The sequence below is a fragment of the Notechis scutatus genome, chromosome Z, assembly GCF_049901735.1.
Source record: "Notechis scutatus isolate UNSWTSFEM ecotype Mainland chromosome Z, rNotScu1.2, whole genome shotgun sequence".
In the NCBI taxonomy this organism is placed as follows: domain Eukaryota; kingdom Metazoa; phylum Chordata; class Lepidosauria; order Squamata; family Elapidae; genus Notechis; species Notechis scutatus.
In genome coordinates, this window is record NC_142025.1 from 137,578,182 (window position 1) to 137,682,979 (window position 104,798).

The 104,798-nt window shown below is 40.7% G+C and overlaps 2 protein-coding genes across 8 annotated transcripts; one reads left to right on the top strand and one right to left on the bottom strand.

Annotated features, from left to right (window-relative positions):
- Positions 1-1,114: 1,114 nt before the first annotated feature.
- On the bottom strand, positions 1,115-28,377 carry PIH1D1 (PIH1 domain containing 1). 5 transcript variants are annotated; one of them, XM_087946802.1, is made up of 11 exons: positions 28,278-28,377; positions 14,116-14,226; positions 13,216-13,328; positions 10,916-10,982; positions 9,737-9,922; positions 8,446-8,507; positions 8,113-8,197; positions 7,853-7,949; positions 5,853-5,943; positions 5,589-5,732; positions 1,115-1,385 (listed from the first exon to the last, which is right to left on the bottom strand). In XM_087946802.1, exons 3-11 carry the CDS (start codon positions 13,300-13,302, stop codon positions 1,338-1,340), a joined length of 867 nt encoding a protein of 288 aa, XP_087802928.1. In that variant the 5' UTR covers positions 13,303-13,328; positions 14,116-14,226; positions 28,278-28,377; the 3' UTR covers positions 1,115-1,337. The 5 variants fall into 5 exon arrangements, with proteins under 5 accessions (XP_087802928.1, XP_087802927.1, XP_087802926.1 ...); XM_087946801.1 differs by lacking the exon at positions 28,278-28,377 and adding an exon at positions 26,385-26,509; XM_087946800.1 differs by lacking the exon at positions 28,278-28,377 and adding an exon at positions 16,639-16,771.
- ALDH16A1 (aldehyde dehydrogenase 16 family member A1) lies at positions 25,768-87,809 on the top strand. Of its 3 annotated transcripts, XM_087946793.1 has the most exons (19): positions 25,768-25,970; positions 27,641-28,407; positions 30,278-30,663; positions 34,590-34,692; positions 35,791-35,917; positions 41,065-41,243; positions 44,672-44,749; positions 47,240-47,424; positions 60,317-60,469; positions 61,470-61,667; positions 64,581-64,679; positions 68,146-68,282; positions 68,882-68,987; positions 69,072-69,238; positions 70,744-70,911; positions 76,460-76,664; positions 80,625-80,810; positions 86,308-86,433; positions 87,532-87,809. In XM_087946793.1, exons 1-19 carry the CDS (start codon positions 25,864-25,866, stop codon positions 87,706-87,708), a joined length of 3,654 nt encoding a protein of 1,217 aa, XP_087802919.1. In that variant the 5' UTR covers positions 25,768-25,863; the 3' UTR covers positions 87,709-87,809. The 3 variants fall into 3 exon arrangements, with proteins under 3 accessions (XP_087802919.1, XP_026533248.1, XP_026533249.1); XM_026677463.2 differs by having other exon boundaries at positions 25,768-28,407; XM_026677464.2 differs by lacking the exons at positions 27,641-28,407; positions 30,278-30,663 and having other exon boundaries at positions 25,768-25,971.
- The last annotated feature ends 16,989 nt before the right edge of the window (positions 87,810-104,798 follow it).

Sequence of the window (104,798 nt, forward strand, 5' to 3'; positions counted from 1 at the left end):
CTTCTCAGCCAATTGGGGAAATTGATAAATTTTAATGCTAATACATCTAGACAATATCAGAGTGATGAAGGCAAGCCTACAATTTTAGCAGTAGTTCCACCTCGGAGTTTGGTAAAACAAGAGCGTAAGACTGCTGAGTGGACTTCCAAATATGGTGGTGAAGTATCATTTGAGATAAGGGAATGGAATACATCAGTGCAGATGGCTTGTTAGAATATTTTCCCTGAATCCAGATATAAATGAAGCAGATGGAAATGATTGTGGGGTGTCTGTGAAAGGAACAGAGTAGTGAGTCATTTATTATCTTCGAAATAATTCAGCCCAGTTAGGGAGAAATCAGGGAAAAGGCAGCAACTTAAAATACTCAAAGAGACTCTTGTCTTAATTAATTCACTATAATCGAGGGATTCCTCTACGGGTTTCCAAGATTCTGTATTTAAAACACATCTATCGATCTATCCATCCCTTCCTTCCCTCTTTCCTTCCTTTTTTTATAAATAACTCAAGGTGGTGAACACTTTTTGCTCTTGTTTTCTCCACAACCGTGAGAGGTGGATTGGGCTGACTGACTGGCCCAAAACCCCCTAATTGGCTTTCATGCCTAAGGTGGAATTGAACTCATGGGCTCCTGGTTTCTAATCTGATGCCTTAACCAATAGACCAAACTGGCTCTCTTATTAAAGATTCTGTTAATTGGCGTGGTTCTTGCTTGCTTGATCATGCCCAGTTGAGTAGGCATGACAGTACACAAGGAAAAAAAGTTCTAGCTTTGGCCATTCTTCCTTGGATGATTTTCTAGCCATTAACAGTATCATTAGAAAGGAACACTTTCAAAAGACAGCATTTTTGGAGCCCATTGGAATAATTTCCTGCAAGAATCACTTCAAAATTCACTCCCTCTGCAATTGAAACAGAACAAATTTTCATTAAGATGGCGAGTACAAATCTTGGCCACAGACTGCAATTGAGCTGACTGTAGGAGCAAAGGGGGGAGAGTACATGGATTAAGTATTACAAAAGGATGCAAAATTAAATAGGAAAGAGTGACAGCTGTTGTGGGTGGAAAGGAAGCTGAAAACAAACCGTAGGAGGAAAAATGGAGACAAATCCTGAATCTCATCCAACATGTTTTACTGCGTGTTTCTAGGTTCAAAGCCTGTGTGCTTTAGAGATAACACTTCCCAAACTACAACATCATTCTTTGGCACAGGTCATTCCTATGTCTCCAGACTGCCGTTCTTCTCCCAGAAGTTTCTCGTAACTGGCTGGGACATATCTCCATAATGTACATCCCCGGCCTACACTGTAATCAGTCCTCTAGACCGTCTGTTCAGAGCTCACAGCAACAGCAATGGGCGTTGGACAGGCATCAAGATAGTAAGGATCTAGACGAGAAGAGAAAGTAAAGAATGACTGGTAATTTACGCCCTTTCTGTTGCTGCATCTGTTGAAACAGGTAATCTATCAAGAGCCTGAGGAACAAGACCACAAACAAGGAGCAGACCCACAGTGACACTTGCATTGCTGCAGGCCAGGAATGGCAATCTTTGGGTGCCTGGGAATACATTTTTTTCTTTTTTCTTTTTTTTTTGAGGTGGGAGGAAGAATCAAGAGCCATAACAAGTGGGGTGGGGATGAATCCATAAAGTGGATTCACTTTATGATATAAGAATATTATGAATATTATGATATAATATTCACTTCTATTATATGAAGCCTGTTTCATGGATTTACATGAAAAGTTTTATATGTTCCACTTCACAATGACAAGGAGGGGATTCTAACAGCCACCAAAAGGTGTTTCTGGGTTGCAGGCAGCTTAGGGAATTCAGATTACCCATTAGAGTAGAGCACAGAATGTGGAATGCCTAGCGGCCTATTTCTGTGGCTAGAACCAGGGAACTCCATCTTCTGGATACAGAAGAATCTGACAAGGCTTCAGAAATCAACGAAGGCACAACACTGCAGGCAGGGAGGTGTAGGCATGAGACCAGAGACTCCAAAATCATTTCCCAAAACAGAGGATAACAGCATTGTTGGGCAGAGGTGGGGGGGAAATACACCTCAAAGGAAAAGTTCAAGATATTTAAATGTATAACTCAAACAGTAGGGGTTGGGTAATGAGTTTAAACCTACAGTTATGGCTGATTGATTGACGAGAGCTGGCTACCGCATGAGGCAACCTCAACTGCGATTGGTTGCCTTGAGTGAAAAGGGGAAGCTTCCTTATTTCCCGCCTTTTTTGCCCTGTGTGCCCTGTATGCTCTCTGTGATTTACCTCATGAAATTCTTGCTGTGTTGATTTACCATACTATGCTCCTGTTTTGCCTCCCTTATTTACTGAAATACTATATTTATTTATTTGTATAAAAACTACAAGTTCTTGTCAGCGTCTCTGACTCCATTTGGACACGGGCTGCGCAATTCAGACAGAAAAGTTCCCTTGAAGTGAAGGTCTACTAAGGTGCCATTTCTGAATAAACCTGCATCCTTGAGAAGATACAGAAAAAGAAAGAAAAAAACTGAAGGAGGATTATAGCTTCCAGGATGAAGCTTGCCAACTGGAAGTAATCCAGTCCTGGAAACAATGACAGATAAATGTATTGGACTCGTATTGTTGTTGTTTTTTTGCCCTTTGGCAATTGAAATTTTTGCTGCTAACATCGCTGATTCTGCATATTTTAGTCTAAACCTCCAATTCCTAATGGTCTCATAAACAGCAGAGTTCATTGTGGTAATGTTAAAAAGTCAAGATGGTGGTAGCTGTGTGATGGAAAACCTTCCCATTTTACATACATTGAGACATTTAATGTGTAAAAATGGAGTGTGGCTTCAATTGTATAAATGTAACAACTATTCTGACCCTCCCACCCATCTCCGCAGATGCTCCTGTTGATAAAAGAAAGATGAGCTTATTTATATTCTCCACCTGATTCTTCAACAGGGTCAGGTGAGCTTGCAAGAAAGCTCGTGGTTCAATTAAAGCAATCAAACTAAGAAATCGAAGAGAATCAAACCTTCCCCTATAATAAGCAGCAGCCCTCATTAGAAGAGGTGGGCAACTTCTCTGCCCCACAGACTACCTTTGGAAATAGGTTGAGGTCAAATTGATCTTATACAGGTAGTCCTTGACTTATGACCATTCATTTAGTGATCATTTGAAGTTACAATAGCAATTTAAAAAGTGACTTATGACCATTTTTCACACTTAATGACTGTTGCAGCATCCTCTATGATCAAATGATCAAAATTGGACACTTGGCAACTGGCTGGCATATATTTATGGCAGTTGTAGTGCCCCCGGGTCATGTGATCAAGTTTTGCAACTTTCTGACAAGCAAACTCCATGGGGAAACCAGATTCATTTAGTGGTGTTACTAACTTAACAACTGCAGTGATTCTTAACAACTATGTCAAGAAAGGTCAGAAGGAGCAAAATTCACTTAATAACTGTCTTGTTTAGCAACAGAACTTTTGGGCAACAGGTACAGGTAGTCCTCAACTTACAACCACAATTGAGTCCATTTCTGTTCCTAAACATGACAGTTAAGGGAATTTTGCCCCATATTATGACCTTTCTTGACCTGTACAACAGCATCTTGAGGAGGGAAAGGGTCCTTGGAACACTCTTTCTCTAAATCTCTCCTTTGCTAGTAAAGATGGCTTGTTAATTCTTCATCTTTAGGAGTATCAGCTGAGTAATGAGAGAAAATAGGTGTTGCTCCTGCAAGATATCTCCATGAAGGGCAAAGAAGGGGCAAATGCCAAACGTGTGTGAGATATAATTATGCAATTGCTACAGTTCAAGACATCCAACATTAGTATCTAAATCATGGCATATTCATGATGTATATATTGTCATTTTGGCATCACAGTGATTTGTTATGGAATCCACTCAGCTTCTGGCAGACAAGCTGGCTACAAACAATAGTTACAGATCCAAATGACTCAATCAAGGGCAAAAGACTGAGTGCTAAGAAGAAAAATAAAAAGGATTTCTGAGAGTATAAATCTGTATTAGATGAAGCTTGCAGGCATACTCACCCATGAGCTGTGATCTTCTTAATTAGCGCAAGCAGCAATTGAACCATAAATGAATGTCAGAGATTGGATATGTACATTAGGCAAATCTGTGGCTGGCTAAATTGTGATTCAGTGTATCACAGAAAAAGAACTAAAGTTACAACATTCCTTTAGCCAGGTAAAAATCAGAAAGAAAGTTCTATTAATTTTCAAGCAAATTCAATCAACTTGATCATCTATCTAGGCCAATGTTTCTTACTTTTGGCAACAGAAAGATATGCAAACTTCAACTCCCAGAATTGCCAGGCTGGTGTAATGATTAAGGAATCATGGGACTTGAAGTTCACACACCTTCAAGTTTCCAAGGTTGAGAAATACCATTATAGCATTACTTGGTGAGTCTTTTATATACAATACACCCCTCTGTATATTAGTTCTTCCTTTTTCAGAGCTTTTTGAAGGTTCATGGTGATGATCTCAAAAACAGAAAACAGAAAAGAAAAAAAAAAGCTCCCCTTTGACATAATTGTTTGAAGAGCCCTTGCATCTACTTCCTGCTGAATGGCCAGCACCTAGCAGCTGAAATGAAGGAGACTGAGACTGAGTGTTGGAAACTAGGCTCCCCTTTCAGTGTGATCAATTTACAATAGACAATCCTTGACTTATGACTCTTTGTAAATCATGAAGGTCATAAAGCAGATCATCATGGTAACTGACCTGATTTTATGACATTTTCTTGAAGAGAGTCATTAAGCTAACAAGGTGGTCGTAAAGTGAATGCGTTTTTTTTTTTAGTGAACCCATTATTTGCTATAGGCCATTATTTGCTATGGGGTATGGTTTCTGGCCAAAACATAAATTGTAGTCAAGTGTCCAGAGGATGCTGCAAATGGCCATAAATATGGACCACTTGCTGAGTGCTCAAATGTGGTCATGTGACCCTGGGGGGAGGGCAACTGTTGTGAATCAATAAAAGTGAATAACCTAAATGCAAATTAGGGGTTGAAAACCTGCACACCTGATTGGTCCTTATACAACAACTTGGGATTGGGCCAGAACCGGTCCCTGATTGGTCACTTTTGGGACTGTCCTTATTGGTCAGTAGTTGGAACCTGTTGCGCATTTTCATTGGTTAATAAGGCAGCAGCTAACCCTATAAAAGGGTTACTGCTGCCCATAGCATTGCTCTGTTCCATTCTGATTCCTGTTATTATTAAAGAGTTGAAGTCACTGGTCAGATGTCTGGTCTCCTTATTCTCCAAACTTAACAGCAACCATCCAAACTTCGGAACTGGATTGTAAGTAGTTTTTTTTTTTTTTTTTGGGGGCGTGTTCTTTGATAACTTCAAATGGTCTCCAAGTGTCCGGTTGTAAGTCAAAGACTACCTGTCTCTATTTCAGAGGGGATAGGGCTATTACACAACTTTGAGATAGGAGAGGAAGTTTAAGAAGAAAAGTTGTAGATATCCAAACTCCTCTTCAGGACTGAAAATCTGGAAGTATGCTTGTTTTTTTTAAATCAGGGGGTGAACTTCTCCAAGTCTCTTTCTTGCTTAGTTGCTCACCTTTGTTTCTTTGTGGAATTGAGCCCGGCTTTCCTCGGGGACAATGCTGTAGGGTATGAAAATATCCAAATGATAGAGCTCAGGATGTCCCCGTAATACAATATGGTCTTCTCCAAGGTCCAGCTCAATATTTCTCACAGAGATCTGTAGTAGTGATGAGGGGGACGAGAGAAACATATTCAAAAAAAATGAAATCCGTCCCAGCACCTGGGCTAGAGTTGGAACAGGTAGGTGCTTCCCTGTAAACATACACTATGGAATTACCATTTTAGGGAGGGAGATCTTTGACACTAGATGACTGGGATGACTGGTTGACGGCTCTGCGACTATGGTGAATTCGGGAGTTGCAGCAGGGCTGAGAAAAGAACAGAACAGACTTAGATAAGGAGAGCTGTGCCCAAGGCAGATCAATAACCACTGGCAAGTGCAGAATTTGGATGGCTTTTGTGGGGCAAAACGGGATGGAAAACAAGGAGAGATGGAACAGGTTAGATAATAGACAGTACATCTGTACTCCATACCACAACATTTTAGTGCTGGTCCCCTCATTGTGTACTAAATGCAACTGGGTAAAAAAGAAAATCCACATGCTACAATCCAACCAGTGTTTCTCAAAGTTGGTGGCTTGAAGATGTGTGGACTTAATTCCCATGGCTAGGGGAATTGGGGAATTCAGGGAGTTTAAGTCCACGCAACCTCAAACTGCCAAGGTTGAGAAACATGGTTAAGTGACTCATGCCCATTTTACAACCTTCTTTGCCATGGTTGTTAAGTGAATCACTGCAGTTATGGGAATCACCTAAAGCAAATCTGTCTTCCCCCATTGACTTTGCTTAGCAGAAGCTTGCTGGGAAGGCTGCAAAATGGCAACCACAAGACCCTGGGAGACTGCCACTAGTGTAAACACATGCCAGTTGCCAAGCATCCGAACTGGTCACACTTAGTAATAAAATAACAGAATTGGAAGGGACCTTAGAGATTTTCTAGTCCAACCCTCTGCATAAGCAGGAAATCCTATACCATTCCAGACAAGTGGCTGTCCAGTCTCTTTTTAAAAGCCCCCAATGATGGAGCACCCACAACTTATGAATGCAAACTATTCCACTAGTTAATTGTTCTCACTTTTAGGAAATTTTTCCGTAGTTCTAGGTTGGTTTGTTGATTAGTTTTCATCCATTGCTTCTTGTCTTGACTTCTGTGCTTTGGAAAATAGATTGACTCTCTCAAATATTGGAACAGTACTATGTCACCCTTAATCCTTTTTTTCCCTAGACTAGACAAACCCATTCCTGCAATCTTTCTTCTAATGTTTTAGCCTGTATTGCTACAAAAAGAAAATCCTTCTGGGACTTGCATCTCCTTTTGCCAAACCATGCTGGGACCCAAATTCCCACCTAATGGTTTTCTTAAATGTCAAGGTTATTATGGCTATTTTTGTCATAGTTCTGAACCTATCCTTCTGGACACATTATACAAAGACCCAGCTTTCCAGAGAGGTCTGTAAGGCTGAGAAAGACAGAAAGAAAAAGAGAAAGGCCAGCACCAAGTGAAGGACTCAATTACAGCAGCATTGAAGATCAGGTTAGGGACAGATAGTCCTGCAGAATATCTATCCATGTTGTCACTAGAAATTAAGTTGATATGATGGCACATAATTAATCCATTAATTGTAAGATTATTCTGTCCTTATCAGATATGTGGGCAAGCAAGCAAAGATTCTGCTGTGCCAGTTTTACCACTATCCAGAATTGGCAAAAGTGAGTCTAATTAGAATGGATGAATATCAGGGTCAAAAGTCTTATTCCAGGAGATCATATTAAGAAGTCCTGAACACATAAAAACTTAACGTAAACCACTTTAAATTTGATTGTAAAAGATTCAATTTTTGTAACAGCATTATCAAAGCCAGGAATATTTTACCCGATTCAGTTGTCTAAGGTACTAAGTTTCACAACGTTAATTCCAACTTAACTTCTACGGACCTAATTCCATATTTAAGAAGTTCCTAAGGGGGCATGCGTAGATGCTCTAATGTGCCTGACATTCCTGTCACATTTTACTTCTTTTGTTTTTCTTGTTCTAATTTGTAATTTTTGTAACAAATGAATGAATGAATGAATGAGTATATCACCTAGAAACTTAAAGATAACATCCAGAATAGCTAGAGAGCATTTCTGGGGGAAAAGATGTGTGTGGGAGATCTTACAGCACAAGAAGGAGATTTAGCTTAAGGGAGTCCACTCCCCCAACTCAAAAAACCACACCTGCTCTGTATTTCCTGGATGATGGGCTTGGATTTAGTGCGGATATTCTGTTCTGATATGGAGCCCATAAACTTCCTGTTCTTCAGAATCCGCCAATCTGAGAAGGAATACAAGCAACTGTGTCAGCTGGTTACAGAGGTAACAAAATCAAAGAAGAGCAAAGCAATGCTGCCAGAGTCCCCTCGAGATTGCTTATATTCAGGAAACCACCCCACCCACCGAACAAATGCTCTCCTTGCTACAATTTTTATTTTCTGTACCTTGATTGATGATGTCCATCTTGTACTTCTCTGACAATCCTTCCATGGCTATGGTAAGGAAGAATTCTTTGAGAAATTGGTTGCTCTTTACCAATAGGAGAGAAAATTGGAGATAGGAGAGAAAATTGAGATAGTTTAGGCCCCCTTTTCCTATGACTGTGTTAAAAAAAATGGCTTGAAAATTGCTTTCCCCAATAAAATCCTGTGTGTCTTGGGAGCACACTCAGCATTTACATCGTGGAGGTCATCCATTCAGCTTCCTGTTGTGCTGAAAAAGGCAGCCAGATGAGCACAGGAAGGGAAGATCCCAAACCCCTGTTAAATAAGACTCACCTCCATCTTATTAAAAAAGTTGGTGTTTATGGTGACATCATAGGCTGTGCAACCATTACCACCTGAAAGGATGAAAGAAACATTAAGCTGATTCCTAATAGGGACAATTCTTCCTTAGGTCCAAAATGCACACATAATGTCCATTGTTTCTAGTTTCTAGTTGCTCTTGAAGGGATACAACTATACTGTATTGTCTTCATGGAAAGGTCCCCATATAAATCCATTCCGTATGAATTTTTTTTAAAAAAAGTTTGCTTTTTCAATACTACTTCCTTTTCAGTCAGGATGGTTAGAAATGTGTATAATATTGCATTTGTATTCTGTTATAAATTTTCTGCAGAGTATAGGATAGGCACAGAGTAACCCACACAACAAATAAAAGTAGGCAACAGTGCTCTGTTCTCTGTGATTTCCAATTGCATCTCTGTGAAGTGCCTGAACTGGGAAGTCCGAGAGCAATTTAGAAGTAATTATGAGTGACTTCTACTATCTGTTAGTGCCATCCTCATCTTTGCCAAAAATAGTTTTGTTGCTTCTAAGCCCAGCCAGATGTTATGACCTGAGAAGCAATAGGGTATTCAATTAGGTAGACGGAAAACAACATTTACATCCACCTGGCCCACTGGCATGGGAAGACAGAGTTGATTATTACAGGTCCCATCAATTAGGAGTGCACATCTGGTGGGACCACGAAAAAGGGCCTTGTTGGTGATGGCCCCTTTTGTATAGAACATCATTCTCCCTGAGATATGGTTGACCACCCCCACTCTATTGCTTTTCCGAAAGGCCCTAAACATGGTTTTGTCAGCAGACCTACAGAATACTAATGGAAATGGAGCCGAACCCATGGCTATTTTGATTGTGTTGTTGCTGCTATGGAGAGTGGAGTGCTTTTTTTATGGAGTTTTTATTATGTGGCGGGTTTTTAAATAGCACTAGCATTTAGACTTATATGCCCCTTAATAGTGCTTTACTAATTTAGTGCACTTTCTAAGTGATTTACAGAGTCAGCATATTGCACCCAACAATCTGGGTCCCTATTTGGACCTCGGAAGGATGGAAGGCTGAGTTGACCTTGAAGGTGGTCAAGATCGAACTCCCGGAAATGCTCAGAATCAGCTGCAATATTGCATTGTAACCATTGTACCACCATGGCTCCTGCCTTACAAATGTTATAAGACACCTGGAATCAGTTATGTGTGAATTGGGCAGTTACTATATATAAATTAATTCCCTAGTTTGTACCATTCATCTCAGCACCAATCAATTTTCTAATGAGTTGACAACTCACTCTTGTCCACTTCTGTATGGGGCTCCCCCAGACTCATGGGGATCCGGAAGGTAGAGGCATTCTCTGATTCAATGAGGCAAGCCAGCTCTTCATTGGTTAGGTCGGGTGGCGAAGGGATGTGCGGGGATTTGCAGACATTGACAAAAATCTTCTCACCAGAACTTGTGTGGGTTTTAAGGCAGAATCCTAGGGAGGGGAAAAATGGTGCAAAATAAAGATGTCACACATGCAACAAAAACTAGAAGTGATAATATCTTTCTTGTGATTTGGCAAACCAATTTTTTCCTATCTTATTGAAGGATTTAAATATGCAGCAATGAGATATAAGTGGAAATTGAACCTATCCGCCGCCAACTGGTTCTACTGAAATAAAGCAAGGAAAGCCTCTTTGTGTACAAATTCAGAATATCCAGGATCAGTAAAACTCTGTGAATCCTATAAAACCTTATAGATTAGGCTTAGTTGAACAATCCCTAGCTTACCCTACCCTACCTACCCTATTCTTTTACTCTGCCTCTGTCCCACCCACAGTAGCACAGCAACTGGAACTGGTATTTTTTTTAGCTTTCCAAGTTTCCCTGCAAAGCTTCTCTTATTTAAAACTCTTTTCCCATTTTTGATACTATTTTTTTCCCCAAGTGCAGCCTAGGAATATCATGTAAAGTTATTTTTGTAAGTCTTTTTTAATTCAGTGTAGAATATAAACACAGGTAGTCCTTCCTTTATGACTGGTCATATTTGAAGTTTCAAGAGACCTTCCCAGAGCTACTGACAGTCCATTTTCAAAGTTACGATTGTTGAACCCCCACCCCACAGTCACATTTTAGTGTTTGGCTATCAGCTCATTTTTATGGCCCTTTGCAGTGGCCCATAGTCATGTGACAGCAATTTGCTATGTTTTTGTGTCCCCATTGGGAAAAATGGATTCACATAAAGACCCATAATATCCCCTATTATCTCATATCCCTCTTGGAAATCAATAAAGAAACGATGGAGAAACAAACAAGAGAAAGCAGCAAAATGTTGGGGAAATGAGCAAATGTATGCCATAGGATAGGAAAGGAAGAATTTCTCATTTCCATCTTAGGTCTGAGAAATCTTCTCCCACATCTTACACCTTTTTCACATTCATTTTGTTTCCTTTAGCATGTTTCCTTTAGTAGTATTTTTTTTTTTTACCTGGAAGGGGGCGGATGGGCTTGGATTCTGCTGGAGAAGGAACGGAGCCCTGGATATTCTGGGCTGCCTAGAGAGAGAATAGTTGGATGTGTTTATGAATCCTGTGTGCCCCAACCAGTCAACAACCACACTGATTTATATTTTTTCCTTTTTCTTATGGCTAAAAGAAACCTATTGGGGGACCTACTGCATCCGTCAAATCTACTGAGGGGCAGTTCTATGTTGGAGGTAGTTGCTAGATTGACAGCAGACCCCAGCTCCCCGCCTCACTCTCTGCTCTCCACTCACCCATCTTTTTTTTACAAGTCATATCAATATATTTTCTTTGTTTTATTGTTCTATTACTTTACTATTGTTTTGCTTAAACTTCCTTTTTATTTATTTGTTTATAGATGTGAACTGCCTAGACCAGCCCCATGGCAAGAGGGCAAATAGTATTACTAATTCTTCTACTACTACTACTACTACTACTACTAATAATAATAATAATAATAATAATAATAATAATAATGTCGCTATTTGGAAATTCTGAATTTATCAGACTTGAATACCCTGATTCTACAAAAAACCACCCAACTTGGAATAGCTTATATCCTCCGACACTACCTTAACAGTTCCTAGGTCCTTGGTTAGGACTCGAGCTGTTGAGCTATCAACCAGCCCCAAAGGCTGTGAATCCCACCAAAGATTAACAATATTATTATTATTAACAACAACAACAACAACAAAAGCCTTAGTTGATACCTAGAATGCTGGCAGGAAACCGTATCAATTATCAGTGCCATTCAATGATATTTGCGATACATTTTTAAAAGTTCAGTTGACTGAGTTTCATATTTAATGAATAAAAGAAATATTAATAATAATCATACCAATAATAATAATTCATCTCATTCTCTAGGAGTGATCAGACAGACTAATTGCACACCTATAAGGATGAGTTGTGGGAAAAAAAAGACAAAAAGGGAACAAAGCTACTTTAACCTGCAATTTTGGAAAGTGTAGATCAACACTTTTGGTACATGCCATGTGTAGAAAAGCTGTCACTGTGCATCATCATTAAATAAGCACAATCACTGGACAGTAGATAAGGAAGAAGATACCGCACAAGGGCTCTAATGCCAATTACCGACTCCTCCCAACATTACCAACTACCTGTAAAACTGCATACATATGCTGAATTGATATTAACATCGCCTAGGACAGAGTTCCACAATCTTTTTGGCTTCATGGACTAGTGAGGGGGAGAGGGGACAAGTGCATGCATGTAGTTCCATTTGTATGAGCAGCGGCATACACGCCTGCCACTTGCACAAGTGGAGATGTGTGCACATGCACTTGCCACTTCTGTAGCCCGGTTCTGAATGGCGCAAGGCCTGGAGGTGGACTGTGACTGGGGGTTCAGGACCCCTGTCCTAGGGTAAAGAAAAATACAATAATTATACCATACAGCAATTACTACTGAGAAAAGTGACCTTAATAAAATTGTAATTAGGAATGACATTTGAGCATTTTAGCTCCTTCATAAAAATGCAGTGTCTTTTATGAAAACCAACTGCCTTTAGAATCAGAGTAAAAACATAACTTTATAGGATCATGATGGCTTTATTACTGTGTGTCTGGAATTGCCTATAGATGCATAATTGAATTTAAAATCATAGTTCGATCAAATTGCAGACACCAATAGTCTTGACAAAGAAAGGAAGATGTCCTTCCAAAAATTATTTTTGACAAGGGCCGCTTAGCCTTATCTATATCTGTTGAGATGGTTCAGAGGCAGCCCCCCCCACACCATTGGAAGCCCATCAAAAGAAGTGGATTGTTGTAATATTTATGGCTCCCAAGACCACCTCTGGCTTCCACAACCACTTTTTGAAGCTCCTAATCTCCTCTGACTTAAGTTGTTGAAAAACAATGGTATGATATTCTTTTGAATGGGAAAAAAACTAAAAAAATGTCACATGAATTATAAAACAGGAATGTCAAAGCAAAAAAGCCAAGGGCTGCCTAAACTCCCTTTGAAGTGCCAGACACACCCACTCTGCAGCCCTCAGATCAAAGACATTACATTAAAAAGTCCCTATTTCAATTTAATATGACAAAAGAGGGGAAATAACTGAATACATAAAGTGGAAGTATATTAAACTGGATGGATTTAATTTATGGGAACATTAAATGTTTTATGAAATCTGGTCTCCCTCAGCCTGAATTCCTACTGTAACCTCAGTCTGTTCTCTTATCGCACATGTCTTGCTACCCAATTTTTTTCTTAAATATGAGAGAAACTTCCCTCAACACACCTGAAGTAAAAGGCGATTGAATTCCTCTTCCTCTTGTTCTCCTTGTAATTCGGTCGATAACAGCGACTTATCTGTAACTGATGCCATGCTGAACCTGGTGGGCCCAGTAGAATCTACAAAATGAAGGTTTAAGAACCAATGTTTAGAAAAAAGTGACAAAAGAACTAAAAACCAATTTTGTAATCTTGGACCTGTCAAGATGTATTATTGTATATAACTATAGTACAGGTAATCCTTGACTTACAACCACAATTGAAGCCAAAATTTCTATTGTTAAATGAAACAGTTAAGTGAGTTTTGCTTTATTTTATGACCATTCTTGCCACAGTTGTTAAGTGAACAGTTGCAATTCTTAAGTTACTAACATGGTGGTTAAGTGATTCTAATTCATAAAGATGAGTCATTGCCGAGCATCCGAATTTTGATCACATGACCATGCTGCAACAGTTGTAAGTGTGAAAAACGGTCATAAGTCACTTTTTCCAGTGCCTTGTAATTTTGGATGGTCATTAAATGAACTGTTGTAAGTTGAGGACGACCTATAGTAAAACATTAGGGATGTTGTTATTCAATAGGCCACCCTGACATTATCAGTTTAGGAAAAATTTCATTGAGATCTTGGGTCAGGAAGAAAATTGCCTAAAAGACATAGGCTGGTTTTTAAAAACTGATTACAGTGCTTATGCATGCTCCTGAAACCTTTGAAAGATGCAGTGAGGAAAGTCTATTAGGATGGACTCCTAAGAAAAAGCCATTGCTTATCCATCCTTCTCTTCCAATGAACTGAGGGGTCTGGAACACGGCTGCCATGTTTCCTACATGGAATGGCAGCAGAGCCAATTTAATGGAATGGTTAAGTCATCAAGCTAGAAACTAGAGGATGGTGAGTTCTAATCTTGCCTTAGGCACCAAGCCAGCTGGTGATGTTGGGCCAGTCACTTTCTCTCAGCCCCAGGAAGGAAAAACTTTTCCAAGGAAACTCCACGGACTTGTCCAGGCAGTCTCTGAGAACTGAAAGGGGAACAAAAGGCAGAAATGCTAAAAGATTTGACAACACTAGGGAGGATAACAAAGAGGCTTAGAATCCCTTGGATAATAATAGAAGAATAAATGATATATTTTTGTTTTTAAAATGGCCCAAGGTCCTTTTTTATTTTTGCTATTGAAGATCAGTGCAGCCACCTCATAGAAAAGTTTCCAAAATAATATTAAAACTGCAATTTCAGTCCATAGAAGAAAACCACAGAAGATCCAGGTATATGGAACTGGTACACTCTTTGTACCACCCAAACCAGCCTCCAATTGATAGCAATAGCACTTAGACTTATATATTACTTCATAGTGCTTTACAGCACTCTAAATGATTTACAAATGTCAACGTATTGCCCCCAACAATCTGGTCCTCATTTTACCGACTTTGGAAGGAAGGCGGAGGCAACCTTGAACCAGTCAGAATCGAACTCCTGACTGTGGGCAGCGTCAGCCTGCAATACTGCTTTCTAACCACTTGTGCCACCATACAAGCACAAATCTTCTGATCCTCTTGGCCTTGCTTTTTAACTCCATTATTTATGGCAGTGGTTTTCTACCTGTGATCCACAGTGTTAGGATTCCGGCAGACCCTTGGGGAGTCTGCAAAAGCTTGAAGAAATGTTAGGATCTAAATATTGAGTTAAATTTTGGAGATCTGTCGCCAGAGATCATGGCCACAAAAGGTATTTAAAGGGGGTCCATGGCAGGGGTGAGATTCATTTTTTTTTACTACCAGTTCTGTGGGCGTGCTTGGTGAGCTGCCAGGGGAAGGATACTGTAAAATCTCCAGTCAGAGGTGGGATATGCCGGTTCTCCAAACTACTCAAAATTTCCGCTACTGGTTCTCCAGAATTGGTCAGAACCTGCTGAATACCACCTCTGGTCCATGGTGAAGAAAAGGTTGAGAACTACTGATTTAAGGCATCAACATCTCCCTTCCCTCCAAGAAAATCAGAAAAATCAATTTTCTTTTTTCAGTCTCACAATATCATTGCAGCGCTAACTACAAGCAACTAGTCAACTATTACCTAGCAACCTAAATAAACAGAAAAAAAACTATTACAATCTGATTACTTCTATGTGAAATTTCTTCCTTTTGCTGCTACTTCTATTACTACAAGCTCCATTTCTTTGACCTCAAATGTATCCTGAGACTAAAATAACAAAATCCTACTACCCATGTTAGCAGCCCAAATCTGTCTTCTCCTCCAAAACCTCATTGAGCTTAGTGCAACTGACTTCCTATGGAAATGAATATAGGTAGGTCTTGATTAGGGTACTTAATAAATCCCACAAAATGGCTGCATTATTCCAATTTGCACTATTTGAATATTTCTCTGGAAAATAGGGTAATTTCTTTAAGATTCTCATTTATCCCAAAATAATGTTAAAAAGGTATGAAAACAGAGCTTGTTTGGTCTAGAGGTTAGTATTGGCCTAGAAGAGATGGAGTTCTAGATCTCCAGTTCTAGATCTCCCTCAGGCATGAAAACTGCCTGGTGACTTTGGGCCAATCCCAAGGAGGAGTATTAGGTATAAACACAAAATGAATTTTTTTAAAAAAAAATTACATTCATAAGCTCCCACCCAAGTGATTTTCTAGGACACTTTTACCTTTTTACTATTATATTTAAAATACCCCTAAGTGCTATTGTTAACATCTTGGTGAACAGCAAACATGACCTGGTATCAACATGATCAGGAATCAGGAAAAAGATTTCAAAAGATCAAAGGAAAAATAACAAACAGTAAAAGTCAAGAGCAGGGAAGAAAAAAGAAAAATATCTAAAGAATCGACTTCTGATTTTCTGTACTGTGGTCACAAACATAATTATCACCACTTTTGCTTTCCCAAATTATATATTATCAATTCATTTTTGTCCATTTTCCTCAAAAAGTCCATGAAACTTTTAAAAAGTCGTTTATAAAAATTGTGACCCGCTATCAACATATAAATCATATTACTGTAAGTCAAATTTTGCACTATTCGAACTCGCACTAGTCAAGATCTACTTGTACAGTTTACACACACTACATGACTGTTAGGTGAACGACACACGCTAGTAATTTTGTCATTTTAAACTAGGTACCTCTCGGTACAATACTGCTGTCCAACCCACATACAATGGAGAAGCAATTCGTGGCTCCATTCTCTAATATTTGCTGTATTCTTTATAGAAATGGGATAACGAAAAAGAATCCCAATCGAGAACAGCAAAAATTCGCCTGGGCTCCGTTTTTTTACTCACACGCTGTACAGTAGAAAATGTGCTGTAAAGAGACAGCAGTTTCCTCCGCTTGTGGGGTTAATTAAACCGAAATACTCTCACTCGCACCTAAGCACGGAGTTTCCTACAACGAATCCCACCCCCTCGGTTCACTGAGACGCACCTTGAAGGAACTCACCGCATGTTGCGTTGCGTTGCGTTGCGTTGAGCCGGAAGATATTTTATAGACTTCAAGATGAGCATAGATGTACGAATATAGAGAAATGAGCCATGCAGGCAATGTCAAGACAAAACTCCTTGATATGGAAGGGATGAATAATTTCTATGTCTATGTTCATTTGGCATTGTTTTGGGGCTGAATTTTATCTCAATATCTGATAGCTCCGCCTCCATGTTACGTGACCAGGGCAGCATTTTAAAGTAATATTTAGTTAGGAAACGTTTTAGCTAATTATAGTATAAAGCAGCGTTTATCCATTTTGACAACTTTAAGACTTCAACCAGCAGAATTCCCCAGCATGCTTTAACTCTGTTGGCTGGGGAATTCTGGGAGTTGAAGTCCATACATCTTCAAGTTGCCCTGGTTGAAAATACTGATATAAAAGATTAGCTAGGAGATGGATGGATGTTTCAATATGCAGAATATACTTAGGTTGTATACATTGTTGCAGACTTTTAAAGTATTGTTTTCTCTGGTTGACCGGTTAGTGACCACATAGATGAATTATCTTCATGATAATCTGTCCCTAAACTGGGCCTTCAGGTCTTCAAATGGTATTCCCATAGCCCTGTTGTCAACTTCGAACCGAACGTGGCAGCAGCCATTTTTCTGTTCCTCATTTTTCTGTTCCTCAGTTACCACAGAGGGGGAGATTGCAATGTCTTTCTAGAGACAACAGAGAGCTTTCTCATGAGAACCAAGGTAATGGATAAGGATGGGGAAGGAGTACCTGGAGAGCCTGCCAAAATTAATCCAACACTTGGGGAATTGAATTATTTCCTATTTTAATTATACTGAAAATGTGGAAAAGATTTAGAGTTGGTTTTCCTTTGAAGCTGTGCCATATGATATACTCAGTAAAGAAGACTTTTGAGAAGGATCCTAGAGAGTTCTGATTTGCTTGAGTTCATTAGTTGGAACCTTGACGCCTGAAACATTTACATTGCTGGTTATTTGCTTCTCTTTCTGTCCATTTTCCCCAGCACTGGATTTTTCTTCAGGGAGTTAGGTCTCTGCATGTGGCCAAAACAGTATAATTTGAAATCATATTAGAGCACTTGATCGTTTGCAGGAAGTTCCACATGAGGGTCCAATGTGTGATCTGTTATGGTCAGATCCAGATGATCGTGGTGGCTGGGGGATCTCTCCACGTGGTGCAGGCTACACATTTGGTCAGGATATTTCTGAAACATTTAACCATGCCAATGGACTTACATTGGTGTCTCGGGCTCATCAACTTGTAATGGAGGGCTACAACTGGTGCCATGATCGAAATGTAGTCACTATTTTCAGCGCACCTAATTACTGTTACCGTTGTGGAAATCAGGCTGCTATCATGGAACTAGATGACACTTTAAAATATTCCTTCCTTGGGATTTCCGGTTTGTCGGCTTTGCAAGCGGTAGGGATTCATGGCTGCGCGATCCCTGCCGCGCAGCGTTTTGGGGCTCCGATCCGAAAGGGTGCGAGCAAGGCCTGCCCTGCAGGGGCAGCTGAAGGTAGGGGGATCCGGGAAAGGGTTTGGGGGTGCTGCAGACCCCTCCCTAGCCGGCAGAACCTCCTTTTACCAAGATTGCAGCGGAGGTCCGTAATGGCCGCCACAAAGAAGCCGCAGCTGGGCAAGTATGCGCTGGAGGAAGAGGAGAAAGTTTTTAAAAGTGAAAGTCTTCTTGGTCGACCCAGGACTCTAAGATATATTTAATTTAATTCCTGAAAATGATGGCTTTTTGGATGATTCTTTCCACAAGAGAAAATAAGCGGCAATTCTGAGGTGCTGAAAGGAAAGTTTACTCTCCCCGACGGAATTAATAAATGGATATTGAGAAACCTGTTTTTTTTCCAGGTAAAACTAGCTTTTGGGATAAGTCGGAAGGGAGAGGACAAAAATATATTTATCTGGTTGGATTTTGTTGGAGGAGATGCCTTAAGGATTTGAAAACAGAAATAAAATCTTAATAAGGCTTCAAAACACAGATTTGAATTTTCTTTTTCCTTTGCCTGATACTACCCCTGGAAGAGAAAGGGGAATTTTGGCTTGGCTTGGATTGATTGAGGATTGTGGACTTTGGGATTGTCTTATTTTTCTTTTGGAATATTTTGGTTGGTGTGAGAAGAAAGAGGAAAAAGAAAAGAAAAGATCTATAATGGCTTTTTCTTTTGAGGAACTGAGGGATGAATATGAGCAAATAAAAGCAGCCTGTAAAGATGGTATGGAAAAGCTTTTCTTTTTTTAGAAATGGCGTTGGTTAACTATGAACAGACAATACAGATGGAAGCTGAAGAACAACAAGAAGAAGATGAAGACGCCATCTTCAATGAATCCCAAAATTCATCTAAGAAAGAAGGAAGGAAGAAAGCGAGGAAAATGAAGGATTTAAGATCTAAAAACATTTAAGAAAAGAAAAATATGATGCAAAATAAATACAATGATAGCAAACAAGAGAAAAAGGAATACAACAGAGAAGGGATGCCGGCAAGACAGAGGTTAGAAGAAGGGGGTAGGAAGATTTGGTGGGGGAAGAAAGAAAGGGGAAAGGCGGAGAAAAGCCACAAAGTTTTAAAATTAGATGGGAAAAGAGGAATCCTTTTAGGGATAATGGGTAAAGCATAAATTTTTAAAAGAGATTGTGGTAATATATTTTATTAATCATTTTATCATTTTCTGTAAGGCCTTTGTATAACTAGCAGTAAGTCTAGGGAGATGTGGGCATTCTTGGTGGGGGTAGGAGTACCTTTGCTCATGAGTGTCTCATCCTGTTTGATTCTGCAAGTTTAGAAGGAATAGGAAAATGGGTGAAAGTTCAAGGTACACAGTTGTGCTTTCTCATGGGACTTTCCAAACTTTCCCATGAGACTTTCCGTGGCTGTATGATCTCATCCTAGCAAGGTAACATCTGGGACTTTCCAAGATTGTGTGTTCTCATGCTGGTGAAGTAATCTCCTGTTGAGGTCATTGTTTTCTGAATATGCATACTGTATATTTGCTTGTATTTTTCTCAATAAATACTGCTACCTGAGTTCACTCAGGGCTGGCATTTTCTCAGAGATATTTCCCTGTGTCTCATTTCAAATGTCAGTCCACCATAAATGGTGACCCGGACGTGATAGCTTGGAAGGCTACACGTTTCCCGCATCCCTATACTCATCGTCGCGGACGTCGACTGGGCCCTCATCTTCTTCGCTGGACGAAGATAGATTCTTTTCGTGAGTATGGGGGAGATCTCTCGAAGGCTCAGAAAGAGCACATCAGGGAATTGAGAGGGATCATTGGGAATAGTTTTGGGTTTGGAATTGGCAGTAGGGGTTGTGCTGTAGTAAAGAAAGAAATTGAGGACTTACTACAGTATGTGTGGAAAAATATTAAGTCATATCCGGAGGGAGGTAGTATTAAAGTAGAGTCCTGGAAAAAGATAGGAAATTTTTGCACGAGGAACCTCGTGCCCTTCTTCAATTTTGTTAACCTGGAGGGTGATTATGGATGCGTTAGCTACTTATGAACAACTGCTCCTAGCACCCCCGAAGAAGGTTTGCCGCTTTACCATGCGGTACGTTTGTTGCCGCCGACGGCACCTCCAGATAAATCTGGGGACTGTCCGGCTAGAAATACTTTTGTCAGAGGATAAGAGTTTACCTTTAAGGGTTCAGGTGGATGCAGTTACTGCAGCTATTCAAGAAGCAAAGAATAGAGGGAATTATCAGGAGATGATTTGGTGGAGTTTGGAGTAGAAGTTCAACTTAATCCAGTGGAAATTGTCATGGATGCTGCGTTGAATCCGCAGGAGTGGAAGCCTTTACCTCTCAGGATTTTGAGGGAAGTTAAGCAAGCAGCAAAAGAATATGGTGTTAGATCGCCATATACTCAGGCATTGTTAGAAGCAGTTGGTTATGGAAATAAAATGATTCCGGCTGACTGGAAAGCTCTGTTGAATATGATTTTAACTCCAGCTCAATATTTGGTGTTAGATCAGAAATGGAGACAGCTGGCAGTCCAGAGGGGAACAGCAAATGTTACCCCAGATCAGCTTTACGGAGCTGGTAATTTTACAACAGTGGAACAACAGAGAGATGGTATGCCTGAGGAAGGGTTCGTTCTTCTCCCACAATTAATTTTTCAAGCCGTAGGGGCTCTCCCTGACGGCGAAGGTGGTGAGAAGACCTTTACTAACATCAAACAAGGGAACAATGAACCCTATGAAAATTTCATTAGCAGACTGAAATTGGCTATAGAAAGACAAATTGATAATCAATTCGCCCAGAAAGAGTTGCTTTTTAAGTTAGCAGTAGAACAAGCTAACACAGATTGCAGAAAGATTTTAAATCCACTTGTAGCAAGTGGAGAGCGAGAAAATCGTGGATTTGATTAATGCATGTAGGAAGGTTGGGAGTCAGTCTTTTAACATGGAAACTTTAGCTCTGGCTTTACAAGCAGGAAATGCTCAAAAGGGGAATTGTTTCAATTGTGGGAAGCCTGGACATTTTAAAGCGCAATGTCGGGCTGCTGGAGGAGGTCAAAGTCAGCAGAATAAGAGATCAATGGGACAGGGTGTTAGTCCTAAATCAGTATGTCCGAGAAATGTAAGAAAGGATACCATTGGGCATATCAGATGCTCCTACAGTTTTTACTGATGGAGGGAAAGTTTTTGGTGCTTGTGTTTGGAAAGATAAATCTGGAATTTGGCATACAAAAGTGACTTCAGAGCAGAAGTCTGCCCAGCAGGCAGAACTTGCTGCTGTAGTTTTGGCTTTTCAAAATTTTCACAATCAGGATTTTAATTTAATAGTGGATTCATTGTATGTGTATAATTTGTTACCCTTTGTAGCAGGTTCTTATTTGTCTCCTGGAATATCACCTGATATTTTAAGATTGCTTTTGTTGTTACAAGGATGTTTGGAGCAGCGTGTGAATGTGTGTTTTGTTGCTCACATTCGTAGTCATAGTAATTTGCCTGGAATTTTATCACAAGGTAATGCCAAAGCTGACAGTGCTGTAACTTCAGTCCTCACTGTCCAGCCATGGGACAGTCATAGTTATTTTCATCAAAACGCTAAAGCATTGGCACAGCAATTCAAACTTACTACTGCAGAAGCTGCTGCCATAATTCAACAATGTCCAACTTGTTCAAAGCAGGGCACGAATATCCCTATGGGAGTTAACCCCAGAGGGTTGAAACCCTCAATGATTTGGCAAATGGATGTTACTCAATATCCGCCATTTGCGCCCTGGAAGTATATATACATGTGACTGTGGATACTTACTCAGGATTTTTAATGGCTACCCCTCAAAGAGGTGAGATGGTTAAACATGTCATCAATCATTGCATTAAGACTTTTTCAGTTGCTGGTACACCTAAAACTTTAAAAACTGATAATGGTGCGCTTATCGGAGCACCGGTTTTGATCAGTTTTGCAAACAATGGTCCGTGGAACATAAATTTGGGATTCCATACAATTCTACTGGGCAAGCTATTGTAGAACGTCATAATGCCACGCTCAAGACCATGTTGACTAAATTAAATAAAAAAGGAGGGAAGCTCCTGGGGCTTCCGGCGATTCAAGATCAATTAAATCTAGCTTTATATACTTTAAATTTTTAAATTTGTCTGGTAACCCCCTGCGGCGCGGCCAGCAGGCATTTTTCTTCTCCTTCTACAGATGCGGTGAGACCTCGGGTGTTGGTGCGGTTCCTTCCGGATCCGGCATGGGTTCCTGCTGAGCTGATAACGTGGGGACGTGGTTATGCAGCAGTTGAACATCTTGGTCAAATTCGTTGGGTTCCTGGTCGGTGTGTTCGACCTCGATCATTCGCAGGCACCTGTGAAGGAAGTTTCGGAGGAGCAGGATGGCGCATCTGTGGTTCCTGATCCTGCTGATTCTGCCTAATCTGTCCTGGGCTGCTCGGGTGCGGAGAGAGCAGCGACAGCATGTTCAGCGTGCCGGAGATTTGGGCGATGATTTGTGGACAGATAATAATTACATTAAAGATTTGCGTGACAACTGCCAAAAACTTGAACATCACCAATTGTTGGTTGTGTATGCACCTTCCTGGGAGAGTGGGAGAAGGACTAACATTGCATGGAGTGCCTTTTGAGGAAAAAAGATTTAATAAAGAATGCAACCTGGAGAAAACAGTTGTCTTGTGCTACAACAGAGCAATTCCAGATCCTAACCATGGGAGGTAATCTATGGACACAAATTTCTCGAGGTCTCATCCCGCCTTTGGGAATTGCTATGAACTATAGGGATATTCATATTTTAAATAATTTTACTGTTGCTATGTTTAATGATACTATAAAGAATATTAAGATGATTAATGTAGAAATGTCTGAAATTCGTACAGTTACTTTGCAAAATCGATATGCTTTAGATATTATGTTAGCTGCTCAAGGAGGAGTTTGTGCTTTAATTCATTCACATTGTTGTGTTTTTATATATAATTATGAGCCAAACATTACAAAAACTGTTCAGGACATGGAAGATCGTATTGCTCAGCATCAATCTGGAGCTGATGGGTTTAATGCATCATTCTGGGACAGTTTGTGGTCCTGGCTTCCTGATGGATCATGGTTTCGCTCCTTATTGCAAGGGGTTGTTATTATTATTGCTATATGTATCTTATTATGTTGTTTTATTCAATGTATTCCTAATCTATTACAAATGTGTACCTCAGTCTTCCAGCGTGTGGGATCAGGTCATGAGGGAATTGTGTACTATGCCACTAAAACACCCCCTATCTTTGAATAAATAAAAAGGAGGGAATGTGGTAATATATTTTATTAATCATTTTATCATTTTCTGTAAGGCCTTTGTATAACTAGCAGTAAGTCTAGGGAGATGTGGGCATTCTTGGTGGGGGTAGGAGTACCTTTGCTCATGAGTGTCTCATCCTGTTTGATTCTGCAAGTTTAGAAGGAATAGGAAAATGGGTGAAAGTTCAAGGTACACAGTTGTGCTTTCTCATGGGACTTTCCAAACTTTCCCATGAGACTTTCCGTGGCTGTATGATCTCATCCTAGCAAGGTAACATCTGGGACTTTCCAAGATTGTGTGTTCTCATGCTGGTGAAGTAATCTCCTGTTGAGGTCATTGTTTTCTGAATATGCATACTGTATATTTGCTTGTATTTTTCTCAATAAATACTGCTACCTGAGTTCACTCAGGGCTGGCATTTTCTCAGAGATATTTCCCTGTGTCTCATTTCAAATGTCAGTCCACCATAGAGATTCTGCAAGGTACACAAGATGGTATTGTAACATTTGTATTAGAAATAGAAAATTAGAATGGCTTAAGAGTTAATAAGAAATTAAAATGTTGAAATGTTTAATAATGATTGATTTTTAAAATGTAATAAAATATTGAAGGGAAAGGCAATGAGAATGCTATAAGATTTATTATTTAGATTTATTATTTAACTACGTATTTAGGAGGATATTATGTATTTAAACATTTTTGATTTTTTACTCTGTTTTTATTGTTACTAAAAGTAAAAATTAGTAGATAGAATGTACCAAGCAGAATCAAATTGGGTATTAGGTGTTATTTTAAATGTTAATCTAATTAATTTAGGAGAGGATAGAAAGGCATCATACTCTGATTAGTGATTGCAGGAGAAATTCTTTTTTTTTTTTTTTTCATTATAAGGAATGAGATAGAGGGATAATAAAGGATGGGCAAAAGATACAAATATAATGATTTAAATTAAGATGGATTGAATAAGATAGAATTATGAAGAGTGAAATGTGTGGAGAAGTTTATATAGAAGATACAGAATGGTAAATAAAATAAGTAATGATCTGTAAGATGAGCATGAATATAATTAAAGCCCATATAAAAGAGAGGTACCTGGGGCCAAGTTACTTTACTAAAAGATTTTTATATGTATGTTTGTGTCTGTTTATGTCTTTGAGAGTATTGGTGAAACCTTGTAGAAGCATAGAAAGAGAGTGATGATAATCAAGTCAGAAAGAAATAGATGAAATAATATAGAAATGTATTGTATAAGATAAGGTTTTATCTGACTTGTTAAATCTATAATGGAAAAAGGTTCAAATATGTAATGGTTGATGATGATTTGTTTGTTTTTTGAAATTAATAAAACTTGCTTAAAAAAAAAAAATTCCTTCCTTCAGTTTGACCCAGCACCTCGCCATGGAGAGCCTCATGTAACTCGGCGTACTCCAGATTACTTCCTATAAACATCTCAGCCTGGCCTTCAGCAGTACTAGTATACTTGGCTTTTTTTTAAAGCAACAATTTATTTGATAAGTTGAGGTCTGTCTCAGCCTAAAGCCTCTTTATGGACCAAACTGTGCCAGAATGAGGATGAGCAGTTTTGAGCACAACATAAGACTGACTTCACACACTAAACCTTTTATCAGTCAATCCAACAGCCAGTTTGCCTGCTATAACTGTAGTAACTGGACTGTTCAGAGAGAAGAGGTAACTAATTTCTCCCTTTTTTGCTTATATGTACATTTTAGTTGTAGTGTTCAACTGGCATGTATTAACATTTTTTTTTTAAGTGTCCAGCAACAAACTAAGTGTCTCATAGTTGGAATGTTGTTGGACATTACTTCCTCTGCTCCCTTCTGAGATGAAGATGATAGTAATGATGATTAACTGTAATTTACAATCACTGTCTGGGTGAGGCTTGTAAGTAGTGGACTATGTTAAATAGCTTTTCATTATTCAAAAATGTAACATTCATTTACATGCCAAATGTTATGTTAGGCTGAAATGCTAGATATCTCCATTCTTTCAGATGGTTATCTCTGAATCTACCTGTAAAGGGGTGTGTGTGTGTGTGTGAATAGTGCCAAAAGTGTTCTGGAAGATTATATTCTTTGAAAATATTTTTGGCGGCGGCATATGTTCGTTTTTATTTGGAGCATATAATTTTGAAAACTAATCAAGCTATTTAGCATCAATTTGAGTGGGGGAAAGGAGCGTGCTGCTGCTCTAGGCTACGGTCTCAACGATTGCAGTCAGTACGTTCTCTCTATAGTCAGTATGTTCCGCTCTCTAACCTTACGTCTCAACTCTTCCCTACATGTAGCTGAACTCTATGGCAGTTGGGAGGTCGGAAGTGACTATTAAAGCGGAGGGGATGCTGTTCAGTTGGGAGGTTGCTGTTTTTGGCTATCAAGAACCGAGCAATCAAGACTGGAGTCAATGGCCGGCTTCTCAGCGACGGAAAGCAGCCGCGAGACCCCTTCAGTGTACGACCTCTACAGCTCCATGGAGTATGGGCCGGTCCCGGAGGCGCTTGGGGCAGCCCAGGTAAGGGACTGGAAGGGATCCCCTCTCACGTCTGATCTCCCCCCCCCCCCACGGGCGGAGAGCGCAGGATCTGGTTGGCGTAAGAGGAACGTGATCTGTGTGCTCCAAAGGAAAGTAACTTGCATTTCCGCCTCACGCTAAACCACAAAACTGTGGGCGCTCAGTGCGGGGGGAGGGGGGGAGAACTTACTCAACAAACCATGGTTAAGCCATCGTGGTTTGCAGCGGCTGGAAACCAAACTTTGCAAAAGAGGGGATCCAAAGCGAGCCCGGAGAGACTTTGCTCTATCCTGATTCCTCCCCCCAAAAGAAAACACAGTTCCCCAAGAGGCAATTTTTGTGGACCCCACATTTTAGCTTTCTCTTTCCCTCCCCTCCAACCCCGCCGTCTCCCACTCGACTCTGTCCCTGACCTTCGCTCCCGCTGGCTGAACTCCCGGTCCTGGGATAGGGCGGACTTTACTGATAATTCAGGTTCAGGACGTGTCATTCCCGCGTGTATTCGTTACTTCGGCGCTTCTAAAGACGAAGCGCTCTTGGTGGACGCTTGAGCGGGTTTTGTACCTCTCTTATACGATCGGCAGCGCTTTTGCCGCGGTTCCTTCAACTAGTTTTAATAGATAAACGTAGCTTTTTTTTTAGCCAAGGAAATCTGCACCCGTTGTCACTTCCATATTGTATTCAGTATTTTGCTTTGCTGCATCGGAGTAACGCGGCTGTTTTTAGAAACTTCTGCCTGGCAGGGTTGAAACCGCGCTCTAAAATTAGCTGTAGCCTTGTGGCTTGAATGATGCCTGAATATAGTCCCAGCCCATAACTGGGAGAATATTCACTGGATTGTGATTTAGCGTCATCCGAATCCGGAAAGTTTGGGTACCTGAACAAACTTCAACAAAGGAAGATGAGCGTTTCTGGGAAACAGCCCGTGTGCCGCCTGGGGGGGAGTGGGGGCGCAATGAAGAGGGTGTAAGAAACCTCTCAGAGCAATGTCATCCATCCCCGCTTCGCCACTTCTGAAGTTTCAGACGAATTCGATCGACTCCGAATTTCCATTCGCTAATAGAAACTTCATTTTGCTGGTGGTCCCTTTCGGTGTAGAAATCCGGAATAACTACTGTGATTCAGTCCCGGGTTAAAAATGCTTTCGCCACCTCTCCTTAAAACAAAACCGGATTAGATGCAACTGGGGAGAGGGGGGACCTTCAGACGCCGTGCAAAAATCAGGAATAGAAAGAAAAGCAGCCCCCAACGTGAGAACAACTTTAACTCCCGGATTCCCAGGGAGGTAACAACTCTGCTGTCGTGGGGGTACAGAGCAAACCCACCCCCCTTTATCGCGCCGGCGCAAATGGCTCCAGAATCCCGATTTAAATCAGGTTCATATGCATACCACGGACTCGTTGGCCAATAGTTGCGCAGTAAGTCCCACCTCGGGTTACGTGTTACCGCGGAGGTACCCGCCTCGCTCGGTCTTCTGGGTTAGGGAGGAGGGTACATCCCGACATGCACCGGGATTGGATTTTTAATTAAACACAGGTGGCAGATCGTTCGCCCCCCCCCACACACACACTTTCCTTTGATTTAATCCTGCTCCTGCCACCCACCCACCCCTCTTCCTCTCCAGTCCCGGGATGTCTTCTCCTTCCCCCTCTTCCTTCCTGGGCCCGAGGTCGACGGATCGCCCTAAAGTGCCTCGAACTCGGGCGGCCACTTGGAGTCACCGCGAGACTCTGGATTTCCTCGCCTTGTGGGGCGAGGAATCCATCCAGGCGCAGCTCAACCGGTGCCACCGGAATGCCGACGTCTACCAGTGGATCTCGGAGCGCATGGCCGAGAAGGGCTATTTCCGCGACGAGGACCAATGCCGGACGAAAGGCAAAGACCTCAAGAAAAGTTACAAGCAAGCCAAGCTGCAAGACGGCGTCGCCCGCCAGCGCTGCCGCTTCTTTCACGAGCTCGACGCCATCCTGGGCGGCGGGGGAAGCTCCCGTGGCGGGGACGGCGCGCCGTGGTGCCAGGTGGTGGTCAAGGAAGAAAGCGACCCTGAGCTCGATCCCGAGCCGCAGCCTGCGGAGGACGAATACGCCTGGACCCAGGCCTCCGTCACCGACGGCAGCGATCTGGAGCCTGCCGGCGCCTCCGCCTATTCACCACCCTCTTCTCAAGCGGCTGCTGGGGGCGTGATCTATACGGAGCCCTCGATCCTGCACCGTCAGGTGGCCGGTGGCGAGATCAAGGAAGAGAAGAGCCCGCCGCGGGAAGAGGCCGACCCTCGCGTAGGAGGAAGGGGTGCAGATGTGGCTTACCTCTACCCTGCTCCGGAAAACTCTCCAGGGGAGATCCCGGGCAGATCCAGGATGGTGGAGGAGCCTCTGCTTCAGCAGGAGACCCAGGGACGTCAGGACGCTTCCTGGAGAACCGGGGTAAAGAGGAGAGGTGAGTTGAAAAAGTAGCAGTGCAAAGTGGAGGGTGGGGGAGAGGGAAATAGGCTTTATCCAGACATGAGACAAGGAATAGCTCTGGTCATCAATTCCTTAATCTCTGATCTCCTTACTTAGAAATAAAGTCTCCTTGAGTTCAGTGGAACTGATTCCCAGGGATGTGAGCTTAGAACTGGAACAATTTTGTGATCAGCTCATTTCCAACAAGTTTCAGATATTAAGTGCCAGAGATGTGGGTGAATTGCTATTTAAAAGCCTGATTGAACTGTTTTACTTTCACTTTTATCTCTGTAATTGTGGGTGGGATCTTGGAGTCCAAGTGGACAATCATTTAAATATGAGCCAGCAGTGTGCTGCAACTGCCAAAGAAGCCAACACAGTTCTAGGCTGCATTAAACAGACAGAATCAATTAACGTGAAATGTTAATAACATTTTATAATGCCTTGGTAAGGCCACACTTGGAATACTGCATCCAGTTTTAGTCGCCATGATGTAAAAAAGGTGTTGAGACTCTAGAAAGAGTGCAGAGAAGAACAACAAAGATGATTAGGAGACTGGAAGCTAAAACATATAAATAAAGGCTGCTGGAATTGGGTATGTTTAGTTTAATGAAAAGAAGGACAGGGAGTCAAGCTATTCTCCAAAGCACCCAAAGGCAGGACAAGAAGCAATGGGTGGTAACTAATCAAGGAGAGAAACAACCTAGAACATAGGAGAAATTTTCTGACAGAATAATTAAGCAGTGGAACAACTTTCCTCCAGAAGTTGTGGATGCTCCAACACTGGAAGTTGTTAAGAGGAGATTGAACAACTGTTTGTCTGAAATTGTATAGAGTTTCCTGCCTGCACAGGGGCTTGGACTGGAAGACTTCCAAGGGCCTTTCCGACTCTGTTATTCTATTCTAACCTATTCTACTTTATCATGTTTGGGTTAGAATGCTAACAGGGTCTTCTCTTGGCTTTCATTTGTAGTTGACTGGATGGCCAAATAGTTAGATGCTTTATTCCCCCTTAAGGGAGCCTTTTGACTGGATAGGATATGAGATGCTTTGGATGTTTATCGTCCATTGAATTTTAATATTCCATGTTTAATATTTTATAGTAGTATATTAGGACCAACAGGAAAGGATAATAGGAACTAGTGCATGTAGTCTCAACTTAAAACAGTTCACTTAGTGGCCCAAGTTACAACAGCACTGAAAAAAGTGACATGACTATTTTGCACACTTATGATTGTTGCAGCATCCCCATGGTCACAAAATAAAAATCCAGATGCTTGGCAACCAACTCACATTTATGACAGTTGCAGTGCCTTGTGGGTTACGTGATCCCCTTTTGGCAACCTTCTGACAAACAAAGTCAATGGGGAAACCTGACTCATTATAAACCACGTTACTAATTTAACAACTGCAGTGATTCACTTAAAAAACGTGGCAAGAAAAGTTGTAAAATGGGACAAAACTCGCTTAACAAATTTTTCACTTGGCAACATAAAGTTTGGGCTCAATTGTGGTAGTAAATTGAGGACTACGAGTATTTAAATTCCTATTCCTTTTTTCCAATGATGCTCCCTCTATTTCCCCCCCCACACCCGAGATATTTAATGTTCACTGAATTATATGGGTTTTAGAGATTTTTTTTTCTCTTTTGATGTTTCTACATCAGACTTCCTTATGTATGTTAATAACTCCTCTCTTGATTCTTTGAATCTCACTTTGTCTATATGAATGATGAAAGGACATGCTGCTTTAATGGTGTATGTATGTCAGAGGCTGGTTCTCATGTCTGGCGAGCTCCGGTGACATAGTTTTGGTCTTCCTCTCTGCCACTTGAGTAATATCATCTCATTCCTCCCTGCCACCAGCTTTTTCAAGGCCACGGAGTCTGCTGAGCATGCGTGAGAAGTTGGCCCAGCTCCGGAACAAGAGGAAGAGACCCTGGGATGACAAATTTGACGAGTTGGTGCGAGATATCCGGACACATTTCAGAGAGAGAGAAAAGCTATTTCAAGGACTTTGGGAAGAAGAGAAAGCCCAACGGGAGAAGGATCGGCAGCTTTGGGTAGCTGAGATGGCTTGGATTCGGCAAATGTGGACCAAGAGCCAAAAGGAGAAGGAAGCAGGGGAAGAAGACAAGGGGACGAATGGCCCTGGGCATGTAAAGGAAGAGAACCGAAATAGAGATATCTGCAAAGACTCAGAAGAGGGATCTTGTAAAGAGGGCAGGGCTCAGGAGCCCCTGCTGTTAAAGGTTGCTCATGCTTTACAGCAGCCATTCATATCTCACTAGCTTAAATCTCTTCCTCTGGGAGATTTTTTTTGGAGGGAGAGGGACAATTTATTTCACCTTTATTGTTTTTTTTTATAAACAATTCAAGGCAACGAACCTCTATATAATACTCTTTCTTCCTCCTATTTCCCCCACAACAACCCTGTGAGATGAATTGGGCTGAGAGAGATTGATTGAGCCAAAATCACTCAGCTGATTTTCGTGTCTAAGGTGGGGATGAGAACTAATAATCTGCTGATTGGTCCCAAATCAGTCAGCCAGCATTCGCACCTAAGGCAGGACTAGAACTCTCAGTTTCTAGCCTGGTGGCTTAACCACTAGACCAAACTGTCTTTTGTTCAGTTATAGTGAATGAATAAACTGTGGTGGTTGAGTATGTACAACACCAAATCCAAGGTAAACAAGCCACATTTGGATTTAATGTGGCTTGAAGAGCCGTGGTGGCGCAGTGGATAGAATACAGTACTCCAGGCTAATTCTGCTGACTTCTGGCTGCCAGCAGTTTGATACTCACCGGCTAAAAGTTGATTCAGCCTTTCATCCTTCTGAGGTCAGTGAAATGAAGACCCAGATTGTTGGGGATGATATGCTGACTCTCTGCTTAGAGAGGGCTGTAAAGCGCTGTGAAGTGGTATATAAGTCTTAAGTGCTATTGTTAATATATTGGAACCCAGCTTGTAATTCTCATGAGCCTCGAACAACATACTTGATGGTCAGGGATGATGGGAATTCTAGATAATAACATCTTATGTCTTCCAGTCTTCTTGGGGGTTTCAAAGTTTGGCTTTTGTATCCTGGCATTCAAGCTAAATTAGTATTTTTTGGGACAATCTCACTCTTTCCCACCCTTCCATAGTAACTCTTACAGTAGGATTAGATTCTTTGTAATAATTATTTTAGCCTTGAAATCTTTCTACAGTCTAGCACTGTCTTTCTCAACCTTTAGGTTTAACCAATTGATCAATCAGTGAATATCTCTGCATAGATTTGAAAATGAATGAAAACAATGCAGGTAGTCCTCGACTTACAGCAGTTCATTTAATGATCATTCAAAGTTACAATGGCACTGAAAAAAGTGACTTATGACTGTTTTTCACACAACCTTTGTAGCATCCTCATGATCATGTGATCAACATTTAGATGCTTGACAACTGGTTCATACTTATGATTGGTTGTCATAAGTGATTACCTTTTGCAACCTTTTGACAAAATCAATGGGGAAGCCAGATTCACTTAACAACCATGTTGCCAACTTATCAACTGCAGTGATTCACTTAACAATTGGGTCGTAAAATGGGGCAAAATTCACTTAACAAATGTCTCACTTAACAACATAAATTTGGGACTCAATTGTGGTCATACATTGAGGATTATTGTGGAAAAGAAATCCATACTATACTTTTAGACATCTGGTACTTGCAAGTTTTTCTTTGTGAAGAGTATGGACAAGTTTCTGCATGAAAACAGCTAAAATATTTTACAGTAGAAGACAGCTAATTCCCCCTTAATGGATGACAGTCTTTGGACTATTACATCTGATTAATGTAATTTACTATGGCATGCGTGAGTATCTGATCCACTGCAATCTTCTGCATGGCCCATATGGGTCATTCCACTTACATTCCTCCCCGCTGTGTTCTTACTACCATGCAAATCACATTTTCTCCTTTTACCAAGCAGTTGAATTGCTGTTGGTTCTCTTTTACCAAGCAGTTGAATTGCTGGCTTAGAGTGGTACAGGAGATGGGAAGATGGGCATACTTTCTACTTGAATTTTTTTTCACTGTTCTAGACGTGTTTTTGGCAGGTTGAAGGAACATACTCATAATGGAGAGGAAAGAAAAGAAGAAAAACTGTAAACGTGCACAAGGGGGATGCTGATGGCAAACTATCTTCTTTTATTGATTTTGTGGATAGTTTGATGTAGTGATTAAGGTATCGGGCTAGAAACCGGGAGACCATGAGTTCTAGTCCTGCTTTAAGAACAAAGCCAGCCGGGTGTCCTTAGGCCCTCATTCTCTCTCAGCCCTGTGAAGCGGGCAGTGGCAAACTACTTCCAAATCTTGCCAAAAGTCTTCAGAGAGAGTACAGGCAGTTGCCAAAAGACAAAAACGGACTTGAAGGCACACATGCATATATTTATGATTGACCTTCAAGGGACCTTAATATTTAAAACACAAGTTTTGGAAAAGGGAAGTACTCAATCACTTGGTATTTCAGATTAGACATTTTCAAATTAGGCTTTAGAGAAATTCTGAGCTTGGAGATGTTAGTCCTTTTCTTTATGCAAACTGAATTAGAAGTTGGTTGTGGCAATGAGGAAGATAACTAGCTGTATAGCAAATTCTCCTTTGCATGGAACGCTTACTAGCCCGAACCAGAACTTATTAGAAAACTATGGATGATGAATGACATATGAAGCTACTATATCACCTGCTCATAATCAGAGAGCTAGAAGGATCAACTAAGAGAATAATAATGAATTGTGTTCCGCTTGCATATCAGGTTGTTTTGTAAGTAATCAGGTGTCATCAACCTGATTTGGAGGCAGAGCAAAAAGCTCAGTTTGGAGTATCTTCAACACTCTTAATAGTCAATGTTGGAGTAATATGGCAAGAGCTACCAGGATGTGGAAAATTCAAAGGTTATCTGTATATATAAAAGCGAAAAAACTCACACATCATCACAAAATCTCTAGAACCGTAAGTCTACAAACATGAAATTTGGCATGTATGTTCCTCTTGGCTTCTAGGTGCTCACTAAGAAAGGATTTGTCAAAATGACCATCAGAGCTTTAGTATTTCCTATATTATTATTAACACGCTCTGATGCTAAAGAGTTCTACTCCCCCTCCCCACCTGAAAAGAACTCTGTTCCAAATGCAAAACACAAGCAGAGGAGAGGAGTTTCAGTTTTAGTTTCACAGCACCAAGCAGCTTTAGTACAGAACAGTTGAGCTAAGCCACCCCCAGGCTCCTTGCTGTTTCTTTCTTTCTCACACAGCAAATCTTGTTTCAGTTTCCGAACAGCCCTCAACTTTTCTCTCATACTGACAGCATGCTAGCCAGATGAATACCAATGGATGCTGGTAAGCAGAGGCAGAATTTTTCCCCTTATTTTCCTCCCCAAAAACTAAGCCTGGCCACATAGTTTCGTAGCGAAGCACAGGTATCAAGCTATTAAGTATATTGGTACACTGATATATAGCTAGTTCGGTATAGGTAGTCCTCAATTGGGACCATAAGTGGGAACAAAATTTCCATTGCTTAATAAGGCAGTTATTGAGTCTCTCTCAATTTTACAATCTTTTTGCCATAGTTGTTAAGTGAATCATGCAGTCATTAAGCAAATTCTGCTTCCCCCATTGACTTATCAAAAGCCAACTGGGAAGTTCATAAACAATGATCACATGACCCTGGGATTCTGCAACCATTGTAAATACATGCTGGTATTTTGAAACCTGAATCTTGATCATGTGACCTTGGGGATGCTTGTAAGTGTAAAAACTGGTTGCAAGGCCCTTTTTTCAGTGCCATTGTCACTTTGAACAGTCGCTAAATGAATAATTGTAAGTCAAGGATTACCTGCAATGTTAAAGGCTGAGTATTCTGGTCTTTCCTCTCAATCAGGGTGAATCAGTGGGTAGGGAAACAGTGAATTTCCAGATGCTACAGTAATGGATCTCCTCTCGGCCCTGACTATTGGCCAGGCCTGACGAGTCCATCTGCTTTCTGAAGCTACAGGTTTCCTCCCTGAATCTAGCTGTTCCCTCCTGTTTTCTGGAAAAGGTTGCTAAATATCCATTATTATTTGAAGAAAATTCCAATTCTTCCACAGAGTAAATACTTCTTTTCCCTATAACCTGACATTTCCCTCTTTCTCTTCAGTCCTGGCTGGAATCTCATGGTCGTAAACTGGGACACTTTATAAATGGCAAGTGGCTGAAACCAGATGGGCGAGAGACCTACACACACAAGAATCCTACCACAGGTAAAAATGGTGGATGAACAAGGGAGGCTGGCTTTTGTGGGAGATTACATATATTCTGGCAGGGGAATTCTGGGAATTGAAGTCCACCCACTTTAAACTTGATACGGTAGAGAAACATTGATTTAATATTTTATATGCTTCTGCTCCAAAAACCCAATTTCTCTGAGGCTGGAAAGGCTATATTTTCTGTGCTGTTTGTAATGCCATGAAGCTGCTGATAAACTGGGACTAAAGAGATGCTGAAGGCCATTCACATGGCCTTACTGTCAACCATGAAGTGAACCTGGCTGAGGCCATCTTGGAGGATTCAGGGTTGTCACAAAGCAGAAAAAGGGATGGAGGAGTGGGGTGGGGGGAAATAGCTAGATGGGGTTTTGTATCCAAAACACAAAAGTTTTCCTGTGGGAACCAAGGATGTTCTAACAGATGGCTGACCAGAGAAGGAGTGAAGTAACCAAGCAACTAGCCAGCGCCTTGATTGGACAACGTGACCGGTGACTTGGGGGAAAGGGGAATCATTTACTTTTTAATTAGGTGAAAGCCACAGGAACTTTCAGAGTCGGCTTTCACAGTTGTGTCAATATGATGTATCCAATAAATTGTTCTTTGAGGAACTTGCCTGCCTCAAGAGTTCTGCTTTCTATGGGTGCTTTATTTGGAACCCTGACACTTATTTGATCCCAACTCCCAAAGCTGTAGTGGTTGGTGCTAATTTCTCCTTCCCTTTCAAAAAGGGGCAGACTGTATTCCTTAAAAAGACAGCAAATCCTGCTTCCCAAAATTGCTAATAATTTCTAAATCTTTCAATCAATTCATGGTGGTGCAGTGGTTAGAATGCAGTATTGCAGGCTGGTTCTGCCTACTGCTGGGAGTTCGGACCTGAACTTGACTTAAACTTCCATCCTTCTGAGGTTGCTAAAATGAGGACCGAGATTGTTAGGGGTAATATGCTGACTCTGTAAATCACTTAGAGAGGGCTGTAAAAGCACTGTGAAGCAAAAAGAAAGAAAGAAAGAAAGTGCTATTGCTATTGTTATTTCAGGGTAGACTTAGCAGGAGGGGGAAAAAAATCCTCTTTTTTTCCCTCCTCTCCTTCAGGGGAACCACTGGCCACCACAATCCAAGGCAAGAAAGAAGATGTGGACAAAGCTGTTGAAGCTGCTAAAGTAGCCTATGAAAGTTGGAGCCTGCTCCCTGGCCATGTTCGAGCCCGACACCTTTACAAGTAAGAGGCAGTCACAATCTTGGCTACTTACAGATAGCCTTCTACTTATGAACACAATTGTGCCCCAGATTTCTGCTGCTAAGCAAGACAATTGTTCAGCTTTCTTCAGTTTTGAATAGAATAAAAATGGAATTCATTATTGGCCAAGTGTCATTGGACACACAAGGAATTTGTTTCCAGGGCATAAGTTGTCAATCTACATACTAGCAACAAGTGATGGTCATAATCATCGTAAAATACATTCATCATAATCATAAATGATAGTCATAGGATACTAAATAGGCAATCGACATAAATCATACTAGGATACTCAATATTAAATGAAACAATATAAATTGTAAGATACAAGCAACAAAGCTATAATCATAAGAAGATAAGGAGATGGGTAATAGGAAAGATGAGAAGGATAATAGTAATAGAGTTGTATGACAGTGTTGTGGGAATTAGTTGTTTAGCAGAGTGATGGCATGGAGAGGGTGGGGGCAAACTGTCCTTGTGTCTGGTTGTTTTGACTTGCAATGCCTGTAGCCTCACCTTGAGGGAAGAAGTTGAAACAGCTTATGTCCAGGATGTGATGGGTATAAAATACAAAAATACAACAGCAAATAGTAGGAAAAATAGGGGAGGGAAAAGAAAAAGGAAGAGGGTAGAAAAGAAGGGGGGGTGGAGAAAAAAGCTGTTGACTGCTAACTGCCTTTGGTGCAGTAGAATAAGATAATAACATCAAACCTCAATTTTTTACTTTTACATACCGTAACAGTATAAACTAGCCATTTCTATAACAAAAAATCTAATTACAAAAGCCCAAAGTTTCATTTTTTTCCCACCTCAAGCACAAAGTCCAAGTAAAACAAAAAAATTGTGTTTTTTTTTCTTTTATCAAAGCAGTCCATTTAGCCATCAGTTGTTAAGCGAGTTATGCTGCATTTTTACATCCTTTTTGTCACAGTTGTTAAGTGAATCGGTGGAGTTAAGTAAATCATGCAGTCATTAAGCGAATCTGCTTCCCCATTTACTTGGTTTGTCGGAAGCCAGCTGGAAAGGTTACAAATCGTGATCACATCACCCTGACACAGTGCAACCGTCACAAATGCATGCCAGTTTGCAAGTGCCTACATTTCGATCATGTGACCATGGAGATGCTGCAACGGTCATAAGTGTGAAAACTGGTCATGTCACCGTTTTTTCCCAGTGCTGTTCTAACTTTCAACTAAAAGAATACAAGAGGTTTCGTTGACCACAGATTGGGGAAAGAGTGGTTTGTAGTGAGAGATGCTAAGGAGCTGTAATTCAGTAACATCTGGACATTCTCCACCCATATCCTGGACCTGGTTGCAGAACTGTAACAACTACAGGTAATCCTTGACTTACGACAGTTCCTTTAGTGATTGTTTGAAGTGACAGCATCACTGAAAAAAATGACTTATGACTGTACTTCACACTTATGACCGTTTCAGCATCCCAATGGATGCTGGTCACATGATCACGTGATCATGGTCACATGATCAAAATTCAGATGCTTGGCAACTGGTTCATATTTATGACGGTTGCAGTGTCCTAAGGTTGTGTGATCCCCTTTTATGACCTTCTGACAAGCAAAGTCAATAGGAAATCCGGATTCACTGGACAACTGTGTAATTAACAACAACTGCGCTGATTCACTTAAAAACTGTGGCAAGAAGGATTATAAAATGGGGCAATATTCGCTTACGAACTGTCTCATGTAGCAACAGAAACTTTGGGCTCAATTGCAGTCGTAAGTCGAGGACTACCTCTACACCAGGCTTACTGTTTTAGTTATAACATGTCTGGCTAGGGACATCCAGAAACATCACTGTTTAATTTTTTTTTCCAGCTGTCATTGGAAACCAGAGTTCTAAGTAGAATTTCGTTTGTAGAAACAAAGAAGTTCTTTAGTAGAATTATCGAAGTGTAATTTCTAAGAGTTTTGAAAGAAGCTATGCCATGGTATAGCAGTTTCCATATAGTTCAGTGTTTTCTTTTTTTTAATGAAAATGTTATTAATTTTCAATAAACAAACATACACAAACAAAACACAAAACATGAAAGCATAAAACTTCTTTTTGGAAAGTTGCTTAGTCCCGGGTTACATCTTTTTATACAGACATAAATCAAATTCATGCTCACATTATATACCATTTCATATCTTATTTATCATTCTACATTTTCTATATAGCTTCTCCCCTCTTTTTACTCTCTTAATTCTATCTTATTTATTTCATCTCAATTTAAATCATTATGCTTGTATCATTTATCTGTTCTATTTCAATTATCTATTATCTTTTCTCATTAACAGAAAATTTCTCCTGTAATCACTGATTGAAGTATGATGCCTTTATATCTTTCCCCTAAATTTAAATTTAAAATAATATATAGTTTCCATTTTGATTCTGCGTAGTACATTCTAAAGCTACATACTATATTTTAAAATAGGAAAATGATAAGTTTATAATATAATTAAAACAATAATCCATAGCAAATTAAACTATCATTAAATCTTAAGCATTTTACACATTCCTTTTAATATTTTATCTCATTTTATAATCATATAGTGTTCCAGTTTTCTAACATTATTTCAAATACAAATACAACAATACAGTCTTATGTACTTTTGCAGAATCTCTTTTAAAATTATATTTTTACCCATTTTCTCTACATAAATCCTGTTTCTTTACATCTTGTTTCAAACCTTTGTAACTTCTCTTCCTTTTCCCCCCTCCTTTCTTCTCCAGTCTAGCCTTTTTACCCCACCCCCCGTCTCTTGATCTCCACCCTCTTAATCTCCACCCTCTTCTGTATTCCTCTTTTCTGTTGCTTTCTGACATTGTATCGATTTTTCACCTTATTTTTCCCTTTTTTGGTTGTTGTTTTTAAGTCTTAAATTCTCCATTCTCTTTCCCCTCTTTCCCTTTTCTTCCCCAACTAAAGTTGTTTGTTCATTAAAGATGGCTTCTTCTTCTTCATCCCAACCTTCTTGTTCTTGTAATTGCTGATAGGTAGAAATCGCCATTTCTAAAAAATGAAAAACAGATCCAGAAGAGCCATTCCCTTCTTGTTCCTCTTCTTTTAGCTTTTTGAATTCCATTTTCAGTTCATCAACAAGTAATGCCATAGTGAAAAAGTTTTTAAAACAACCCAAAAGTTTTTAGCCTTTCAAATAATAATTTCCAAAGGTCCCAAAGTCACCAAGCAGTCCAAATACACACAGTCTGTTTCATTTAGCACTTTCTTCTTTTTATACTTTCTCTTCCTGGGGTACAGTTCAATTGCAAAGTTCCAAAATGTATCTTTTAGAAGTCTTGTTACAATTTAACTCTAGTCTTATAAGTTCCAAGCAGCCTCCTCCAGAAAAATCTTAATGTTAATTCTTTTCTTCTCCCTTCCCACTTATAGCAAAGAGTAAAACAACAATTTTTCTTTTTCAATGTTCAGAAATCTTTAATGTCCCCTTGGCTTTAACTTTCAAATTTAATTACCTGCTAGTGCCAGAACGGGTTTTTCCGATTTCCATCTGCTATCACCGTAAGGAAGGAGAGTGAGAAAAAACAAACTTTCCCTTTTAACTTTCATCCGCCGCTTTTCCCAGTCTTCTTTGGGAACGATGTATCTTTGACGAAATTAAAATTCCAGGGTATTTAGATGCTACTTATTATCCCGGTCAGCCAGAACTTTCACTTTTTCAGCTTCCTCCTGCACATTCTTATCCGGATGCAAGCTTCTTTGTGGCGGCCATTGCTGACTGCTGCTCCACCACCTTCGGAAAAGGGAGTTAAGCCAGCTGAGGAGGGGGGTTGCAACTCCCCCGGACCCCTGCTGGATCTCCCCTATCTTCAGTTACCTCTATGGGGTAACTATTAGCCCCCAAATCCGGCTGCATCGGGGGCACTCCAGCGGCGAGCGCAGCAGAAACCGCGCATGATCACGGATTCCTGCCGCCGCCAAAGCCTTACAAACCGGAAGTCCCATATAGTTCAGTGTTTTCAAGCTTGGCAATTCCCCCCCCCCCAAAAGAAATGAAATGTTTTATTATAGGTTATCATAAAACAGAAATGCAATAAAAAAAATTAAAGTTAGAGAAGTGCAGAATGACAAAAAAATAGTGAATTTTGACTTTTTTTTTTCAATGCAGTAGAGTAGAAAACTACTTACAACCCTAACCCAAACTTGGCAATTTTTAAGATGTGTGGACTTCAACACCCAGAATTCCCTAGCACGGGGGTCCCCAACCCTCAGGCCGTGGCCCGCTACTGGGCCATGAGCCATTCAGAACTGGGCTGCAGAAGCAGCAGGGGGGCACAAGCGGGTGCTCCAGTTGCATGAGCAGTGGCCGCGGGTGCTTGCCGCTCATGTAAATGGAGCTGCGTGTGTACTCACACTTGCTCGTGAAGAAACATCCCCTCCCCCCACCACCTCCAAAAAAACAATCCTCAAAGCCAGAAAGGTTGGGGACCTCTGCCCTTGCCAAACAGAATTGAAGTCCACACATCTTACAAAGTTGGTGTGGCTGAAGATCCTCTGCCTTGGCCTTCTCCAGATAAATGTATTTCATCCTCCAGAATTTTAATTAAAAGCCGTAGTGCCTGGGGAATTCTGGGAGTCAGAATCCATATGCCTGGAACTCACCTGGTTTGCTGGTAATTGTTGACTTATGATCACAGTCATAAGTTGTGCTCATTGTTAGGAAAGTCACCATGTGATTGTGTCCGTTTTTATAATATTTTTAGTGGTGGGTATTAAGCAAACACCACAGTCATTAAGTGAACACTGTGGTCATTAAACAAATCCATTGCCAACAAAGGAAACTGGAAATAAACACCAATTTCCGGGGCGGTGGGGGGGAGGAAAGGTGACATGTGATTGCAGAATACTGTAAATGGCCTTAAGCGTTGCCACTTGCTGAGTGTCCAAAATGTGATTATGTGGCCATGGGGTGAGCTAATTGTCGGAAATTAAAATCTTTGGAGATCCGTTGTACATTTGAATGATTGTAAATGACTGGTCTTAAGTCGAGTAGAAGAGTTTCTTAACGTACTATAGCTTACTCCTCTCAGCTGGTCCCGTAAGTGAAATGCGTGCAGCCATTCATTCCAGCCATGCTTTATCTGAGGTTGCCCCTTCCCTGACAGTGTTGCCAGGACCATCCAGAAACATCAGCGGCTGCTCAGTGTTCTGGAGAGTCTCGACAGTGGAAACATGATCCGTGAAAGCCAAGAAGCAGACCTCCCGTTGGTTGTCCGGCATTTCTACCACTACGCAGGATGGGCCCAACTGATGAAGGAACAGATGAGCAACTGGCAACCACTTGGTAAGTCTCACTGGGGAGACTGGAATCTTAGCCTGGAAAAAAACACCCGGCATCCTATTTAGTCAGGTTTTCCTAGCAGGAAGTTTATCTGCTCCCCCTCCCCCGAAGCACTGAGCACTGGAGCGGGGATCTGACTGGGGAATTCTGGGGGTTGAAGTCCACAGGTCTTAAAATTGCTAAGCTTGGAGGCTTCTGCACTAGAGGAGAGTGAAATGGTTGAAACCAGTGGTAGGATTCAACCGGTTCTCACCATTTCATCTGAACCGGTTGTTAAATCCCCACCCAATCAAAGTGGCTCCTGGGTGTTGCGCTGTGCAGGAGGGAGAACCGCAGTGGCTGACTCAAGGGAAGGAGAAGGCCAAAATTTCCCTCTTTGTTCTCCCTGCTCCTCCTCCTTCCCTCATGCCGGCCCTCCGTTGCCCATTTCTCCATTGCACCCCAGCATCCAGGATCCACTTTGATAGCGGGGAGGGGGGCGTAATTTAACAACTGGTTCGCCCAGGGTCAGGTTGGCCATCATGGGAGGCTCAACCCACATGTGCGGTGGAGCTGGAGGACAGGGATGGGCCAAACCTCCCATGACAGCCAACCTGATGCTGGGTGAATCGGTTGTTAAATTATTTGAACCCCACCTGTCAGCTGGTGCTCCATTCAAAATCCAGGAAAGAAATACTTAAGACTCTTGTAATTAGAGAAAAGATGTCTTTTACTGGAAGTCAGTGGTAGCAACAAGAAAATTCTGAATCTGGGTAATTAGGCACGCACATCGCATATATCAAGGGAGTGAAATGTTCCCACCCCCAACAGTTCAAACGGTTCTTCCAATTAAAAGTTGTGAACTACATCATGCGGACATCTCCAGGTGGTGATGATTAGTTGACCTTGGCTTACTCAGATAAAGGGTTGCAGTTGCGAAGAGAAAGCTAAGCAGGAATGAGAAACCCTCCCCAGTTTATACAATATTAGTTAGCAACATTTGCAGCTTTCATTCCATACATTTCCCCCTTCCACCCCCCCGTTACTCATGGCAGCCAGAAAGAAACAAAGGAAAGGAGGAAGATCTTGAAGGCTGACACCCACCACTGGTTGAAACACTCAGTTTTAGATTCCATGTAGTGGTTGTGAGTTCACAGCAGACTGTTTTGTTCTCCTGAAGGCGCCTGAAGCTTGTAATGATGTCAGCGTTCCAGCAAATCTCCACTCCAACCAATAACTCCGAGGCAGACATTGCTCAAAAGTTCTCTTTTATTTGGATAGTAACTGGCACAACTGGGGGAATCCCGAATCTGAAAACTCCGGGCTTCCTTGCAATAATCAAAACTACAAATCCAACCCCCCCACATCCATCATCACATCACATGCCCCAATCATCATCCATCCCAACTGAAGACCTCCCTCACATGCGCACAATAGCATGGCCTTGAACTGCAAAAATAATGTTATTTTGTCTAACTACATTTACCCCAAGAACTTCCACCCTCCCACTTTCCCAGGCTCAAAACGTGGCAGCGTGTGAGCATCTGGTTTCAATATGGCTTCCAAAGCTGACAAATGACCTGTTGACACTCGAAATACCACCAGAATGGCCATAACAGGAATGGGGCACATTGGAAGCTTGAAATGACTTGAATTTGACCATTCAGTGTGCCCTTGTCAAGCACAATAATGCAGCAGTGGCAAAGAAAGAAGTGGTTTGTTTATAAAGATTGCAACGTTTCTGAAATTAAGAACTAGCTTGTACAGGTGTTCCTTGGCTTACAACCACATTTGAGCCCAAAATTACTATTGTTAAGAAGCATACTTGTTAAGTTGAGTTTTGCCCCATTGTATGATTTTTCTTGCCACCGTTGTTAAGTGAATCACTGCAGTTGATAAATTAGTAACCTGTTTGTTAAGTGAATCGGGCTTCCCCCTTGACTTTGCTTGTCAGAAGGTCTCAAAAAGTGACCTTGGGATACAGCAAAGGTCATAAATATGAACCTATTGCCAAGCTCTCAGTTTTGATCCCATGATCGTAGGGATGCCGCAAAGGTCACAACGATGAAAAATGGTCATAAGTTACATTTTTCAGTGCCTGTGTAACTTTGAACGATCCTTAAACGAACTATTGTAAGTTGAGGACTACCTGTATGTAGAATGTCTGTATACAAAGAGGCATCAAAGTGTACTCCTTTTGCCTTTTTTGGTAGTGGGGAGTGAGTATGAAGGTTACTTAGAGATTGCTATTGGGTGGGGAGAAATGGCTGACCTTACCGTAATGTCCAGGCTTTGTGCTGTCCCATGCCTTCTAGCAGAATGAACACTTCCCAAAGTTGTGGCCGATTCTGCACAGCTTCTTAAACTAATCCTTCATCATCAATAATTTTCTCTTCAGTTTTTTCAAACGTCCTTGAAATTCTTCAGCAAATATTAGCAAGGAAAAAGAGGAGACAATGGTTAAACATAATCTTTTCTTTGGGTATGTCTATTCATTGTAATGGAATCACCTAGGAACAGTAGCTCTTTCCACGTGCTTAAAGGCTAATGGGGTCATGCAGGCATGCGCGCGCACACACACACACAAATATTAATTCTTAGTGATTAGATTTGGGACCACAGGCAGACTGCCAATCTTCCAGTAGTAAACCGCTCTGTTTAATTACGTTTGCTTTTTGCATTGTTTTTATTCTTTATTTCTGGTATAGCTGGCTGCAATAGCTTAATGTTTTACAATAAAAGCCCACAACCAGGTTGACAGTAATAAAAAAGAAAAATAAGAACAGGCACTAGTGATAGGTTTACCTGTTAAGGCTGCAAAAATTTTCTAGTACATTTGATTGATCGTTTTGCTTTTGAGCATGGGTATGAATATGCTATGGGTTGTGGATTATGGTTTTTATAAGGGATATTTGAAGGATGAATATTGCATGTTGTATGCTTCAACACTGGAGGTTTTAAGAAAAGACTGAACATCCATTTGTCTACAATGGTATAGAGTCTCCTAAGACCTTCAATGTCCCTTTCAACTCTGTTATTCTGTTATTAAATGAGAGGTGAAAAATACTTTAGATATGAAAGATAACTTATTGTATGATATTATTATATGACTAGTTATATGAATGAATGTAATAAATAATTTAAAAATTCAATAAAGAAGTCAGTTCCTAAAGTTCAACAAGATTTGCATTCTAAAAACTTTGGTTTGCTATAATGTAGGTTCAGCTAGAATCACCGCTGTATTAATGCAATATACTGGTTAGGGAGTGTCCGGAGTTCCTCTCTAAGAAATTTAGGAAGTTTTGATCCTGGACTGCAGCCTTCCTGTACAGATCTCAAAGTGCAAAATAGAGGAAATTTGGCACATTTGGAGGCTCCTAAAAAGGATTATTGTAGAAACGGAACACAGCCACGGAAACACTCAGTTTCTGATGAAACTTGTCTCTCTATAGGTACTGTTGCTATTCTTATTCCTCGAAGTTTTCCTTTGCTGACGCTGACGTGGAAGTTGTGTTCAGCCCTGGCGATGGGTATGTAAAAATAGTTCCAACTCATCTAAGCAAGTCTTGAGATCCATCCTGGCACAAAAGTCATTGGGTTGATCTCTATCTCGTGAGGTTAATCTGAGAGTAAAATTATTCAGAGAAAGAGAAACTTGGACTCAATTCCTTGAAAGACGCTGTAGTTAAAAATATGTATTTTTATTCCATTAAAAAAAAATTATGTGCTTGCCCAATTCACTCGCAGTGACTCCAGCTGCCTTATAGAAATGTAAAACCCAATGAACTTCCAGGCTTCTGGTGATAACAGTCAAACGATGGGCTCCATATCATCTTGGGATGTCTAGGCCCATTGGCAAAACCGTGTCTTCAGGGTTTTTTAAAAGGGTACCAAGGTGAGGGCCAGTCTTATCTCCACAGGGATGATATTCCACAGAAAGGGAGCCAACCACGGATAAGGCCCTTCTTGGTCCCATTAGATGGACTTTCTTAAAAGAAGGAACCTGTGGCGTACCGTGTCTCCCTGCTGTGCTTTTAAAGGAAATACAGTGGAATCTCAGATCGCGAACGCTTCTGTTGCGACCAAATCGGGTTCCAACCAGAAAATCCATCTGATTTTTAAATTGGGTCACAATTCAAAAATCAGGTGGTGAACAAACCCGGCCGTGGCAGATTCCCTTTCCGCACCGATTTCTCCTTCCATGCCTGCACAGTCCGTGCAGATTTTTGTCTGCAGTCGGTCATGCTTCCGGTCACGACCAAATCGGGTTGAGACCATAGTCCTGGAACGGATCACGGTCACGACCCCAGTTTCCACTTTACTGTAACCTGGAGTTGAGAGTCAGTTTGGGGTAGAGGTTTAAGGCATTGGGCCAGAAACCAGAAGATTGTGAGGTCTAGTCCTGCCTTGGGCACAAAGTCAGCTGGAGGACTTTAGGTCAGTCAGACCTTTCTCAGACCTAGAAAGAAGGCAGTGACGCCTGAAAATACTGCCAAGAAAATTGTATGGATTTTTTACACTGAATGTTGGCTCTTAGGCACTATGACTAACAAACTGGAATTATAAACTGGGAACTTTAGTATACATTGTATAGATCAGGGGCATCAAACTCAAGGCCTGCAGGCTGGATCTGGCCTGCAGGGTGCTTAGATCTGGCCTGCAGGACTGCCGTTCAGGAGGCCGCATGCAGCCCTCCCAAACTCCTTTTTTGCTGGCAGAGGTTTGCAGGAGGTCATCACAGCTGAAAATGGAGCTCGTGAGTGCCGTGTGTTGCCCTCCTGAGATCCGTTTTCACTTTCAGAGGGTTGCAAGAGGCCGTTGCAGCCGGAAACAGAGCTTGGGAGCCGATTTTCGCTGGCAGAGCACTCAGGCCACCACAGGTGCCCCTGACATGAGTGACGTTGAGCTGGCCATGCCCACCCCGGCTAGACCCACTCTGCAGCCCACCGAGGTCAAAACAACCCTGATGCAGCCCTCAATGAAATTGAGTTTGACACCCCTGGTATAGATTAATAAATTCACAAAATCTACTTTTTTATTTGTCATTTATCTGTCCCCAGCTTATCTTAGTTGAAAATACTTTGTTTTTATATATTGCTGATATTAGTCTTCTGAGCTAGGTGTTACCTTGATAAGAATGTTCCCTAAACTCATGGGATGTTAAGCGCCAAGGATCTTTCTCCCATCTTCCCTTACAGTTTCATTGGCCAACTAGCCATGATTGAACCTTGAGAAGGAAAAAAGGACTCTGGTCCCCATGTTTTCCCTGCCTCAATTGTCTTTTTCAAACTGTCTTTATTTACAAATATGTTCTTGTCTTGATTCTGCTGATGCAATACCAGCTGCAACTTTTTCTGAAAATCCACAGTCCTTTTTTTTGTGAGATCTTCTGGGGCAACATTTTAACAAAAAGCCATGAGAGTTCAGGGCCTTATGAAGTCTAAATCGGGCACTGTCTTCTGTCATGAAAAAAATGGAAATCATTGACTCCGCTTTGGTCTTCTTCAGCTTTTCCCTGCCTAATGTCCTTCAATTTTCCCAAGTGACTGGGAATAGAGGTGTTTGAACCCCAAAATTATCTTGCTGAGACATTTGTTAAAGCAGTTGTTAAATTAGTAATACGGTCGTTAAGTGAATCTGGCTTCCCCATTGACTTTGCTTGTCAGAAGGTCACAAAAGGGGATTGCATGACCCCGGGATACTGCAACCATCATAAATATGAGTCAGTTGCTAGCTGTCTATATCTTGGTCACGTGACCAGGGGGATGCTGCAACAGTCGTAAGTGCGAAAACTGGTCGTAAGTCACTTCTTTAAGTGATGTCATAGTTTTGAACGGGCACTAAATGAGCTGTTGTAAGTTGAGGCCTACCTGTAATAGGAGTTGCAGTCCAACATATTTGGAGGCCACTGCATATCAGATGGGGGAGAGGAATATAGGGAATAGATATCTCTCTGGCCTTTTAGCGACCTTTTCCCTTCTTTTCCATCCCTAACTCTCCGTTGCCTGCTTTGCCAACAGGAAACACGACGATCTTGAAGCCCGCCAGGTCCACCGGGTTGGCTGCTCTGTTCTTGGCCGAGGTCTGTACCCAAGCTGGGCTCCCCCCAGGGGTCTTCAATGTCCTCACTGGCGATCAGGGGCTGGGAGATGCCTTGGCACACGACCCAGGCGTTGACAAAGTGGCCTTTGCTGGAACTGCCAAGGTAAAGCCCCTTTGTCTCCATTCAGGCATTTAGGAAGAGGCTCCTCAGGAGGAAAGATCAGGGGTGTTTGGGTTTTTTTTGCCACTCTTGAGGGTAGCATAGTTGAAATCTCGGTCAAGGCAGAGGTCTCCAACCTTTCTGGACTGGCAGGGGAGGGAAGAGGGGATGGTTTTGCACAGGCACTTCTTTCATAAATGCAGCTTTGCACTCACGCGTGCTAACCCACCACTTCCATGGCCCGGTTCCAAATGGGCTGCAGTCTGGGCCATGGTCTGGAGATTGGAGACGCCCGAGTTAAGGCACCAGGCTAAAAGCAAGGAGACTGTGAGTTCTAGTCCTCCCTCAGGCATGAAAGCTGGGCGGGTGTCTTTGGACTAGTCACCAGGAGACTGTGAGTTCTAGTCCTGCCTTAGGAAACCCAAATGGATGACCTTCGGCCAGTCACTCTCTGTTAGCCCAACTTGCCGCCCAGGGTTGTTGTTGTGGGGAAAATAGGAAGGAGTATTGTAGTGTTCACCACCTTGATTTATTTATAAAAATAAAAAGGCGGCATATACATAAATAAAAATATCTGATGAGGCTGCAGTCCTGTCTGCATTTTGTAAACTGTTGCATTAAGAGCAGGATGAAGTTATTCTTCATCTTACAATGACTTGTGAGGCATGAAGTATTACATTCAAAGTCAGCCAGGGATCTATTCCATCCCTCCGTTTTTTTTTTAAATTGTGTCTTTACTTCAATTTGGTGAAAGAGAATTTCCTTCAGCCATTCTTTGACAAGATAAGAGAATTTTGCAGAAATTATATGGCAGCACTATTGCTATTATGGCTGTTGTTGATTTGCTTTATGAGCTATTTGATTGGGAAGACAATACAGGTAGCCTTTGACTTACGGCACCAACTGGGAACAGAATTTCCGTTGCTAAGCAGGGAACATCTAAGCCGTACCTAATTTTATCATTTTTGGCCATGGTTCTTAAGCAAATCACTTAGTTATTAAGTGAATCATGTTGTAATTAAGCAAATCTGGGTTCCCCTATTGATTGCTTGTCAGAAGCTGGAAGACACAAATAACGATCAGATTAGCCTGGAGGATGCTGCAACTGTAGTAGTTGCCCAGTGCCCAAATTTTCATCATGTGACCATGGAGATGCTATAACAGCTGTAAATGCAAAGATCAACTGTAGGTCACTTTTTTCAGTATTGTTGTGACTTTAAATGGTTGCAAAACTAATGGCTGCAGATTGAGGATTATGTGTAAGTAGAAAATATGAAAAACGCATCATAAAAATGAAAAAAATAATATGCCACATGAAATAAAATTAAAAAGCAATTAAATTTTAAAAATTGTTTTACAAAGTGTTCAGGCCCAGAGTCAGATTTTAAAGCTTTCTCAGATAGAAAAATTGTTATCATTTAGCAGCATTAACAGGAATAAATATCATTTAGCAGCATTAACAGGAATGCAGTATTTCAGCACTTATTTATAATGGTGATTTTCTCCAATTTGGACAGCCTCCAATTATATTTTGGGCTTCAGCTCCCTAAATTCTCATAATGGCTATGTTGGCAAGAGAAATCTGGGACTTGAAGTTCATTTCCCAAAAAAGGCTCAGATTAGGGAAGGCTGAACCACAAGGTCAACAAAAGATTTTGTGTAGATGCATTTTTCACTGTATAACCTGTCATTGCTTTCCTGACTTCCTATGTTTCAGTTAAATCCACAAAAGAAGAAAAGAGGGAATTTGCCCAATGGACTTTTTGCAGCGATGATGCTATTATCATTGCTAAAGAACAGTCCCATTCTTGGGAAATTGTTGTACCAATTAAATTCAAAGAAATATTTCAACAAATTCCTCTGCTCCCAAATTTTGAGGGAAATTTCCAAAGACACCTTTAGTTTTATCAAGGTACCTAATGGGAAGTTCAGCAATTTATTCCTGTGTGTCCAGCAGTGGTAGGATAGACTTCCCCTCCTGAGGCTTCATATTAGATGGTCTGCAACTCCCAGGCTTCCAGTTAGTTCATTGGAATTATGGGAACTGTAGTCCAACACAACTGGAAGATGTTTGATTGGAGATAGTCACAGTAAAGAACATTTTAGATCTGCTTACTGAGGGGACTTCCGGTTTGAGCTTCTTCGGTGATGGACCGAAATCCGCAGTCATGCGCAGTTTCGAGCTGTGCTCGCCGCCAGAGCGCCCCGAGCCGGCTGGATTCGGGGCTAAGCCATCCTGTAGAGGTGGTGAAGAGGGGGGAGACTGTCAGCAGGGTTGAGGAGAACCGCATCTCTCCTTCTCAGCTGGCCATTACTCCCTTTCCCGAAGGCGGTTGCAGCAGTGGTCAGAAATGGCCACCTCAAAGAAGAACTCGACCGGAAAAGAATGTGCAGGAGGAAGAGAAGAAGAGAAAGTTTTGGTTGACTGGGTTGAACTGAAAAAGCAACAACGTAAGGTACCCTGGAATTTGAACTATAAAAAATAACATTGTTCCCAAAGAAGATTTTGAAGTAGCGAAGGAGAGAGGGAAGGGAAAGGATTTGGCTTTTTTTTTTCTTCCCTTCCTTATACTGACAGGTAAGAGATTCAAGTAAGAAATTGACAAAAATCCACTTTGACATCAATAGGCATTTAAGCTGAAAATAAAATGTGAAAGGGATAATAAAGACTTTTGGATACTCAAAAATCTTTAAAAGAAGGAAAGGAGAGAAAAGGAACGAATAAAAGGGTGGGATCTGGAAAAATGGAGGAGACTGCCTGGAAATAAAAAGAACACAGTGAAACTTTAACAAGACTCTAAAAATATACATTCTAACTGAAACTTTGTAACAAAATAATAGAACCCCAGGAAGAGAAAGTGGAAAAAAGAAGCAAGAAGAAACAGCTTTTGATTATTTGGATTACTTGATGATTTTTGGCTATTGGATTTAAATGACTAAAATCAATCGGGTGGTTGTTTAAAAGTGTTTAAAATGGCATCACTTTTGGAAGAACTGAAAATGGAACTTAAAAAACAGAAAGAAGATGCACAAGAAGGAAGAGGTTCTTTTGGCTTCCTATTTCAATTTTTAGAAATGGAGATCTGGAACTATGAGAAACAACAAGAAACACTTATAGAACAAGAAGGTCAGGACAAAGAAGAAGCCATCTTTAATGATCAAGTAATTTTATGTGGAGAAAAAAAAGGAAAGGGGGGGAAAGAGAGTGGAAAGTTTAAGATTTGAAAAAACAACCAAAAAAAATAATAGTTTGAAAAATAATTACAATATTACAACAGAAGAGAGGATTACAGAAGAGAGAATTAGAAGTAGAGAGACAAGGGGGCAAAAAGGGGAGGGGGAAGAAGAGGGGGAAGAAGGAAAGGAAAAGAAGTTATAAAAGACAGAAACAAGATATAGAGAAGCAAGGAAAATGTATAAGGATTGAAAGTATAAGCCTATTTAGAGATAATGGGTGAAAATTTAATTGAAAAAGGGATTCTGCAAAGGTACATAAGATAGTATTGTTATATTAGAAATAGAAATAATTTTAGAAAATATGAAACAATGTATGATTAAAATGATGGATAAAATACTTATTGTAATGCAATGAAATGTTTGTTAATAAATAAATGAAATAAAGAAAATGAGAGAATAAAATTAGGAAAGGATGGGAACATTTTAATTATTATTAACGATTTATAAAAATATAAGTGAAGAGAAATATGGAAAAAAATTAATTATGGAAAGTTTATAAGCGTTCCCAAGGAAGTATGATATTCAATTGAAAAGAAATGTTAAAGAAGTTAAGATTGTAACTAATATTAATGATAGAACTGAATTGGAATGGAATGAGTGTCTTATTTACTATTGTTTTATATATGTATGTATGTATGTATGTATGTATGTATACGTGGCTTTCATGTGTTGGACTAGTGAGGAAGTGTGTTCCAGCTTTTTTACTGCATTTTTGTGTTCATCCAGGCGGGTACTTATGTTTCTATTGGTTGGTCCAATGTATGTGGCAGGGCATGATGCACAGGGGACTTCATATATGCCTTGGTTTTCCAGGAAAGCTGGAACACACTTCCTCACTAGTCCAACACATGAAAGCCATAGGTCATAGCATCAACTTCAATGGCACCAAAACCCTAGCCACTATAGAAAACCCCAGCCACAGAATTATCAGAGAAGCCATAGAGATTGAAAAAAGACCTGAAAGCATGAATAGAAGAGATGGTTCCACCAGACTGTCAATTATTTGGAAGCCTGCACTCACAAACAAAAAAATCTCCACACCACAAGCCAGGCAAACACCTGGGCACAAATAGATCCCCCCTGATACCTCCAGCTCAAACACACCCCAACCAGGCACCCAGATGAAACCTAGCTTCCTAATAAATGATAGCCGTCCATTTACTCAGAGCCAAGCTGCACTAAAAGCCTCCAATACAGGAACACAATGTTGCCAGCCAATCAAGACAAAAAAGGCATAAAACAGACAGAAGATATTAGAAATACCAATCAAGCAGAACACAGCAAACTCCAAGACCAATAAACACAGACCAAGACTCCCAACCAATCAGGATGAAGAAAAAACCATTCTGGCACAGCAGTAGGCTAGCCCCAAATTTAAAACTGAAACAACTGTAAAAGTCTGACTCACAGACGAACTCAATACAGAAGCCTGATGATGGCAGATGAGATTCTGCCGAAACGTTGCTACAACTTTAAAAGCACAAGTATAATGACGTGGAAAAATACCCGAACAAAGCTGAATACCATACATGTAAGTACCCGCGAAAACTTAAGAAAACACACACACACACACACACACACACACACATACATATATATATATAATGTTAGGGATAACATTGTTTTACCCTAACTGTTTTGGGTAAAGATAATAAAATGATGAATCATGGTTTGTCAGATAAAGTGTATGTGACTTTAAGCTAAAGGAATGTAATTAAGGGTGCAGCTGTAAAAGTACTATATAAGCAGCAAGGCACTCTCTGGCTCTTACTGGCTGGCTTATTGAAGACTGCATTCTTGCTGGATCGGGGAGGAGAAGAAGTGTTGGATTACTTTGAAGATATTTCTCAACGGAGAGAAGATAAGTTTTGGACAGATTTATTATATGTGTACTGACACTGGCTATTCGACACGGACTTTGCAATTAGAGTATCCTCGACAAGACTTGACTGAATTTGGTATTTGACTAATGGACTGTTTATAATGACTATGCTATAATTCTTAAATGGAATAAATTATAATTTTTGATAGCACAAGCGTATCTGTATTTTTACTGCGTGTTAACGGGAAGGCTTATCTCACACATTTACCTGTCTTCCTATCTGACTTCGCTTCCTATCTGACTTCGCTGCACATTCTGTTTAGTTTGTTTTCCTTAACACCCGTTGGGGAATCCAGGCTTAACATTATATATGTGTGTGTGTGTGTGTGTGTGTGTGTGTGTGTGTGTGTGTGTGTTGTGATTCCGGCATCTGCTACAGGTTTTTTGAATGACAGCTCCAGCGAGGAGGACTTATATGAATCAGCAAGTTCTAACGATGAGGAGGAGATGAATGCATTTGATTTGCAAGATCGGCTTGAACCTTCAAACTCTTCCACCCTTCAATTAGGTGGTCAGCCGGGAACGGGTGATAATGAGGAACCAATGATATCTTCAGGTGAAGAAGATGATAATTTGGATGATTGCTGGGTAGATGTCAGGACAAGACGTCTCCTGACAAGGAGGAACCAACGAGGATACAGTAGGAGAGCAGACCAGCAATTAGACTAATTAGTTACTCTATAAAGGGAGAGATATGACTTTGCACTTTGTCCGGAACAAAGTGTCTATTTGCAAGGAGAACTGAAGAGCACAGTTTGGAGGATTTTGATCTGAAATATCTTGTTGGGATTTGGATTTAATTCGTTGGAACTTCTACTTATTGGAATTATTTTGTGAAGGATTTTGATCTGAAGAATCTTGTTGAGTCTTGGATTTAGTTCGTTGGAACTTTTACTTATTGGAGCTATCTGTGAAAATTCCTGTTTGCTGCCTTTCTTTACAAGGACTGTTGCTTTCAGCCTTATCTGTTTACTTTAAAAGGTGGGACATAACATTTTCCTGTTTGCTGCCTTTCTTTACAAGGACTGCTGCTTTCAGCCTTAACTGTTTATTTTAGAAGGTGGGACATAACATTTTTTGTTCCGGACCCAACAGACCATCTTTGCAACGATGGATTCAACTCAAATGCAACAATTGGTGGAGCAGCAACAGATGCAAATAAATCAATTACTTCAGAGCAACGTATCCCTTCAAAATCAGGTAACACAATTATTATCATTCGTTGCCAATTCTCAAACTGTTTCAGCTGCAGCTGGAGTTCCCCCTGCACCCCCTGTGAGAAAAATTCCGATAGCTATGCCAGATAAATTTTCTGGGCAAACGGACATGTTTTCAACATTTTTGGGTCAGTGCCAATTGTATTTTTCTGTGAGGCCGGAGGATTTTCCAACCGATCGAGTTAAAATTGGCTTTATTATTAGTTTGTTAACCGGGCAGGCTGCCAAATGGGCTACTCCCTTATTAGTACAAGATAGTCCATTACTGGACGATTTCCAGGGGTTTATTCAACAGATGAACGTTATGTTTGAGAATCCAATTAAATCTCAAACTGTGGACAGAAAATTGAGGGATATTATTCAAGATAAACACTCATTGCAAGAATACGTTGCAGAATTTCGCTTGTTGTGTATGGACTCCACCTGGAATGAACCAGCTCACATGGCAGCATTCCAAGAGGGTTTGTCCGACATTATCAAGGATGAACTAATTCATGCAGAGCGTGCTTCAACTTTGGACACATTGATTACTCAATGCTTACGTATTGAAGCTCGCCTACAACATCGTGGGTGTAAACGGACCGTTGCAGAGCCACCTGTGTTTCCTCGTTCACGCACCCCGTCTATGAGGGTTTTCCAATCCAGAATTCCAGCAGAGGAGCCGATGGAGATAGGCGCACTCCGCCCTCGTTTAACAGTTCAGGAACGATCGAGAAGATTTCAGGAAGGTTTGTGCCTTTATTGCGGGGGTTCGGGACATTTTGCAAATTCTTGCACTCGGAAGGGGACTCGTGGACCTGTATCAAAACCCATTGCTGGTCCGTCGGGAAACGGGTAGGCCCGACCTCAGGAAACCCTAGGTCGGGCACAGTATTCACTTTCATCTCAAATTGCTGAAGTTAATTCTGGCCCTCCTCGACATTTACTTTTGGACACTCGCATATTCTTGCAATCTCGGAAGGAGGGAATCCCTGCCGTGGCACTGGTGGATTCAGGGGCTACGACTAGCTTTATGGATTATGATTTTGTAAAACATTTCAAAGTTCCTTTAGTGCCTGTGAATCCCCCATGCAGGTGGAAACCGTAGATGGGCGCGAACTCAAGTCGGGACCTATTCGCTTTGCCACCCAACCACTGCGTATGCGTATTGGGGATCACGAGGAGGCGATAAGTTTTTATATCACTTGAACCTCCATCTTCCTTTGGTGCTCGGAGTATCCTGGCTGCGTCTACACGATCCGTTGGTGGCTTGGGCGCAGAACGCTGTTTCTTTTCCAAGCCTGCAATGTGTGGACCACCTGAGACATGTCTGCGCAGGCCAACATATTGTCGCTTCTGCTGCCTCGATTCCTTCAGAGCTGTCGGATTTCCCGATGTTTTCAGTGAACAGGAGGCAGATCAATTACCACCACATCGTGTTTACGACTGTCCCGTGGATTTGATACCGGACGCTCCATTACCAAAGGGGAGGTTGTATTCTTTGTCTGAGCCTGAACTAGTTGCACTTCGAGAATTTTTGAATAAAAATCTAGCTCGGGATTTATTCGACCTTCGTCATCCCCTCTTTCAGCACCCGTTCTCTTTGTCAAGAAGAAGTCGGGAGAACTTCGTCTTTGTTGTGACTATAGACGCTTAAATGCTATCACTGTGAGAAATAGCTATCCTTTACCGCTCATCTCCGAATTGTTGGAGCGGTTACGGGAAGCTACAATTTTCACGAAACTTGACTTACGTGGAGCTTACAATTTGGTTCGGATGCGTAAGGGAGACGAGTGGAAGACGGCTTTTGGCACTCGTTATGGTCATTTCGAGTACACCGTTATGCCATTTGGTTTGACCAACACTCCTGCTGTATTTCAACATTTAATGAACGATATCTTTCGAGACATGTTGGATAAGTTTGTTGTCATATATTTGGACGACATTTTGATTTATTCAAAATCTAAAGAGCAACATCTTCAGCAGGTGCGTCAAGTGCTTCAGCGTCTTCGGGAACATAAACTTTATGCTAAATTAGAAAAATGTTTCTTTTTTCAGTCGTCCTATCGAATTCTTGGGACACATTATTTCTCCTGTGGGCATTGCTATGGACCCCAAAAAGGTTGAGGCGTTGTGTAGTTGGGAAGCTCCTCGTCGGGTTAAAGATGTGCAACGACTTTTAGGATTTGCCAACTATTATCGGACTTTCATTCCAGGTTTTGCGAAGATAATGGATCCCATAACCCAGCTTCTTTGTAAGAAGGTTCCATTTGTGTGGGGGCCTCCACAACAACAGGCTTTTGACACTTTGAAAAAGCATTTATAACTGAACCCATATTGAAGCATCCTGATCCGGATCGCCCATTTGTGGTCGAGACAGATGCTTCTAATGTCGCTATCGAGCAGTGCTGTTACAAGCTTCGGAGGATGGCGCTCTTTTGTTTCCTTGCGCTTATTATTCTAGGAAGCTTACAGCTTCGGAACGCAACTATACCATTTGGGAAAAAGAGTTGTTAGCTATTAAGGTTGCTTTTGAGACTTGGAGACATCATTTGGAGGGAGCTCGACACAAGGTGGAGGTTCGGACAGATCATAGGAACCTGGAACATTTGACCACGGCTAGGAAATTGAATCAAAGGCAGATTCGTTGGTCGTTATTTTTGCCAGATTTAATTTCTCGGTTACTTACGTTCCAAGTGGTCAGAACCGGAGGGCGGATGCATTATCTCGGAAACCGGAGTATACTTGTGCCGAAGATCCTCTTCCTTTACGGACAGTGTTACCACCGGAATCTCTAGCCGTACTGCAGGAACCGGTAGATTTACGGGCCCAACTACGAGAGGCGCAACGTTTGGATGCGTGGGCGCAGCAGAGACGGGAGGACATTGGCCCAACTTCTCCATGGTCTTTTGAAGACGATCTGCTTCGATATCAGGGTTTATTATATGTGCCTACCAGACCGTTGAGGGCTCTCATCATGACACAATGTCATGATAACCCAGCCGCTGGTCATTTTGGATTACACAAGACCTTGCATTTGGTCACTCGGACTTTTTGGTGGCCTCGAGTTCGTCATGATGTGTCTTCTACGTCGCTTCTTGCGTTCAATGTAGGCAAGCGAAAGCAGCATCCGGTGCACCTCCTGGACTTTTGCAACCCTTGCCGACTCCAAGTAGACCATGGGGAGCGATCTCTATGGACTTTCTGACACATTTACCGTCTTCATCGGGGTTCACAACAGTGCTTGTGGTAGTGGATATGTTGACTAAAATGGCCCATTTCATTCCCTGTCGGAAATTACCATCGTCCCGCACTACGGCTCAGTTATTTTTGCAACATATCTTCCATCTACATGGACTGCCTGATAGAGTGGTTTCTGATCGTGGGGTCCAGTTTACGGCAGAATTTTGGAAACAGTTAATGGCGGCTTTGCAAGTGAAAGTATGTTTAGCGTCAGCGCACCATCCGGAAACTGATGGCGAGACGGAGAAGGTGATTGGGATTCTTACTCAATATTTGAGATGTTTTGTTAATTTGCGACAAAGCGATTGGGTGAAATACCTCCCGTTAGCAGAATTCGCGTTTAACAACTCGCAGCATACCTCCACCCGTGTCACGCCATTTTTGCAAATATGGGTTATCATCCGCGTTTCTTCCCATTAACTATGATGGATTCCCGGTTCCTGAGACCCGAGAGTTTTTGGAAGAACTACACGCAGTTCGCCGTCTACTGATACAACAATTGAACAAGGCAAAAGAAGATTATAAGCGGTTTGCAGATCGGTCCCGTCGAGATACACCTCCGTTAGTTGTGGGTGATAAAGTGTGGCTATCTACAAAACATCTGAAGGTCGATCGCCCTATTAGAAAACTTGATCATCGGTTTATTGGTCCGTTCCCGATTGAGGCAGTTATTAATCCCGTGGCATACCGCCTCACTTTGCCACGATCCATGCGTATTCACCCGTCTTTCATCGATCTCTTTTGATTCCTGATTCTTCTGTTTGTCGATTACGTGATTCTGCTGAACCGGGTCCGTTATCATTGCCTTCTGAGGAGCCTGCTGTTGACGATACGGTGGTCGACGTCCTTGATTCCCGTTGGCTCAAAGGTCGCTTCCAGTATTTGGTCAGGAGGAGGGTAGATGACTCGGAGGTTTGTTCCTGGACGGATGCGTCTACACTTCATGCTTCGGATCTGCTTCGAGACTTTCATGCACGCTTCCCTTGAAACCGCATCCGGATCGCCAGACCGGGGGAAGGGCCCTGCGGTGAGGGATAGTATTGTGATTCCGGCATCTGCTACAGGTTTTTTGAATGACAGCTCCAGCGAGGAGGACTTATATGAATCAGCAAGTTCTAACGATGAGGAGGAGATGAATGCATTTGATTTGCAAGATCGGCTTGAACCTTCAAACTCTTCCACCCTTCAATTAGGTGGTCAGCCGGGAACGGGTGATAATGAGGAACCAATGATATCTTCAGGTGAAGAAGATGATAATTTGGATGATTGCTGGGTAGATGTCAGGACAAGACGTCTCCTGACAAGGAGGAACCAACGAGGATACAGTAGGAGAGCAGACCAGCAATTAGACTAATTAGTTACTCTATAAAGGGAGAGATATGACTTTGCACTTTGTCCGGAACAAAGTGTCTATTTGCAAGGAGAACTGAAGAGCACAGTTTGGAGGATTTTGATCTGAAATATCTTGTTGGGATTTGGATTTAATTCGTTGGAACTTCTACTTATTGGAATTATTTTGTGAAGGATTTTGATCTGAAGAATCTTGTTGAGTCTTGGATTTAGTTCGTTGGAACTTTTACTTATTGGAGCTATCTGTGAAAATTCCTGTTTGCTGCCTTTCTTTACAAGGACTGTTGCTTTCAGCCTTATCTGTTTACTTTAAAAGGTGGGACATAACATTTTCCTGTTTGCTGCCTTTCTTTACAAGGACTGCTGCTTTCAGCCTTAACTGTTTATTTTAGAAGGTGGGACATAACATATATGTGTGTGTGTGTGTGTGTGTGTGTGTGTGTGTGTGTGTGTGTGTGTATATATATATATATATATATATATATATATATATATATTTGTTTTCTGAGGTTCTCGCGGGTATTTGTATGTGGATCTTTGGTTATTCGGGTTTTCTCCCGCTTCAATACTTCCAATCTTACGCGGGAGAAAACCTGAATAACCAAAGATACATACATACATACATACATACATACATACATATATATATATATATACACATAAAGAACATAGTATGTATTTTAAGAATGTACCAAGCAGAATTCGATTGGAAGTTATGTACTATATTGAATGTTATAATTCTAAAGGCATAAATTGAAGTTTAATTAAGAGTTGAATGGATAAAATTAAATGATATAAAGGTGTCATACTCCAATTAGTAACTACAGGGGAAACTATATTTAATGAGAAAAAATAATATGAAATTGAAACAGAACAAACGAAAGTATAAATACAATGATTAGAAAGACATTGAAACTTAGAAAAAGATATATAGTTGAATTTAGATATGAGATAATTAAAAATAATTTTGAGAAAACCAAGGGAGGGGAAAAATTATGGAGAAAATGTTAAAATAGTAATAAGATATGGAATAGAACACAAAGATGCATATGAAATTGAGTTTGTGTCTGTATGGAGAAGTGATAACCCAGGATCATGCTATTCTCAAAAAAAGATGTTTTATTTGTATTATGTTTTTGTGAAAACCCAAATAAAATTTATTTTATTTTTTTTTAAAGATCTGCTTACCGACGGAATCACTTAGCCGTGTTTCACTTTAGGAAGCAGGAGGTTCAAATATTTTTGCTTCTTCCCTATTCATTTCCAATACTTCATATAATGAAGTTACAATGGCACTAAAAAAACATGATTTGACCGGTTTTCACACAACCATTTTGGCATCCCCATGATCAGGTGATCAAAATTCAGATGCCTGGCCATTGACTCACATTTATGACAGTTGCAGTCTCCCGGAATCATGTAATCATCTTTTCTTACAAGCAAAGTCAATGGGGAAGCCAGATTCACTTAACAAGTTACTAATTTAAGAACTACAGTGATTCGCTTAACAAATGTGGCAAGAAAGGATGTTAAATGGGGCAAAACTCACTTAAGAAATATCTTACTCAACAGCAGAAATGTGGGGCTCAATTGTGCTCATAAGTCAGAGGTCCCCAAACTTGGCAACTTTAAGACTTGTGGACTTCAACTCCCAGAATTCTCCAGCCAGCATAGCTGGCTGGAGAATTCTGGGAGTTGAAGTCCACAAGTCTTAAAGTTGCCAAGTTTGGGGACCCTGTCATAAGTTGAGGAATATCTGTATCTACTTTATTCCAGCTTTCTTCTGTTTTCCCATCATCCACTGCATTTCACTCTTCTTTTGATAGTGTACTTCAGGACCCTTGGCCTCCTACTTATTCCAAAATCAGCAACACGTCCATTCTCCCAACTAGAGCAGGAATTTGATATGGGGAAGGGGGACTTTGGGCTGGCATGGGAGAGGTGGTCATTTGAATATGATCTGATGGAGAATGTGTTTCTGCTACAGGTGGGTCGTTATCTGCGTCAAGCCACAGCTGGCAGTGGCAAGAAACTTTGTCTCCAACTTGGGGGGAAGTTGCCTTTCATTGTCTTTGACTCAGCTGACTTGGATAGTGCTGTTGACGCGGTGGTTGATGCCATCTGGCTGAATCGAGGACAGGTATGCTTTTAACCAAATATCGAATGAAGAAGAGACTTGGTGAATGGCTGTTTCTTAACATTTCCCCCTTTTTCAGGCTGCTGGTTGCTCACCCAACCATAGTAAAAGAGGAAAATATTTTTAAAAATCTCAATTCTTCATATTTCTTCTTCAGCAGCCTGTTAGATTTTAACTTTATGATATAGTAAACCTTTGCCCAGAATTTTCTGAAAATGTTGGCACACATATATAAAACTTTGGGTGTGCATTCTAGCTGCCCCCTTCAGTTGCACCTATTCAGCAATCACCGTTGTGTTTATTTTTTTTGCATTTGCACTGTTTAAGACATTCAACTATTTAATGTTACATCAACTAGTCCCTAAAAATAGATAGGAGCTAGACATGTAATTATAGGAACAAGCGGGAATACAATCATTTTAAAATAAATTAATGGCTTCTACTGTTAAACCCAGATTCATTTTTCCAATTAACAAAGAGAATAAAGTAAGGGCAGAGATACTTCAAAAGGATCTCTCTGGAATTATCTCTAAGCTTGACTCCAGAGATAGCAAGACATTAAAGTTTGGCCAACTTTAGATGAAGTTAAATGTAGTTTGGCCAACCAATAGATGAAAATAGTTGTGGAAATAGCCTGCTTCCAGACATATTGTATTTTGTAGGTTATATCTAATCTTTTGAAAGGGGTCAGAAATAGACAATTATACAAGGATTCTACATTGACCAAGCCAGGGTTGGCTCAGCTATAATTTATGGAATACAATGTTCATTCAACATAGCACACCAAAACTAAAGCTCCAAACATTTCCAAAATGGGCAAAGAATCAATCTGGGAATCATATTATTTTTGTAAATTGTTTGTCCACATATTCTAAGTTTAAACATTTTTAATGAATCAGGCAGTGAGTCTTATTCTTACTCTGGCAGAACCTTGGCTGCAAAATCCTGCAGCCAGGGATTGAATTAATCAACCTCATGGGTGGCTTTTCCTTCCCCTTCTCAGGTCCACAGTGCTGGGGCTCAGCTGTTCCTTCAGGAATCCATTGCCAAAAACTTTATACAACGCCTGAAGCACCGAATGGGGCAGCTCTACTTAGGAGACTCTCTGGACAAAATCACAGACGTGGGACCATTGATCAGCGAGAAGCAGCGAAATTTCATTGAAAGCCTGGTGGAAGAAGCTCGGGCTGAAGGGGCTGAGGTAAATGGGAAGGAGTTGTTGTGCCAGACCAAAGTCATCCTAACAATAGTAACACTTAATAATAGTAAGCTAAAGCTAAACAGGGTTAGGCTTTAGTCCTTAGGTGGGAAAACACCTCAGGAAACCCAAGAAGTCCCCGAAGAAGACAGTTAGGTCTTATGGCCAAACCCCTCTCCACAACTGAATATTTTACATTTTTAATATTTAATATCAAAATTATTAATTATTCAAATTAAATTATTAAAATTATTTAATTCACATTTTTAAATATTGCAGTTGAATAGCATTGAACTTGGCTCCTGGAAAATCAGCTTTTTAAAAATGTGTAATAAACTTATCTTTGGGGGTAAATTTATTAATATGTATTTGATGGAAAAATCCTTTCACATATAGTTGATGGCAATGCCTTTAAAAAATGTGGGGGGAGTCCATTACTAGTAAATTGTGTTAGATAATGGAATTTATTTCAGAACCAAATCATGTTGCTCATAAAGATGTAAATAGAAAAAAAACCTACTTTGAAGTAAACACATTACAGGTGAAACTAGAAAAATTAGAATATCGTGCAAAAGTTCATTTATTTCAGGAATGCAATTTAAAAGGTGAACCTAATATATGAGATAGACTCATTACATGCAGAGCAAGATAGTTCAAGCCGTGATTTGTCATAATTGAGATGATTATGGCTTACAGCTCATAAAAACCCCAAATCCACAATCTCAGAAAATTAGAAAATTACATGCAATCTGTAAAACAAGGATTGTACATAGAGCAATATCGGGCCTCTGAAAAGTATAAGCACGCATATGTACTCAGTACTTGGTTTGGGCCCCTTTTGCAGCAATTACTGCCTCAATGCAGTGTGGCATGGAAGCTATCAGCCTGTGGCACTGCTGAGGTGTTATGGAAGACCAGGATGCTTCAATAGCGGCCTTCAGCCCTTCTGCATTGTTCAGTCTCATGTCTCATCTTTCTCTTGGCAATGCCCCATAGATTCTCTATGGGGTTCAGGTCAGGCGAGTTTGCTGGGCAATCAAGCACAGTAATCCCATGATCATTGAACCAGGTTTTGGTGCGTTTGGAAGAGTGGGCAGGTGCCAAGTCCTGCTGGAAAATGAAGTCAGCATCCCCGTAAAGCTCATCTCCGGAAGGAAGCATGAAGTGCTCCAAAATCTCCTGGTAGACAGCTGCGTTGACCCTGGTCTTAATGAAGCACAGTGGACCAACACCAGCAGATGACATGGCTCCCCAAATCAACACAGACTGTGGAAACTTCACACTGGACTTCAAGCATCTTGCAGTGTGTTCCTCTCCATTCTTCCTCCAGACTCTGGGTCCTTGGTTTCCAAATGAGATGCAAAAGTTGCTCTCATCAGAAAAGAGGACTTTGGACCACTGAGCAACAGACCAGTTCTGTTTTTCTTTAGCCCAGGTAAGACGCTTCTGATGTTTGTTGTTCAGGAGCGGCTTGACAAGAAGAATACGACATTTGAAGCCCATGTCCAGGATCCGTCTGTGTGTGGTGGCTCTTGATGCACTGACTCCAGCCTCAGCCCACTCCTTGTGAAAGTCCCCAACACTTTTGAATGGCCTTTTCCTGACAATCCTCTCCAGGCTGCAGTCATCCCTGCTGCTTGTGCACCTTTTTCTTCCACACTTTTCCCTTCCACATAACTTTCTATTAATGTGCTTTGATACAGCACTTTGGGAACATCCAACTTCATTTGCAATTACCTTTTGAGGCTTTCCCTCCTTATGGAGGGTGTCAGTGATGGTTTTCTGCACAACTTTCAGGTCAGCAGTCTTTCCCATGATTGTGATTCCTACTGAACCAGACTGAGAGACTATTTAAAGGCTCAGGAACCCTTTGCAGGCGTTATGGCTTAATTAGCTGATTAGAGTGGGACACTTTGAGCCTAGCATACTGAACCTTTTCACAATATTCTAATTTTCTGAGATTGTGGATTTGGGGTTTTCATGACCTGTAAGCCATAATCATCACAATTATGACACATCACGGCCTGAACTATCTTGCTTTCCATGTAATGAGTCTATCTCATATATTAGGTTCACCTTTTAAGTTGCATTACTAAAATTAATGAACTTTTGCACGATATTCTAATTTTTCGAGTTTCACCTGTATAAAACATGTCTGTGAAACATCTGTGCTATTTGTTAAAATTATGGCCTTGGCTTTCTTTGCTAGTTGTTAACTAATAGGGAAGAAAAATGTAAGACTGAAGATTTCAGCTGAGAAATATTTGTAGCAGAGAGGAAATATTTCAGTAGGCACTTCTAGAAAGAGTTGGGCTTTATTTGTTTGATTCAGGAGTTGATCAAGAATAATGATTTCTCTATCAGTAAGGACCATCTTCTCCATCCTGGTATCCTTCAAACAAAATTGTTGGAGGATGTTTCTCTTTCTCTGCTTGCCAAGAAAGGATAGGGGAAGACCACCTGCATCTGGAGAGTTCTGGTTTAGAAAACCTTGATGTTATTTAGATCCAGCTAGAATCTTCCACAAGCTGAATGTAATATTTAATGGGGTTTATTTTCAAGTGTCTTTCTGTTCGTAACTTTGTGTGTGTGGGTTTTTTTTTTATAAACCCCACCAGCTTTTTGAAGTGTTTTAATTTCTTTGAGGAGTCCTTAGTGCTCTCTGAGCTTGGTTGTTTTCTTGCAGATGTTTTATTACCCAACTAGATAACATCAGTGCACTAGTTGGATAATGAAACCTGCAAGAAAATAACCAAGCCCAGAAAGCACAAAGATCCCACAGTTCAACCCTGAGCTGGAGACATAGAGGGAAAGGGACCATTTAGGTGTAGAATCCAATCCCCTGCTCTGGATAGGAATCTAGATTAGAGCTTCTGTGACTGCCAACCTAATTCAAAAGTAATTATTATTTTTTAGGTCTTCCAGGCCTGTGCATCCCTCCCATCAAGTCAATTGTTTTATCCTCCAACCTTAATCACCGGCGTGTATCAGACATCTCGTTGCGTCCAGGAAGAGGTAGGAGGAGATGAGAAAGCATTTCTGATATCTGATTTAATCTCTAGAAATTAATGTTAATAATAAATGGAATAAGAGAGCCAGTTGGGTCCAGTAGTTAAGGCTCTATGCTAGAAACAAGGAGACTGTGAGCTCTAATCTTGCCTTGGAAATGAAAGCCAGCCGAGTAACTTTAGGCCAGTCATTTTCTCTTAGCCCAGCCCACCTCACAGGATTGTTCATGTGGGATATAAATAAGAGGGAGGGAGACAGAGAGAGGGAGAGGGAGAGGGAGAGGGAAAGAAAGAAAGAAAGAAAGAAAGAAAGAAAGAAAGAAAGAAAGAAGAAAGAAAGAAAGAAAGAAAGAAAGAAAGAAAGAAAGAAAGAAAGAAAGAAAGAAAGAAAGAAAGAAAAAGAAAAGAAAAAGAAAAAGAAAAGAAAGAAAAGAAAAAGAAAAGAAAAGAAAAAGAAAAGAAAAGAAAAGAAAAGAAAAAGAAAAAGAAAAAGAAAAGAAAAAGAAAAGAAAAAGAAAAAGAAAAAGAAAAAAAGAAAAAGAAAAAGAAAAAGAAAAAAAGAAAAGAAATAAATCATTGAGTTTGTGCTGTTCTCTCTTCAAGTACCCATTTTTGGCCATATACTAAATTTCTTTTAAACTAGCTTTAATCCATCTTTCTTCCCTCACCTAATATTTTCAGACATGTTAGGCTAAGTTGTTTTAATTCCCACTGACCATGTTAAAATTGGAAATTCTGAAGCATTTGGTGGAAGGCACCACAGTAGATGAAGCCGCCATTCCGAACTTATCCTGTGGCCACTTAAACATGGCCAACATCACAATGTCCTGCCTTCTGTCTTGTTTTTCTGCCTCTCTTGTCTCCTGTCTTCTCCCTGTTTGGACTTTTGGACCATAACTTCTGTCAGGTCCTGAAGGGCTGACAGATTGAAGAAAGCTGTAGTAGTGTAATGGTGGGGGTCAAAAGTGGGGCTTTGAAAATGCTTCAAACCTCATGCAAGACCTCCTTTTCCTTGCCCCTTTTTCTTTCAGGTTTCTGTGCCTGCCTGAGAAACGGTATGGCTGTTTTAAAAGTCATATTAAGTTTAATAAATACATGTCTTAAAGTGGCAAGGTTTGCAGGTTGAAGGCTGAAAGAAAGATCAGTGCTATGCTAGGTTTGAAGCTTGCTAATTATGGCTGTAACTGATAACTGATCTCTGCATCACAGATACACATATAGACAATTGGGGAAAAACTCTGAAATACAGGTAGTCTTCAACTTAGAACTATTTAGTGGCAGTTCAGAGTTACAACGGCACTGAAAAAAGCGACTTATCACTGCTTTTCACACTTACAAGCATTGCAGCATCTCCATGGTCACATGATCAAAACTCGGACGCATGGCCAGCTGGTTCATATTTACGACGGTTGCAGTGTCCCAGAGTCACGCGATCAGCTTTTGCAACCTTCCGACAAGCAAAGTCAATGGGAAATCCATGTTCACTTAACAACCATGTTGCTAATTTAACAACTGCCGTGATTCACTTAACCAGTGTGGCAAGAAGGGTCGTAAAATGGAGCAAAATTCATTTAACAGATGTTTCGCTTAGCAACAGAAATTTTGGGCTCAATTGTGGTCATAGGCTGAGGCCTACCTACAGCCACTTCCTGCCTTTCAGTGGACATGGCTGTTTAAAAGCATTAAGGGAGGATGCTTCCCTCCTGAACCCTTTTCCCCAGTTCATAACAGTTGTTGTTGTCTTCTATCCATGGCATCTATCAAAGGAAGCTATGCCTTGATGAACTAACAGAGGGCCATCTCGCGACAGATATAAGAGCCACCAAATTGTGATGAAAAGAGACAAAGAGGTTGATATTGTCCAGGGTTTGCTTATCAGGACATACAAGGTGATCACTGAATCTTGGGACGCAGCAAAGGTCATAAATGGAAACCAGTTGCCAAGTGTCTGGATTTTGATCTCATGACCAAGGGGATGTTGCCATAACTGAAAAACAGACACAAGTCACTTTCTTCAGTGCCCTTGTAACTTGGAATGGTCACTAAATGAACTGTTGTAAATCAAGGACTATCTGTACTTAGGTGCACTACCTATTGGGAAAATAGCTTTATATAATTAGGGTGCAGTGAGTGGTGATACCAAGTAGATATAACCCTATCACATGCATGGAGAAGGGCCTAGTACGTCCTGTGTATCGTCCCCCACAACTCTTTGTGGATAAGAGATGGGGCATTTAGCTTTGTTTCTTCATTTTCTAACTACAGGTAGTTCTTGGCTTATGACTGAACTGTTTGATGTTACACAGACCAGCATGGGGGCTACTTGCGACATGGATTCAAAATTCTGATGGTTGCACCCTGTGGAGCCATGTGACCAAACTTCAGGGGCTCAGCAATCACGCTGCATTTATTGCTGTTTATAGCATCCCGGATCATGTCACCCTGTTTTATGGTGCTTTTGTCAAAAACCAGCAATTACTTCACGTTTTCAGCAAAACCATACCCACAACGAAACATTTGTTGGCTGAATGACTGCAGCATTTGTTTTTATGAGTGAACTGGTTGCAAAATTTATAACTGTCATGTCAGTGCCACTCCAGTTGTAACCTGGATTACCTTTATAATAAATTTGCTTCAAATGTGCAGGTAGTCCTCGACTTATGACCACAGTTGAGCACCAGATTTCTGTTGCTAAGCAAGACAGTTGTTAAGTGAATTTCGCCCCATTTGATGGCTTTTCTTGTCACCATTGTTAAGTGAATCCCAGCAGTTGTTAAGTTAGTAAAATGGTCGTTTAGTGAATCTGGCTTCCCTATTGAGTTTGCTTGTCAGACAGTTGCAAAAGGAGATCATATGACCCTGGGAACACTGCAACGGTCGTAAATATGAACCAATTGCCAAGCTTCTGAATTTTGATCATATGACCGGGGGGGGGCTGGAACAGTCGTAAGTGTGAAAAATAGTCATAAGTCACTTTTTCAGTGCTGTTGTAACTTCGAAAGACCACTAAATGAAGTATTGTAAGTAGAGACTCTACTACATCTTTTTCTGCCTTCCCTATATTTTCTATTCCATCAGATTTTGGTTATTGCTGAGGCTCCAGGTTGCATATTCTCAGCCTAAAGTTTTGGAGGAAATGTTGTTTTTCGTCCTACGCAAAATGTTTAAATTAAGCCGTTCATACTAATCTGCTGTCTCCATCATATATGCAGTTACTGCTGTTTTCAACCAAGCTCCCCTCCTTGGCAGAATTTGCTTTGATAGGAAATCAATTTGCTTTGGTAGGAAATCATAGGGTAACAGATTCTCATTGTTTAAAAATGATCTAAAGCAAGGGGTCTCCAACCTTGGCAACTTTAAGACTTGTGAACTTCAACCAGCTTGGCTGGCTGAAGAATTCTGAGAGTTGAAGTCCACAAGTCTTAAAGTTGCCAAGGTTGGAGACCCTTGATCTAAAGCATTTTCTTTTCCAGATCTTTGGACCTGTTCTGGTATCCCTGACTTTCCGGACAACCAAGGAGGCAGTGGCTTTGGGGAACAGTACCCCTCACGGACTGGCTGCTAGTGTGTGGACAGAAATTCTTCCCTTGGCACTCGAAGTTGCCCACAGGTATCACTTTTAGTGCAGCCTGTTCTTTGTTACGGTGTCCTGATCTCTCCTCTGGATCCATCTGCATTCTGTCATTTGGTTCCCAATCACAGAGACCTAAACCATTGTTTTCTCCCCTGTACAGGTAGTCCTCGACTTACAATAGTTCATTTAGTGACCGTTCAAAGTTCCAACAGCACTGAAAAAAGTGACTTACGGCTGTTTTTCACAGTTACAACCATTGTAGCATCCCCACAATCATATGATCAAAATTCTGATGCTTGGCAACCGGTTCATACTTACGACCGTTGCTGGATCCCATGGTCCCGTGACCCTCTTTTGCGACCTTTTGACAAGCGAAGTCAGTGGGGAAGCCAGATTCACTTAACAGCCATGTTACTAACTTATCAACTACAGCGATTCACTTTACAATTGTGGCAAGAAAGGTTGTAAAAATGGGGCAAGCCCACTTAACATATACCTCACTTAACAACCAAAATCTAGGGCTCAATTGGGGTTATAAGTCGAGTACTCCCCTGTACAGAACACGCAAAAGTGTCTAATTTTTCGTGTCATGCTACTTGAAATCCCTCACCCCTTTTTGTCTTCCATCTTCTTAGTTTGCAGGTTGGAACAGTCTGGATCAACAGCCACAATATGCTGGATGCCGCAGCTGCCTTTGGAGGGTATAAGGAAAGTGGCCGTGGACGGAACGGAGGCAAAGAGGTTAGTGAGGAAGGGCCGTAACTGTGACTGGCGGGAGGGATCCCAGCGCATCTCTAAGTTTAATTCTGAATTCTTTCTGTCCAGGCACTTTATGAATACGTGAGACCAATCTGGGAAAATCAACCACACATCAGTTGTTTGGATCTGAACTACAGAATCTTTGCTACCTCACCAAAGAGTGACCTCCCACTGATTCCTGGGGATAAGGCTCCCTCCTCTATAGTTTCTGAGCTGAAAGAAGACATTCCAAGGTAAGAATAAGTGGGAAAGCGCCTGTGGTTTTTTTTTTCAGAAAACTACTTCGCACGCTTTGTAGCAAGATTTTTTTTTAAAAAAAAAAAAGCAGAAAATCAGACTTGATGATCTTATACAGCCACAGCACCTCACAACAGAATGGGACAACATGCCACAGCCAATTTGCCCTGGCCAACTCACCACAGCTAACTCACGCGGTGCATTTGCATAGTTCTTTTTATTTTTGTTGACCATGTTTTCATTAAAATTAATTTATCTCTTGTATCAAAAGAAATTAATCCTATGACCACCAGGTTTTTTTTAATTCTTTGATGACGAATTATTAAAGGAACTAGTCCCATAGTGATTTATCCTGTGGTGAGTTGTTACACAGTCCCTGTGTAACACTCCTGTCAAAAACCGGTTGCATTATGGGGAAATGTTAAAAAACTGGCTAGACTTGTTTTTTTTATACAGCTCAAGGTGGTATGCACCAGGCTCCTATTTTCCCACAGCAACAACTTTGGTAGATGGGTTGGGCTTAGATGAGAAGTACATGCCTCTGGGAGGAATAGAACTCACAGTTTCCTGGTGATGGGCCCAAAGTCACCCAGCCAGCTTTCATGCTAAATGTGGGACTAGAACTCACAGTTGCCCAGCTTCTAGTCCAGCACCTTAAACACTACAATAAAGATGTCAGGCTCCCTTTATCTCTAGACTACACTTTTATTGGGAAAAGATGACCCTTAGCATTTTATCCAGAGTTGTTGAAGCTTTACAACTGGTATTAGACCTGGGATATGTATCCTAAATAACTTTTCAGCAAGAACAGAAATTTACAATGAAGCTTGAGAAAAAAATAGGAAAGTATCTTTATTATTGAGTTTTGTTTAAGATGGCGCCATTGCCTAATTCTGGAGTGCAGCTCATTAATGAGTTTTTGAAAAGTGGTTAGGATCAAGAGTTCACCTGCATTTAAATCTCAGAATCTATTCATCGGCCAACATCTAATCCTTCTTCCAAAGTCCAATGTACGGAGTTCCCCTGCTTTAGCTAAACATTAAGAACAATAATGGGCCCCACATCATTGTGAACCATCCCTATGATCAATAAGAAAGGCGTGGTTCTCTCATGCCGAGTGCATTGCAGCAGTGCATAAGGCCTTTCCTTTCTCATTCAATAAGCAGAATTCATAGCCATCTTTTGTATCTCAATTTTGAGGAAATGGGGGGAAGGGATTGTAGCCCTTGAATATAAAGAACTACGCTTAATAATAGAAGGACTATGTCTTAATATCCAGACATTTTCACTTTCCCAAACCACTTTGCAAGCCTATTCTAGAGAATTTCATCCTCGGGAAGTCTCAACCTATCTGTAAAATCCACGCACCCGGAGTTTTTTTTTGCCTTCCTGACCTTTTCAGCTTTGTTTTGAAATGGATTCAAAAGAACAAGAGGCAAAAGCTCTGTTGCGGTTTCTCCTCCCTCCCTCTCTCTTCCTTCTTCTCTCCTTCCTTCCACAGCATGGACCAAACCTACAAGCTGTACTACGGTGGTGCTCAGAAGAGACCGGATTCCTTGAGTTCCCGAGCCATCCTTGATCACGCAGGCAAAGCAGTGGCCCTTGTGGCAGATGGGAACGTGAAAGACATCCACAATGCGGTGGAAGCTGCTCACAAAGCAGCGCCTGGGTAAGTCCAGACCTTTCATTTAGCTTACCATCTAACCCAGGGATTTGGGATTGTTCTCTGATTGTGAGACACGTACAAGTAGTCCTTGCTTAATGACCGATTGCATAGTGATCATTTGAAATTACAATGAATCTTCCCCCCCAAAAAAAAAGGTACTTAGGATTTGGTTCCAGAATTGCAATAGCTGCGCATACAGGGAGGGAAGGAAGGCAGGAGGGAGAGGGAGACACAGAGAGAGAGGGAGGGAGGGAGGGAGAAGAAGATAGAAAGACAAGCAGAGATAGGTGCCACAGGACTGAAACTCTCAGCCCCTCCTATTTATCATCTACCTGAAGCTATTGGAGATCATCTGCTGGCACCTAATCAGTTATCAGCAGCATGATACCCAGGTATATATCTCAACACACCAGGATAAACAGGAGAGGGAGGAAGGAGGGAGAGAGAGTGTATGTCACATGCTCATATTTGTACTCTTATCAACCGGCTTTCATTTACAGTAGTTTGCAGCATCCCATGATCACATGACCATGATTTTCAGCAGTTTTTGCCATTTTCCTGCATTTACTTCCAGTTTTCTGCAAGAAACACCCATTGGATAAAATAGATTTAATTAATGGCTGCTGGGTTCACTTAATGACCATGGCATTCACTTAACAATTGCCACAAAGAAAATGGTAAAATTTAGTGCCGTTACCCGGTGAGCTGCTTAATAACCACCATGACTCGCAACTTTAATTCCAGAGTCCGTGACACTTATAAGTTGATGACTATCTACATAGAGAGAGCTGCCTGTGATTTATCAGCATACTCACAGGAAGAGACCAGTTACATACTTCAAAAAGAGGACCCCACAATGTTCTTTGTTCTGTGTTAATTAACATTTTTTCTTGCCTTAATATTTAAACACACTGCTCAAAAAAATAAAGGGAACACTTAAACAACACAATGTAACTCCAAGTCAATCACACTTCTGTGAAATCAAACTGTCCACTTAGGCAGCAACACTGATTGACAATCAATTTCACATGCTGTTGTGCAAATGGAATAGACAACAGGTGGAAAGCAGAGGCAGTTAGCAAGACACCCCCAAAAAAGGAGTGGTTCTGCAGGTGGTGACCACAGACCACTTCTCAGTTCCTATGCTTTCTGGCTGATGGCTTGGTCATTTTTGAATGCTGGTGGTGCTTTCACTCTAGTGGTAGCATGAGACGGAGTCTACAACCCACACAAGCTCAGGTAGTGCAGCTCATCCAGGATGGCACATCAATGCGAGCTGTGGCAAGAAGGTTTGCTGTGTCTGTCAGCGTAGTGTCCAGAGCATGGAGGCGCTACCAGAAGACAGGCCAGTACATCAGGAGACGTGGAGGAGGCTGTAGGAGGGCAACAACCCAGCATCAGGACTGCTACCTCCGCCTTTGTGCAAGGAGGGACAGGAGGAGCACTGCCAGAGCCCTGCAAAATGACCTCCAGAGGGCCACAAATATGCATGTGGCTGCTCAAACGGTCAGAAACACTCCATGAGGGTGGTATGAGGGCCCGACATCCACAGGTGTGGGTTGTGCTTACAGCCCAACACCGTGCAGGACTTTTGGCATTTGCCAGAGAACACCAAGATTAGCAAATTCGCCACTGGCGCCCTGTGCTCTTCACAGATAAAAGCAGGTTCACACTGAGCACATGTGACAGATGTGACAGGGTCTGGAGACGCTGTGGAGAACGTTCTGCTGCCTGCAACATCCTCCAGCATGACCGATTTGGCAGTGGGTCAGTAATGGTGTGGGGTGGCATTTCTTTAGGGGGCCGCACAGCCCTCCATGTGCTCGCCAGAGGTAGCCTGACTGCCATTAGATACCAAGATGAGATCCTCAGACCCCTTGTGAGACCATATGCTGGTGCGGTTGGCCCTGAGTTCCTCCTAATGCAAGACAATGCTAGACCTCATGTGGCTGGAGTGTGTCAGCAGTTCCTGCAAAACAAAGGCATTGATGCTATGGACTGGCCCGCCCATTCCCCAGACCTGAATCCAATTGAGCACATCTGGAACATCATGTCTCACTCCATCCACCAACGCCACATTGCACCACAGACTGTCCAGGAGTTGGGGGATACTTTAGTCCAGGTGTGGGAGGAGATCCCTCAGGAGACCATTCGCCACCTCATCAGGAGCATGCCCAGGCGTTCTGGGAGGTCATACAGGCATGTGGAGGCCACACACACTACTGAGCCTCATTTTGACTTGTTTTAAGGACATTACATCAAAGTTGGATCAGCCTGAAATGTTTTTCCCCACTTTAATTTTAAGTGTAACTCCAAATCCAGACTTCCATGGGTTGCTAAATTTGATTTCCATTGATAATTTTTGTGTGAGTTTGTTGTCAGCACATTCAACTATGTAATGAACAAAGTATTTAATAAGAATATTTCATTCATTCAGATCTAGGATGTCTTATTTTTGTGTTCCCTTTATTTTTTTGAGCAGTGTTGTTCCACAGAATTGGAAGAGATCTTCTGGGTAGTATTTCTCAAACTTGGCAATGTTAAGATGTATAGATGTTATATCTCTCAGAAAGTCTTGAGCCCAAGTTGGTGGGGGGGGGGGGAGTATGTCAAAAAATCCATACTGGGATTGCACACTTTAACACTGGGATTTGTTGCATGTGCCAAATAAAACTTTGGATAGTGTCATACAAATATGTTACATTGAATTAGAGTTACTGCTGCATATTTCATTTGTGAATCTGTATTTGTGTAAATTAATTCGGTGTATAAGAACAGTGATCTAAAGCTTGGCCAGTTGAGAAAACAATTAAATTGATGCTACCTGAAAGTATCCAAAATAATAAAGCTGCATAAAGTATTTTTGCTATTTTTCTAAGACCCATCAGCAGAGGACATTAGATGCAAACTAATCCTCTAATATAGATAGTCTTTGCCTTACGACCACAGTTTAGCCCAAAATTTTGGTTGCTAAACAAGACAATTGTTAAGTGAATTTTGCCCTATTTTTTACCTTTCTTGCCATAGTTGTTAAGTGAATCACTGCAGTTGTTAAGTTGTAACACAGGTGTTAAGTGAATTCAGTTTCCCTAGTGACTTTGCTTATCAGAAAGTCACAAAAGGTGACTTTTGTGACCCTGGGCTGCTGCAACCGTCATAAATATGAACTGGTTGCCAATCATTTGAAATTCGATCACCTGATCGTAGAGATGCTGCAGTGGTCATTAGTGTGAAAAATGGCCCAGTGCTGTTGTAACTTTGAATGGTCATTAAGTGAACTGTTGCAAGTTAAGAACTATCTGTACCTTTCCTTTCTTATGTCGTGCAGACTGATACTTAAAGCACACATTTGTGATTGGTTCGAATTTCTTTTTGACCCAAGTACAATTTCATCATCTGAATCTTGACAGAGTGGAAGGGATGGGTGGACGTTTGGAAATGTTATTTATTTTGGCAAACATGCTATTTTATTTCTTGCTCTCTTCGCCTTGTCTTGTGCAATACACCAGAGAGAATATTGGGGGGGTGTGCGTGTGTGTGTGTTGAGAGAGAGAGAGAGAGATACATATTTTTCTTCCAAATACCTTCCATGCTTCCCTAGATGTATCTGTCCTTTAATGTAGAATATGTACTTTTGTCTTTTGATGAACCAAATCACTGATTCCAGCCTAGCTTTTCCCAACCACCAGAGGGGGATGAGATTCATAATTCATGCACATCTGGAAGAAATCCAGATTAGAGAAGAGGGCCTGGGTTTCAAACAAAGATTTGTTCCAGCTCTGGTGTCAGAGAACCTGCAAACACAATGCAGAAGGATGGGAAGGTCACTGCTCGGTCATTCATGCCTGATGGGTCTAGGACAACTCACCATGGTCAACTTGCCTCAGGACAAGAGTTACTCTAATATTGAAAAAAATGTGAAATAATTATTAAAGAAGGGGTGCCAGAGGGGGGTGGTGCAGAATGAAATGCGAATGAAAAAAAATACGATAAAATGTTTAATTATTGTAAATAATTAAGTTGAATTGTTGGATTGTCCCACAATGAGTTGGCAGTGGCGAGTTATCCCATGGCAAGTTGGCCACGGTGAGTTAGTCGTGGTGAGTTGACCACGGCAAGATGGCTGGGGCGAGTTGTCCCATTCTGTGCCCTGGACATCTTCCACCTGGACTGTTGCAATTGCTCTACATGGGGCTACCCTGGAAAAGTAACCAGAAGCTTCAACTGGCACAGAAGGCAACCACACGAACAAACTTGGGTGCCCAAAGAATGATGCATGTAACACTTTGGCTGCGCAAACTGCATTGGGTGCCAATTTGCTTCCAACTCTAGTTCAAAGTATTGGTTTTGACCTTTATAGCCCTACTTGGATTGGTCCATATTACCAATGGAACCATCTTTTCCACATTACATCAGCCTATCCTACACAGTCAGGCAGTGAAGCTATGCTTGCACCCCATCAGCTAAAGAATTTCAATTGGCAGGGTCCAGGAGGAGAGTCTTGTCTGACATTCCCCCCTCCCCAAGGCCCCCACTCGCCTTTCTTTCTAGCAAAGTATGAAAACATATCTCTGCCACATCCTTTGGGGCTCACAGAGAAGCACACAACCATGAGGCTGATTAAGTGGCCTTGAATGTCCTCTCCCCAAGCCTTTTAATTAACTTTTAACATTTAAAATGTTTAACATCCTTGCTTCTTGCAAATTTCTAGGTTTTAATAGTTCACCTGCACACTGTTCAGAGCCCCTCTCTGAGTGACTATGGAAGTTTCAAAATTTAACAAATAAATAAATTGATACAGATCAGTGTTTCCCAGACTTGGTAGCTTTAAGATGTATGGACTTCAACACTCAGAATTCTCCAGCAAGTGTTTCCCTCTTCTCAGTTTGCTCTTGCTACTCCTAAAGTAGCAAATGTTACTCTTACTCCTGGACTCTGTATTTAGAAAAAGCTTGATTTAGATCACATGTCCTGAGAATGATTCCTAGGGAAACAAAGTGGTTGAATTGATTGGTTGATTGCCGTTCCCTTGCCTTTTTCTGCTCTTTGGGCATTCACTTAGCTGCTGTAGAAGATGGCATAAAATAAGGAGTCCATGCAGATTTTACTCCACTAATCGTTACCGACTCTAGGAGGCGGTGCTCCCTCCATTTCAAAACCATTGAGCCAGTGCTGTCCAAAGACATTTCCACAGTCATGTGGCCAGCATGACATCATGGAGTGCTGTTACAGTCCCACTATTGTGGCACCTATTTATCTACTCACATTTACATACTTTCAAATTGCTAGGTTAGCAGGAGCTGGGGCAAGAAACAGGAGCTCACCCTGCCACGGGGCACTTGGGTCTCAAACCTGGGCTGCCAGCTTTCCAGCCAACAAATCCAGCTTCTTAACTGCTGAGCCACCATGCCACCCCAAAGTTAGCATTCTGGGCTAAATATCTTTTTTTTTTTTTTGATGCAGTAAAGTTGGTTATACATTCTCAGGAAGGGTTATTCTATGAACGATGGTGCTAGTTTTCCTTTCTAACTTTGGGCTGGTCTCATAACAGATGGGCGAAGAAAACAGCACATGCCCGGGCACAGATCTTGTTCTACCTGGCTGAAAATATGGAACTCCGTCGAGCTGAGATTGCATCACAGCTGGAATCATTAATGGGTATAGAAAAAGAGAAAGCTTTGATGGAGGTGGATATGAGTGTGCGGCGACTATTTTATTGGGCAGCTTACTCTGACAAATATGGTGGAGTTGTGCAGGTGAGAATAACAGGGGCTTGGGTACATATGATGGGTACATATGGTGCACTTTGCACTCTGTAACTGTTGATGGATGGAATGTGGCTGAATGCCCGGAAGAGTTTGAGATGTGACCATACTCAGTGCCCAAGAATTAAGCTTATGAGCAGAAGGTATTGGGTTCAATCCCTGCTGTAAAAAATAACAAAAAAGCTCAAAATTCTTGAATAATTTTCTCCAACTTTGGTGCCCTTCAGATATGTGGAGTTCAATTCACAGAAGCCTTAGCAATAGCTGTCCTGGCTAAGGATTTCTGGGACTTGGCCCATATATCTGAAGAATGCAAAAGTGAAGACAGTTGTGAAGGTTAAAGCCAATCAGAGTTGGCCATATCTATGAGTTATATAACCCAAGTTATGGTTTAGCTCCTTCTTGAATGATTTTAATCTTTAATTAAAGTTCCTTGGAAGTATCATCATTAATTTATATGACTTTATGTTTGTTGTGAAATGACCTTACAAAAAGGAGGGGCCCATGCTTTGGGAATAATCAGTTAAAGAGGGACGAGCCTGAAATTGAGTAATGGACAAAGAAAGAAACTTGGAAAGGATATGCTATAAATAATTAGACCTTTAAAAAAGTTGGAGGGAGAATTACACTTTCAGGCTTGCAAAGTTCTGTTAGTGCAACCTCATAATAAAGTATGATTAGCTCATCCTGTCATGTTTCCTGTCTGATCTTCTTGGGAGGATGGCAGTTTCCCTCTTTAGGTAGGTATTCTTAAAAGTACTGGAAAACAGTGGTTCCACGGAAGGCACTCCACTTGTGGAGTGCCCTATTGTCAACCCTTGAAACGATGAGCATCCGGTGGACCGACTTGGAGTTGCCATTTGGGGGTGGGAAGGCTTACAAGGATAATGAAAACAGTAAACTCGTGGTGTGGGAGGTGGACAACAAAGAACAACCGGCCAACTATCAGCTGGAGAGCAGGCTGGCAGCAGAAGAAAGAACTAGGCCCAGCAGAAAGATTCCAGGCCTCCCTAGAAGTACAACAGCCATGTGGGTGGGGCAGGCATGCGCAGGGGTGGGGTTAAATAGATGGGAAGCAGCAGTGGTTATTACTGCCTTTGTTTTGGTTGCTATGTGCCGATGTTTCCAGGCCTGCCAGAATTAAAAGCAGTTAATCGAACTTTTTTTTTTTTTTTTTTTTTAAAACAAGTTTTATTAAAAGTTTCAACAACAAACAAATCATTACATATTAAATCTTTCCCTGTCTTTCTACAATAATTTCCCCAATATTCTCATAAAACACAAACAAACACAAACAAACATAAAAAAATCTTTTAGTAAAGTACCTTGGCCCCAGTTACCTCTCTTTGCATGGGCTAAAATAATAGCGCATATCACTCTTCACAATTCTATCTTATTTAATCCATCTTAATTAAATCATTAAATTTGTATCTTTTGCCCATTCATTATCCCTCTATCTCTTCTTATAATAAAAAGAATTTCTCCTGAAATCACTAATCAGAGTATGATGCCTTTCTATCCTCCCCCTAAGTTAGTAAAATTAAAATTCAACATAACAAATACCCAATTTGGTTCTGCTTGGTACATTCTATCCACCAAAAATGTTTAAATACATTGTATCCTCCTTTCCTTCGATATTTTATTACATTTCAAAAATCAATCATTATTAAATCAATCATTATTAAAAACTTCAACATTTCAATTTTAAACTTCAACATTTTAATTTCTTATTAAATCTTAAACCATTCTAATTTACTATTTCAAATATAAATGTTACAATACCATCTTCTGTACCTTAGCAGAATCTTTCTTACAGAAATTTATATTTCATCCTTTGTCTCTAAAAAAATCCCTCTTCTCCCATCCAATTTTAAAGCTTTGAGGCTTTTCTCCGCCTTTCCCCTTTCTTTCTTCCCCACCAAATCTTCCTACCCCCTTCTTCTTCTAACCTCTGCCTTGCTGGGATCCCTTCTCTGTTGTGTTCCCTTTTTCTCTTGTTTATTATCATTATATTTATTTTGCATCATATTTTCTCTTTCTCAAATGTTTTTTAAATCTTAAGTCCTTCATTTTCCTTGCTCTCTTCCTTCCTTCTTCCTTAGATAAGTTTTGGGATTCAATGAAGATGGCGTCTTCGTCTCTTCCTTGTTGTTCTTCTTCCGTTTCCATCTGTTCCATTGTCTGTTGGTAATTGACCAGCGCCATTTCTAGAAATAGAAAAGCTTTTTCCATGCCATCTTTGCAGGCTGCTTTTGTTTGCTCATATTCATCCCTCAGGTCTTCAAAAAGGAAAGCCATTATAAATAAATCTTTTCTTTCTTTATTCCTCTTCCTTCTTACACCAACCAAATATTCGAGAGAAAGGCAAAACAATCCCAAAATCCACAATCCTCAATAAATCCAAGCAAGCCAAAATTCCCTTTCCTCTTCCAGGGGTGGTATCAAACAAATAAAAAAAAAGAGTCCAAATCTATATTTTAAAGCCTTATTAAGATTATATTTCTGTCCTCAAGTCTTCAAGGCATCTCCTCCAACAAGATCCAAATTTATATATTTTCTTTATCCTCTCCCTTCCGGCTTAATTCCGTCGGGAGGAGAGTAAACTTTCCTTCAGCACCTCAAAATAGCCGCTTTTTTTTTTCTCTTGTGGAAAAAAATCATCAAAAAACCATCTTTTCAGGAATTAAATTAGATAAATCTCAAAGCCCTGGGTCAACCAAGAAGAACTTTCACTTTCAATAACTTTCTCTTCTTCCTCCTGCGCATACTTGCCCGGCTGTCAACTTCTTTGTGGCGGCCATTACGGACCGCCGCTGCACTGAGTCCTGGTAAAAGGGGTTCTGCCGGCCAGGGAGGGGTCTGCAACACCCCAAACCCTTCCTCCGGATCCCCCTTACCTTCAGCTACCCCTGCAGGGCAGCCTTGCCTCCGCACCCGTCCAGGTCGGAGCCCCAAAACGGCTAGCGCGGCAGGGATCGCGCAGCTTCGCGAATCCCTACCGCTCGCGAAGCCGACAAACCGGAAACCGTTAATCGAACTTTTTATTGGTTTTGGAGAATTGGAACAGTGACACCTGCATTTGCATGTGAAGATTGGCAAAGAGGAGACCTTACTGGGTACGATAACAAATATAGAGGCCTTCCCTGAGCTAAAATGCCACAAAGGCAACTTGTGGAGGTTTCTGTGCATACCATAGCAAAGATTCCCCTCTACGTTATCGGCCCTGTATGTACCAGTAACTGAAGGTATGTGGGAATATGCTTGGGAGAAAGGAGGAAGAACTACAGACTAGACAACATTAGATAAGAGGCAGCTGAGCTTACAGAAGCAATGAGGGTGTGGCAACTATCTTAAAAGGAACCCTCCCGAGGTTCTTCGACTGAAAAGATGAGCAGAGAGAGAGAGAGATGGATTCTCAGACTGCAAGGATTCTCTGAATATAATTTTACTATAAAAGTATAGCTAGCACTTTGGGTGGTATTCTTGTCTAGGCTAACTAGCAATGCTAACATTGGAGCTGCAAGGGTCTGCCAATTTTCTTTTGGATTAGGGAAACCCTCATAAGAAAGGAAAAGGTGTGTATGAAAATAAAAATCAAAGCATTAGCAATAGCACTTAGACTTCACAGTGCTTTATACCTTTCTCTAAGCGGTCTACAGAGTCACTATATTGCCCCCAACAATCTGGGTCCTCGTTTTACCGACTTTGTAAGGATGGAAGGCTGAGTCAACCTTCAGCTGGTCAGGATCAAACTGCTGGCGGTCAGCAGAATTAGCCTGCATTGTTGTATTCTAGCTACTGTGCCAGCAAGGCTCTTCCATATAGATATTTCAGCAGATTGATTTAAAAAGGAAATGGAGGCTGACAATCAGAAGGGATTTTGTTAATGGGAGATCTTTTATTCTCTTTATAAGCCTTGAAATTTTTTGCTTGGGCCTTTTTCTGCTGCAGGAAACCCCTCTATATGGTGCCTGCATTCACTTTCGAGAACCCCTTGGTGTCGTGGGAATTGCCTGTCCAGACGAGCATCCTCTCCTCAGTTTTGTCAGCTTATTTGCTCCAGCAATTACTCGTGGCAACTGTGTTGTGGTTATTCCCAGTGAGCGATATCCTTTGCCTGCCTTGGACTTTATTCAGGTATTTTCTGAATTTTTCTTTGTGACACATTTTGAAGATCGTTTAAAAAAGCAGATATGAATGAACATGCGAGTGACATGCACCTGCCCCCAGGTGTGAACCTCAACCACTCCAGGGAGTGTATCACCTATTTCTCTTTTAAGTATTTTCTCCTCTGCTCGTGAAATATTTATTTAGCCAAAAAAACCCGACATTTTGGCCACTTGGCAAGGCTTTGGGGAGTTGACGCTATTAGAACCTCATAAAAACATAATAGTAAACTCATTAAATGTGATTCAGGCAAGTTTTACGCAAGTTTAAGGATTCCAAAATAATCTTAGTTTGGAAGAAACAGCAAAAGGCTGATTAGAAGTTTGATTTGGCAAATTTACAAGCAGGCTAAGAGGTTCGGTGGATTTTAAATAAGATTTTGAAATTAATTACAAGAATCCTTCCTGTGGATTTTAAATATATTTATTCTTGAAAATAGATAAGAAATGTTCCCATGAGAAAATGCTCTCCATTAAGGAGGGGAGGGGGAATCATAAGATTGGATTTTGAAGGTTGGACATTAGAGGGAATCAGAAAGAACAAAGATTGACCTCACCCCTTTCCTAAGGGGCCTGTAGGGGGCGTGCATAAGCGCACCAACATGCCTACCGTCCCTGTCCTATTGTTTCTCTTATTCTTCTTTTATTTTTCTTATATGTACCCATTTCATGTATTCACAACTATGTATACACTTATACTTATTATCTTGTAAACAATTGGCAAATCAAATAAATAAATAAATAAATAAAATAAAATAAAATAAAATAAATTATAATTAAAGCAAAAGAGACCCACTAATGCAGAATGGAGCAAAACATTCTTTTGAAGAATTCAAAGATTTTGGGGGAACAATGCACTCAAAAATTATTCTTAAAATTATCTGCTGTAATAAAGCTGGGTTCAGAAGAAAAAGAAACTGGTTTTATTGGACAAAACAGAGGGGGCTAAAAATCAGGCTAAAGAAGCTGTGGTAATTATTATCCTTACGGTGGTTAACTTGTTTTAGGAATGTCTACATTTTTCCCCTTTTGAGTCTGGAAGAAACAGGCAGAATGGCTTCTGTGGTACCCCAAGAATGCGAAATTCCTCACTTGGGAAGAGCTTAAGCCTCTCTTTGGGAAGTTGCATAAGAAGACAATTGTACAAATGCCCATATCCTGTCTTATTGTTAGTAGTTACATAAACATATTTGTAATTTCATTTTACAATTAATAAAAGCAGGTGTTAATGTGGTTTAATAAAAGGAAAGGAATTAAGGTGGCAAGAGTAGGGAATCAGATATCATAGCTATTACAACGGTGTTTCTCAACCTTGGCAACTTTAAGAAGTGAGAACTTCAACTCCCAGAATTCCCAGCCAGCATACTGGCTAGAATTGAAGTCCACCACTCTTAAGGTTGAGAAACACTGTATTAGAGCCACACATGATTTCTTCACAACATAATACATTTTTCCTTCCTTCCTTTAAGACAGGGTTCCCAAATTATGCATCTGCTTTCTGTCATTTTAGCCTGTATTTTTTCACATTTTCAATAGCACTGAGGCCTAAAATGTATCTAAAACCAAGACTTCTTGAAGAACTTGTGTAAAATTGCTGACCTCCTAGCAAAAATAGGTGATTTGTTGCTACAATCAGGCTGAGTGCCAGAACTCCCCAAAAGTAAATTCAGCTCTACCAAATTTTGGGAAATTTTGTATCAACAAACAGAACAGAGGCAAAATGGTGTATATGGATTCTCAAATGCGCCTGACAATTTTTTTCATAGATGACTCTTGATTGAACATAATGCCTGTGGGATGAGATAATTTTTTTTTATTATGACCTCCCATAAAGAATAGAAGGTAAAGAATAGAAATAAACAGGCATTTTTCTCAGAGGAGGAAAGACATGGAGACCCTTAAGGATCTCTGTGCTGGGAATCATTGTATTTTAAATTCTTGATAAAGGCTCTTGATTTATGATTAAGCTCTCAGCTGTTTTGTAGATGTTTCCAAACTGTACAGTGTACCCTACAACCATTCATTTCGAAACAATTTGAAGTTACAACAGCACTGAAAAAAGTGGCTTATGACCATTTTTCACACTTACGACTGTTGCAGCCTCCCCATGGTCACATGATATAAATTTGGCTGCTTGGAACTGGCATGGATTTATGATGGTTCCAGTGTCCTGGGGTCACGTGATCACTTTTTGCAACCTTCTGATGAGCAAAATCAGTGGAGAAGCTAAATTCACTTTAGCAACCGTGTTACTAATTTAACAACTTAGGTGGTTAACAACTGTGGCAAGAAAGATTGTAAAATGGTACAAAACTCACCTAAAATACAACTTGCTTAGCAACAGAAATTTGAGGTTTGACTGTGGTCATAAGTCGAAGACTACCTGTAGTAAAAAGAACAAAAGTAACTGAAAACCTACAGAAGGATTTTTGTGTTGTTTTTTTTAAAATGGTGATTGGTTAACTAAATGCAATTCCGTTGAAATAGGTGTAAACTGACATACATTAAGGCAAAAATTCATTAATTTTACATATGTATTGATGAAATCTTAGTTGTCAGTAGCTAAATAAGAAAAACATTTTGAGGCCATAGCAGATAGCACAATAAAGATTTAACTCTCTAACCTAGTGGTTCCCAAAGTGGGCGGTACCGCCCCCTGGGGGGCGGTGAGATGCCTTAGAGGCACCGGCTGGCCTTGCAGGTTCACTCATTGACTGTAGCACTGCTCTGGAGCCGGTGCCTCCAATGCGGAAGCGGTGGCACATTACATGCCACCACGGCTGCGTTTGACATGCCGCCCCCACTGCCGCCTCTTAGCGCCCCTCTGCTGGCCCCCTTGGGGGACGCTAAGAGGCAGCAGGGGGGCGTTCGAGGCACCGGCCCTGCAGGTTCACCCATTGACTGTAGTAATGCTCCAGAGCCGGCGCCTCCAATGCGGAAGCAGTGGCACATTATGTGCTGCCGCGGCCGCGTTTGTCATGCCACCCCCTGCCACCTCTTAGCATCCCCAAGGGGGCCGGCAGAAGGGCGCTAAGAGGCGGCAAGGGGGCCGCGCATCGAACGTGGTCGCAGGGGCATGTAACGTGCCACCACTTCCGCATTGGGGGCGCCGGCTCCAGAGCAGTGCTGGACGATGGGTGAACCTGCAAGGCCAACGGTGCCTCGAACGCCCCCTGCCGCCTCTTAGCGCCCTCTGCTGGCCCCTTGGGGACACTAAGAGGCGGCAGGGAGGTGTTCGAGGCGCTGGCCCTGCAGGGTCACCCCATTGACTATTTTACCGCACCGGAACCGGCGCCTCGATTGCAGCAGCACGTTGGGAAAAGCCGCTGCCACCACTTTCCAAAAGTGCTGTCGCATTGTCTGTCTGTCCGTCTGTCCGTCCATGCATCCATCCATTGCCTGCCTTCCTGCCTACCTACCTGTCTTTCTTTCTTTCTACCTACCTATCTATCTACCTACCTATCCATCTATCCATCCAAAAGGTCTCTGTCCTGCCTGCTTTCCTGCCTGCCTACCTATCCATACATTCATCCAAAAGGTCTGCCTGCCTGCCTACCCAACTTTCTTTGTTGAATATAATATCTTTATTAAGTTCGCTAATTTCAATCATTAGCTATTCTTTTCAATACACTTAATTCCAGCATTTAGTTATGCCCTTTAAGTGCCCACAATTCAATATCTGTCCAGTTTAATTTTTAAACCTTTGTTGTGTTAATGTATTTTCCTTTAAATTTCTCCTTCAGACTAGTCCAATAGAATAGTCAAATCCAAATTTAAAGACCCATTTTCTTTCTCACTTTCTCTGGTTGCCGCTTCCACACACTTTCCTTCAAAATAGCTCTTTAATTTGATACCAGGGTACCTAAAAAGCGATGTCCTTTGCCTGGTTCACACTCTGCTCTCTTTCTCCAGCACACAACTTAGTTTTCCGGAATGTTCTTCGTCTTTATGGTGGCCATTTTAAGACCACCTCTGCAGCTTGCCTTTGGGAGGGGTTTCCTGTCAGGGAGGGGAGTTGCAGCTCCCCTCGACCCTCCAGGTGATTTCCCCCTTCTTCACCACCCCACCAGGGTGACTCCAGTTCCGATCGGGACCCTCCAGCAAGTGAGCTCGGGCGAAACCACACACGATCGTAGATTCTGCGCCGACACTGATGAGGATCAAACCGGAAGTCCCGAAATCCACAAGTCTTAAAGTTGCCAAGTTTGGGGACCCCTGCTTTATTGGAAAGTATTGTCAATGAAGAACAGGAATAAATGTCTCTGTTAAAAAGCATCAAGCAACCCTAAATTAAAATAGTATTAAATATGTATATTAAAATAGGAGACAAGAAAAATTTAAAGATCTCTCTCTACTCTTCACCAGGAAAAAACTGGGTGAAATTATAATCTTTAATAGACATATAAACTATTTAAATCCATAAAATCATCATGCCTCCACTTCCATTCCTCCTAGATTTTGGATACAGCATGTTAGATATCAATCATTTTCTGAAAAGATAAATAGACATAAGTGGCCTACTTTAGGATCCCAGGAAAGATGTATGATTCATTTTGTTTTGCTGGTCAAAGTAGCAAGCAGATTGTTGGCTGCCTTTGGATCTGTATTTCCCAAAAATTGGTCTTCTTTAGAATTGCAAAATAATGAACACAGCCAACTTTTGCATAGCAACAGAATTTGTTACTAACAGCGGAACCAAGTACAATCACCAGTACAATCAGTCCACTTTTGATTCTCTCTCAAGATATCTACTTCAAACACTTCATTTAAGGGCAGGAGATGGGAAGAATTGTGTTTTCATGTTTCATCTTCGTTAAATCATTGAAAGGCCAAATCCACATAATCATCCCCCTTCTGCTGTCTTCTACATTGGCAAGAGATGTTGATTTCTAAAGAAAAGAGTCCTCAATTTATCCAAACAAAGATTGTTTTTGGATGAACGGATTGAATAATAATGTTTTGCAACAAGAATTTTATAGCATGGGACAGGTTTCTCCAATTTAGTGTCCTGCAGATATAAGTAGTCATTGAATAACGACCACAATTGAGTGCAAAATTTCTGTTACTGAGCAAGACAATTGTTAAGTGAGTTTTGCCTCATTTTACTGCCTTTCTTGCTACAGGTGTTAAGTGAATCACTGCAGTTGTTAAGTCAGTAACATCCTACATTATAACTCAGTGCTCCAAACAGGCAGCCATGCTGGTTCTGGAGTGACTTTTCCTAGAAACCTAAGGGCTTTGATAGAGATGTGTTGAGGGAAAGAAATATTAGCTGTGTTTTTGTGTTTTATGTATTTTTGTTTCTGTATAAACTTACAAATAATTTGGGGAGAATCAATAAGGAGGAAACAATATGTGAGAAGCAAATCTGACAATTTTGGGTTATTTTCGTATCATACTGAAGGAGATTGCATCTTGGTTTAGGGGGTAGTAGTATCCACTTCCCCATACTTCTTTATTGTTAACAGGTATTAAACACCTCTGATGTGCCTGCTGGGATAGTGAATATCATCTCTGGCTCCCGGGATTATTTGAGTCGAAGTTTAGCTGAGCATCATGATGTCCAAGCCATGTGGTACTTCGGCTCTAAAGAGGTGAGTGTCCTTGCAGGCTGTGGGGCGGGATAGGCCAATTTCCACAGACAACTCATCATGGCCAACTTGCCATAGAACAGCTCATCGCAGCCAACGGTCACTAAATGAACTGTTGTAAGTTGAGGACTGTATATACTGCACTGTGTCCTGTCCATCTTCAGATGTAACTGAGTTCCACAGCTGATTTATTGAACAAGCCCAGGTCAATCTTCCCAGCAAGCAGAGTAAAAGCTTGGTTTGTTCAGCCAATTACTAATTTATTTTCCCTCCATTTCTTTCTTCAGTTCTCATGTTGGTATCACAAGTATACTAGACCTGTTAAGAACAATAAGCTTTTATATATGGTCAAAGTTTTTTTTCTCACACACACATAGTCAATTTTGCCTGTGTGCTATTGACGCTTTTTTAATAGATGAGCATTTTTGAGGTTTGCCTCTTATTTATAGTCAATGTGGGTATGCTTCTGAGTTTGAACCATATGGGTTTTTTTTCTGCTTTTGTGGGTATTATTGGGGGATAGGTCTGTCATTTTTGTTTTTCTTTTGTGGGTGCATATTTTGGTCACATGTGGGGATTGATATTTGTTGGGTTTTGTGGGGGATAGTTGTGGAATATCATGCAAAGCATGAGTGTCATTGTTTTTTTAAATATTACTAAGTCCCCTGGTGAGAGATGAGTTTTTGTGGGGGCTTGTATCTGGTTTGGCATTTGGAGACCAGATCTTCAGGGGTTTAAATGAAGAGCAAAAAGGGGCAGATTAAGGAGTGATATCTGTTTATAAGATGACTCTGGTCTCTAAAGATGCAAAAGTTTTGAAAGTCTCGGTTCTAAATCAGTATAGCTCTATTCATTTTATCATTTTATTGTTCTATTCATCTGTAGCATTAATGTCCAAACAAATTCCAATAGGCATTCCTATTTTCTTTAGTGTTTTGCTATGTCTGGACCATCCTTTTGAAATCCATCTTGTGGGAGGTTGTTGAAGTGGGCATACCTAACTGTTGGGCCACCACCATGTCTCTTTTTGTAGCCATCTGTTGTCATCTGATAAACAAACATTCAATGGCTTCATGATGACATTGATTCTTTCACAAACAGGGTTCCGGCCTTGTGGAATGGGCTTCTGCTGGGAATCTGAAGAGGACATGGGTGAATTATGGAGTTGACGTGCGTTGTTGGAGTGATCCAGAAGATGGGTCAGGAGAAGAATTTCTCTACCAGGCCACCCAGTGTAAAAGTGTATGGATGCCTATGGGTGACATATTTCCCAACTGAGTTGTTTTTTTTGGGGGGGGGGGAGAATTGGGACGGGGGGCAGGGTAAAAAATACATATCTCTAATGTCTAATAAAAGAGCATTTCACTGTTTTGTTTAAACTGGTAGCAAGCTGTTTTCAATGGAATTGTTGATTCTTTCTGGGTATTTTCCTTTAGCAAATTCATAAAGTTCTATTCCTGGTGAGGCAACCTAACCTTCCTCCCATGTATCTTCATCCACTCCCAGGTTAGGTGTTATGTTAATAACAGAATAACAGAGTTGAAAGGGACCCTGGTGGTCTTCTATTCCAACCCCATATTCAGGCAGCAGATCCTATACCATTTCAGACAAGTGGCTGTCCAGTCTTTTCTTAAAAACTTCCAGTGTGATTCCATCAGAAATAAGCGCGCACACACACACACACACACACACACACACACACGGCCCAAGAAAACCTAGATCTGAATTGTGTGCTAAGACACCAGTTTGGTGTACTTGACTTCCAACCATTTGCCCAGTGGACCATTCAAAGCCACAACAGCACTGAAAAAAGTGATCCACAGCAGCTCCTCACAACCACTGCAGTATCCCCATGGTCACATGATCAAAACTCAGCTGGCAACTAGTTCATATTCACGATGGTTGCAGTGTCCCAGGGCCATGGGATCTCCCTTTGCAGCCTTCTGTGGGTTTAATACTTTTGAAAGGAGAAGAGCCGCCCTGTGTTGTAGGAAGAGCCATAATAGCCACACACAAAAATCACAAGAAGTTTGCTAGAACCTTTTTCAGACTATCTTAATAAATAAAATGGCTAAGCTATTGTGAGCTGCAGTTCACTTCATCAGCTATATGTGATGACATCTTAAAGTTATCAAGGAACACTGGGCTAAAGTGGCATGGGATTTATAGCAGGATGTGGCAGAGGGAGGGAGGGAGGAGAAGATGGTGATTATGCAGGTAATGGAAAGTGGTTGGGTTGGATTTTTGGAAAGGGGGATGCTCGTGGATTTATGAAGTAACTTTACAAGTTGGTTTTTTTTTTTTTAGAATTTACAGTTATCCCACTTTATTGTACAGTAGAGTATTCACAAGTTACTGGGCTGTTGGCAAATGTGCTGAGAGGAGCCTGTGGTCAGAAGCTCCAAGCTGTCTCAAATTGCTTAGTCCAGGAATAGACTGTTACCCAGTAAAAAGATCAGATTTAGGATTGCCAAATGAGGTATTTCAGGAGCTGGATTAATTTGTCAAATACGTGTCTCTTATCCAAGCCTTTTTCTTTTTGGTAGCAAAAATTGCTACTTCCTATTCAGCTCAGTGCAGTATTCTTTGTAAACTTGTTTTTCCCCCCATTACTCAGCTTAGGAAAAGGGGAGAGACACATAGTTCAACATTAATATGATTTATTGGGTGCAGAAGTTCTAGAGCATCATCTCTGATAGCTCTATTCACTCGTTCATCAAATGCCGAGATCATTGAACTACAGAACAACTCTGAGCCACTTTGCAGTTAAAATAAGATCAAAAACAATATCAAATAAGAACATCAACTGTAATAGAAAAGAATATACATAGCTCGGGGGCGAACTGTGGAGTCCTTGGTGCTCTCTACGTTTGGTTGTTTGCAGACATTTCATTCCAAAATTGGGTAGCATAATTTCTCAGCCAGCATGGGGAATGGCTGGCAAAGGAATTCTGGGAATTGAAGTCCACATATTGCCAAGGTTGAAAAACACTGCTTTAGCCATTCCATATATCTGATGAATTGAACTGCAGCTCACAACAGTTTATCCATTTATGTATTACAGTAGTTTGAAAAAGGTACTAGAAAATCCCTTGTGATTACCCCACTAGGTAATGTGATGATGTTACTTAGTTGGGTAATGAAATGTCTACAAGAGCCAAGCTCAAGAGAACACCAAGATTCAATAATTCAACCATGAGCTATAAATATTCTCTTCTTTTATCTTCTCAGCACAGAGGTCTTGATATTTCAGACTATAGATGGAAAGCCCCAACTTTTAAAGTTTGTTAAACAGTTTGTTTTAAACTTCATCTTTTCCTGCCTACTTGGGGCAGCAGAAGTTTAACAGGTTGGAGGCATAAATGGTTGTGGTATTTGCAGACTCTTGCTGAAAGTGTAAACATCAGATAAGCTTGAGTGAGCTTCAGTAAAAAAAAACCATTTTCAACTGAATTCTGGAATTCTTTGTGACTCAGAAATGGAAAACGCCCACTATTTGCAGTGACTTCATGACCCTTCAAAACTACTTGCAGAACAAGATTACATTGAGGTTAAGAGGGCCATCTCAAGAATTGTTTCCTAAACTGGCATCTTTCACATCTGTTGGGACTTAGAGTCTGAGCTAGCATAGCCACTCATGTTGCTGGGAATTCTGGGAACTGTACTCCCAATACAACTGGAGATTGTCTGTTTTGGGAAGTGGTTTTCAAACTTCACCGCAACACAACTTGCTTGTAAACAGCATTGGAGTTCCATTGTTGCCTTGGGTCAATGGGACATTTGAGATCCCTCTCATTAGGAAAGGGTGAATTCCAAGGGATCAGTGGCAAAGCTGCTTTCCAAGTAATCAAACTCAAGATACTGTGCAGCTTTCAGTTTTGAAATGTGGCATAGGAAAAAAACTTTCCTTGGGCTTTTTTCTGATTGGTGACTCTCTGCCTCTCTTCCCAGCTTTTTTTTTACACCATTCACTGGGATGGAATGGAAAGGAAAAGTGAGTCAAATGTCTATATACTTTAAATACATTAGCAAGGCATAGGAAAAACCTACTTGCTTGTCCAATCTCCAGAGTCTTTTTGATTATATTTCTTTTTATTCTGGAAGTAGTTTTCCGGGCAAATTATACAACTATATTTTTTTAAAGTAAAATATTATTTTAACCAACACAATGTGGATTTACAGATGGCTGTTATGTATAAGCTGGGTTGACAAAATCAGAAATGAGGAGGTGATAAGCCACTTGGGAAAGCCAAGGGAAATCATCAAAAGCATTAAAAAGCGAAAGTTAGAATATTTCGGACATGTGATGCGACACCCGGAAAAATATGGCATACTTCACTTAATCCTCCAGGGAAAGATTGAAGGCAAACGAGGTGAAGGCAGAAGGTGAAGGCTTCAAAATTTAAGGCATTGGTTTGACAAAACTCAGAAGCAAATTTTCATGGTGACTGAGAATCTCTATAGACTTAGCTTTACAATTTGGGATGAACACTCTTGAATGGTGTGGGAGTAGGAATGGATTTCCAGAGAAAAATTGCAGACTACAGGAACCAGAAGCACTACTCAGATGACCCTGAGGACACAGATAAACCTCCAAGTGCTTCAACTACTCTCTAAAAAGATGCAAATGACCAGCTGTCTCCAAGGAGTTTAAATCCTTCTATTCCACACCATCCAGTCTGTTGTGGAGCGGCGGAATAACCTGAGGCAAACACGGAGCGAACTTCAGCTTTTACTTTATTGTAACAATAAAGGGTTGCCACAGCTGCCGCGCTAACAAGGCAGCCAGCTGGTGGACAACAGCTGATGCCGTTTGACAGCTCCCTTTTATAGCCGGCTGTCAAACGGCATCAGCCAATAGGAACGGTCCATGTTCCCGCTGGAAACACGGACCGGAGTGAAGACTTCAGCTGAGTCTTTTCCGAATGCCACACTCCTTTCCCCCAGAACGGGGCATGCGTAGTCCTTCAGATAACTCTGGCGCTTGCGCAGGTGGCCAGATCTTCTAAGTCCTGACGAAGCTGCTGCTGGAAGGAACTTTTCTGCTTGCTGGGCAACTTCTGGTGCCAACGAAGCTGGCGCCTCGGCTTCAGGCGTTTCTGGGCGAGGGACAGATGGCTGTTCAGGTAGGCTTGCATTCCTGTCGGATCCGAGGGAAGTTTCTTTGAGCGCCGGCGGTTTCTCTGCTGCAGGAATGTCTTGAGGGCCATCTGCAGACGTACTCCAACGCCTTCTAAGCTGATCGATATGGCGGCGCCAGATGTGCCCGTCTTGCAGTTGGACCCTGTAAGACTTAGGACCAGTTACCGCCACAATTTGCCCAGGCATCCACAAAGGGTGTCCCGCATAGTTCCGGGCATAGACCTGGTCATTCTCAGCGAACTCCCTTGCCAAAAGGGAGCTGTCAAACAGCATCAGCTGTTGTCCGCCAGTCAATTTTTAGAGGAAATATTCTGCCTTTTTAATATTTCCTAGGATATTTCAATTTTCTAGGAGAGGATGGGTGCCAACTTCCTACACATGTTTAAACTATTTATTTTTATTTATTTATTTGATTTGTCAATTGCTTACAAGATAATAGGTATAAGTAAAAACATAGCTATGAATACAGGATACATATAAGAAAAATAAAAAAATAAAAGAAACAATAGGACAGGGACAGTAGGCACATTGGTGTGCTTATGCACACCTCCTACAGACCTCTTAGTTTTGGCAAGGAGCTGGTCCTGAAAGATTTTTCAAAGATTATACTTAGAGGTTTGGCTATGGCAGTGGATAGCTTTTTTAAGAAGTAGGCACATATTCCATCCGGTCCAAAAGATAGGGATGGTTTTAGATTGTGTAGTGCTTTTTCAACATTGTCTTCTGTAAAATCGATATGTATTAGATCATTGTAGTTGTCTGTGGTTCGACTAGGAAATACCGGGCATGATCCATTGCTGTTTACAAATACTAAGCCAAAGAATGTGTTAAAGGGGTTGGCTTTAATAGTGTTGTCATTGCAGTCTTTACCATTAGGTCCTTTCAGGGGTGGGATGGACCTTGAGTCTTTTAGTTTGTTGTTTACAAAATTGTAGAAAGCGCAGGTGGAATTGGTGCGTAGAAGGTTTTTCTTCTTGTTTAATGTGATAATTGGTGCATTCAGTCTTTATCTGGTACGATAAATTTTTGTATCGGCTTTTGAAGTTGGCAACATGACCAGATTTACTTTTCCACCAAAGTGATTTCTTTTTGGATTGAAGTTTCCTTATTGTTATGGGTAATTTGTTTTTTGTGGCTTTGGGAGTTGTTATTGGTACATATAGTTTGATGACTCTTTTGACTTCAAGTAAAAATATGTTGTAGTGGTCTTCTACAGTATTGCATCCAGTGAATAGAAATTGCCAATCAAGGGATGAGAGACCATTGTTTATAAGATCATGGTTACCTTTTTTGAAGTTATAATTGGGGATTCTGTCATTGTGATGATTTTTGTGTGGACGTATGTTGAGACAAAAGTCAATCATGTTGTGGTCACTGTTGGAAAAGGGTCCTTTAATTTGTATTCCGTAAATTGAATTCAAACTAATGCAGAAGATGAGATTGAGGCAGTTGTTAAGTCTAGTGTTTTGTTTTTTTTAAACAAGTTTTATTGATTTTCAAAACACACAAGTCATCATTATCCATTACATGTTTAAACCTTTTTCCATTATAAATTTAACAAGTCAGATAAACTATAATTCTGTTTTAAACCATTTCCATATAAACATACAAAAACCTCTTATCCAATTTCCCTTTATTTCTCTTCACTCTTATTCAATTTTATTATTATTATTTCATCTACTTCTTTCTGACTTAGTTACCATTATTCTCATTCTATATTTCTACAAGGTTTTATTAATTTCCCCCAAAAAAACAACATAATCACACAACACACAAAACATAAAAAGATCTTTTGGAAAGTAACTTGGACCCAGGTATCTCTCTTTTCATGGACTTCAATAATATTCAGGCTCATCTTACATATCATTACTTATTTTATTTACCAGTCTAAGTCTTCTATATTAACTTCTCCACATATTTCACTCTTCTTGATTCTATCTTAATTAATCATCTTAATTTGAGTCATTATATTTATATCTTTTGTCCATTCTCTATTATACCTTTGTCTCATTCCTTTTAAAAAGAAAGAAATTTCTCCTGAAATCACTAATCAGAGTATGATGCCTTTCTATCTCCCCACTAAATTAATCAAATTAATCTTTAAACTACCCAATCCGATTTTGCTTGGTACATTCTAACTGAATAATACATCTAAAACAATTAAATACATAGTTAAGCAATAGATTTAAATATTAAAAACAAAATACTATAATGAAAGTTTTATAATAACATCAATACCATAATCTTAATAAACTCTTTAATTAAAGTTTAATATTCTAAATCTCCCCTCATATTATATTTTCAAACCAATCATTATTAACATTCCAACATTTTAATCTCTTATCAACTCTCAAGCCATTTAAATTTTCTATTTCTGATACAATACTACAATATCATCTTATGTACCTTGCAAAATCTCTTTGAAGAAAATATACTTCTCCTTTATCCCTAAAAAAATTTCTTTTTCTCATTTAATTTCAAAACTTTGTAGCTTTTCTCCACCTTTTCCTTTCTTTCTTCCCCCAACAAACCTTTCTAGCCCCCTTCTTCTAGCCTCTGCCTTACTGGCTTCTCTTCTCTGTCGTATTCCTCTTCCCTTTTGTTTACCATCCTTATATTGATTTTGCACCTTGTTTTTCCCTTTCTTAAATGTTTTTAAATCTTAAGTCCTTTATTTCTCTTCTTTTTCCTCTTCCTTCCCTCTTGGTCGAGTTCTGAGATTTATTAAAGATGGCTTCCTCTCTTTGTTCTTCTTCTGCTGTCTTCATCTGTTGCAATGTTTGTTGATAATTAATAAGCGCCATTTCTAAAAAAAGAAAGGCTTCTTTCAAACCAGCTTTACCATTTTGTTTTGCTTGCTCATAATCTTTTCTCAGAAGAAGAAGCCATTATAAATCTTTTCTTTTCTTTTCTCTTACAACAGCCAGAATATTCCAAAGGAAAAATAAGACAATCCCAAAGTTCTCAGTCAGTCCAAACCAAGACAGAGTTCCCACTCTCTCCTCCTGGGGTAGTATCAATTAAAAAAAAGAAAGTCCAAATCTGTTTCTTAAAATCTTATTGCAATATATTTTAGTCTTTTAATCCTTAAGGCATCTCCTCCAACAAGGTCTTAGCATACAAATATTTTTTTTAGTCCTCTCTTTTCCCACTCACCGCTTAGAGCCAGTTTTTCACCTAAAAAAATAGGTTTCTTAATGTTCACTTTTTATTCCGTAAAAAAAGAGGGTAAGCTATCCTTTCAGCACCATTAAACTGCCGCTTTTTTCCTCTTCTCGAAGGTATCATTCAGAAAGTCATACTTTTCAGGAATTTTGTTAAATATGTCTTAGAGTCCTAGGAACCAAGAAAGACTTTCTCCTCTCAAGCACTTTCTCCACTTCCTCCTGCGCATTCTTACCCGGCTGCCAGCTTCTTTGTGGCGGCCATTACGGTGACCGCCGCTGCACCGTCCTGGGAAAAGGGGTTCTGCCGGCCGGGGAGGGGTCTGCAACACCCCAAACCCTTCTCCGGATCCCCCTACCTTCAGCTGCCACTGCAGGGCAGCCTAGCTCCGCACCCGTCTGGGTCGGAGCCCCAAAAACGGCTAGCGCGGCGAGGATCGCGCAGCCGCAAATCCCTGCCGCTCGCGAAGCCGACAAACCGGAAACTCTCAGTTGTTAAGTCTAGTGTTGTTGGTTAGTAGTTGTTCTAGTCCTAGATTTGTTACTGCATTGTAGAAGGTTGCATGTGTGGGTTCAGTTGTACATTTGTTAAGGGTTCAGTTAATATGAGGTAGATTGAAGTCACCAAGAAAGATAAAAGCATGCGGGCAGGATGCTGCCCACGTTAGTAGTTTATTTAGCTTGTTTGCATGTTTGATGTCATAATCAGGGGCTCTGTAACATAGTAAGAACCGAAATGTGATATTTCAGGACAGTTCACAGATGATGGTCTCAGGAATAGCAAGCTCTTGGGTAACTTGGATATTTTTAGATGTAGGGACTTTTTATAGAAGATACAGTCTTGAAATTAGCCCAAGTAGTTTGTGAAATTAACTTGATAGTTATGGAAGGGTGGAGGGTCAGAAGTCCAAGATGAAAGCTAACTATGTAGGACACAGCTGACCCACTCTCTCTCTCAGCCAAATCACCATCTTAGTTTGCCCAGAAAGTGTGAATTTTTTCTTCACTTACAGTTCTGGTTTGTCAAGGAAAGAACAAGATAAGAATCCCCATATTATCAAAGTAACACTAAGCAAATTATCAACAGTGATTTTGTTTTTTAATTAGGTGATTCTATCAGCAGAAACTGACAAACAGGAGCAATTCACTGGCCTGCAACAACACACTGGGTTTGTTCCTAGTAAGCCAGAGGTCTTGGCTTATCATTGCCTGTGAACCAGATGGTGTGATTAAAGTCCATGTTATGAACTCAATCACCCAATCAGCAACGCAAATGTAAAAAGATCGACCATTTGCAGGTGATTGAGTTAATAATTGGATATACCCATTCTGCTATTTTAGTTGGGTATTTGTGTGTGTGTATGTGTGTGTGTGTGTGTATGTTTGAGTCAGTGTTTGCTCTTGGTGATTACCTGGACAAGTCCTACAGTTTTTTGGCACTATTTCATGTTAATCTTCTCTGTATCATTTCACTTTTATTGTATATGTGCTGCCAAAGTGAGCACATTTGGCAATATTTGAGATGTGATTTGCCATTACCTGCTTCTAAGGGTGTAGAGAAAGTAACTGGCCTAAAGTCACCCAGCTGGCTTAATGCCTAAAGCAGGACTAGAACTCACAATTTCCTGATTTCTAGCCTGACACCTTTAACTAGTGTACTACATTGGATCTTTTTAGTTGTCTACATTAAATGAGGTTATCACTTAACATAACATTGCTTTATACCTATTATAACGACAAATTTTTGTGAACACCACTAACCCTGCAGTAATATATTGTGAATATAAAGTCATCTTAAATCATGGAATAAAAGAAGAGAAAAATTCTAGGTGGCATGGCAATTTATAAACTATTTTGTTCAGGATGTTTGCAGACATATTGAGACATGCTTCCTTTTGAACACTAGCATGGGTTTACATGCATATTTCTAAGTTGTTATTTATTTACATTTCCCTTCTTGAAAAGGAAAATCTAAACCTTCAAGAATCTGAAAGACCAATCCAGCCATAAATGCCATTCATATTTTCCCCAATCTATACTTTATGCAAATCTCAAGTTAAAAACTAGAACAATCTCTGATGCCTGAAAATAAAACATCTTTATTCCAAATACATTGTGTTTAGGCAAAATTACATATTTCTGGCTTATAGTGGTACGATTACATAAATGCCAAAATCAATCCATCTATTTTAATTTTGGTTTTTCTTTTCTTTAATGCTTAAGTGACCTAATTTTTAGACCCTAAGTCAGAGGGTTTTTTAACCGTGACTACTTTAAGATGGGAGGATTTCAACTTCCAGAATTGTCCAGCAAGAATCTAAATCAAATCCTCACCCCAAGACTTGTGCTGTCTGATCACCCATTAAATCATTTATATTAGATGGGCTGGTAGGAATCTAGACAAGGAGAACATAACTGACTTCATAATCATACAAGACTCATAGCTTGTAAACAGTAATATCCATCTTCCGAGCTGCTGACTGAAATACAAGATGAGTTGGACACTAAAGATTTTCCGCAACTTTGACTGAAAGCCAACAACAACAAAACACAGTAGAGACTGGAAAAAAAAGCCATAATACCAAATATTTTCAAGATGATCAAGAAACAGGCAGCTGATCTCACCCCCAAATCCAGAAGGAGGGAGAGAGTCCAATTATTAAGTAGGGAGAAGGAAGACAAATGAAAAATAGCACTTATTATTGAGCACATTAAACAACATTGAAAAATGAACCTAATTATTATATTGTAAGATACTTAAAGATGTAAAATGATATGGGTGTCCATGTAAATCTAATGGAATGAATGAATATATACATAATGCTCTAAACCAGAATCTTGTGAGGGTACAACTATAATACCGTAAATTGAATAGTTAAATTATATAAGTTTATTTTTTAATAGCATGTTATGTAAACTAGCAATTGTGTTTGTTTTCCTGGGTTTAGGATTTAGCAGGTCATAAGTCTCCTCCAATTAATAAATTGCTCCAGCTTAATATACTTATCCAGGGTACTAAAAATGTTTTCAGATGGTGTAGTCATCCTCAAGAAATAACCAGGCACAACTGGGGCAAAAAAGGGAAGTCTCTGATCGTCACATAATGGGGTTGAGTTGATTTTCTTGGCTATTGGTCATCTGATCAACGTACAATGCACATAGCATGTATAAGCAGAAGGCCCTGAAAGCCAGAAATTATGGTCAGAACTTATACCTAAGTAGATAAAAACAAGCAATAAAGAAGCAATCTTTATAACTATTTGTTTTCAAAGAGATGGTTGCATGGATGTATCTAGAACAATGTTTCTCAATTTTGGCAACTTTAAAATGTGTGGACTTCAGCTCAGAATTCCCCATCCAGCATATTCTGTATCAAAACCAGTGAATATGACAGCCTTTCTAGTTTTAGCAGAAGACAAGGAAATCGATGCATAGGATTGGATTTGTTTGACCTCCCACTCAACATCACCAGCCAATAGGAAAAACTTCCAATTGAAGGCAGATAAACATGTCCTAGGATAACGTTGCAGGATCCATTATGAGTTTGTCACCAGGACCAAAGGTTCATTCTATGCTTTCAGGCTCATGCTGGAGGGAATTTCTCTCTCTCCAGAATATGTGCAATGAGCTGTTCTATGCATTGCACAGGTAGTCCTTGACTCACAACAGTTCATTTAGCGATCAATGTTACAATAGCACTGAAAAAAATGACTGATGGCCACTTTTTCATACTTGCAACCATTGCAGCATACCCATGGTCACATGATCAAAATTAAGAGGCTTGGCAACTGACTGATATTTATGATGGTTGCAGTGTTCCGAAATCATGTGATCAACTGTTGTGACCTTCTGACAAGCAAAGTCAATGGGGAAGCCAGTTTCATTTAACAACCGTATTAATTTGGCAACTGCAGTGATTCCCTTAACAATTGTAACAAGGTCGTAAAATGAGGCAAAACTCAACAAATGTCTTAGCAATTGAAATTTGGGGTTCAATTGTGGTTGTAAATCAAGGACTACCTATATTTATATGATGCCTGGTTGTGTGAAACTTTTAGTTGTTAATTAGAGTGTTTGAGGACTGGCCATTAAGTCATGTGATTGCTGTTGGCTGAACCCTAAGTACCTGATAAGTTTGTGGTAAATAATTACTTCTATTGCTCAGTCAGGCAAAAAGAATGGTGATTTATCACTACCTTATAAGGCACTTAAGAGCAGAGGGCTCAGCCTCACAATGAAACAACGATCAATGACTTAATAGCTAGCCATCAAACACACTAATTAAAAACTAAAAACTACACACAACCAGGCACCATATAAATACAACACATAGAACACCCACTGCACATATTTTGGAAAAAGAGGAGTTCCCTGATGATGGGCTCCAGCAAGTGCTTCAAAGCTTGGAAGAATGAAGGGGAAAACAACTCAAGAATCTTGGGAAACTCTGAAAAGTATGATCATAGAAGCCCAGACCAGCACAATATTACTGAGAAAGAAAAACAAGAAATCCAAGAAGAAACCAGCATGGCTGCACAACGATCTCTCTGACAAACTGAAAGAAAAAAAAGGACAAGTACAAAAAATGGAAGGAAGGACATACAACTATGGCAGAATATCAGCAGATAGCCAGAATCTGCAAAGACAAAGTCAGGATCGCAAAGGCTCAGAACGAACAAAGACTTGCAACAAAAGTCAAAGATAATAATAAAAAAGTTTCTTCCAACATATAAATAACAAGAAAAAAATCAAGGAAACAGTCAGTCCACTAAAGAGAGAAGATGGACAGGAAGTAACAGGCAACAGAGAGAAAGCAGAACTGCTTAACTCATTCTTTGCATTGGTCTTCACACACAAAAAAAAACTATAGCTCAACCCACCAAAAACATAACTGTAAAAGACAGACCAGAAATAAAAGTTAAAATAAGCAAAAAAAATAGTAAGAGAACACCTGTCTGATCTTGATGAAAACAAATCACCGAGGCCTCATGGATTACATCCTAGAGTTTTAAAGGAGTTGGCAGAGGTCATCTCAGAACCATTGTACCATATCTTTCAAAAATCCTGGAGCACCAGGGAACTACCAGAGGACTGAAAAAGAGCTGATGTGGTTCCCATCTTCAAAAAAGGAAGAAAAAAAACAGACCCAGGAAACTATAGACCAATCAGCCTAACATCAATACCTGGGAACATAATGGAAAAGATAATAAAAAACAGATTTGCCAACGTCTAGAAACAAGTAAAGTAATAACTAGCAGTCAGCACAGGTTTGTTAAGAACAGATCATGCCAAACCAATCTTATTTAATTCTTCAACACAGTGACTAAATTAGTAGACCAGCAAAATACTGTGGACATAATATATTTAGATTTCAGCAAGGCATTCGACAAAGTAGACCACAACTTACTTCTTAGTAAGCTAGAAAAAAAGTGGAAGCCCGACCACTAGGTGGACTCACAACTGGCTGACAAACCATACTCAACGAATAGTCTACATGGAGGGAAGTAAGCAGTGGGGTTCCACAAGGTTCTGTCTTAGGCCCAATACAATATCTTCATTAACGGCTTAGATGAGGGAATAGAAGGGGAACTTACCAAATTTGCAGATGATATTAAGCTGGCAGGAATAGCTAATACCCAAGAAGATAGGCTCAAGATCCAGATGGATCTTTTTTTTTTTAATAAAGTTTTATTGAGTTTTAACAAAAATAAAAATAAAACATCTTATTTGAGTACAGCATGGTTCCGGGTTATCACATTTCCATACAGACACAATTTCATATGCATATTCATCTTATGTATTCAACTTCATATCTTATTACTCTTTTTCCAACTTCTCACTATTTCTCTTCTTCACTATGTCTTTTTTGCCACAGAGAGGAAGGGGTCAAGCTATTTTCTAAACTAAAGCACCCAAAGGCCAGACAAGGAATAATGGATGGAAACTGAATAGGGAGAGATTTAACCTGGAAATAAGGAGAAACTTTCTGACAGTGAGAACAATCAACCAATGGAACAGCTTCCCTCAGAAGTTGTGGGAGCACCTCACTTGAGACCTTCAAGAAGAGATTGGACTCCCATCTCAGAAATGGTGTAGGGTTTCCCGCTTGGGTGGGGGGTTACACTAGATGACCTATAAGGTCCCTTCCAAATCTGTTATTATCTGTTATTTTTATCCTCACAGGCAATGCAAGTATCGGAATTCCAGCTCTCTGAATTCCTAGCTCTGCCGAAGAAGTTGATTCTTACATCCCAAAGGGGTTTTTCCAAAAGGCAACTGGACTTTCTTGTTTTTTTTTCTTTGAAAATATTTCACTTCTCATCCAAAAAGCTTCTTCAGAACTCAATAACTTCTTGGCTGAGAAGCAAAACTTTTTCAAAGAAAAAAAACCAATGAAGTCCAGTTGCCATTTGGAAAAGCACCTTCAGGACAAACATAATTTGGCTAATTGAATCTCCATAGATAGGAATCATAAATGTTCAGGAAAACCACAAAGGCCACTGAAATGCATCTCTGTGTCAGTACATACTGATTGCATAATATGCATGCATAAATCAAGATTGCTACATTGCCACATCCTCTAGTTACAAAGTCAGCAACTGCTGACTTTATTGGGCTTGTTTCATTATTAGTCAAGGGGATTATCATAGAGTAGGCAGACATAATCTTGAATAAAGTCAAATTAAGGGTGGAACAGAAAGAAATTAGGTTTTCCAAAGCCAAACTTGGCACTGATCATTGCCTACTTCCTTATTTCTACAAGTAGCAGTTTCCAAAATTCAGCACCCTTTACATGCATCATCCATAGCCAGAATTCTACCTACCGAACTAGGATTGTAATTTAGAATTCCTAGAGTCCAGCCAATTGAAAAAGCTGCTAAGGAAAACTCAGCTAATCATCTGGGATTTTCAAACTTCCCCTTCCCCTGCTGGCTGAGGTTTTTGGGAGTTGAAGTCCACAAATCTTAAAATTGCCAAGTTTGGAGACCCTGCTCTAGTCTCAGGGAATGAAATTCACTCTTCTGTCAATGTCAGGCCATACCAGTTCATGAACAGTCGAGCTGTTCTAGCTCCAATGCCTGGTTTTTCCCCAGTCAATAATCTGTTTTTATTCCATTTGATATCCTGCTACTACTACTATTATTATTATTATTATTATTATTATTATTATTATTATTATTATTATTATTATTATTATTATTATTATTATTATTATTATTATTATTATTATTTGTCAATTGCTTACAAGATAATAGGTATAAGTAAAAGCATAGTTATGAATACATGGATACATATAAGAAAAATAAAAATATATAAAAGAAACAATAGGACAGGGACGGTAGGCACGTTGGTGCTCTTATCCACGCCCCCTACAGACCTCTTAGGAAAGGGGTGAGGAGTATAGTAGACAGTCTAAGGTTAAAGTTTTTGGGGTTTGGGGACCACAGTGGAAATATCTGCCTTTCATTTCAAACATTCCCAAAATTAAGAAATGAAGTAGTAGCAGAGAACTGCGGCTTCACTATTCATCTTGTTCAAGGATCACAAAAGCATAATATCACTTTTAGCTCTGTTGGGCTGGGGAATTCTGGAAGTTGAAGTCTACACATCTTTAAGCTGCTAAAGGTTGAGAAGCACTGGGCTAGACTCAGGGGTGGGATTCAAATTTTTTAACAACCAGTTCTGTGGGTGGGACTTAGGTGATGGACATGGCTTGGTGGTCATGTGACTGGGTGGACATGGCTTGGTGGTCATGTTATTGGCCAACTCAATATCACTCACATCGAGGCACGCATCTCCTCGCCTGAGCTCTCATGACTGTGGAGATTCTGCAATGGTCGTAAGTGTGAAAAATGGTCATAAGTCACTTTTTTCAGTGCCATTGTAACTTTGAATGGTCACTCCACACAAGCAAAGTACCAGCAAAGGAGGGGGGAAAAATTCCAGAGACATTCCTGAGACAGGAAGTGTAGTCCTGCCAAGAATGTAATAAGGGTTAATGGAGAGGCAGTTTCTATAAGCAACACCAGAATGTTTCCTTCCTGCCTTCCTTACAGGATTAGGCCAGTAATTTCTTCTAACAACCGGTTCTCCGAACTGCTTAGAATGTTAACAACCGGTTCCAGCGAATAGGTGCGAACTGGTAGAATCCCACCCCTGGCTAGACTGATGCAGGATTCTTTATCCTCTAATTCTACAGATAGTCGGCAACTTACAATAGTTCGTTTGGTGATCATTCAAAGTTACAATGGCATTGGAAAAAGTGACTTATGACTCTTTTTCATACTTACAACTATTGCAGCATCCTCATGGTCGTGTGATCAAAATTCAGATGCTTGGGAACTGAGTCATATTTATGATGGTTTCAGTATCCCAATCACTTTTTGCCAAGCAAAGTCAATAGGAAGCCACATTCATCTAACAACCATGTTACTAATTACTACTAACTATAGTAATTCACTTAACAACTTAGCAAGAAGGGTCGCAACATGGGACAAAACTCACCTAACCACTGTCTCACTTAGCAACATAAATTTTGGGCTCAATTGTGGCCAAAGGTCCAGGACCACTTGTATATAACTGTAGAATTCTACATCTTTCTGATTAGAATTATTTTAATTGTACATAATTCTAATTGTTCTGATTTTTGGCCATCACAGAGTGACGTAGCTCTTTTCCTACAATGGTTTTGAGAGGTTGAGTCTATCTCATTTTGTCAAGGAGCAGAATATTTTCTTGAAGGACACTGGAAAAAACCTCAGCTGGATAAGTCTGAAGGTCTTCAATCTAACAGCAGAAGGAGAGAGAGTTAAAAGTGTGGACCTTCCCACTAATCATATTATAAATTCGTTGGATTTGGCAGAAAAAGTCTGGCAGCCTCTCTTTTAACAGGTTTACTAAACGGTTTAAATTGTTGATGTTATTCAAAGGACTTAGTCTTTTTTTCAGGGTGGGAAATTCAAAACAGATTAATGTATAATGTTAACTCCTGTAGGAAGTTAGCACCCACCCTTCTCCTAGAAAAATGAAATATCCCAGGAAATATTAAAAAGGCAGAATATTTCCCCTAAAAAGAGTAGAAACTCAGAAGCAGAAACTCACCTTAGAAGCTGAAGCTCACCCCCCACTTTGCTAATGGACCATTATTCTGGCCTAGGCCAGTCTATTTTACATAACAAAGATCTCCAGGTAGAGCTGTAATAGGAATTGCCCAAAGCCTTTTCATTACATCATCACCCAGCAAGGCTCAACCAAGCCTGGGACTAAGGACAGCCTACAGAGTTGCCCCTGTATAGCCCCATGGGAGTCTAACAACCAATTAGAATACAAGCTCAACTTCAAATCCCAACAGAGGGCATAAAACCCAGGGTCTTTCAGCATCTCTTCCCTTTTCCTTCTTTCTTTACCCAAGGCATGTGATCCTGTCCACCATTAAACTATCTCTTCAAGCAGTCATCACGTATCTAGTGTCTTTCTTCCCCACTTGGAACTGAACACAGAAGGATATTTCTTCCAACACTCCAGTAGCTGGGTTGATCTGGATGATATCATAAATATAAATCTGTATTAGGAAAATAGTTTTCTAGCTCAATTTCAACATTTATAAAATCAAATCTTTTGACTTCCTCAATTTTGAAGACTGAAAAAAGGCAGCCAAGTCAGTTATGCTGTTACTGTAGTCTATTACTTAATTTCAATGGTTTTAATATTCCTTTGGTACCATATTTTCTCTGCTTTTTGAACACCATAGAGGAAACACAGGTAGTTTTCAACTTACAAACATTTCTTTAGTGACCATTCAAAGTTATGACAGCACTGAAAAAAGTGACTTTTCATGCTTACAATTGTTGCAGCATCCCCCATGGTCACATGGTCAAAATCTGGGCGCTTGGCAACTGGCATGTAGTTATGACAATTGCATGTCCCAGGGTCATGCGATCACTATTTGTAATATTTCTAGCCAATGTCTGAGAGGCAGTCAATGGGAGAAGCCAATTCACTGAAAAACAGCTGTGATTCACTTAACAACTGTGGCAAAAGGTCATAAAATGGGGCAAACCT

What these genes read in the sequence shown, in the direction of transcription:
- PIH1D1 (XM_087946802.1), bottom strand. Translation starts at nt 13,302, where the DNA reads ATGGCATCAGTTACAGATAAGTCGCTGTTATCGACCGAATTACAAGGA. An exon ending in TCAATCGCCTTTTACTTCAG is followed by an intron (nt 10,983 to 13,215) that starts GTGTGTTGAGGG and finishes TTCTCTCTCTAG; the next exon opens with GCAGCCCAGAATATCCAGGG. An exon ending in GATGGACATCATCAATCAAG is followed by an intron (nt 7,950 to 8,112) that starts GTACAGAAAATA and finishes ATTCCTTCTCAG; the next exon opens with ATTGGCGGATTCTGAAGAAC.
- ALDH16A1 (XM_087946793.1), top strand. Translation starts at nt 25,864, where the DNA reads ATGGCCGGCTTCTCAGCGACGGAAAGCAGCCGCGAGACCCCTTCAGTG. An exon ending in GAGGCGCTTGGGGCAGCCCA is followed by an intron (nt 25,971 to 27,640) that starts GGTAAGGGACTG and finishes CCTGGGCCCGAG; the next exon opens with GTCGACGGATCGCCCTAAAG. An exon ending in CTCGTTGCGTCCAGGAAGAG is followed by an intron (nt 64,680 to 68,145) that starts GTAGGAGGAGAT and finishes TTTCTTTTCCAG; the next exon opens with ATCTTTGGACCTGTTCTGGT.